The sequence below is a fragment of the Pezoporus occidentalis genome, unplaced genomic scaffold (assembly GCF_034315485.1).
Source record: "Pezoporus occidentalis ecotype Australia unplaced genomic scaffold, CSIRO_AGI_Poc_V1 ctg54, whole genome shotgun sequence".
Taxonomy (NCBI): domain Eukaryota; kingdom Metazoa; phylum Chordata; class Aves; order Psittaciformes; family Psittacidae; genus Pezoporus; species Pezoporus occidentalis.
In genome coordinates, this window is record NW_026915877.1 from 4,834,119 (window position 1) to 4,978,297 (window position 144,179).

A 144,179-nucleotide genomic window follows, 5' to 3' on the forward strand; every position below is an offset into this window, starting at 1 on the left:
AGCGCGGCGCATCTCCCTCCGTCATCTCAAATGCTATCAACTGACAGAATAAAGAATCTTGCAGAGGGGACATCACAAACCCTGTCTGTTACGATTTTATGAGATAAACTGGAGTTTCTAGGGTATCTTGTTCAGGAAATTAGTGTCAGTCAAACTTTGGGAGATTTTTTTCTTTTCTTTTCCTTTTAAAAAAATAAAATAAAATAAATAGCAAGCTCCAGAAAACTGGCTTTTTATTTATATTACCACACAATCAAAGCCTAATTTGAAATTGTGAAAAAAAAAACCAAACCCAACAAACCCCCCCCCCCCCAACCATTTTAAGATAATAATCCTCCTGTTGTGGTGAGCATAAAGGACACATTTCTGATTTCATCTGAGCATGACTAAACATCCATGTATGCTTACCACACTGTTAACACAGCAATAAGATAGAATCATTTTTTAGGTTTTATAGGTATTTTTTTACTCTAAAAATGCCTTAAATATCCTCAATAGGTCTAATCCTGAAAGTTGCTCAAGCCATTGAATTCAACTATAAATTCATATAACCAGAGACTTCTCAGCTGAACCTTACATGCTCAGCCCCACAGGCATAATGCTTAATTAAGTGTAATATCCTTATTTAAGACAGGCAGTCTTAGTAACCCTGGTAAGTGTTCCAGAATTTTTTTTCAGAGATTTTCAGTTACAGGAATGTATAGGGGAAAAAAATATTACTGAGATAACCTACAATCTCTGGAGGAGTACTACCTTACAGATATATGCAAAATCCCACAGTTCTTTTGTTTAACCTGGAAGACAACTCTAAAACTTCAGCTAATGAATCCCAGTAGGTTAGAGAGGGTTTGGATTAATCTCCAATTTGTTAATCCTGCTATTGAAAGTGGGGAGGATCTTCACAGCTGCCATGTTCCCTCCGGGCTTCAACACATGTCTGCTGCTCCCGGGTGTTCTTCCCTGAGCCTGCTCAGGACAGGGACCAGCAGTGAGGCAGCCCCAATGCCCCAGCTGCATCCCAACAATACAGTTCTACCTGGCTTATGTTAAACACAACTGAGAAGGTTTCCTTAAAGCTTCCACTGTTCTCTAAACTTACCAAGTTGCTTTTCTTACACTTTCAAAAAATACACATTTCAGAATCATAAAAATTTACAAGTACTTGAACCATAATCTGCCAATTGTGGCAGCTGTTTCCCATGTAGTTTCAGATACTTCTGTTATAATGAATGTGTCTCACTTGGCTGAAGTTCCTGTGAGTGTTTAAACTCCGACTGTACATGGTCCTTTTGAGACCATTTGCCTGCTTTGAATTTCCTCTGCTACCTAGGTGAAAAGATGCCACGAAGCATGCAAAATGAACGAGATACACAACGCTCACTTTCATCTCTGCTGTAGTAGAATTTCTGTTTTAAAGCTGCTTCCACTTACTGCCAGGCAGATTTCTCACACCATGTTCACGTTCCAGAGTTACATGTATTTTATAAGGAATAGGAATTAAAACCACAGAAGAAAAGTGAAGAATTGGAAGCAGCATGAAACATCGGACTTATTTATTCTACAAACGTGTACAGTGTGAATGTTTTTTCACACAGTCACAAGTGTAAGAACCAAACCCACAGCAGAGGCTGGACCTCCCTGCAAAACGTTCTGTTTGAACACAAACCTGCTGTTTTGGGGAACTTCTAATAAATCTCAGAATGTTATTGTTACTACTTACTTCCTCAGAGTGTCCCTGAGCATAGCAGGGGGGTTGGAACTCAATGATCTTTAAGGTCCTTTCCAACCCAAATCATTCTATGATTCTATGAAAACAATCATACATACATGCAGTGTGAGAGTATCTGAGGTTGAAAAGTGCAAGAGAATACACACAGAGGACAGATGAACTCATTTGCTTCATTAATACCAGCAAACAATTTGAACTCCCTAATTGTGCTCAGCCCACCTTGCAAGCCCACAATTCACACCCCACTGTTTTCCCCCTGGCTGGCACCTGTATTCTCAAAATTGGGGACTTTCCCCCTGCCTTTCCAAACCTCATTCTTGAGGCCATTTAATATCTATTTGGTTGAATAATGGCCACATTGTAAATAACACATAGCTGTGTCTCAGGCAAGCCTGAGGAAGCTGCAAGTGGTCTGTCCCACAGCAGAAGGACCAAGCTACAGAAGATAATGTTTGAAATGCGAGCTTTGCCTTTCTTAGGATTTTGTTCTTTTCTCGTCTTGCCTGTGGTCCTCCCTGGTGACCAGAAGACACTTTTTTATTTCATAATTGACAGCAGGTACGGTGGCAGGTGCTGATTGTTTTTCCCCATCGTGGTTGTGAATGTGGGAGATAGAAGGCAGCACGAAACAAAACACCAGTGTTGGGTCAAAGGATGAGCCCTCTCCAAAGGCAGGGAAGGGCAGGTGTCTGGCTTGCAGCTGGGATAGAGTTCATTTTCTTCCCAGTAGCTGGTACAGTGCAGGATTTTGTCAAGGGCAGCAGGTCTGTGGTGCTGGCAGGTGGGTAGGAGGGATGCTCAGGTGATGCCTGTCCACACACAGTTGGTGAGTTACCCTGTTGTGTGGACAACCTCCCCTCTGTAAACCAGCCACAGCCACAGGGCACACAGGACCTTCGGTAACATTACCTATTTCACTATCAATCTCCTAAATCTTCCTTAGGGATTTATTTCCACTTGGGAGGCTGGCACAAAGCCACACACAACAGATGGACAGCACCGAGGTAGCTACGGGATGTGCACAGCAGGAGCATGCTTCCCAGGAAAGCTGTCAGAAATCCTGCCTTTGCTCAGGGCTGCATTCCCAGGATGAAGCTCCCTTAAAACTCTGGGCTTACTTCTATGCAAGGAGCTCTGGATGTGCAAAAGTGGTGGTGGTGGTGACTGCTGGGTGATGGGAAGCTAGTGAGAACAGCCACCAGTCCATGAGAAACATTACGGAGAACAGGGTGACAAACCAGACATTTCCCCAGTCTAAGGATGGTGGAATTTGCCCCGTTAAAGGAAAGTTTCAGGTTTTCGTCCCATGCCAAGTGGCAATGCTGTAGTTTCCAGTGCTGTCTCAGGCTAAAGACACAGGGGTGACCTGCTGCTGCCAGTGAAGGAGCACACTACATCTTCAGGGTCATCCAAGTGTTTACACACAGGATTCTTAAGTTACAAGGCAAAGACAGTAATTAACGTGATGTACCTATTAAATAGTACCTGCAAGCAATTCTATTTTAGAACTTGACCTTAATATCATTCCCTATTGACATAAACTTTTTATTCACTACCCCCAAAAAGTAAACTGTGCTTAAAGATTCTCAACAGGCTTTAGTTCACTTTGATCTTAGTTTCATTTTAGAATTGTTTGTTTCACTCCTCCAGATGAGGAGAAACACTGTCAGGGCATAGCAGGCCAGGGACAGCACAAAGGAAGGTTTGATAAGTAATTCTGTGCATCTGAAGGGAGAATTTTAGTAAGGGGTGTCCTCAAATGCTTGCATTGCTATAGCAACAGTCCAGCAGTTTGTAGGAACAACCATAAGAGGGATGCATGCTGGTAGGTTGATCTATTTAGTTACTGCTTTCATGCCATACAAAGTATGGAGACATCCTAAACTAGTGCAGAAATACAACTCTTTTCCAGCACCTTTCAAGGAGGTGGGTGCTGTCCCATATGCCGTGAGAGACAAAATATCCCGCATTGGCTTTCCCAAGGGTCAAAATGGCTTATACATACTGATGCGTTTTCACCACATGTGCATACACACCAACACACTGCCATACAGAGGAAGAGGGGAACAACAGAAAATGCAGAAAACTCTGAAGCTGCTTACCCTTACAGGTTACTCTCCTTCAGCACCTTCACCTCAACCTGTTTCCACCAGGCTCACTTTCCACCAGACAAAGAGGTAGAAGCCCAAAACAATCTGGTGCGGGATTACATAAGTCTCTTTCCCTGGGGGAACCTCTGCTGCTATTTAGCTGATTGCAATTTCTCATCACAGCAATTCTCAACATCATCATTATCAGTACAGCAATCAAACACAAACAGGAGCTGGTTCTAAATGAGAAATGGATGGGTAATGAAATAATTGCTTTGCTTGGCAGCCCAGGGACACTCCCCAGCCCCCAAATACCTGACCTTCTTACAGCATGTCAGGTACAGTGGGGTTTCCATGTTTTACATCACTCCTGGATATATTACAGCCATAATTCTTGCATTGCCCAAGGCACCGTGGAAATTCCAGCTAATCTCTGTGAATTTCCTTTTCATATTTTTCAATTTAAAAATTTATGCTCTTCAAAAATCTCTATTTATTGTTATTATAATTGTTGTTCATGCATGCTGGTCAACGCATCACCTGAACAGTGCCTTTCTTTCAGACCTCAGGCACTCACGGCACAGTCTTGCCTTGGTGGTGCTCACACCTGTACTTTGTGCCAAGCAGTGCACAAGGCACTTTCTCAAATTTGCTTGCTATTGCAATTCTGATAAGTAAAATATATTTTATCACTAGAAAAAAAAACACATTATGTGCCTCCTTCAAGTGCAAAGATTTATCTGATTAACATAGCAATGGTCACACCTTCCAAAAAATGGTTCTGACTAGAATAAAACATCCTCCCCAAAGGGAGACCGCCCACTACTTGTTGAAATCAGGCATGCTAAGCACCCAGATGACCTGGAAGTGTGATCATTTTGGAAAACAGTTGGTAATATTTCTCAAGGCTTTTAAGCAATACACTGTTTATCATTACAGCTACCTTTTGAAATTTATTCAATGTTATTTCCAATGATCCCTGTGTACCAAGAGCCTTCATTCCCTGTTGCTCCAAAAGAGTTTGTGGCTCACGATCTTCTGGTGTCCACATACACTTTTGTAAATTAAATATCTTTTACCAAATTGAGATCCATTGGGATCTCTGAGGCTTTGATGCTGCAACAGTCTCCATAGCACTGTCCGCTGTGGCTTACTGAAACACTTTCATCCACATCCCTAACTAAAACACCACGCAAGTCCCTCGAGGCTCCTAGAAAAAGGCTTTAGGGAGGTTTTGTGGTAGTTTTCTTCTTTCTTTCTTTTTCTTTGTAACATCTTGGATTAGGGAAAGACCAACAGAGGACTTGTCACAGGTTTATTTTCCTGAAAGACCAGATGAAGTAATCTCCTATATACACTTTCCTACCTTCTCTTTGCCAAACCTCACAAGGAAGTCCTTGAAGATCAGCAGATAGAAGTTGGTCAGTTCCTTCAACTGAGCCTTTATGGGCAAGAAGCTCACTTCTGACTTGAGGTTTTGTTCTAAATTAAAAATTCCCATGAAGTTTTTATAAAGAATCACTTGAAGTTATGAGAACGAGCTTTGTGTGCACATTTAAGTACGTTTTAGCTATATTTCAAGACTCGGTGGAATGCACGACTTGTAAAGATCTGAAGATGGTTTTGTATGAGCCATGTTGGGATCACATGAACTCAAAAGTCACAGTAGAATCTCAAAATATGTAGAAGGAGAGCAGAAACATATGTATCATCCTTTCCCCATCATAACATATCCATTTCTGAGAAACAAACCATGCATTTCACAGGTGTTCAGCCTAAGCTGGTGTGGCTCAACATCTCTGTTACTCTTGGGGACATACCAATTGAGCACAAAAGGAAAATTTTTTACCATGAGAACAATTAGCCATTGGAATAATCTCCCCAGGGAAGTGGTGGACTCCCCAGCATTGGGCACTGTTAATATTTGTCTGGACAGAGTGCTGGAACATCTAGTATAGGTGATGCTTTGCTGAGAAAGGTTGGACTACATGGTCTTTGTATTCTATGATTCCATGTTTCTGTTACATCCGGCATGATTCTGAGCTGCTCCTCTTCCCTCCAGTCAGTTTCCTCAGTGGCGTCACAGAGGAAACAAAACATTAATTGTTTCCTTCAGAAACAGAAAGGTGATTAAATATAAACTAGTCTTACTGGACATCCCTCTACCCAAATCATTCTCTCTTCTACAACCCAAGCATAGGGCAGCACCCACCAGAGCACTGCTTTCTCATTCCAGAGCCCTGGAGAAGTTTCCTTCAGAAAGGAAGCATGCTGTGTAGAAGCAATCTGACAGCAAATTCTGAAAGGGCAAAGGAAAGGTTTGGAATGTAGTACTGAGAGGCTGCCGGTATGGGTTTTAGAATAAGGCAAAGCTGTTCTGCTGGGGTTCAGCTGCCTCAGACCCCTGCCACACTGGAGGGGCTGCGCAGAAAGCTAGTGCCAAGCAGGCACCTACCTCAGGGTTTGCTGCGGGAAACTCATTTAGGCTCTGATCAACAAAGCACTTGAGTAAATGCTTCATTTCACGCATGCAAGTGCTCCCAGGGGATCAGTCTCCTCCTTCACACTAGACACTTATTCAAGTGCCCTGCTGAGCTGGGACCCTGCCACTGAAACACTCCTGCTCCGTCAATGTGCCTCCGTTTTTGGCTACTTGCTGTATGATTAATGCTCCTGAGAGAGAAAAATCAGAAAACATTGTGTGTTTGACTTCTTGGAAGTGCTAGAAAGCATTGACTGGTTACATATATACATATGTATGTATACATATGTATACACATGTATAGACACACACAGAGATAGATATCTTCTCTCAAGCTGGAGGATTTTTTTTTTCCTGTGTTTGCAGACAAATTCCCCAAATTCAGTGTGAACTTTCAAACATGTATCCTAGTTTAATAAGAGAGAAAATACCCCTATTTTGCAGAAGTCCCCATTCTGCTTTCATATCTGGCCCTGAACCACCAGCTAGCACAAGAAATCAACCAGGCAGCTTTGGGAGAAAAGCCACCCTAGTAGTTTTCTAACTCGGGCAAATGCCAGCATTAATTTCTTGGAGCGGATCAGTGGGACCATGATGCCACACAGATGTGATTAGGAGCTGAGGTATGAGGAGAGAACCTGGATGCCTGATTGCGCCTATTCAGCGGCTGCATGCGTTTGTACATGGGGAGGTGAGGGATGCTCAGCATCCTTGAGCAGGGAGCAGCAACAGCTTCTGGGAAAGCCACCTTGGAAACAGGGAGACAGTGCAATAAATAAATAAATAAATAAATAAATAAATAAATAAATAAATAGATAAATAAATGTCTCTACCCTGCAAGCACAATGCCCTACAGCCAGCAACTTAGACAAAAAACCTTAAAAAGCCCATCAGATGTCATTAATCCATCAGTGACTGCATCCCTCTCTTCATCCCTCCGCAATTTTTAAAGACCAAGATTTGCTGCAAACACAGAGCTCTTGGTATCTGGCTGTAAATAAAACCCAGGTTAAATGAAGAGAGTCCCGGCTGAAGGGGCTGCCGGCCCTTTCATCCCTTATCAGCTTCACGTGGGCAGCCGCAAGGTAAACATGAAACGCTGCCGCTGGTAAATTCCGATTTGGAATCTTGACAGCGTATTTCCAAAGGTATAACATCTTAATCAAATTTTAAAATAAAACATTCCAGCACTGAGCTCCATCATAAACCTAAAAATTATATAACACACATGTTTTTATGCTTTGCCAATTACATTTGAAATAGGGACTGTTTGTTTCAGCCCCTCTAAAAATGAGGCGAGGATGAGAAAACAACCTATTTCCTTATTAGGTTCAGGAGTCAAAGGACTCAGCCAGGAGCCGCAGGCTTCAAGAGCATAGAAGATTAAGACATATATTGGATTCATGATGGAGGGCACAAAGTTCATTTTCAAAATAAAACAGAATTTTATTCATATTCCTTTTAAAATTCAGATTGCCATTTGCCAGCTGACCTGTGACATGGCAGCAGTGTATTACATTTTCAATGAGCAGTCTGTCTGGAGCTGGCAGGAGAGGAAACTGCTTCCTGGTTGAGTTTTTTCACTACTCTTAAATAGTAAGAATTTGTCAGGATTGTTGTCAGTAATTGTAGATGGTGCAAACAGGGACAGTGTAGCATATTTATTTTTAATAAGGAGACATGCAGAGTAGCAAAGTCACTGGCTTTACACACTGAATAGGTCTTAAAAAGAAACCAAAACCAAAAAGACATCGGAGCTCAGTTGTAATTTGTATGTGGAAATCAGGGTGGAAATACTTGGCAGAAACATTCAAAATAAAAACAAAAGCAGACCAGGAAAAAAAATATACATCTATATTAAAAAATAAAATGCAAAAGCAGTTTAAAGCAAGTTTTCAGAGAGTGCAAGTCAAGCCAAGGTTTTCTATAGCGAGGAGCTGGATTTATCTAGCTCGCCATCTGTCAAAATTATATTACAAAAGGCACATATGCAAAGATACAAGACTACTGATTTTCATATATATTAAAACCTGCAACTCCTGTGGAAAATGAGACTCTGCATGTGGCAATGTCCAAAAGCTCCCACGTCAAACTTTTGGGGCTTTGCTGTAATTCAGGGACAAAAGGGGACGTTCTGCCAGGGTCTGTAAATACAGCCACACACCATGGCAACCTCCTGTGCCCCAGGACGTCCATGGAAGCACCCGAATAATATTGCACTTGAACCACACAGGTTCAGCAGAGGAAGGGGGGGACCCAGCGGCTCTGCGGTGGGTGGCCTCTCCTCCTCCCCGTCACTGCCCGGCCAGACAGGTGGCGATGCTGTTTTATGGTCTGAGCAAACAAGGAGGAGGAGGAGACAGCCAAACTAATTTTTCCTTGTGTCATGGTTTTGAGCCCCCGTTTCTGGGGAGAGACAGTGGGAACAGCAGGTCCCCTTCAGTCCCACCACCAATTATTTGTATATTAGATGGCTTTTGTCATTGCAATCAAACACCAAGTACAAACTGCTCTGCTCTCCTGATAACTTAATCAAGAACTCTCTGCTTCAATCTACCTGTAGATAAAATCCAGTGTGTATTTTGACATGGAGAAACAAATCCACTTATTGCAGGTGAATTAGCTAATCATATATCAGTAAAAACACATCTCATGCTCGGCGTAAAGATGATGATGAATATAAATTTTCCACATGCTGAATTCTAAAATTTTTCTAGCCTAGGCTCTCTCATGTAAGCCATGTTAACCTGCAATCTGTAAATACTTATATGTTGACAATGTATAAGCAGTATAAGCAATTTTGTTGGCAATCTATTTTACTTTATGAACAGCTGAGCTCTAAAGCAGATCACTTCGGCATTAGCTCAGGATTCACGGCAGGAAAGCAGGAGGGATGGTTCATCTCTGCTGCTCCCAAACATGTTTGCAGACTTGATCATAGGGAGTATTACAACATTATTTTTGCTGTGCAAGCCAGCATCATGAACAGTGCCAAGAACCTCGCCCCACCAGCACCGATGGTTCTTTCCATGAGAAATGACATACAGCTGTTTACATTTCTCATCCGTGAGTCAGATCACATCACTTTTCCCATAATATATTTTTACCCAATGCAAGGGGACTTAGTTGACCACAATGTCACCTCACAGATATTCATGAAGTACAGCTAGCAGGTATAACCACTGATTTTTAAAAGTCTGAATCCCACAAAAATGGAAGAAGAAAACCAAACAAACCACAAACAACAACTTCTGGTTTTTTTTTCTGTTTTCTTTTTTTTGTTTGTTTGTTTTTTTTTTTGTTTGTTTTGGGGGGTTTAATTGGAGTTTTTTGGTTTGGGTTGGGTTTTTTTTTCAGCTTCTAGGCAAGTCAGATCTTTTTTTTTTTTTTTTATTCTTGACGATTATCGTTTTACATTTTGTCTCAATTTAGAATATAAAACATTTTAGAATGCCAACCTGAAAAACCATGTGTTTATTTCACATGTTAATTTGTTAAATGGTGTCTGGTAGAAGTAAGAGGTGTAAAGGCTAGTTACAGATTAGTATTAACAGTGCTGTGCTACTGGTATATGCTATTGCTACCTTTTGTGTTGATCATTAAAAAATTCTGGCTGCTCAGAGCTTTGACAGCATTTAAATCACCGGTGCTACAGGGGAAGAGGCTGGATGTCTGCAAACATCCCCTGCCTGTGATGATATATATGCTATGCTTGACACAAGCACAATGCCCATTCCCCCTGGCAGCGCTCCTGTAAGGAGTTGCACTATGGAGAAGTGGAGGAGAGGAGCAATCCAGATCCAAACCCTCAGTGAGGCAGCCTGCAGCAGCGTGCAGAAATTCAGCGGCACAGTGGAGCGAAGTGGCTGCTTCACTTGGCTCTTCCTCCCAAGCCCAGTCCTCGGCGCCTCTTTTTGTATGAAATACAGAATCCTTAATTGGTGTGTGCTTCCTCAACATGTTTTTAATGAAAACGCAGTACATAACTCTTAGTTTGTTGGCTGGCAGAGCCCAATTTACAAAAGTGGGAGTGCAAGATAAGAAAAGAGTACATCTGCAAAGCAGGCTGTGCAATGAATCACACAGTGCCAGAGTTGAGCAGAATATAATTGAGTCCAACATCTCTGAGCACTTTCACCATAATTAATGATAATCTGTAACAGAGGAATCTGAGATTCCAGTTCAGAGAACTGTTTAATTAGGCCAAGTAATGAAAGCAGAAGCAGTACAAGAATATGGCCTGCCTCATGATTAATGATTCATGCTACTGAACACAAAAGTGCCGCACCGTTAACTCTAACGGATGCTGCATCTCTCTGGCATTTACAAAATAGTGAAATGCATGCATTTTTGTATTTTAAAGATGTAACTGGCAGTATCCTTTTCTGAGCTATTTACATGATAAATATGGTTGCAAAGGTAACCATCTTCCTCTCGGGTTCTTTGTTCTGGGGAGCTTTAAGATAAATATGGTATCTGCCTGAACATCAGTACTAAGGTGAGATCTCTTCCACTGCTCAAAATCTTCGCTTTTAAAGTGAGTCAAACACTGATGTTTTTCTTCTGTACTTTGATTACAAGGACAAGCCCTGGTGAAATGGTGTGCTCTCAATGCAGCTACAGAGGCATATTTAGCTCTCTGGAAGGAAAAAGAGAGTTCAGCTCTTAAGAGACAAAATGTAAAAAGGGGAGATGGGGGGGGATGAAGAGATTGTGAGTTTTTTGCAGGCTTCCACTTTTGCTGGGTCAGGGTGCAAAATGTAGACCAATTTGACACAGAATTGCCCTAGAAGTGTAAGGGACATGACAAAAGAAGTGATAAGACTGCCTGGGGCTTTAACTTACAAGCCAGCAAATTATATGGATTTTATGTGACTCTTTACTCCACCATTCAATGAAACAAGGAGTATTACTTATCATGGGCACTGCAGAAGCCCATGGTACATATGCAAGGTCTGAGATAAGAACACTTTTACAAAGAAGCATGTTCACTAATGTCTCCATTCACCACCAGATTAGGTCTCCTTGGGTGCTGGCTTCAGAAGCTGCCACGGTTCAGCACCCACCAAGACTAATACCCATGTAGGAGACATTATCTGCTCTCTGGCATAATGGACCAACATTTCTACCCTGCCACCATCTTTCCCTTCATAGGGAGGACCCCCTGCCCTTCACCCTCTCCTTCCTCTCACCTCCTCCCCTGGCACACACAGTGAGCTCCTCGATTCAGTCCTCTTCCCAACAGCAGAGTTGGGACCCCTGCCTGGGGCAAGAGCACTTTGGGCTCACCTAAGATGGGCCTTCTATTTCTCCTGTCAATCCAGAGCTCATTGGTGTCATAGAGGACCACAGCCTTCCCATTACAACATTTTATCACACACACATCCCCTCCCTGCCCCTCAACATCAGCAAGAAACCAGCTACTACTGCAAGTCTTTGGAAGCACACTTTTATGAAGGAAAGCTTAAAAAAAACCCAAACCCAACAACAACAACAACAACAAAAACACCCACAAAACCAAAACCAAACAAAAAAATCACGAAAACCCCCCAACAAAAAAACAAAACAAAAACAAAAAACAAAAAACAAAAAAACCAAAACCCACCACACCTAAAATTTAGAAGAACGGATGTGCTTAAATTATATCAAATAATGAGCAGGGCATCTTGTGAATCTTTAATGGATGTTTTAAAAAGCTCATAAACTTTTGAGTGTGATTACAGAGGCTCTGAACCTGTCAAACACAACCCAAAGACAAACTCGTAACCGCAGACAAGGGAGTTTTACATCTGTGGAGGGGAAACTATGGGAAGCCCTCCTGAGGGAGGCAGGGCAAGACAGAGGAGGGTGTGATTAGGGACAGCAGCATGGCTCTCAGCATGCTGGATTGTTTTTAACTAATCCCCTGCATTCTTTGAAGATATTACTGCTACAGTAGATAAGGGAAATTCAGTAGATGTAGTATAGTTAAATTTTCAAAAAGGCATTCAACAAGATTTCACCGTGCATTTTAACATCCAAGATAAACGTACACAACTAGCTTAGTAATAGAAGACTTCATGTCACACTAGGTCCAACTTGCTGGACTGAGGGTGTATTTTCTAGCTACACTGGGTAAGTTTAAAAGGTGAATCCAGCCTTGTCTAGACCTTGCAAGACTTACAGTTTGCTGGCTGCCCCTGTAAGCAGAACACAGCCACTAACTACCTGCTAATGCATACAGCAGTCCTTGGCTGAGATTTCAGGTGCTGCGGAAAAACGTGACATGAGCAACCAAAGGCTACATGAGTGTTTTAACCTTTGCTTCTCACAATAGTTTATATTCTCAAAGGAAAAGGAAAACCTTAAAAATCTGAAGACATATCAAATGCCAACCCACCCTGAAAAGATTTGGTTTGGGTTAAGCAGAGCAATGCAGTGCAACTCTCGCTAAACAGAGGAGCAAGTGAGGAGGTTTGTAGCAGCTCCCAACTTCCAAAGCTGCTCCTTGCAGACCACAGTAACGGCATGGTAAAGACATGAAGAATTTCAGTGATGGGTGATTTTCATAAAGACACAGGCAAGTTCCCATCAGCAAACAAGCACACAGCAATTGTTTAGCCTTCCTCCCCATAGCATGCATACTACTCAATGCATTTTCCCTGCCCTTGCATGGAGCACAATAACCGCTGGCCAAAGGACTTTTTAAGGAATGTGTCTCTTTTCTGATTAAATACTTCAGACAACAGATAATTCAGCCTGCCTTTTTGTAAGAGGTAACAATGGCTTATGCTTATTGTTAAATAAAACAGTGATTGTAGCATCACCATAGAATCTCAGAAATTAAGCTGTATCACCCTGAAATCTTCTACACTACTATGACCTACTCCATCCTATGATTCATTCTGTATTTCATTAGTAAGTCATTTTAGTTTTTAAATTACAGAGGATTCTGCTTCCCCCCAAGAAAAGAAAAAACAAACAAAACCCTCAAGGTAACTGTGCTTATCTTTATCTGCCAGTTGCAATCTCTACACTACCTAAAAATACGTAATAAGTGTTTTTGCAAATAAAACTCAGCTGCTTGAGAGTTTAGAAAGGAAATGTAGAGATGATACAGCCAAAGAAATATTTTTAAACTAAAGTTAGCATCCTTAATTTTTTCCCATCATCAACCCAAGAAAAAATAGCATGATGACATCTGGCCTCGCTGAAAAAATAAACAGAAAAGGAAGGGATGAAATCAGCCAGTGCTTTCCACTTTCTGATGCCAACCACTGACTTATTTTAGTTTTTTAAAAAGTATTAAACAGAGTTCAAGGCTTATACCACTGCAAGATGAATACAGTGAGCCTGACTTGGTCATTTGTGAGAATTACTGTGCAAACACAACTAGGGTGTTTTACTTGGAATTTGTTCCTGTAGAAGTTACTCAGAGAAGGGAAAGATGCAATTCACAAAATCTCATTGCTAAAATAATTTTCCTGAAGCTCTGTTACATAGTGGGGGGACGGAATGAGATTCTTGTCTTTCTAAACACCAGCAAGAACTGCTCCAGAGATGAGAATTTTGGAACTAGATGATCTTAAGGTCCTTTACAACCCAAAATATTCTACAATTCTAGGATTTTAGGAAAGAAGACAACGTGAGACGCTAGGGAGCACATTTTTTAATGTGCAGAATCACACAGAAAATAATAATAATAATTTAAAAAAGCATTATTAAAGACACCGTAAACCAAATGAAATGCTGAACCCTGGTTTGGAGAGCTGGGCCAGCCCCGCGCTGTACAGCCACCACAGCCCCCTCTTGTATTAATGCCAACAGGTCTAAAGACTAATAGGTGACAAGTACCATGACAAAAACATAGCAATTGTAAAATCTGGTCATCTGGCCTTTCTCTCACATCTAATTACTTGTATCTCCCTTTTCAATGGCTTGAACATGCTTCATGGTGTATTTATCCAGCTTGTCTCACCTGAAACCTCAACGGAAGGTTGGTGAGTTCAGCAGAGCAGGATTTTGCACTTATCTTTGGACAAAAGAAGTGAGACTCTGTGCTTGTGCTGTGATTCAGAGATTCCCATTACTGGCTGTTGCAGGTCCATATATGTTTCTAAGGAAGAGACAGTCCAGAGCAGCTCCTCCTCATCCTGTCCTGGATGAGAGAGTAACAAAGGCTGCAGATACACCCGAGAGATCCAAACAAGCCTAACTAGTCCCTTCAACTGACTAATGCTATCATTTGAACAGCTGGATTTATTGACTTTGCAAAATCAATAGCTATTTTTATTAATCATCTTTAGATAGCATGATGCTCCTACTATATCTCTTTCAGTGACTAATACAATAAATTTCCCCTTTTGATGTTCCCTGACATTTGAGCAAATTAAATGGAGCATTAAATATGATCCTCTTTGGGACAAAAGTGGGCAGAATCATTTGTGACAACTTTATTAACTGTTATGAGAATACTGGCAGCACCTTCAAAAATGTTGTTCAGCATGCAGTATTTATTATTATTTAAATTTTTCAAAGCAGTGCTATATTACCATGGATCAAATGGTTTTAGTTTTGTGAAATGGAAATATTTCTGTATTTACTTTTATTTTGAAGATGATAACAGCTGAGGAACCAGAGTCCATCCTTGCTATCTGTATTATAGGAAATATTTATAAAACATGCTTTGCTCTTAAACTAGAGGATATTGCTTATAAAGTTCACATATATGTAATTTTGCAATGCAATAGTTAAATTGATCTTTTTAAAATGTCATTGCATAAGAATTAATTCTTTTTATTCTCAAAAACAGACACCAATTTACACACTTTGTCAAAAGAAGAAGTGGTCAATTATATACTATGACTTGGAAAACTATTAGGGGGAATTTGGCAGAGCGGGGATCCCTGACCCCTGAACCAATCCTATGAAGGTCTGCAGGGATCCTGGTTCACTTTCAATGTACAGTCACAACTGACTTCAATGTATTTTATATCTGCTACCCGTGGCATCTGCATTTCCAAAACACAGGGCAAAACAATAACAAATTACACCACTTAGACATTCACTTTATCTCCATCTTGCAGGGCAGGTGCTCCAGGAGGAAGAGTGGTAAGAAGTAAATTACAGAGCCTCTGTTGCAGGTCAGAGCACCAGGAGTAATACTTGACTATTTCTGCCGATTAACTGTTTAATAATTTTTGCACAAAACATCCATTCAACACCTAGGTGTGCCTAGATTATGTCTTGATACAAGCTTAATGTTACACAGCTTCCTTCTACTTCCACCAAAATTGAAAGTAAAATTCCCATCCTCTCCCAAAGAAGCACAAGTCTTTTCATAACAGCTAACTGCTTCTGCCGGGCAAACATTGAAGTTTCAGATTAAGAAGATAAGAACCAATTGACATAAAATAAGAACTGTCCTGAATTTTATTCCCAGGCTCAGAATGAATCGAGACACGAACTTCAATTGAATCTGGAGTATAAAAAGAAATTACAGCTGACCTCTCCTAGACAAACTGCCTCCATTGCAGAAGCAATACAGGATGTTAACACAGAACCCAGCTTGAGCTAATTAGCCTGCAAAGAAACTAATTAACCCAAAATGGGCATTGTCTTAATACAACTATGCTATCTTCAACGCCCAAGAGGCACAAAATTGGAGTGGGCAGTAGATTTTTGAGGCAGTAGGTAGATTTTGCCCCTAAAAGGCTCCAGTGGGACAGGGCTGGGCATCTCTGGGGTGGCACAGGTCACTGGTAGCACTGACCCTGCTCCTGCAGGGCTGGAGAACTGCCCAAAAGCTGCAGCAAAAAAGGCTACACCACATGTGTTTACTGTGTCCTGAGGAAAACACATGCACAGTTAAATTCTCTGTATTACCCTGCCAGCTTGCACAGTGGCTTCCTCCATTTCCTTGACCTTCTAGCAACCCTGGATCCTCTTCCAGTTCTCAAATTCTTTTGCTCCAGACTGCAATTTTTTACTTTTTATTCCCCCCACCCCGCCCTTTTCTTTACCCAGCTACCTCCTCTTCATCCTCTTCTTCATCTACTTAACTCAGCAACTGAATTTTTAAACCTCAGCCTCTCCAGGGGCCTCCTTCAACATTTTTCCCTTGGACACCTAGCAGGGAATAATTTCTTTTGGCTGTAACAAAAGTGACAGCAATAGCATTAATACACTACTAGCCCTTCTCAGGCAGCTTTGACTTGTGCAATTTGGAAGTGTAAAAATAAAATACAATCACTAAAGTGGGGGAAGGACTGAGGCTGCTACTCCAGTGGCAGGGGAGAAGATCAAGCCCAGGAGAAGGCTGGGTAGAGCATCCATCCGTTTTCTAGACTCTCCCTCCTTCACCAGTTATTTTTTGTCACGTACACTGGAACTGGAGGGTCCTGTGCTCAAGTTTCATGCACTCTTCTTAATAGTATTACTCTTTGCTGTCTCAGCTGTGATTAAAATTGTCTGGATGGAAGTAAAAAGATGTGTCAGTGGTTATGTGTTAGTGACAAGTTCTTAAAGTTTGTCTTGAAATTAATTAACAGTGGAGCACTACCAGGTTTGTACTGGAAGACATGATGCTACAGCGTCTTGTTCCCAGCTGAAGGACATGTACAGAGTCATTGCCAAACACATGATGACAAATAGTATTTCTGCTGTGTTCAGTAGGAGCTGGACCAGGTCCCCACCAGCAGCAGCCACTTCAGAGGAGTGGGCGTACAGGTGATCCATTTTAAGTGACAAATTTGATGATCACCAGTAAAGAATACTGCATGTGTGGTTTTCATATAATTTTCTAGCTTTTCATTTCCTGGCCTGTATGTGTAAAAATAAATAATATTAGATTATACATATTAAAAACTTAGTATTTTTCTTAACCACATTCGTAACCACAGTCAATTGAGCCAAGAAACTATCAAAAGGTCTGATTTAATCTATGAAAGCTTAAACTTCTGAAAAAACAAGATCAACAGCACATTCTTCACCATCTCAGTTATGGGCAAAAGTGCCTAGGTGTGGGTACAGTCATCAGCATTGTACTAACAGCACACTTCAACCACAATATTTTGTCTTGAAGTCAATGCCACTGCAGAAAATCCACCTTTTTTCCCCCTTTTCTCTTGACTGATGTAATTCTCAGCTGTAAGCTAGCCATTAGTACATTTTAATTAATAATTGTGGCACAAAATGGAAATCACAGTTCTGAATACAGCATTGCTGAGCTTTGTGAGGAGATAAAACATACTCGTGGTCTGAAGTACTCTTTGTACAGAGCATCCCTCTTTTCTCAGCCCCAAAACCCAAGAGTATCACATCAAATCCAGGACACTGTCCCTGGGCATCAGTAAAGTGCTAAACAGTTTTTCTACACGTTCATATTCCACACTGATGAAACATTATTCCAAGAAACAGCCATAATAAATGATTTCCCAGGTTTCATTACTTATTGAGAAAAATAGTGAGGAAAAAACCATTCCAGGTTAATATGATTAGATACATAGGTCTCATCATTTCTTAATCAGAGCAAAGTTACTTTATCCAAGTCTTTCCTTTGGTGTTTCTTTTTTTTTTTTTTTATCCCCTTCGTAATGCAATTTAAAATATGGTATTTGGATGCCAATGTTAAGCTAATAAAATAACACATTAAACCCTCTATTCTCGCTTGCTGTGTTTTCTTCCTTAGAACAGTGTTTTCCTGGTAAGCAGCCTGCCCGTTATTCCAGGGAACCATCCTCTCCTTTTTGCCCAGCTTTGAAGGATGTTAAATCAGCAGAAGATGGATTTTGTTTTCAGAAGCCAACAAAAGGGATGGTCCTTCCTCAGCACCTGAATTACCAGTGCCCTGAGCTAAGTGGAACCAGGGATGCCCTGAACTGGCCCTTGCCCTGGGTAAGGGGAAACAGCAGCCACATCCACTACTTTGAAAACATGAAAAGTATTTTGACATGCCCAAATGTTTTTCATTTCTTGATAACTTTTAGTATTTTAGCATCTGGGGGAATGAGGGGAGGGTGGGGAAGGGGGGAGAGGAAGTCATGAGCAAGAACCCTTTTCTGCCTCTTAGAACAGGATGGGGCAAAAGACTTGAGGATCTTCACAATATCACAAGAGTCACCGAAATTAGCTTTCTGCAATAAGCCAAGTCATGTCACCAGGCTCCTTTTAGACAATCTAAAGATTAAATGCTCTATTCCTGGAGGGTTCCTGTGGCATTTACTCAGGGATTTTTATCAAGCTTTAAGTGATGGGCTACCTAACACACCTCTTCCAACCCTAACAGCTACAGGAATTTGGTGTCTCTCAACATGGATTTCTTGCTGTACTGTAGAATATTTGGCAAACATCTTGAGACTGTAACCAGTCAAAGGCAGGAGATAAAATGAAAGAAGGGAAGAAAAGTGGCCAAAGATTCAGAGCAAACATTTAGATTCAAAAGCAAAGGATATATGTACACAAAGCAAGTATGTATGTTAAACCCACAGGTTTAATTGTGGCAGTACAATTTCTAGTGCCAGAATAACAGCAGTGTGGCTGTTTTACTATGGTCCATGTCCATGAGATGCCTCATGGGCAGTCAGACCCCAGTACTGAAACATCAACGCCAGAGTCACCAAAACAAATGCAACCTCCAACAATATGCTTCAGGCAAAAGATTGGATATGGTGCAGCCAGAGTAAATGCAGGACTATGTTCAGAGATCCCCAACACTACGAAACTTCAAAAATTGCAAATGAGAGAAGAAAAAAAAAAAAGAAGAAGCAGCTGTGTCATAACGAATAATTTAAGGAAGAGTAACAAAGAAGGAAAAAACAAATTTCTGCTGAGCTTCATGTAATCACAGAAGGAGAATGAGGGTAAGGAGAGGGTGTGTCACCCTACCTCTCCCCCACATTCAGCTCTGGCTTCATAATATAATTGCGAGGGGTTTTAGTAGCCCTGTAAGTTTGTGCAGAGGATGACATTTGGTGATTCTACTGAACATACCAAAATTCCCTTATTCTCTATAAAATGCAATGGACTTGCAGCACTAGTCCTGGCTCCCGTGAGGTTCAACCTAGCTGGCAACTAGGAGCTCTTCCAAAAGCAGAGAGCAAAAGCTGTGATGTACCAGGATGTGTCAGCCCATGTCCCTGCCTGCAAGGGATTCTCATGAGCTCCTTTTCATGAATGCCAGCGATGAGTCCCTTCCTGGTGTCTTTGTGGGAGATTGCTCATGACTGTTTAAGACTGTAAGAAGATGCACCTCAGTGTGCAACCACGATGCAAGACTAAGCTGAACCATATTGAATAAAGAATGACTGACAGCATCAGCATTACCACTGGCAGTGTTGCTTCTGTGCAAGAAGCTGTCTAGCTCTTCTGCCTTACTGGAGATGCTGTATGCAGGTAAATACCATAGAGTCACAGAATGGTTTGGACTGGAAGGGACCTTAGAGCTCATCCAGTTCCAACCCCCTTGCCAGAGCAGGGACACCTTCCACTAGAGCAGCTTGCTCCAAGCCCCTGTATTCAACCTGGCCTTGAACACTGCCAGGGATGGGGCAGCCACAGCTTCTCTGGGCACCCTGTGCCAGGGCTTCACCATGCTCACAAGGAAGAACTTCTTCCTAATAACTAATCTAAATATCCTCTCAGTTTAAAGCCATTCCTCCTTGTTCTACCATCACATGCCTTTGTCAGAAGTTCCTCTCCAGATTTCATGTTGGCCCCTTTAGGCACTGGAAGCTGCTCAGAGGTCTCCCTGGAGCCTTCTCTTCTCCAAGCTGAACAAGCCCAGCTTTCTCAGCCTGTCTCCATAGGAGAGGTGCTCCAGCCCTCAGAGCATCTTCATAGCCTCTTCTGGACTCACTGCATCAGGCCCACATTTTTATTTATCTTCTCACCACAGCTAGGAAACATAGGCAGAACTATAATCTGGTCTGATTTACAGTCCCCTTCCAAACAGAGCAGCAACCCATCAGAGCACAAAGATAGTCATCCTAAAGGCTCTGAAAATGACTGCTTTCACAAAATCATCGCTACAAGTTTAAGATGTTTGTTGTTAGGAGTGGAGTGCAAATGAAAGGACCACACAACTACTTAAATGCTAATGGGCAAAGTATATACTGCACATGTGCTTTGCTTATGCAGGTTGCAGTCACCTCTGTCTCATGGTTTGTAACAAAAATAACAACTTTTCTTACATAAGGTTTCTCCACTGCTCTGGAAAGATTTCTGAAATCTTCATCACACCACCTGCCAGGGGAGAGAAACACGAGAAGTTTTCTATCAGCAGCATCGGTGCACTTGTGGCGCTGTTGCAGCTCAGCCCCACCACAGCCAGCCACACTGTGCCATGGCACACACAGCACCCGCACCACTGCCACCCGTGGGCAGCAAAAGGGGTCTCGGCAGAACAAAAGTCATGGCATGTTTTTTAAACGGCTCATTTGTCAGTACATCGGCAATCAGGGAGAAAAGTGTTTTTAATCTTGGTTCCATATAGCGCCAGCTGGTGCTCCTACAGGTGAGCAGGCAATTTGTGCAACCCAGGGCATAACAGCATCCAATACCATGGGAGAGAAAGGGCAGGGGAACGGCTCTCCTAGCGATATTTGCCACAAGGTATGCCAGTCTTCCAAGTGCAATGAAAACACACAAGGTTACAGAAAGCCCTGTGTATATCCCCTGGCCCTGTGGTGCCAGAGCTGGCCAGAGCAGGGCCCCTTCCCTCACCTGCAAGCCAGAGCTGCCGGGCTGGCCACCTTTTAATTCTCCCATTATAAAATGGTACAATTACTGCAGGTCATGAACATCAAATGCCACTAGCACTTCCAGCTGTGCTTCTGCAATAGCCTCCCAACAGAAGTACTGCAACACAGTAATAATAATATCCCAGCTGTGGCCACAATCACTGAAATCACTGACAGTGTCAATAATGTATAAAAACCCCATGGAAACTCAACTGCACTTGCCAAAAGGCATTCATCAATTACACCACATTTTATCTACCATTCAGAATGGACTGGTTTTATTGTTGGACTTTTAAATAAATGGGAAGGGTAAATAGGCCCTGGCTGAATTGCTTTATCTCCAGTAAAAGGTATTATATAAAGTTTTACCTTAATACTTCCAACATGCTCAGGAAACACAGCAGACAGGCAGAAGGCATACTAGCAAGGAGGTGCACTCAAGTGGTTGAGCCCAGCCAGCTCAAAGTTTTCAGAGATGGAGCAGCTTCTGCTGATGGAGAAGTCCTGAGAAGAGGGACACGAGTACCCCAGACACCAGCCAAATACCTGAAAGGGTGGGGAGGGATGGTTGGAAAAAAAAATCAGGGCTAATCAGAGTGAATTCAAGAGTAGATGGTCCCAGTTAGGCTGTGGAGCTGAAGAAATCTTCTAATGCTTCCCCCACTTGCTATGGAGAAACACTGGGTGACCCTCACAGCTGCAAAGGGGAGAAGGCAGAAGAGGGGAAAGGGGGAAGGAAGTAATACGATGGGTGCAAAGGGTTACATGAGAGTTTCCAGCAGAGAAGAAGTGGCAGGGAGAGGGGAGAAAGGCATGAAAAACCATGGGAGAGAGCAGAGGAAAAGCTCTCCCAGATCAAAGAAAACCATCAGTCCTTGGGGACTCATGAGATTTTATTTAAGTCCATACTAAAAAAGAAAAAAAAGTCAATTAAATTAACAAAATGGTTTACATTAGAATTAATCAAAAATACCCTTTAAAGAAAAAAAATGCTTTAACCAGTGTGATATTTTTATTAATATTGCTACTGTATCTGACATGTCCTCACGACTCTGGTGAGCACAGTGAGAAGCCATTTTCTTTGCTCTGCTCTGCTCAAGCTCCATGTGGCAAGCACTTAGCAGGAACTCACCCCCAGCCCATAGAAAACCCTGCCTCTAATTCAGCTGGAGACCCTCAGTAAATGAAAGGGAATATTATACAGGCTTGCAGCCTGCAAAGGCTTCTCCTCAGAACTAACTTTTTAGATGTGTGCAGCTCTCTTTCATGGCACAATCACAGGCTAAACGCAGCTCACCTCCCTCCTGATTCCTTCCCTCCATGCACACAGACTTAAGGAAGCTGGTCCACATTATTTTCTCTCTCTCCTTTTTTTTTTTACCTTCACAGAGGTAATTTAAGCCCTATCTGGCATTCTCTAAAAATATAAAGAAAAAAATATTTAAAACTCTAAAAATCTAAAAAATTTATTATAGAAATGCAGGTTTTCATTGCAAAAGATCAGAGTGTTTTTTGTCTCAGAAGTTGTCAGCTTCAATATACACTTCAATTGAGGGACAGTTTCCTAAACTGTTGCCCTTGCAACAGTCTGGATTATGACTGAAGACATGGACTGAGAGAGAGAGAAAAAAATAAAATGTTATTATCAGTGATAGCTGTTTCACTGCTTTTTTTATTAATGCAAATGCTAAATGAGACTATATATTACTGACAATTTACATTAGCCTTCTTAAACTGTGTGGACAGGTGTACAGAGGAACAGTGAATTAAAAGCAGAAGAGACTGTGGTTTAACATGCAGTACCATTTATGTCCATGTATGCCTAAAATAAAGGACTTGAAACTAAAAATATCTATGCAATAGTGTTTCCTCACATTTCAGGTTGGTATTTCATGGCAGAAATGTGAAAAAATAGATATTTTAAAATTTACTTAAAAGAAACTTGCCTATTTAAAAATTTATCTGAATAGGGAATGACACAATCTGTCTAAAACTGTGATTATCTGTATTGCTTGTAATCACCTTCCTTTCAGGATATAAGCGCTGCATACTCCAATGCCGTATTAATGGGCCCATCGGAAGTCAAGAGGAATTGTGGCTGGGTAAGGAAGGTAATAGACAGGCACGTGCCTGATGTCTCTGATTTTGACTTTTTAAACATGAGCCCAACACAACAAATAGAAGCATCTTTGGATGAAAAGGCTGAGAAACAGTAGCAAATTATTTTCCATGGCCACAAGCAGTAATATCTGCACCCTTGGGTTGCACGCAAGGAAACCTTCTTTGCGAATTAACACAGATGCTGGAAAGTAGCAACTTCCTTCAGACACCTTAAATAAATCTTCTTTTATTCTTTCCTTCTCTCCTGACCTGGATCTGGCTGCCAGTGCACATGAAAGAAATTACGAAAGCTTCTCAGTCACTGCTACTCTGGTTCCTTTTGCACTACAGCATTTGTCATTGCCAAAACAGCAGAGTTTAATTAAGTGTTGTGAGCAGCCTAGTGAGAAACACACTTTAAATTAAACCTCTGTACATGCAGCTATTGGTTCTTTACCTCCTGAACAATCAGCGGGGTGTTCGGCATAAATTCCTCCTCTCAAGGGAAAGGCAGCTGTATGCACCTCTAGCAATTCATAAATGATCCTGCTTTCCCAGAACCATATCTTATTAAAGTGCATTTAATTATTTCTTAGTTTTAAACACCAGTAGATGAAGGCGATAATTAATGTGCCTACAACTAAACATTTTATTTACTCTTGATATATTAATGGTATTATCGAGAAAATATGCTACAGTTTCAGGTTTAACAAAATTACATGGCAAATTATCTTTTGATGCATCTAGCAATCGTTAATATAATGGAATAAATTATTTTAACACCTCAATAGTAATGAATGGTTACAAGTGTGTAAGCATTTTAATTTTTCAAAATGTTTTTACAATTATAAATTACAAAGAATACTTAAATCAATGATGCTGCAGTTAAGTATAAGATGGAAAAAAAACCCACCCACCCTTAAAAGGTATTGACTTGTGATTTTTAATACAGGAGAGAAATATTTCAGTTTAACTGGTCTTCTCATGAGAAAGTACCCTACTGCATAATGATCATACTAAAAATAATAATTGTAAGTAGCAGGTAAGAAATATTTCAGTGACATTTAGGTATTTTTCTTGCCAACTGAAAACATGCATTTATCTCATGAAAATTCAGATTGTGATTGATACCTATATGTATAAATCCACGTATCTTTGCATACATATAAATGCCTTCTTCACAAATGCAGCATGTATAAATGTAGTGTGTAGGTAAAACATTTGACCTCACAGATACCACAGAGGGATATATGAAAGATGCAGACGGGTACACCATGTCTGCACCCTCCCTTGAATGGAGCAACGGTCCCAACCATGCTGAGCCCCACTGGGCAGAGCTGACCATGAATTTTCAGTCCCTTTGTGCTCAAGCCTGGCCTTTAAAGAAAGAAAATACGATGTCCTTTTTTTTTTTTTTTTATTCCACCCAGTATTTTCAATTCTGTTTTTATCACACCCTATGATGCTTTCTTCTGCAATAAATGTACATTTTCACACCAAAGTGATTTTTTCTTAAGGAAAATATTTTTTAAATTATCCCACTAAATAAATCAGTGGCATTAAAAAAAAATAATTGAAATTGTGAAATTGGAAATTTAAAATAAACATGTCAGCATTTCTGAGCACCACTAGCACAGGCAGAATTTAACCTGGGGAATGAGGTCCAAATCTGAATAGCAGTCCTTTGTGCCGGGCTCCTTCAGAATGACTGAATTCAGCCACTGTGAACTGAGACAGGGCAGGCAATGCTCTGCGCCTTGCCAGCCGGCAGCAAGCTGCACCACCAGGAAACCCAGGCAGCTCCAAAAATTGTGGTTCCACACTGCTCAGTACAGGTGCCCAGCAGACTGCATGTACAAGACACAGAAAAACTATTTACAGTGCTCAAACCCAAGTTGTCTTCCAAAAGATAGGACAATTAAGTTAAGTTGCCAGTCAGAGCTTTGACTCCTAAATTATTTTCAGGATTTTCAGAGCCTGAGTTTGGGCAGGAGAAGCTCCTGCTTCTCCTCTGTTTGGATACTGGGAGTTTTTCAGCTGTAAACAAAAATATAAGTATTTGTGTTCACTTGTCTTTCCTGGATATTCTAAGTAAAGGGTGTTTTCTGAAGACAAATGTCCAAGCTGTCTGGAGGCAATGGTAACATGAAAGCAAAACATCAGTGCCATTGACAGACTCACTGCTCATTTTAAAGCCTGCCTGGTACGCGGGGGTGGGAAATGCTCTATTTATTTGAATACACGATGTATGAATAACCATTTCCTTCTACTGAGGTGAACACAGGCTCATCATGCCAAGCTGGTCTCAATGTCTAGAAGAGAGAATCTTCCCCACAACCTCTACTTTGACACTAAAGGCTGGTTGTGTTTTCTGCTTTCTTTGGGTTATTGTTTTTTGTTTGGTTTTTTTTGTTTGTTTGTTTGTTTTGTTTTGTTTTTTTTGGTTGGTTGGGTTGTGGTTTTTTTTTGCCGATGGAAGCTGCCAGGCATCTCCCTCCTCTGCACCAAATTTCCCAATACACAGTGTATGAAGACCATTTTTTTTCTAATTACAGCATTGATCTTGCAAGCCAATGACACTTCCACAAGGGCATCTGCTCAGACAAGCAGTGTAAACCAACAGAGACGATGCTGGTTTTCAGCTCAGATCCCTGTGGCCATGCCACCTCCTGGTGCACCATCTCCACTGGTGCCTGGAGCAAGAAGCACCACCAGGGCTGCCAGAGAAAGAAGGAATTTGGTGTGCCATGTTTCTACAGTGCTGAACATAGTGCAAGCAAATCTGTGATCAAAAGTCACAGGCATATGGTAGAGAAGTGGTCAGTACATCTCTATAAATGTTAGACTTTGGTTTCAGCCCTGGTTTGGTATGTGTGAAGGGTGTACTGTGTTTTCTGACAGTTTTTGATAATGCAGCATCACAGCAATCATTCTCCCTGAATTCAAGACAGTTCGTTCCTTGGTGCTATAGGAACATTGGAGACAGCATAACTATAAACCAATATAATTAGCCTTTAAAGGAAGATGGCATTCTTCGGGTTTAGTTTGTCTAACAGATAATGGCCATTGAAAGGAAAACAGAGGGACTAAAATTACTTCTAACAAATAACAATGGGGAGCGTGTGATGCAATGGACGGACTCAAAGGAAGCAATGCAGGGGCAGGACTCCAACCTTAGATCCTCTAAATAAATAAATATATACACTCTGCAGCACCAGCCGAGCCACCACTCAAGCAAAATGCTATTTTTAAAAGCACTGAAGCATTTTCTAACTTCTCCCTAGGGATTTATACTTTAAAAAAGAATGTAAATTTGCAGAAGCTTCCCCCAAATGCTAAGAGCAAATCACAACTGTTTGCAAAATGCACAGCTGGGGAGGAGTACCCCACCTCCTGCTCAACAGCCGCAATGGACTCCCACCTTCAGTCTCTTGCAGCAGCAAACGCAATATCATTTATATCTTTTTAATATTATTTGCATGGTTTTAAAGTGAAAGTAGTTAAAGTAAATGGAGAAAATAAAAGTGGCAATTTGATTTTTTGAGCACATTCATGAAGAGGTGGTGATTTATATGGCTGTACAACTGTTGACCACTTTTTTTAGGCACTTATATCTATATTTCCTCTTATTGTGGCTCTCTCAAGTGTTTGATAGACTAAGATGGAGGCATTAATTGAATTCAAGTGTACAGACCTGAAGTATTTTTATTATTATTTTCAGTTCTCTCACCTTTTATTTCCATTAGCAAAGAAACATAATCACTGTGGGGATTTATAGCTAAGGACACAAACAGAGCTGGTTACAGTTATTAAAATAAAACTACTTTACCTGATAAAAAATAAGGAGGAAAAAAAAAGCCCCAACAAAAAAAACAAAACAAAACAAAATCCCCAAAACATTTAAGCTGGAAAAAAAAGAAAAAAAAAAGAGAACAAACCCTCAGTGTTTTCACAGATTTCAGAGCCACAGTAGGCTTCTAAGATTTACTCTTTGTGCATCCTGCATTGTGGTACCAGACAAAATTAATTTTCCTTGGCACCATGAGCGCTCTGCTCCTGCTCAGTCACTGACAGTCCAGCAGACAAGCTCTCTTCTCCTTGCTCATAGGACAAATTCTGTAACCATGCTTTAAAAACAGTGTCCCAGGTACCCTGTGCAGAGCTAGAAAGGTCCCAGGGGAATCCAGGACCTGTGGGACTGAAAAGCATCTCTGGGCTACAGCCAGCTTGCCTGGAGGAGCCTGTTGGAGGGGCAGGAGGGGCGGTGAAGCCATGATCCCACTCAGTTTTGGCCTAAATTTTAGTAAGTTATGTGCATATTTGGTACAATGCAATCAATGGTGTATCTTTACCTCTGACATTAAGGTGGATGACAAGTGTTGCCATTACATACCTAGCTTGAGCAAATGTGGGTTCCTGCTCCAAATAGTAGCTCCTGGTGTATGTGGTACTTCGTGTGCCTCATAGAGGCACTGGGCTCACCAGTTTTCCCTAGCACTTAACTGGATTCTTCCATCAGATAGGCAGAGTTGAGACACAAAGAGCTTCACCTCCTCCTTGGAGCCAGAGGAAGCCCACAAACTTCTGCTCCTGGAGCTTTTTCCAATATACAGGAGAGGTGGGGATGGAAGACACCAAAAGTCTGTCTTTCCATGCTTAAAAATGTAATTCAATTTTCTGAGAAAATAGATATGACAATGGGATGCTAGTGAGAGGGAAAAAAAAAAGCAAGGATGGAAAAAGCATCTACGCCTGAGCACAACTCTGTCACCCTCTGGAACCCACAGCCTCCTCCAGGGCATGGAACATGCACTGCCTGCTTCTGCTCAGAAAAGAACCGAGTAGGTGGTTCTCTTGTATAGACATATATTCTATACATTTCTGCAAAGTATTCCTCACTTGATTATTTTTCACTAGCCTCATCTTCCTAAACAGTGTTGCCCAGGGGGCTGGTTCCAAACAGGAGGGTGACAGAGGAACCCTGAACATTAAACAAGACTGTGTATTCTCTGCAAAGCAAACTTCATGCCCACTCACACCCAGGGCTGGTGAAGCATAACCTTTAAAGCATTAACACACTGGCTGCAGCCGGCTTGGCAATGAATCCAGGACATGCTGCAGGGATAGAGTCTGTGGCTGCCAGCAACTTCCATGTTCACTCAAGGAACCACTTCCCAAAATCAACTATGTGCAGTTTTTATGAAGTTGGTGGTGGAAGAAAAGGAAAAAAAAACCCAACAAAACCAAAACAAACAAACCAAACCACCAAACCCCTAAAATAAAACTCCTTCTTTATTAACAAAATCAAGGAAATAATTTACCAACTTCATCTGAAACTATGTTTTCTGGACTATGTTAATGGGTTTGTACCAGGTTGTTGAATGGGAGTTTAAATTTTAGTACCGTAAGTAAAATGCAGCAATATAAACTGTGAAAAATTGCTGCATTTCATGCCGCACACATTGCACCATTAGAGTTTGAAATTTGAATATAATCCATTATAAAGGATCTCATATTAAAATGCATAAACATATGTCATGTATATATAAATGAAATCCACTAGCATAATTTTAACAACTAGGTTATCATACGATTACTAAGAAAATAATATGAAGGGCGTATATATTTTTCAGTCTAATACTGAACCACATCCTTTCCTATTGATTTCAGTTAAAGTATTCAGAGGAACAGACAAGTGCCTCCAGAGGGCAGTTCCAACAATCTAAACCAGAAAGCTCCAGTTTGGCTGTTTAAAGAATTGGTATCTACCACATGTAAAGGAAAAGCTCCTGCATCTGTTTGAATATATAGTCCTCAGTTGTAAAATGATTTATTTTGCTTCTATCTTTCTATTATTTAGCACTAATAATTTCTCTCAGCCTTTTTTTTTCCTCTAAGATTAGAATTTAACATAGAGGCTCTTTGGATTTTTATTTTCCTCTTGAGAATTCTTTCTATATGAGCTTTGAACTGTTTCCTGGGCCATGTAAGTGGACAATATAAGACTACTTCAAGCATAATTTGGCAGCTTCATTACTAGGTAGTATCAGATATAGTTCCTGAAAGGTGATTTCTTTAAAAAGTCTTTCTTAAAAAAGAGAAAATAAAAAGTGTTTGGGATGAGAGGTGGGATAGAGGTGGGGGGGGGGAAATAGCAAGAAAAGTGGCCAAATTTTGACTAGTCATACCCCAGCACTAGAGATCTAGAAGACACTTGGGGTTATAGTAGAGCCCTAAGTAGCTTCCACACAACAAGGGTTTCTGTAAATTCCTGCAAACCACTTTACAGCCTGTACTGCTATTAATGGGAAATGTAAGGACAAATGAAGAACTGGCACGTTTTTTCTCATCCTTTAGCTATGACAACATTCAAATCAGGGTGAAGACAGGACAGGTAGTGGTAAAACGAGACTGTATGTGCCCACCAAACGGAAACTATCTCCACGTGAGAAGAATTTCACTCATCAGAAGGGGTCAAGTTTTTCTGCACTGAAGAAAAACTATCCCAAGCCCATCATGGCTCTGGCAGGTTGGCTGGGGAGAGGACCAACACACACAACAGCAGTAAATAGAGAGCTTTTCAGGCTAAATATTATAGAGGAATTGTGGTGAAAGAAATAAATCCATTATCTCTTAACTTCTGTGCCTTATCATCTCCTCTCACAGGCTCTGTCGTGATGCTGTTGACTTCAGATCCAAATGTCCAAACCCATTTTCCAAGCCAAACAGTTCTCTGGACCTTTTGAGAATTTTCTCAGGAATATTTCTACCCTTTCTTGCCTTCCCCATTACACACTGGTGGGCTGAAATATAAAAATATTTCCAATTATTTTGCTCCAAGCTCAGTCTGGCATCAGCAGGGTGCTGGTTCAACCTTAGAGTGAGCAGATACCTGTTCTGCTCAATGTAGCTCATGCTTCATTATCTGCTTTGAGCTACCGTAGTGCTACTGTGAGCTCAGGGAGCAATAAATGTGGGTTTTAAAAATATAAGTAAAAGACTACCATGTAAACTGAGAAAAAATAACAAAGCAATGAAGAGCTGTATCTGGCATTTCCCCCTGTGTGCACAGAAAGGGTGTGTTGGATATTTTCACATCTCACGTGACGAGGTTGCAGACTGAATGACATCAGAAATTACTGAGGCAAACATGGTCTCCCCTCACCTCCCTCCTTCATTCCAAGCCCTTCCTGTGCGGTGGAAAGCCTCTCAACAGGGCAAGATGCTCCCAGCTCTCAGCCCAGACGGTACCCTGAAATTTGTAATGCTGAAAACTCAGATGCCAGGTGGCCTTTCCAGAAGGACAGACAGAAACACACTATACATTAAATTAGACTTGCTCAGAAACGTGCCCGAGATGAAACACACACATGCATTTGCTTCTTCTTCCTAGCAAAACCTGGTCATAAGGCATTGCTTATGGAAGCATCTCCAGGGATGAGCAAGATGGAGGCAACAATCTGCCCCACAACCCACCCAGCCTCACAGCGCCATCACTGTTCACCCTCTCCTATTGCAGCCTGGCACCCAGCCACCCTGGACAGAAAGGTTACTGTCCCTTCAGCATGCAACTTCTCCTCTTCTGCTCAGCTTTTTAGGGGCGTGCAAAGCATATTTTTGTCAAATTCATATTTATTCACTTTGACTTTTTTTTTTTTTTCCAGATTGCTGCTTGGCTCAGACTTTTAAATAAAAATGCAAATACTTCAAAACCAGCAATAAAAGTGTCCTGTTGTGGCACAGTAGTATTATTGGTGTCATAAATAAAGCACCAGCATTTGACTGCTGTGTGAAAAACAAAAAAAAAAAAAACCAAAATGAAGCAAAGCAGTCTACAGGGTTTTATGTGTTGTAGATGCAGCTTACTGAAATAACCCTAGAATAGCCTCAAGTCTGCCATGACATAGGCACCACCACTCTGAGATGTTGCTCTTTAAAATATAGCTAAATTGAGTGGCTGCAATCTATGTCATCAAAAATAAGCTTTTCCTGCTTGGCCTTTTTGAAGGGGTTCCATCTTTCTGGCAAACTCCACCCTACAGTCACTCAGGTAAATAAAACTGATTCTCAAACAGTTATTTACATGATATAAAAATACCTGTAAATTAATTTTCAGTTGTCAAGTTGGTCCAGTAATATTTCTGTCCTGGTATAAAAAGAAGCCTCTGAAACTAGTGTCTCGTGAACCGATGTCGTACCATGGGTCCCTGTAGTCCCTCTGGTGAGGGAAGATTTGAACTGGCTGCTTGAACTTCATGCAAGTCACATGAGGATCCCAGCTGTAGTTTCAGCATGGGCAATTCTATTACTGCAAAGTTGTTCTTATCTCCAAACAGGAAGATACGCACAAAATTTAAGCAATCTAAAAAAATATTGATTTCCTAGTAAAAAAAAAAAGAGAAAAAAATCAATATATCCATGGAGTGGCAGGACCTTACAGCATTGTGTAAGCAACAGGTATCTACACCATGGTGGCCACGTCAGCCCCTAGCCCTCTCATTCATGCATTCCACATCCAGCCCTTGCAATTGATAGATGATCTATTGCAAACTGCAGGAGAAGCACAAGGGGTTAAAGTTGCCAGAGACCAATGCAGAGCAACCTCACATACGTTGTGGTGACTATAGGTACCACTGCAGTAGTCCAGAGTGACATTGGCCTTGACCTTAACCTCCTCTGATTCCTCAGTCTTTGCAATGCCTCAAGGCCTTGGATGTATTTCTCATGCACGTTCATCTTTCCAATGTCTGAGTCCCTTTTGAGTGGCAAGCAGCCATGCACTTCAACACGGCAGTTCTTATTTTAAAAAAATGAAATAAATTCACTAGCAGTATTAATTACTATTCCTCCACTCCAGTCCATATTGCCAGCTTGATTATTCTGACTTACTTCAAGTCACTGAAATGAATTATGCCACAGCACTTAAAAAGTCGCAAACATTCACCCTTTTTAGTGGTGTTAGGCTCACGCATTGCAAATGTAAACTGACACAAGGACTTTGCTTGCTGTTAAATGAGAAGACAAGGCCACCATGATGGGAAAAGATGGCCAAAGCCTTTATCACAGCTGACAAATCTCAACACGATCTAAAATGGAGTTTCACCCACAGCTTACATACAGATCCATATTTAGCTTGACAGCCAAGTCTTTGGGAGACTCGGGGTTAAATAAAAAAGCACAGCCGTTTACATGAACCTTAAACAAACTTACAGCAGCATTTTTCTTTTAGCCGACTGACATTTTTCTTTATGTTTCGTCAGTCATATCTGAGCGATCAGACAGCCACTACACGTGGTACACCCACCAGGATTATTATCTAGACCAAAGGCCCAGAGCTCATTGTAGCAGGCATGTAATTCTTTACAATGTATGCCACGTTAACTGTATTGGGTTATCTATTCAACAGCTGACTGAGCTGGGCTCTCAAGCTCTTCTCAACAACCATGTAAGAAGCGATGACAATTGTACTACTTCATAACGGCTGCATGCAACTCTGACACACACTTCACAGCAACCAGTCATCTATATAAACCAATTTCAAGAGCAAAATTGCATGGTGCCTCCACTCTGTTATAAACACAATGATATCCACTCAAAGCTGATAAATGCACTGCATTTCTCCAGAGCTTTAAAGAACAACTTCCCCCAGCCTGAGAGCTCTCCGTGGTAGATTCGGCTTCTTTACACCCTGTCTGGTCATTGGGAGATGCACAAAGAGCAGGGCAGGGTGGACCAGTGGCAGCAAGTCAATGTCGACACTGGCAGTTTGTGGCAAAAGGCTGTTCACCCTCTTCAAAGGCATTGTATCTGATGAGCTGCAAGAGAAAACAAGGTTATATATAATTGAGGTTTTAAATACTTACCAACTCCTTAGCAGTTTTCAAATAAATTACTGTATCTTTTCACAAGATTACATGCAACATAATCCTTATTATGGAATAAAATATCTATAACAACCACAAAGTCCTTGAAAAAATACTTCAACACCAAACACTCTAACAAAGGGTAGATTAAAGACTGACAAATACATTTAAAACATTTTTACTGGCTATTATAGCTCTGTAAAATGGTGCTGCGGAAGCAGCCCATCATGTCAATGCAATGCCAGTGTGAGGGCTCTCATTTTGAAACTACTGCAACTTTTTATTAATTTTAGGCAGTAAACATTATTTCTCAACTGTAGGCAAGGAGATGGCCTCTTAGCTTTTGGCTCATGTACAGTGTACATAATATATGCTGCAATATCCTTTTGCAAAGAAAAGATGAAATATAGCTATGGGGATTTTTATTTAATGAACCCTGTAATTGAATGCTAAAACAAATAGGCATCCTGATAAAATACAAAAATGATTTTTTTTAAATTCAGATAAAGGATAGGATCAAACCCTGTTTACTTGCACTGCTCAATTAGACTACATGAGAGTTAAAAAAGTGATCTAGAACAATCCATAGGCAATACTGTCTTCCTGCATACTGCAAAATAATTTAAATATGTTAACATTTATACATTGCTATCACACTGCCATTTTTTTCACACACCAACACACAAAGCACTAAAACCGCACACCAATTAGGTCCATCCAAAATTCTTGGTTCTGACTCAACAGGACAATTGAGGGGCTCACAGCTGAGGTTGTCCCTTGGTGCCAGGATGATCTGCAACAACATCCCATGTGGCACACAGCTGCCTGTGGGAAAACAGGCCCAGAGGGTCTCCAAGGGTTAAGAAATGGAAGTGCAAAGTCCTGCATGGGAGTGCTGGGGTGATGGGAAGAGAGAAGCAGGCCAGGAGAGGCCATGCAAAGAAGACATGGATGTGCTGAAGCAAGACCTGGGGAGTCCAGAGGGTGGAGAACATACAGAGTATCCCTGTGGATACCCAAAATGCAACAGTACCAGACCTTGGGAAACCTGCCCCAACATGTTTTGAGCATGGGGGTTGACCAGAGCCACCCCCCAGCTCCCTGCCAACCCCTCACCCTGATGAACCCCGCTGCCCCGACTCCCTAGGCCCTCACAGACTGCTCTCCCCAGTGTGTCCAAAGAGCAAAGCTGGATATATGAAGTATGAAATACATTTTGGCCATACTTTGAGTCATTGAAGGAGGAGGACATTGACACACTGGCCCAAGGGCACGGGCTGAAGGTCCAGGTGGCTGCAGAGAAGCAGCCTTCAGTCATCTTGCTGCCTCTACTCTTCATGTGATGGTAGCCTTCACAAATGTTTGTTAGCTCTGCTTTGCTTTCTACATAAAACCTTACACAGCTTTAAAAATAGTTTTGTACAAGAGGTGCTCTGTCTTCTACCAATAGTTCACAATCTTAACACATCCTTACACATTAGAATTTGTATCTAAATAAACAATTAACTATGATCCACATGGAAGGGTTTCCTAATCCCAAGTCATTCACACAACTATGACTAAGCACAGCGGACACAACGAGGCTCCATCTCAGAATTAACTTTGCTTCATATATTGGTTTGTAATCCTCATTTTACTCTAATTTAACCTTTCCTAGTTAATTTATATCGGTTCAGCTTGCCAGCCTGTACCTGCCAAAATGATCTTCCATCAAGTGTCTGGGCGTGGAAAGGGTTGCTCTCTGTCATCTCTGTAACCAGTATACCTAATTAAAGTCCTTAAAAACCTTTAATATGACAAGATGAGACAGGAAAAAGAAAAATAAGACAGAATCTTTCAATTACTTTAATCATGCTGGCTTTTAAAGTCGTATCAAAACACAGTGTGTGCTGAAACTTTCTGCAGTTTTCTCTTTCCCGTACAGCTCTTGCCTGGGCATGTGCTCAACGCCCCATTCCATTGTGACCATCTTCCCGCATCAGGCTTGGTTAACGAGCATGGCTCTTCCAATGGGAAGGGAAAGGGAAAGTAAATATATAAAGTGCTTGTAATAAATGATTAAATTGTCCTCCAGGCACATTTTGCATATGAATATAAAACTTGTGATTAATAGGTTATCTAACATATTAACAAAGGCTTTAGCAAACACCATCCAACATTACAGTATTTGCCAGCCCTTTCTGTTTTAAATAGAGCTGTAGCAAACTGTTTGCTGGAGTCCCAAATTCTGGCCAACAAGGCCATCAAAGCCAGGGAGATTGCTGTTTTTTCACCCAGTAGGCTTTTTCTTTATTGTGAGCCTAAATGCCCCCACACGGCTCATGATTAAGAGTGATTTTTAAAAAAATTATGCAGAAAACAATGTCCCTTGCCAATGAGAAATTGAAATTGCTCCACGCAGGGGAAACAATGCTGCTGAAACAAAGGGGACATCTGGAGCGCGGCACCACACTCAGCTCACAGTGGGCACCTCCTTCCCTCTGCTGCTTGCAATGCTGCTCCTCTCTGCTGTAGGAGGAAGTAGAGCACATTCAAAAGGAGAGCCCTTTTCTTTTTAATTGCAAAGTTTATGAATGAATTTTATACCTATGGAACGGAGCAAAACCCCAGCTTCCCAGCTGCCACAAAGCAAGAGAGGAACCAAGTGCGGGGCACTTCTGGGATGGTCCCACCACTGGGCACCCCTACTACAGAACTTGGGGAGATCATTCCTGCTAACAACAACGCTGGTGAGGCTGCCTGGCTTTGTGTAATTACTGTCTCATTCATACTTTGAGCAGCAGACAATGGAAAGGTTAGTAAAGCCTTTCCCATACCATCCACTGAAGCGCTACTGAGAAAATGAAGAGAAAATGTGCTTTTGTACAACAAATCCTCCTGCAACAACAAATAATTCATATACATCCCATTTTTTCTTGATCGCAGACTTTTAATCCTCTCTTAAGCACTTTTAAAGTGCCCAATTTTTGTCTCATTTGAATTTAAATCAGCTTGTATGGAGAACTTGGAAAACTTTTTTTCTAAGCAAGCTTGTTTGGCAGGTACATTTTCCCAAGATCACCCAGCTTTAATTTTAAATTTCAAAAGCCTTGTGTTTAATCCCTTGAGCTGGCCTGGTACCTTGCACCATCTGTTCTGGGGTTTTGTTATAACAGAGAGCACCTGCAGAGTTTTGTAACATTTCAAGCTGTCTGTGGACAAAAATCAAAATAATTATAATTTTCATAAACTAAAGACTGTGAATCAGACACACACGGCAGCCCCACCTAACAGTGATTTTTCACAACCAGTCTCTACAACAGTAGCATTTGTCATGCATGCGGGTATTTTGTTCTTTCTGCCACCAGACAGTCAGTGGGCAGCCAGAAGGACGATGGCCACCAGGCATCTTCTTACCCTACATCCCCACTCCCTGACACCAGCCAGCTCTGTCCCCAGGATGCTCTGCCAGCTGGGACAAGTTCTGCTCGATGCTACCACAGAGACAGTCACAGAATAAGAAGAAAACGGCCTTCTCCAGCAGTCAAACTGCTCAGAGCGGTGACAGCAAGGGGGTATGGCCATACCTGCCTATGCCACTTAGGCAAAATTTCATGTTCAAAAAACATGGTGGGGTGGGTATAAAAGATTTTCTGTCATGTTGGGCAAACAAAAAATCTATTAGAAAGATGTTGTTTGTTTTGACTTCATTATCCAGAGCTCTTTATTACTGATAAATCCCTCCTTAGGTACACCAGCTGATTTTTTATAGAGTATGTATATCTCACTATAAGCATGGTGAACTTCCATCCCAAACAGTATGCAACCAAACAAATGTAACACTACCACAGTCTTCAGACCGATGCTGATATGTGGAACCTTACAAAAGTGGAACGTGAGCTACAACTCACACAAGACATGCCCTCCAAGACCTCTGGTGCATGCCCACATTTGAGGCATGGTGTGAGCTCTTCATCTGTTCATCTGAAGGGAAAAATCTCAGCCTAAATTGGCAGTTGTCTGTTCTAAGCAGTGGATGAAAAAAGGAGTGGAAAATGGTTTTAATAACATGGCAAACATTCCTCCAAACATTCCTGGAGGAATGGCTGGTTCTTGCTGAAAAGCGTCATCTCTTGATCTGGCTGTTTCAGATCAGTGTTCAACAGGGCCCCTGCTCAGCACTCAGCAGCCCTGAGAACTGCTCTGTCCACCAGCATAGGCACAAATCTCCACCTTCCTATCAACCACAAAAATAATAAAATAAATAAAACAAAATAATAAATTTTATCAAAACATTATCATTGCTTCCTCTGAAAACTTAGCTAATTTTCCACAGACCTGGTGAAGCAGGAGTAATTCACCCCATGCAGTTTATAGTGCCCCTGCAAGAGATCTGCTCTGCCTCCATGGAAAACTCCATGGAGGAGTTCAGGACTCCACCACAGGCAACACCACCTATTAGCTAATTCTCATTTCATAAATACTGTATTAAAAATCACAAACACTTATAGCTATGCCTGTGCCAGAAATAATTTGAGAAGGCACACTATGCAGGGGTGTGAATGAAACCAAAAGTAATCAGGTTGATACTTGAAAAGTCTGGTATTTTCCCAGGAATTGAAGTGGTCCCTATCAGGACCAGGTTTACCTGGGCTTCAAGCTGGAGAAATCCAGGGATAGATCATCCTTGGTTATACTGCATACCAGCCAGGAGCTGAGGTTGTCCCATGGCTATGGGCTGCTGAGCAGGGTGTGAGAGGGGAATGATTCAGAGCAAAGTGTTTTTTATAAACAACCCCCAGACTGCTTGTATAAAGAAAACCACCTAAAAACAGCAGATGATGCAGGCATGGGAAAAACAGCAGCTGAGGTAGGCATGGGAAAGTTGGGTGAGAATTCCCTGGGACAGATTGTGTGGGGACTGAACACCGTGGTGGCATCCAACAGCACCTGAAGTCATACAACAGGGATTAAGTAGACTAACAATCACCCTGACAATGCATTCAACAGGAGAGGTGAATACAGAAAGGCTTCTGTAAAATTAAAACAAGCACCATGATGTGTTGGGACGATGATTCACTGAGAGCTGGAACAGCCAACATCCTAACCTGCCTCTCTCCTCCTCCACTTTCCCACCTGCTGATGGGAAGACTTGCATTGTTCACAGGTGCTCTCAAAATGATACTGAATTTTCCAGGAGCCAAGCTAGTTTCCTAAAATGACCTTGTAAATAGCTCTCAATGAATACACATAAGCAAAAACGCATTAGCAATGTTTAGCTTCTAAATCCTGGTGAAAAATAAAATTAAACAAGAACCCAGCAATATATTAAAGCTGACAGCAGTTTTGCAGTTATCTGCTACACCTTTATTAACACTCCAACTGTCATATACATGACCCCAGAAAATAAACTACTAGTTTCCTTATTACACTTTTTTCCTTATTTACTTAGTTTTTTTTCGGGTCAACTCCCTAAGCCTATGGTGCACAAAAATGGAATTTTAGTATTATTAAAAATCAGCCACAAAATAATTAAAAATAAAAAAAAAATTGAAAGAAAAAATAATCTAATTTTTATATTTTCATGAAAGAGGTAAAATGTTGTATTTTTCCTCTTGCAATTTTGTTATTTTTTTATAGTCACGTTGGGGAACATTGAGAAATAATGTTATAACAAAATAGGATTACAATATCAAATCTTGAGGATGTTTTATGAATTTTATCTATCTTGCAATGGGCTAGTAAAGATGAGGGGCTAATGGAAAGTCTAGACCCCAAATTTATAACTGTTCCTTCAAAGGGAAATTCTTTTGCTACATGGATCTTATTTGTATAGGAAAACCCAATTACTCTGGGTTCTTGTACCTTACTATTTTCTTTTATGGTGCTTTTGCTGTAAGTGCTTATTATGATTCAATAACCCAGTTACAAATAAACTGTGACCCTTCACTCTTATCTCCGAATTCACAGCTTTCCAATTTGTCACAGTTAGTTGAGAATTTGACTTCTTATTAATTACTACCATAGGTCCTAGAGGGAGTTGCAGAGCTACAGCATCATCACCACTACCACGAGGTATCATTGAAGATCTCTGAAATTTGAATCTTTGTAGAGGCAGCTGGCTTCTTGGCTCCTTATGGGTGAAAAAAACCAACCAAACAAAAAAACCCAGCCAAAACAAATCCCAACAAAAAAAAAAAAAACAACCAACCCAAAACAAACACAAAGAAGAATGAAACTCAAACCAACCCAAAACACCAACACATCCCAAAACTCAAAACAAAACAAGACCAGAAAAAGACTCCCCAGCTAAGGAAAGTCAAGATGTTTCATATATGCACCTTGAATAGATTTGAACAGCAAATCAAAGATCAAAAGTTCTCATATACATCATCAGAAGCTTAATTACCAATTTCTAACTCCATCAGTTCTGGGTTATCCCTTCCACACTCTCCTTCCACATTCCACATCCCACCTGCGACGGCTGTAGAAAGCAAGAGCCCAGGCCCTTCCACAGCATCCTCTGGGAGGGCAACACACAGGAATGGAGAAGCTGATCTGCACCTGGCAGGGACCTTCTCCCCATGACTTCTGAAGCTGGAAAACATTCCACACACCCAGTTCTCCTGGGTTCAGCAGTAGCAGTCATTTTTCTCCTTCTTAGTAGCTGGTGCAGTGCTGTGCTTTTTGACTTTTGGCCTGGGAACAGTGCTGATAACACTGATGTTTTTAGTTGTTGCTCAGTAATGTTTACCCTGACCAAGGACTTTCTGAGTCTCATGCTCTTGCCAGGGAGGAGGGGAGCCAGGAGTAAGCAGAGACAGGACACCAGACTCAAACTAACCAAAGAGGCATTCCATACCACAGCACATCATGCCTGGTATATAAACTGGGGGCAGTTACCCAGCAAGGGTTAGATCACTGCTGGGGTCAGGCTGGATATTGGTCAGCGGGTGATGAGCGGTTGTATTCTCTTCCCTTGTTATTTCCCTTATCATCATTATTATTGGTGGTAGCAGTAGTGATTTGTGTTATACCTTAGTTACTAAACTGTTCTTATCTCAACCTGTGGGAGTTACAGTCTTTCAATTCTCCTCCCCATCCCTCCGGGAGCCAGGGGGAGGAATGTGGGGGCAAGTGAGTGAGCGGGCTGCGTGGCTGAGTTGCCGACTGGGCTTAAACCACGACACCAGTGAAGAACATACCTATTTGGTGACTTCCAAATTTGGAATGCACATTCTGGAAGTTTCCAGCTGGCTGCCCATGACTGTGCCAAAAAAACAGTGAAAATGGGTATCAGAAATTTGGTGACTTCCCAAAAGCTTAGTCTGCTTTAATATATAAAACTTTGTTATACTGTAACTGCAGAGTCTTAAAAATCCCACTCCTGTTTGAAGGCATCCTGCCTCATTCACAGCACACATAGAAAGTTCTAAATATATTGATTCTGGAAACCATCATGAAAAAGACTCTTTTTCTATACTGGTGCTCCTAAGGCTCACACCTAAGCCATCTAGACGAGGTACCAATGCAACAAGCAAGTGTAAAATGGAGAAGCAGATCCACAGACCTCAGCTATTCTATATTCACTGCATTTGTAGGCTTTCCCATTCATATTAGCCACAGGAAGGCTCCTGGTAGCTGGCCCAGCAAGGTTTGGTGAGGAGCAATGGCAGCAGCACTCCAATTCTGGGGACAATGTTGGCCTTTCTGAACTGATGGAGCTCATACTCTTCCAAGGACACTTTCTTCCATATCCTTTGCATTAAAGGTGATGTTCCTACATCAAGAAAAGCTTCTTGTGACCTTTTAATACTGCTCAGGAACCTGCTGCAAATACCCTGAGGTTCTTTCATGCCTTTCAGTGGTGTCCCATAGAACCGCCGCAAGGCTCTGGCACAGGCCTGATGTGATAATGGGACAGTGGAGGGAACCACAAGTATCGCAGGAATTAGATGTTTACTTACAGCTGTTTAACAAAAAATAATCAAAGCAATGTAAATATTGTTTAAAACCTTCTAATTAAAAAGCCTTGGCAAGGAAATCGATACGATTATTGCTATCATGCACTGATTATTAGCAGCATTCAACCATTATGTGAGAAATGACAAATACTCAACTACTACCTAATATGACTTACTAAGCCCCAATTTCAAAGTTAAACAAATAAAATCTGATTTGCAAAGTACACTCTTAATTATTTTACCCATTAAACATGATAAAATAATTCAGGTATACAATTTGAGCACCCTTTTTTTGGACTATGTCCAGCACAATCAAAGAATAATACTTGGCATCAATTAAGGATGAGTTCTCATCCTGAACTTACGATATGCATTTGTGATGTCCGTAACACATTCTTACTGCACTCTGAATAGCAGTCGAAATCTAATCCAAGCTAGGTGAAGATAGCTGCACTGTTTTGGCGATTTCTTTATATTTTAATTAATGTCATCAGCAAGAAGATGTAGATTTTGTAAGGTGTTTTTTAATGAATTATCATACTTGAATCTTGTGGCTTTTTAAAAATCTTTGTTACTGTGCGCAGGAAGACTTTACCTTGTAAGGGAAAAGAAAAAAAAAAAAAGGACAAGAAAAGAAAACAGAAAGAAAAATGAATGTTTCAATCAGTTCTAATGCTCCCCAAATCCATAGTACTTAATTTATCGAATCTCCTGTTAGTGAATGAACAAAGGTAAAAATAACAGGCTAGTTATAAACTAGTACTATGATGACATTGTGAATTATTTAAAAAGGGCATATTCAGTGTGACCATAGAGCCATCAATCATAATAGACATTGATGAGAAAAAGAGGATTCAGTCACTTCCTATCTGCCAGGAGAACAATTCTATCTCGCAGGTAGCTGTGAAGTGCCGCTGACCCGATGTCACTCGCATTGTTGCTCTACCCTTTGAACGGGGAGAGCAGATTCTCTCAATATTAGAATCGAATGAGTAAATAAATTCTCAGTTCACTGCCGCACTCCTTCAGAGTGCACACTTCAATTTGTCTAACAATGGGGAGGACAGAAAAGCAGAAATCTCTTAAAGCAGGGATAAATTTTTTATGGATGCTCAAATCCAGCTGCAAAGAATGGGGTTTTAAATGGTAGCAGTGCTGCTTTTAGCAGGAGCCCCAAGAGACAAAGTCTTCAGGAAGCTCTTGAATTCAGCCCTTCCTGAGTGCGTGCCTTTCCCTCTCCCTTCCTTCCAAAGCCGCTTCCACCGAATCATGCCATCATGGTGCCCACCTTGATCTCTCTGACTGAAAATGAAAACACCCTCTCACCTTCCCTCACACCCAAACACTTCAGTTTCATAAACAGCCAGCAAGAAAACTGTCTTTAGCAGCCTGACTGATGGCTTTACAGGAAGCAAATATTGCAGCTGAAAAGATGACTACTAAGTAAAAAGGGAGACAATAACGCATTCCAACTTTTAATTCATGCTGGATTAATCTGAGAGATTCCTTTCCTTGATGCCTCACATAATCATGTCCTAAACTTTAGTCAGATCACATGTTTCATCATTGTTGGTTACCCTAATTAGTCCATGGATTCCTGCAGCTGCAAAGACAACACAGAAGAATTAATAAATTGCACATTGCACATAGCTCCAGCCTTACCCAGCAAATGCTTTCCCCAGCATCACAGGGATGCTTCCCCCAGCCTGCAAGCCCCTAGTGATTCTTTGCCAAGTTCCGCTAGTCTCCATCACTGAGCACCAGCACTAATGGTGGGGGGGTGATGCAGGATATGGTGATGCCTCCCTGCCTGCCTCAGCTCACCTCAGCCCTGAGCCTGCAGTGCCTGCAGCACAGTCCCCAACGTTTCACCCACTCCTCATCTTCATCCCCCACCCAACGCCAGCAGCACATCCCGAGAGTCTATTAATCTCTGCGTAACCTCCTACTGCTCCAAAACTGTACATTGCCGCTTAATTGTTACTAACAGGTAAATCAAAGGTAAAAGAGAACTAATTAATTTTCCAGCTCGATTTTATTTTACTGTTACTGTTTTGAGAAAATATAACTAAACCCCATTAGTGTTAAGGTAAGACCATGAAACAACATAATATAATGCAAGAAAGACATTTAATAGCTTAGAGGAATGTTAAATTACTAATTAACTCCAAGTTACTGTATAAAAAAGCATAGTAATTTACAGGATTATTGCAATACGCAGCTTAGATTGCCACAAGGGTCAGCTAGGGAGCATTTCTTCCTATTTCTTTCAGTGTGGTGGTTATTGTAAAATTCTTCTCACATTAAAATGTACTGTCCTTACCCACAGTTCATTGCTGCTAATTAGCAGCAGTTGAGATTTCCCTAGCAGTCGTTTTCTCTGTGTTAAGCTGCCAAATGTTACCAACTGCTCGAGATGCTCCATGCACTGAGTGTCCGGCTGCCTGCCCTGCTCTGCAGCACCACTGCTACACCAGGTTCAGCACCCATTAAAGAAAACACTAATCAGATTATTTGTCCTGCTTTTTGTTGTATCAAGGCAGGTTAGCAGAAACCTTCTGGTGCCTTTGGCAGAGCTACAAAACTTAGAAACATTCCATTTTTTTCCCCTTCTTTTTTTTTTTTTTTTTTTCCTAAACATGTGATATACTGCTCACATGCTTGAAACTGGAAGCTCTCCAGTATGTATTTTTTGTTCAAAAGCAAGTATTTCCACATTCTATTTAAACTTTTACTTAAACAAGAAAGCAAGAAAAGGCATCTTTTAGTTTTTACCTAAATATATAAGAAGAATGCCCTAACTTTGATTAATAATTGATTAAATAAACCATCCACACATCAAAGGCAGGAAGAAGAGCTGTTCCACAGGAAGACTAGACTATCAAATAACACTTTGTTGTCTTAAACACTGCTCAGATCTGCAGCATTACATAGCTCATTGCCCATTAATGTTTGAGATTATAAATGGCAGTGTTTTCCAAAGTGTTTATTATTATTATTATTCTAAAGAACAGAAGAATTTTGGTCATATTTTCCTAATTAAACACTAGCAGTTTGAAAACAGAAATTTGGATGATAACTGTACAACCTCATCTTTTCCTCTCTCTTTTGTTGGCTTTATGACTAATTTATGTTTAACCTTCTTAAGAATCCATGGTCTCAATACACTTTCTAAAAAAATTCAAAGCAACTTTTGCTGGTGTCCAATAGTAGGGCAAAAGGTCTTGGGAGCTGTGAAATAGTTCAGAATTGAAAGAGGTGACATGATCTTCTTTACCTCCTGTTCACAGGAATAAGAGCAATCAGGAAACAACTACTAATTGCTTCATCAAAATTAAGCTTCTCCATCTTCATACCAATTATTTCACCATTGCTGTTTAGTTTCATGTGCCTACCATCTACATGAAATATAAAGAAAGAAATCAGGCCTCTGAGTTGCAATGCATTTTGCAGAATCATTTAATGAACATGGAATTCAGATTTCAGGTCTCATCTCTTCTACCTGCTGGTATTCCTCCTTACCAGAGCTGGTTGAAACATAAAGCACCTGAATATACTTGTACTCCATTTATACATGAGAAAGGATTGTAAAATTTACTTACAACAAGAGTGAAAAATTCATTGTGCTGACAAGAATAAATCTATTCAGCCAATGATCAAAACTGTAGCCCAAGGGTAACAAAGAACAAGTGTCAACCACATTTGCTCTGAAGTTCCACAAAAATTCCCCCTGGGAATTCCAATCATGATGCTCTGTAACTATATTTATATAAGATACATATATATATATATATTTTTTTTTTTAAGGAGAGAATATAAAGGGAAAAAGGATTATATTTTTAGAATATTAATTGTATCAACAACTTTTAAGCTGGTTTAATTTTTCCTTCAAAATACAATCGCCAAAGTATTTAAAAAATTAAGTGCATTACTTAAGTGCTCAAAGATACGGATTTTTTTCTCCATGATGTGCAGGGATCTGCATCTAATGCCTCTTTGTGTGCATACATATATATATATATATGTATATATTTATACATTGTGTATCCATGCTGTAATTCAGGTGATATCCCTTGAATTCTTTTTTTTTTTTTGGGGGGGTGCAAAATGCTCTTAATATTCCTTGAGAGATTACAAACACAATACTGTACATCATGAAGAGAGCTAAAGATAAAGGACTACAGCTAACATTTCCAATGAGCAGCATTTCTTTCCCTGAGCCTGGCCAGCGGCTCGTGACTTCGCAAAGCGCTTAGATATGTTTAACACTGAGCATATGCTTAAACACATTTCTATCTGACAAAAATAGAGGCAAGCACCCAAGTGATTGCTGAAGCCAGCGGAAGATGGGCAGGGGGTGGAAGTCAAGCCCAGGTTTCTGATCTCAGGGTTTCAGTGGGGTTTGGGTTTTGTTTTTTTCCTACTCCTCTTTATTGTGCTCTCAGTGTTTCTTTTAATGTTTTGACTCTGTCCACTAATTACTACAGCATCCTTTCCACCTCATTCTTTTGCTACTATCTTAGCAAAAAAAGAGAATGAGAAATGACAGGAGTACAATGCAAAAATATTCATATACATTTTTAATGTAAGCATTATATTTGTGTGTCAATGGGTAAGTTTTAATGCATATAGGCAGAGCAGATGACTCTTCTCTGAGACTCAAAAAATTCCGAATGAAGCTGATAATTTTTGATTATTTTTTCAAAAATGAGACTTTTTCATCATATCTAGCTAGCAGATACAGCCAATGACAAGCCTATTTCCACACTGGCAAGTTTTCATATTACTTTGAATTATTAAATCCAGCCCACACTTACAGATACTGTATGTGCTCATAGAGAGAAAGTACACATACACTCATGCACAAACTTTACATGAAGATTGAAAATTGAGGCAGAAGAATAAATAGAGCAGTGGGTAAAAATAAAATATTTAGTACCTACTTTTCATTTCTAGGTAGTACAGTAGGTCACAGTTTTCAACTTCCTCACCTAAAAATAAAACCATTTAAAAAAACCACCAATACAATGGTTCCTAGAATTTTGCAAGGCTTTATGTATTTGTTCATTTTATGAATTCAGATCATCCCAAAGCATCCTATACGTATTGTCATTATAGGGGCGTGATCCAGAAAATACACAAAACTATCAAAACAATCAACTAAATGTGTCTTTTTTTTTTTTTTTTACTTTCTCATAATCTAAAATCCTGAATTTCCACAGATTTTGACCATCCAGGTAGTACCTATCCCTTCAATCCCTCTGCAACTGGGGAAGTGGGGTGCCTGCCCCACTGGCAGCCACCAGTGCCCTGCAGGCTCTGGCACGGCAGTGGTGGACCATCCCGGACCTCTCCCTGCCATCATGCGTGGTGGCACCTGTCCCCGCAGCTGAGCTCCTGTCGAGCATTCTCACCATTGGCTTCTCTGGCCGCTGCCCTGCTGCGCCAGTGCTGTTGTGGAGCAGGGCGAGATGCACACCGAGTTGAGTACCAGCTGTAATTGAAGTGGCAGAGACGTCACTGTCCATCTATAGCATCCTTTCCTCGCCACAGCCACCCTAGCACAGATAACTCCAAAAATAATCACACTGATGCTGCATACTGTTACCAGTCAATTAGATCTAGTGATTCCAGCCCAAGCAGTCAGTAAACAACCTCAGGAAAATACCTAGGACCAGAATATTATCTGCTTCTACACATTCAGAGTGATTTTCCAGTTCCCATATGGAAAAGTGATAAAGGCAATGACGATAGCAAGTTTCCAGAGTAGTTCTGTACAACCAGGATTGTTATTCATAATATTAATTATTAATGTTAGCACCTCAAATAGCAGGGAAGCAAATCAAGCTCATCCCCAAAGGTAGCAACCCTGCCTGCACGCCTGCAGTAGACAGGAGTCCTGTCCATAATCTGAATCACTGAAGAGATTACCTGGTTAACACAAGCCTGATTAACAAGTGCCTGCCAGGACTAAAGATATAGCAGTGCAGAAATTACCTGAAGAAATTAAAAGTTAACAAAGGGAGTAAAAGAAGTACTGCTGACAAAACTGGTAGCAATATAAGGTTGCATACTCATAGCAATGCAAAAATGGGCTTTTTGAATTTTTTCTACTAAAATGCTGGATTCAGACAACATCAAGAACTTCGAAGCATCAAATTTTGTATTTTGTTTATTGAGTTTGATTTAGTTTATTTAAAACATGCTCTGAAAACAATTTATATGAAAGCCATCAATGGAGGCAAAATGTTTCCTTCCTATAATGACAATGCAGAAAAAGAAAATTCTTCAAATTGCAAAATCTCCTCATGAGGGTGAAGCCTGTGTGCTATTGGAAGGGATTATCTAACCCAATGCGCAATTTGCTGTGATGATTTAAAGAAATAATGTTCAAATAATGTATATCACCTCAGTAAGTTACAATTTACTGCGCACTCTTACTAAATAGAAAAGAAAAACTTTTGGAAGTTTTAAAGATTTTATTTCCTGACTGTGGATTCTTTATGCAAAACTATCCCATGAGTGTGGCTAAGGTTTGCCATTCTGTGATTGTGAAGATCAATGCTTTCAGGAAACATGCTTCCAAAGCAGCTGAAAAGCCCTCAGAAAAACAAGCTAATGCAGGTAAACGAGCCAATCAAGTGTTATGTCAGAATTACATAATTTCACATACTGCATCAAATTAAAAAATGCAACTAATTACATTTGTAAAAAACCAACTTGTTATGTCTTAAGAAACTTGAAAAGTTAGATTGCTTATTTCATTTGAACAGACTGAGATAATATTAGCAGTTAAAAATGAATTTCTGGTATTTCATGACTTAGCTGCAACTCAAAACATGCACTAATCGTAAGTGGATAAAGTTTGAGAGGATACTGATCTCAAACTCCAACTAGCAGCTGGTACGTTCTGTTAGCTGAAGGGTTTTAATTTCACTCTTGAATCAGAGAACGAGATGTCTGCACTAGTCTTACTGCTAATTAATGCACCAGTTGATCTGTGCTAGCTAGACCAGGACAACATATTTTTTGGGTTGGCTGGGTTGTTTGCATTTCAGAAATTATCATCTCTGACTTTTTATAATTATTTGAGCCCAACTCCTGTACTTATTGAAATCCTAATTGCTGCTGCCAACTTTGTAGAGAACAAGGTTAACTTCATTACAACATTACAATCACGAATGACACCTGGTTCTTCCTTCTGACAGTGTTCAAGGTCTACTGGTCACGTCTGTGACCACACTACTCTTCCATGAGAAGTCGTGGGAACCCCCACTAACAGTTTTGACAATTTATGCTTTGAGCTTAAATAAGCTTTTGCTTTGATGCTCTGAGATGCCACCATAGTACTTACTGCAATCATCCACCCCTTCTTGCAAAACCTGCCACTTGATAAGAAAATTTAGTATCCTAATTCAGGTAAAATTTGTCCTAATTTTTTTCTACACATAGTTAATATTTTCATCTTTCCTTTCTCCCTCCCTTATAAAGGATTTAAAGAATGTTTCTTATGCTGTGCCCTAAGATATGGTCTTTTTGCCCATGCTATCTTCATAAATCACTACTAATGATTTTCTAGCTCATTCTCTATACTGGTTGCATACCTAAATATTCAGCATTACTTTTCTCTCAGCTCAGCTTTATTGTTCATACCAGCTTGTATGGGAGATGCTCAGATAAAATGGACTTTAGTTTTTTACCAACTACTGAAACCACTCTGCTCTTAAATGTGGTTTTGGGGCACATCTCAGATGTAATGCAGTCCTGTTTCATGAGAGCTCTTTTCTACATTGTGTAAAATGGAAATTCCAGTATTTTTAGCAAACAGTGCTGCTCTTTAAAACCTGAGGAGAGGGAGGTCTTTATTGATGCATATAGAAGACTATTGTTACCTTCTTGAGTAATGATATCAACATGTTTGAATACATCTGTCTAATGGCTCTCCAAAACCATGTTGACATTTTTGCTGACATATTAGGGTTTTAGTAGTGCTATATATAAATTATCTAACCACAGCCAAATATTAGGCCTTTCAAACCATTCTGGATCACAGAGTGATATACACGCATATCCGTCATTATTGTTAATGAGGCCTCCCCCGTAACGCTAAGAATATGGATGCTTAAAATCTCATTATAATTTAAACTATCCTACCTCAGCTTTTAAGGATTATACTTTCTCTGAAGAAAAATACATATACAGGTTACCTTGTGGACTGATTTCTAGCTAAACTTTCACCTGAAATCCTGACCTGCACAAAATACGCAATACTTCTGACCCTCCTTGCATTCTTTGTCACCACCACCATCAACCTCATGTTCAGCTCTTGAAGTTATATTTCTCTTTCAACTATATCCTTGGTTTGCAACTGCACATACTTCATCCTAAGTTTCCTTGCAATCTCATAAGCAACCCCCAGAGATACTGCTCAGCAAAAGCTGGGAGAAGTGCTGGTGACAGATGGCAATAGCTGCACCATGGAGCAGAAAACTCCTCCAAGGGGAGGACCATTTTACTGCTCCTTTTACATCCAACCTGGCTAGTGCCAGAAGCTGTAATAAATTATCCTAAACCACTCAGACCTCCATAGTGATATTGAGGTTCTTGGTGAAGACTACATTCCTTAGGAGCCTTCCTGGAGAGGTCCTGGAAGGTCCACCAGACACTGCTTGCTCCTTTCCCATCCCTTGCTCTGGCAGCGCTTGGGCTCTACTGGTCAAACCCAATCATCTCCAGTGAGGTCTCATCTCTCCTTGAACTGTAGATACCCCAGAAGCCAGCAGAGCTCCTACTCAATGCTCATATTTTGAACACTCCAAGGGACAATTTATGCCTAAATTACAGACCTAGTGCCAAGCAGCAAATGTTGGTCTTGTCAATCCTGTGTCTTGCACAAGGTCTGCCGAGGCAGCTTCAAGCCTTGGCCTGTGCCAGTAGGGCAGTCGCACCTCTCTCACTTCTCTTCTGGTTGGGCATCTACCCTGGTGATATGTTTGCTCTGCAAACACAGACCACCACCACCACCACATCCCAAGCCTGGACAGTGAGATGGCTCCAGCCCTGCTGAATATCCCAGCACAGCAGCTCTCCTACCTCAGTGCTAGACCCCAAATTATTTTGTTTTACTCTACCAGTAACATCTCATTCATGCTCTGGGATCTTTTTAAAATTATTTATGCTTTTTTTTTTTTTTGTGCATGTGATTAATGTATGTCAACAATTACATTTCAACTCTTGATTGTCCCTGAGAAACTTGAAAAATGTTATGTTTTGAATTCATTCTTCAAAACAGAAGTGTAAGGAAGGAGCTGGATTTCTTATCCTATTTTATTTGTGACTGGGAGTCTTTGCCTCAGAAAACAGTCTCCTAAATTTCCGGTAAACATGCACCCATGGTGAAAGTGCAGGTGACCCTCGTGGACATGTTCCTGTGTAACCTGCTTGGCAGGGGGGTTGGACTATATGATCTCCGGAGGTTCCTTCCAACCCTAACGATTTTGTGATTCTGTAATTCTGTGAAATTTGCAGCCCAGCAGCAGTCCCCTGGGGAAGGGAGAGTCAGAAGCAGTTGGGCAAGCATCTGGGGTATCAAAATGCCTCTAGGTAGTGATTGCCTCCCCTACCCCCCCGCAGATTCTCTTTCCTTTTTCCTCCCTTAGAGATGTTTATTGCATTTTCTGCATTGTGACCAAACCAGGTAAATCCTGCATCTTCCTTCTGCATAGTGTCATAAATAGAAGAACTAAAAAAAGGGGGGGGGTAACCACAAAAAAAACCCAGAGCAAGCTCCCCCTGTTGTGTCTCTGTGTGCCTCAGCTGCACATCATACATGCGGAACATTGAACCATCCTCTTAAATATTATGACATGGAGAAAATCACATTGTGCTTTAACCTATCAACAAAGGAGCAAAGCAATTACAGAGCTAAACACAGTCGAGGAAGACCCAATAAAAAGAAATCCAAGAAAATTTGGTGAAAATTCTTAAGGGGCCTTACAATGTTTAATCATGCTTCAGACCTAAATTAATATTCTGCTTCTAATTCAAAAGACGGAACCACAAAGGTACATCTTTTGGGTATTTTTAATAACCATAGTACAACACTCTGTGAATTAGCAGCTGGTCTGACTGGTATTTTACTTTTTCTTTGCTTACTCAAGTAAAGCAGTTAATATTAGTATAATCATCAAACTAACATTAGTGAGACAGAAGGACAGACTTTTTTTCAGTATTGTAATGCAGAAAATAAAAAAAAAAATAAACCAAGATTTAGAAATTCCTTTGTGTATTGTATTTTTCTTATGCAGTTTCAATAAAACAAAAAAATTTTGTTATATTCATCCATTTTATAAAGCAAACAATAGACTAAAAAACACATAAACACAAGAAAGATGGTAACATGACACCCAGTGGGTGAGAACAAAAAGCCCATCATGTGCTGCTACCTACTACTACCCAAGTGACATGAAAAATATTTATGAAATAAATCCATCGTGTTTAAAGTTGGTAGAAAAATACTCCCCACCAAGCTGGAAATGGTGGTTAGCAGATTTATTGATGTTCTTTAGAAAAAAGAAAGAGAACTTCTGGTGACCTTGGTTCCTTACTTTGGCCCCAGGTATTTACAAATTTGGCACTGGATTAGATGCTTGGTTTCATGTCTAGTCTGTGGGACAACCCACCAAACTAATATTTATTTACCCAAGTTGCAGATGGACTTTGAATAACCACATACAGTTGTCAAGGAGAAAGATATTTTTCCTTTGAATAAATAAGAAGCAGAGATTGGAAAGCTCAAAAACGTTAAACTGAAGTACATGGAAACTCTAATTTGTTAATGTTGCTTTGCTGATGAAGAATACCCTAGGACATCAAATACAGCTCACAACACTACAGAGGTGGCCTCACCTGGAGTGTATGTCATGTATGAATTTTTATTTCAGACACTGACAAAGGACGATGAACATCAGCACCTATTTCATGCAATTTCATATAATTCTTACATAAAATTGCAGCCAAAGGACTCTGAAACCACTTTGCCCATATACAATCTTTTCATAATTAAACTCCTATTTATGCTCATCTTGTATTGTGCTGCGTTTGTTGTATAAAGAAAAAAACAACAAAACTATGTAGATGGGAAGGAGGGTAGGCAGGAAAGGGTGAGAAGGAACTCATATCTGAGACTATATGAATTCCTTCCTCATAGCTTTTTCATTTAATATTATGCCACTCTGCATTAGAAAGTGATGTAAAATATTTATTCTAGGTAAAGAAAAAGCTGTAACTTCTCCAACTCTCACCTAGTCCTACCACATGTCCTTACCTGGCAGTTGCCTGGTGCTTCTGAGCCCCTGCAGACCCATGGGAGCCGAGGAGATGGCCAGGCTCCTGCTCCCACCACCCATGGGAAAGTGCACCAATGACGAGGCTATTGACTACTATCAGGAACAGCAGCATAAGTCCCAGCCCAAACCCAACACACTCTTCACCAAGGGTGCTCTGCAAGCAGGGCCCTTGCTCTGGGTGGCCACAGGATGGAGACCCTGGTTCTAGCCCTGCAGACCACACAGCTTTCCGACTCTGCAATCAGAGCACTGCAATGTGATGCAGGTAACATTTTTAATATCTTCATGGATTAGTGTCCTGGTAAGGCAGAGCTTATGACACTGTTTACACATGGTCTTAGCCAGAGTCTCACTCTCAGTGCTGCACCAAGTCTCTCTGGGTGTTGCCATCTGCTTCCACAGAGGGACTTTGCTCTGGGAAAAAGAGGGAGACCTAACACTGGGGACTTCTCCTCCTCACAGTACCATCTTAAACTCCAGTAAGGGAATTCTTTTGATCACTTATCAGCCTTCATTGGAGCTACTTTAAGGAAATCCTCTCTCTTTCTCACAGAAAAAAAAAGTCCATTTCCAGGCAGCCTCGCTTCCCATAATACACTGCTGAGAAACACACATGCTGCCCATGTTCTGCAGCACAGGGAAAGAACAGAAACAGATATGAAACATAATCCCAACTTCCAGCAAATGAGACTTCTCATTGATGTTTTACCAACATCTGTGGGAAGGGCTGAAGAGTAAGGAAAGATTGGTTTGACAGAGGAGAGAAAGACTTTGTAATGCAAGGGATGGTGAAAAGAGACCCAGGCAGGAATGAGAAAATTCACAAAAGATCTAGTGTTACACAGAACATTGAAATGAGCCCTTTCGTGCACCCATGTGCAAAGAAACATTCAGACATGCAAGCCATTGAAAGCCATTGCGGGCTCACTCACCAGTATTCATAGTAAAATTAAGCTAGATTTAAAGGACCACATCACCTTGTCACATTTATTTAATATCTACTTGAAAATACAGTGTATAATGCAAAAGGAAGAGCCATAAAATCAAACCTAGTTAAACTATTTAAATCAGTGTATATGAGAAGAGAAAAAAATGGGGGAAATATCATGAGGAATACATCTGAGAAAATCCTGAGAGCTTAATTAAGAAGGAAAAGCTATTTTTTTGTCAAAGCAGTAGCTTAGAAACAGGTGGTAAAGAATATATATATACACCCCGCTTAAGGGCATGGGGTGCTCACAGTGGGTATTGGGAAACCAGATCCCCTACATGGTATCATCACTGCACAGAGGCAGGTAGGATGCTGCCATGGTGGACACAAGGAGGAGGGACCATGCCTTGGTCACTGGTGGCTGCTGCAGGGCAGAAACCCCAGTGAGATCGACCAGCACTCTGATCCACGATGGCAAATCTTACACTTCCATGTAATATTTGAAGACAACGTAATTTAAGGTGTCCCTTCCATTATTCAAAAGCATAAATTGCTACAGGGTCCCCTCTGCCTGCTCCCACAGGATCTACCACAATGGGGTCGCAGTCCCCGGTATCAGTGTGGTCCAGACAATAAATTGTAATGACTGCAAAGAAGAAGAGACTTACTTACTTACTAAGAGATATCCAGAGAAAATTAAAGGAAAACATTTTCCTAGTGTCAGCCAAGGGAGGTTGGTCAGCCCACAAGTCCAAGTGTGCTTATCTCTCTCCATTGCAAATATTGGAAAATATTTGGAACAAAGATAGTCAATTAACACCAGTTTTTAAAAAGCCCACTACACTTAAACCACAGTTCCCCCCCTTCATCCTGAAGGTTTTTCTTCTGGCAGAGGAAACCAGGAGCCATTTAACTCTCTCTTGAATTTATCTTTATAACTTCACAGTAATGTTTATTATCTAGTCATATATTTGAAGCATTTTTACTATAAAAATACCTTTAATTCTTTATCTACAAACTGCTACTTCATTAGATACAGAAATAAGAAGAAATCACTGCATCTGCAACATAGACCAGTCCCACCGATCACCTTCCACAGGGCATTATAGTGGAGGACAAAGGTCCCCTGAAGGAGCGTACAGACTTCAGTCTGCTCTGTATGGAAACTCATTCTGAAAAAATAATCGCATCTTCCGAAAAAAATCGATTTAGCTCACACAGGAAATAATGCGGGTGAAAATGCTCTAGCTAGTCAGGAACCCAAATCTCTTGAAAAGGCAGGGATGAGTGCACATGTGGCACTACCTACATGGAAATTTAGCTCATAGAATGTGTTATTTTAACGGAGTTTTGGAGGTGCCTGAAGAGCTGAAAGTTTTTCTCATGGACATAGTTTGTTTATTGGAATGGTTTCAACACATCATGAAGTTAATCTGTATTTTCTATGTTTATTCAAGTTTACTCACACTATGAGGCCATCAATCTGCAAAAATTAGCTGAATATGTAATGAAAATTCTCATTTAGAATATTTGAAGAACAAGTTCTTCAAAACCGCTCTCTCTAGTATTCTGCTATTTCCACATCCAGTCCCAACTCTTTTACTAAGTTTGAATAAATAAGAAGAAAGTTATTAATATATTTTGCAACATCCAACAGATCTGAGGTTTAAGCTCCCCAGAACTGCAAAGGCTGTATTTGCAAGCAGCTTTCCCCACTCACAGGCTCTCTTCAGGTTGTCCCACAGTGGCAGGGACTCCAATGTCCAGGGCCAGGCTGGGTGCTGATGGACAGGTCCCAGGTCCCAAACCCCATCCTAAGGATGTTGCCAGGGGTCCCCCCACCCCGTTTTATGCTCCCAGCATTGCCAATACCTCGAATGTTGCACTGATATAAATAGTTTGAACTATTTAAAGGGATCTCTGACACATACGCATGCGATGTTACTATACTTGGGTTTCCTATCTTCAAGTCTTCTCCACCATAATTTAATTTGGTTTGCTGTTACATAGGAAGCAGAAATGCATGGCAAATAAAACCCTCTATGTCTTATAGCAGATCTTCAAACTTCAGAGCCTGGTTTGCATGTATGTCTCACTTTGCCTGCCCACCTGAGATGAAGATACGATGCTATAGACATTTACTTAGCCATATGAATGCACAATACATATTGATACATAGCATATGCATTTTGCATATTTCACTAGGATACATACGCGAATGCTTATGAAAATACAAAAAGGAAAAAATGATTAATGAGATTTGCCATAAAGGAATGTATGTTGCAAAGGATTACAGTGCTCGTTTGTTGCGGTTTTTCTATTAATGCAGTCAAAATGTAACAAAAGAAAATGTTCCAGTAATGCTTTCAAGCTTATTTTGGGTCTACTTTTTACAGTAGGCAATTTAAAAATTAAAAATAAAGAGAGCCTTTGTGATATTGATAAAGCTACTTCCTTCAAGGTGAACTCATTACTATCTTTCGTTTTGTACATGAAGAGTTACAGCCTGAATACAGAAGTGGTGTAGATCATTGACACTGATTCTAAGAATGGGTAATATGTTTATGAAAGTATTCTTGAATTTCTTTCTGCCCCCCTGTTTCTGCAGATGTTGGAATGGAAAGGAGAATAACCTTTTTTCTTTCCTTATGTTTTTCAGGTGATTTTGGAATCCCCTCTTTGTCACTTGTGCATATCATGGCATTTCCCCACAAGGGATATGTTGAAGCACCACAGCAAAACTGACCCTACAAACTTCTGACCGAATCAAAAGACAGAACTGTACACACATATATATATTTAAAAAAAATAAATTATCTGGTAAGTCACAGTTTTCACAGTAATTTTTGCCCACATTTTATTAGAGAAATGAGTTGTAAAGAACATTTTAAGTGGAAAAAGCCTAAATATCTCGCCCTTTTTCTTTTCTTTTTTTTTTTCACTGCACCGATTCATTTCAACTAACAGCAGCTCCTACAGTTGTACAGAGCAAGCTTAGTCCCGTCCCCGTCCCCATTCCCCCCAAAGGAAAAAAGCAGGGACTACCCCTTACAGTCCTGTCTGGGGACCGTTCCCACTTCTGTGTGCTGCGGCCCCCTGGACAATGCTCAGCGCTGCTCACGCTGCCATGGCTTTGAGCAGGTCTTCCTGTACCCTGCTCGGCTCCGCTTCCCGCAGGGTTGAGGTTTACCTTTCAGCCTCACATCCGGGGCAGCTCTGCTGTTGCTTGAACAGAGAGACAAAGGATGCAAAAGCAAAGCCTGCCCCGGTTCAAGCTCTCTGCTGGACGCGTGCTGAGCCGCACGCCAGCAACAGGTCACTTCAGTCAATCAGAATTTGAAGATGTTTGCAAGCTGCTCTCCTCCCACCATCATCCCTCTTCCATCAGATCTGACATAACCACCAAGAAACCAGAAGAAAGGGGAGATTTCTGAACATTTAGAGACCTGCTATTGCTGTGTACCAAAAAAGTATGCTGTGGTCCTTCGTGGCTTTGCTAATGCAGTGCCATCCGATAAACAGTGAGAGAAAATAACACAGGATTTCTGAGCTCTCAGCACTAGGCAGGAGAGGGCAGAGCACCACAAGCGTCAAACACACACACCTTCACACCATGGGCAGGGAGAGCCAAGCACGCTATAGAAGCAGCCCCACAGCCACCGAGCCTGCCACAAGGGAAGACATTCATTAAATCAAAAAACTCGCCAATATTTTTCTTTTGATAGAGTATTTGTAAAATGTTCAAACCTTGCATATAATGCGTAATGCTATTAAGTAGAATATCTAAAGTACTTAAACTAATTATGCCTATTTTGTAAGATTAATTATAATTAATAATTTAACATATTTTATCATTTAAGTTAGTATCCGTTCTGATCTTTAACTTTAGAGAGCACACTGTATACGTACCACATAATTAGGGCTTATGTATCACATAATTAGGGCTAAATACTAGGAAATCAGGCTAATTAGACCAAATCAAACTGAATTATTTAAGCTTTTTTTTTTTTATTTTAGATGTAGAATATTTAGTAATTAAATACTGATTTCATTTTCTTGGACTTGCACGTCTCACTTGTCTCTCAGCCGTCTGTTATAATGAAGCATTATAAAAGTGTTTGTCACGGAAGCCCAGGAAGGGAATCGTTTAGCAAGCGGGCAGAGAAGATGCTGGGCAAAGAAGCATAGGATTGTTAAGGATTTAAGTCATTAAGCTGAGCCACAGAAACATCCCATGCACACCCAACGCTTTTCCCCAGGTTAGCACTTTTCAACATGCTCTATGTTCCCTCAGCATCCTTATCCTCACTGGTGAATTTGTTAGCATTGGACATATTACATAGACATACAGTATCATGTAATAAAGTCTTTTAAATAAAGCCTGTTACTGCAAAAAAGCAGAGAAGGTAACTGAACAGGGTTAGAGGCAAAATCCTCAACAGGAGAAAGCACCTGCCCCAAACCAGGCTCAGACAATTTGCAGTTCATTTCAGTTATACATTTACAGCTATAAAAACTTCTACTTTTCTTGGGTGATTAATTCATTTCATTACAATTCATCAAAAAAGACAATAAAGCTTAGTTATAGTTTATCATGCTCTCTGCCAGATGATCTAAACCACTTATTTCTTCTAATAGCATGCCATGGGCCAGTGTTACATGCAGCCCAGAAAGCCCAGGTGTGGGCATAATAATGTCCAATTACATTCTGGCATCACACTCAAAAAATCGGCTTCTAAATGATCTTTTATGGCAGAGCTTCTATGGTAGGTAAGATTGGGTAAGAGTTCGGAAAAGAAGTATTAGTTTCTGCTAGCATGTTTATCAATTTTAACCAACTGCTGGATTGATTTGAAAAGAAAATACATCAATAGACCAGAAAAACAGGAAAACCTGACTGTGGCTGTGGGCAAATGAGGAAATACTGCAAAGTAAGCAGGGTTTGGGGCTGGCATTGGTAATCACACACCCTGGACAGCATCCTGCCCATGGCAGGGCTGGCTTAGGGGCAAGAAGCTGGAGATGCATCTGCTGCACCCCAAATTCCAGTGCCACATACAGGCAGCTGCTTCAGGCCCACTGCTCTTCCCTGGGCTCATACCCCAATATCCCTAGCAGCTTATGCAAGTACCTGGACTCCAAATATAAATATTTAAATATTAATATGCTTTTGGTGCGAGCAACTGAAAATATTTCTTCTATCAAGGTAAATGTTAAGAGAATCCATACAAGATCAAAGGGCCATGAAATTGAAAACAATCATATGCCAAGTAGTCGGGGTCCTTTTGTATGTGTGGCATTCGCTTCCGCTGCCTTATCCAGCGCTCAGCCAAGTCAATAAAAGGAATCCCATGGACTTCAAGGGGCTTAGAGGGAGCCTGCAGTTTTGTCGCGTTTTGTTTTGAAAAATCAGTGTTCCTCTGGTTCAAAGTGCTTAAGCTGAGATTTGCACACTTTGACTTTTTCCAACACTGGTTCTTAAATCAAAATAAGTTGCTTTCTGGGTGTTTTTGTAAAATCTCTCACCACAATGAGCATATAAAAGCAAGGAAAGTGGACGCATGGCAGAGCCAAGGGAGAAGGTAGCTCCTGCACCAAGTCAGCCAGTGACCTAAGACACAAGACCAAGGGGAAATTGTTACTGAGGCTACATCAGATGGTCAAGTTCTGTGAGGAAAATATCAAATAATATTTAAATTTAAAGAAAGGCCAGAGACATGCTGTCCAGCCCCTTGTTGTACAAGTACAACACCTCCAGCAGCTTAAATTCCACATTAATCCCAATGTTGTGTTTTGTTTATCTCAGCAGAAAGGCACCTTCTTGGCTCAGTTTTCTCCAGTAATCATGGCACTACCTCATCTTTTAGTGGTAAAATATGGAAAACAAATGGAGCTCAGAGTCCAAATAAACAATTAATAAACATTGATTTTATGGATTTATGTTTTTCTCATACCTCTGTAAACAACGTCTGCAGTGTATAATTCATGAAATTAAGCTCTTTTGATTTTTTTAAACAGCTTTTTTTAAATCATTATTTTATTTGTAATTTATTATACATTTCAAATTGGCCTGGAGACATCCTCTCTCAGCATCAGCTACACAAAAGTTGTTTTAAAAGTCAATTTTCATTTATTCATATGAAAGTAAAAGGTTTTTTTTATGTTTTTCTAATCACTTTTTTTAGTACTCTTGTTCTGACAGAGATCTAAGCAAAAGTGCACAATTTTGGCTTAAAAGAGGAATAATTTAGTAAATGTAAAATATGTGAAAATAGGCAGCCATCATGGAAACTGCAACATATAGTTAGTTGTATTTTTGGCTATTAAATTAATTTGATAAAGTAGTTTCATATGGGGATTCTTTATATGGAAACGCTCTCAATCCACACCCTACTATGCAAAATTTTTAACTTACCTGATTAAAAAAAATAAACCACAATTAATGAACACTGAAGAACTGTGAAACACCAATGCAACTTTTAGTTTTTAATTAAATAGACCCCTATCAACAGTTCAGATAATATAATAAATGTTTTCAGATTTAAAGAAGTTCAGGGTGATTCCCACGATAGCAGGTCTGTAACTTCATTTGCAGCATAGCCACAAAGAGTAATTTAACACCCATTAATAAAGGAATTTTCAGAGGAACTAGAGCTCAAATTATATCAATCTTCTACTGTTCCAAAATAAACGCATCAGGTGGCATTTAAATGCAGGTGGCTAACCATTTTATCAGTGCACATATTTAAGCTATTAGAAATATAATTAGAAAAATTAAATTAAACACACTTAATGCAGGTTCTAATTCTAGCAACACTGTCCTTATCATTATGCCATTTTTATAGCAAATTATAAAGTATGTCTAAATTGTACAGGTTTGTTTCTGACTGATAGCTGAACTCAGATAATTAAGCTGTTAACCATGTACTTCAGTGGTCAACATGGTTATATATCTTTGTCTTATCACTACCCCTCCTCCTTGTTTCCACAGACCTCAGGGGAAGCAGATGAATGGCACTTGACACTACCCACCTACACAGCTGACTGATTAGACATAGTCCTATACCACAGGTACACTCCATTACAGGCTTTTCTGAGATTCAAGCATTTCCTGATGCTGGGAGCACTGGAAACTGTTTGATTCATTTTGCTGCTGAGAAAAACTACAATGAAAAGTCCTTAAAACTTTCGGTCCTGTTTTATCACCCTAGGCCCTTCAGGCAGAGTGGCTGGAATGGGATTTATTCCATTAAGAAGGGAAATAATAAATCCTTTCTACCACAAATAATTAAACTGCTTAGGAGCATGTCCATGTCCAAAGCATGTGCTTGAAATCCAGTACAAGTGGCTTGCCCTCCCATTTCTCTGGCACGGCAATCCAGTGGACATGTGGGTGCCGAATGTTCCTAGCACCCAGAACTGATCCAGGGATGAACCCCTGGCCCACCATCCAGGACCAATGGAGCCATCAGCCAAACACCGCACAGCCAGACCTCAGGCACAGCACTACATCCTGCAGTTATCCCAGATCACTTTCTTTTAGCAAGGCTCAGACAGCCAGGGAATGAGGGTCTTTTCATACTTCTGTGACTAATAAACATAACCTCAGAGACATAAAAATATAGATCATCTACCAGTGGGCTCAATCAAAAATAGCAAATTATAGCCACAGGTATATTTATTGAAAGAAAAACCTGGATTGTGATTCTCCTAGGAAAATATTCTATATTGAGATAATATAAATGCATTTTGGTACATGGGGAGGATTAGATTTATCATATGAGAAAGTATTTGCAACATATTTGCAATTAAATATTTGGATAACTTGAATGTTTTGTCTATATTTAGGAAAGTGCAGTTCTATGTCTATAAGCTTTCCCTTAAGAGAAATCACGTGGGTCTTACATTCTCTAGATCTCCTGGTGTCCTGTTTTCATCAAAACAACACAGAAATTAATTGAATGACTTCCTGAATTTTAAATGTCTCATTGCAAACTGGCTTTTGATAGTTCCCTTTGTCCTATCTGAAACACCTGGGTCCACCAAGTTGTTTGATACTTTTTCAACATAAACTCCCCAATGTAAACACATGGAAATTTTACAGAGATTTAAACAAGTAGCTTGCTTTATTTCCTGTGCCAGTACAATGATTATTATGAATGTGAGAGCTGGGTTAATGACACAAAACACACTTTTTTTCTAAGATAGTTGCAGTGATTTCTTTTTCCATTTAACCTGCCTCTACGCTGAGGGCTGTCTACACTGAGCATCAACATGGCTGTGTCAGAATGGCCACGGACCTTATGGAGTTCCACTTCATTGCTCTTAAATGATTACAAACTAAATATCCTCAGTTTAGAAGATGAATATGTGTTTTTTCCCATTTGCAAGTGAAAGAGTAACACAGGAGGTTATTTTTGTAAAATGTCATCAATAAAGGTTTTGATATTATAACTTGGTTACAAAAATTTTACTTTGCTGGGGATTTTCTTTTTCCTTTTCCTCCTCCCACTGCTGCCAATTTTGGTGGAGAAAAAAATTCCACCCTCTGCTTCATATTTATTAACAAATCCAATGGGATCTGGTAGCTCTCTTTCGAACTTCTGAGCACAGCAAATATTTCAAAAGATACCTCTTGAAGGGAAAAGGAAGCTACTCTGCTTGGTGGGGGGCATCACTCTTTTCCGAGAGATCTTGCCAGGAGAGCAAAAACACGCACACATATAGGCTAGGCTAGCAGGATTAAACAAAATCCTTTCCACAATACATTTTACTGCTTTTCATTCTATGTGATCAGACTGACCTATTCTTTCTAACAAATATGTAATATTAGCATATAAATTTAACACCTACCTGTGCTCTAATGACAGCAATTTCTTTCTTTATTTCCTTTACTTACTTAATATGGGAAGTTATTTTTCAGGCATTATTGTTTTATGGGTTTTATTGTTTTTTACTGTTGAATGTTATTTATTCCTCAAAATATCACCAGCTTTCACATACCTGTAGATTTTAATTTTTAATATCTTTAAAATAATGCTGCAAGATTGAGGATAATTGCCCAAATAAATTTTTTGATACCTTGCTCTTGAGTAGGTAGAAGTACATTCCCTTTTTCTGCCCCCACATCTAGGGGAAAGCTGTGTTGGATGTACCCTGATCTGCTGTGCTCTCCTAGCAGAGCATCAGTCTGAGAGTAAGAACCGGATTGTAGTACAGCATGAACACTGTTTTGGTGAAAACTTAGCATCATGCCTAATTGTTAACTCTTGAGGACACAAATTCTGTTTGCCGACCACAGGAACGTCCTGGCCATGCTTAGATACTGCAGCAGCTGGTGTAGTACAAACAAACATGAAAGGAAGCCCTACTGGGACTGGAATGAGAACTTCTAACAATTGCTCAACACCCATACTTCCCTGCAACAGAAAACTCTGTATGAAGTTGTTACAAGTTTATGGCTTTAAATCAAAGACACAAAGCTTAAGTTAACTATTCTTGTAGGAGACAGTAAGTGGAAGCATCATGCTGGAGATAACATGCCCTGCTTTTGGGTGTCTGGCCACTCTCTGGGAGCTCTTGCACTCATTTCAGATCATGATGGGCTGGGAGCCTGGGTGAAGTTGGGCATCTCTATCTGCACCCACATGTTGAGTCACGTTTACATGATGCAGGTAGTTTTTCTAATTATTAGCACCAGTAGTAGTACTACTATTTTATCACTTTACAAGCCTCTAGGAAAGTCTGAGAAAAAAATCATTTAAAGTTAGAACTTGGAAAACAAACAAACATCAGATTAAACACTGAAGATGAGGAAAAGTTATTCTTTTTCTCTAGGAGCTAAAGTTTGAAATGATAAAAATTCAACAAAACCACCATTGTTGACACTGAGAATTTATTTAGGAAGATGAAAGGAAAAACATTTGTGTGAGCAGAGAGGAAGAAAAACATAAAAGATGAAGAAGGAAGGATTGGTGTCAGAGGAGAGGATGGAGAGAGAACTGGAGGAGGAGAATGGAAATGGAGAGGAAATTTAAAGGGAGATCTGGGGATAAAATTAACCTGGCAGAAAACTGGGGGCTGTGGAAATAAAGACACAAAACCTCCAGTTGTTCTAGAGTTCTCAGGTTAATTTTTCTTTATTCTGGTTTAACTTTTAAGGCCATTTTTTACCTTGATTGAGTGATGTCAGTACAGATCACCCACTATGGTGGGTGAAGAACCACCACAGGTGACCTTATCTACGTCAACTGTACCAACTGCAGCCATTGAAGAACTATCTCAAATGCTACAAGTATATGGCCATCACAGACACTTAAACATATTTAACACCAGCTGGCACAAATATATGACCCCATTTGAACAGCGTAGTCATTCTACCCTGTTTCACAAAATCCAACCTAGGCTGAAGCACCTGTGTTCCAAACATCACAACCCACGCCTTTCAGACTTTGAAAATTAATCATTCACTCCTGTTAAGCATGTTGGAAGATGGCCAGGGCCAACTTTAGAGATTTCCTTCTGCAAATCAAGTTATTTTCCATTATGCAAAAATTAAAACAGAGTCCACAACCAGTGCTATTTGAAAACCTCTCTAAATATGTGAGACTTCTATTTCCATCACATAAATGTGAGGAATACTATTTATCACACACAATCTAATTTTACTCCAAGTTTTATGAACTCTTCTGCATTCAAAGATTAATTATTTTAATTTTTATACCCCAAAAAAAGGCAATATGGAGAGGTAAGGTAATTACACTACCTCGTAACATTATTTTCTCAGCAATCAGAGTTTATATTGCACTTATTACTACCATAAAATACTGATGGCTATCAGCAAGCACTGTCCTGAGGAAAAATCCGTTTAACAATGTAAGAGGCCAGACAACAGACATATGTCAATATTTGCTTCTTATTCCCCAAGTACTGTGCATTTTACATCTGACTGTACAATTAAAAAAAAAAAAAAAGTTGCTTTATCTAGCTAAAGTTTCAGAGAAATGAGATAATGATTCAGTTCATGGGGTTTTCTGCTAATTTGCCTTTTTCTTTAAGAAAAAAAAATTGTTATGTTGTGAAATCTAGAAGAACAGCCCCTCTATTTTCTATGGCCTGTGTGAGATTATCTGAGTTTTTATAGGTTTTAAGATGCTGTACTTAAAATAGGTCAGAATGCTAAAAATATTATAGGACACATTCTAAACATTAATTGAAAAGAAAGAAAAATATTACCCCTAAAAAATCCCCCAAACCAAAACATGAAGACCCATCAATATGATAATTTTGGGAAGACCAGATAATCCTAAATAAAAGAAAGCTACAGAAGCAAAAACTAGGAACACCCTCAATTCACAGTGACAGTTAATTTCATAATACATTTGCAATTGCTAATAATCAGGTTATTGCAGCGCAAGAGAAATCTTGTGGTCTCTACTCTATCACTACAGAGGGCAGCAACAGACAACAGAGCTCTTTAGCATTACAGAGGAAATGTTAAAACATTCCCAGTAAACAGGGGAGCGAGGAGAGGCTGGTCCTGCGGGCAGACCAGGGATCTTTGCTGAAGAGTGCTCAGAGACTGTTTATTACACATTTCAGCCTCCCTTGGGTGCTAACATGCAATCAGGTTTGGAAAGTCTTAGGGAAGCCTGAACTGCTTAATGAGTTAAGTCTATCTTTTGTCAATTTATCAAACCCAGATATTAAAAATAAGCATAAATCATAATATATGAGCTGGAACATATGGTAGCAACTTAAATTGATTTTGTGTTTTCTTTCCCACTTTACGCTCAAAGCCAGTTGCTTTGTTTTCTGTTATGTCTCTTGATAGACAAAGAAGCCAAAGCCAAACAGCTGGAAAGTGTGTCCTCTACAGCCCGGAGACCATGCATCACAAAGTACAACATAAAGACATTTACTGTAAAGATATAAAAGTTCGAATTGCAAGGAATTTGCTCAGTTGAATATATTTAAAAGACTTTACATATAATTTTGTCATTTTGTTTCAGTAGTAAAAAAGCTTTGGGGGTGGGGGTGAGGTGCCCTGGGTAGCTATTAGCAGTGGTCACATCCTCTTCCAGCTCCAGCAGCAGATGCAAAGGAGGGCAGCAAAGGTCTTACGATCAAACGGGAAGAAAATGACTGACAACATGGAGCTAGTTCAAAGGAGCTAATGGAATAATTAGTTCCAAAAAGACTAAAAAGACTGAAGAATTCATGATGTCATAAAAAGCAGAGCTACTTAAATTGGATTAGAAAATAAAAATGACACGAACATTGTAAATATTCACAGATCACATCATTGACGTGTAATGTGCCGTTAAATGATGTCAAATTAAAGGGGAAATTACATGTGTAAGAACTAGGAAGAATAAAGGGAAGACATTTTAAAGATGCACAGTCCTTCGAGTGAAAATTCTTATCATATATCAGGGCTGATCACTGCATGGATGAAGAAACTATGAGAAGAATAAAATAAAATATGGGAAAGAAAACATAGGATAAAAACATCTCAATTTAAACTCTGTGGTGAAAGGCTGTTAACTTCAGAGCCAGTGTGGCTTCTCCTCAGCATGCCTTTGTAAGGCTGCTCCCAGCCAAGGTGATGCCCAGAACCAGATGCTGTCATTGCTTTAACTCTGTTAATATTAATCCTAATTTATTACAAAACCCCCAGCAGTCAAGTCTACTTTCACATGGGAGGTTACCCTGAGAAGACAAAAGAACTTTGTTCAAACTGTACTTTCAATTTTTCTATATTGTATTGTAATTAATTAACAGCGCTATGTGGGTGAAAGTGAGCAGATGTAAAGACAGCACTTCTGAAGTTGCAGTCTTCCGAAGTAGAAAAAGCTGTTATAGATACCCTTAGTCATACACGCCTCATGTAGACCATCCATAGAGGCTTATAGGCCCTCAACCAGAGTGAGATATGATCTCATCTATGGCAGATAGCAGTGTGGTGGCAATTAATTTAACTATATTGTGCTCTTTCAAGTGAGCTTGAAAAGAAGGTCCTCACAGCTTCTCTCCCTTCCCTCCATGTGCTATCTGAATCTTCTGCTCCAAAGATGGCATTTAGAACTCCTGAAAATACTTGCATAATAAAGGGTAAAAGATACTCTGCACATATATATATGTACATATCGTTTTCTTCCCTCATGGTCCTTTACATCTCAAAACCCTGTGAGGTGTTAAAAACACATTCGCATAACCAAGAAACTTGAGATTATCAGCGTTATCTCACCCCTCTGCCTGGTGATAAGATGGTCTGATGTGCTTGTGCTTGCAATAACAGGCACCAACTTGGCCTCTCAGCAGACCTGCCAAGCTGGTTACCACATTTCTTAATCATCTGAGCCTTTTCCACAGGAGATTATTGTCCCCCTGTAATTTAGACCAAACACACGTTTGCTCCACCTGTTGAAGCTGACCATATAGTTTGGATGAATGTGGATCTTTTCTTCCAGCAATACTCGGCACGGAGCCCGGTCCTGCAGGTCCAGCGAATCCTGGTCTTGGCACAGGGTGAAAGCAGCCGGCACTGTCAGAAAGCCTTCAGCACATCTCAGGATGGCTTATGATGTAATTACCCACATTTGCAGAGCTCCTATCCACCACCCTCTACCTCCCCAGCTGAGGTGGGAAAGCTGCCAGAGATCTCACTAACACAGGCGCAGCGACTGTGAGGATGTTGGAAGTTTGGAGATCCAAGAGCTGAATTTACAGTAAGTAACTAAAAAAACCCGAACCCCTTTCTAAAACACACAAAAAATACTCACTCAAGTGGTTAAAAGGCATTGCATTGTGTTATTAATGTCAACTGTATCACAAACGTGAGGATCTGCAGAAGAGAAGGAGAGATATCTCCATAGGTAGAGGAAATGAAAAACACACTCTGCAGCACCTGGCTATCATCTTTGTTTTGTCTGGAGGATCAAGATTAAAACATATGTTTGAACAAGCAAGGGAAAAGTCAAGAGTCCTTTTTATATTTCAGTATTATAGCTATATGTAAATTTTTTTTCTGGATGTCTCTGTGTGCTCTTGAATGCACTAAATCATATGGCTTCTATTGTGGACAAGAGGTAACATTATCCAAGCACTGCATTTGGTCTGTTCAGTGCCGTTCTGTGTATGAGATGGCAGGTAGGTAAGCCCATTTCAGGTAGGAAGGCAAAGCCTCTGACATCCCATGACCTCCAGCCCTGCCTGCAAAGACCCTGGGGTGCTAGCAGTGCAATATGCTGATCCCCTGAGGAGAGACAAGGAAAATATTCATACTGTAATTTGTATACCTCCAGCCTGTAGCTGAGAGCCATTTCCAAAGTGGAATTGCCTAAGGCCTAGGAGAAAACAAGATGCCAAGGTCTTTATTTGTGCAATGGCATTTCCACTCTGTCTGGAAAGATGTGTTGATTGCATTAGCATTGTCTCTATAACAATTTAGAAATTAGACATGATAGTTATCCTTTAGCTCAAGAGAACGTTTTACCTAGATTCCACCTCTCTTTTTTTCCACTGATTTTTAACATGTTGTAAGTGCACACATGAAACGGGTTTCCTAAAACAAAGGTATATCAGGGAGAACTTTGTACCTATGACCTGAAATCTCTCAGATATAAGAAACCTTGGTATAGAATGAGGTTTGCCAGGGGTGAATATTCAACACACTACAAGTCCCCATCAAAACTAGAGCACAGCTAAATAACTTGGGAAATATTATACTTATGATGGCATTGAAGAGTCAATCAATTTAAATGTAATAAAGACAATGACAGACAATGAAAAGAAAGTTCAAGGACTTTTCACCTAGGGCTTTGCTATGGCTGGAAGTCAACCTGCTGAAGTCTATAGACGTCTGTATAAGTTGGAAGTCAGCTGCAGTGATCAGAATAATATACAGAAACAGAGAACATCTTCAATTTCAGGGAACAGTCCTCCAAAATACAGGCATAAGAGCCCCAGAGAAGCAACCTGAATTGGAACATTTTTGAAGGAAAGGACAAATTTTCATCTTTCTTTTTTTTTTTTTTTTTTTGCAAGGCAATGCTGTACTCTATCTTTTCCTGCCTTGGTTTCACTGGTTAACTATCACAGAAAAATATCACAAGCTGGACAGAATAATTGCATTGACTTTGCTCTATGCTTTCACTAGTATTGGAATGTTAATACAGTATATTAGCTGTGTATGTGATTCCTAGATTTATTCTTTTTATACACATTTATTTACCTAACTATTGTTTATTCTTCATCATAATATAGGAAAATTACTAGTATATAAGACAAAGTTTAACAGTGGATTTGATTTACAACCTGTAATTGTGGTATCCATTAAGTATTTTAAAAGTAGGTGGCAATTTGCACACCCACACCATTTATACTGAAGACTTTACTGGGACATCACAGAGCACAGGCTTTCTATGGAAATGATGCTGTTTGCTGCCTTTGCTAAGAATGTAGAGCGAATCGCAGATTGCAATTGGGATTCAGTGCAAGATGAAGCTTGGAAGCGTGAGGTGGAAAAATTGCATCTCATTTCTTTTTTGCCAGGTGGTAAGAAGCTGGCTTAGGATTTAGCAAAGTCTCAGACTTTATCCCCATTTCAGCCTTTGGAAGAGAAAACTTAACTTTGGTCCAGCTCCAAGAGTTCATAGGAATAGAAAGGCAGGTTTTCAGGATGCACAGAGGGTGAGCATGAGAGCATGGGGAGGGCCAAAGAGCTCAATGTGACGACGCTGTATGATGACACAGTGAAGAAATCTTGAAGAGAGATATTTGGGTAAAGAAAAGCAGGGCACAACCAACCTGCTGTGTGTGAAAGGAAAGGTGTGAAAGGAAAGTCTGTAGGAAAGCTAGAAAAAGAAAGATTATCATATTTGAAAGAAAAGGAAAAAATCTAAAAGGGGCTGAAGAGACAGAGAGTACTGTATACAAGTGAAGATTAGAGGAGAGAGCTGGACCCTCTCATATGGGCACTTTTAAAGATGCAAAGGGACAGAAATTACTGGAATAGTTAGGTCAGAGGAAAGGGGCTAAAGAAAAGGCTTACCCCAATTAACAGTTTGTTTTCACCTCTTATACAGTGGAACTCTGAAAATGAAATACATGTATGTGAATTTGAAAAGTTTCATTGTGGGATGGTGGTCTTTTCTGTCAAGATCTAATCCATGCTAACTCTCTAACACTAAGCTGGATCCTCCAAAATCCAGCTCCCTGGAAGAAAGAGCCCATCAGTTTTATCAGGAAGAGCAGCAACCTCTTCCAGTCACCCAGACTTCAAGATGCATGCCTTAGTGAGACCACAATTATGGAGACAGTCATGCCAAATAAAATGCTCCTCAGAGAGGGACAAAATAAATCTTGCAGCCTTCACATCCCAAGCTAGCGGGGGCAATTTCTAGTTCTGACAATTATACAATTATCACATAAACTGCCAACATGCTTGCAAATGCACAATGAATGACATCATTAATATTCTCAACAAGGAAAGCACACTAATGTCATAGACTGGAGCATTAATATCACTGTGCAAAATGATTCAGCATACAGTTTAATTAAAGTATGCAAAGTATTTTTGTTTATGTAAAGCATGACAGAGACCACAGGCACTTGTACAGTATCCTGCTTCAAGCACAGACCATGCGCTTGCAAGTAAAGAGCTACTCCTGCTACACAAAAGACCTTGCATCCAAACACTAAGGTCTCCCTTCTTTCCTGAGGTTTGGCTTATCCTCAGAGAATATTACCCCCAGAAAAGTGGATCCCTCAACACTGCAAAACATCCCTGTGTTGGCATATTTTTAAACAAAAGCTATCATTTTGATCTAAGCTTCTCTTATTTTCAGGCGTTTCCTGGGCTCTTCACCTAGGATGTTGACATGATGCACCAGTACCAAAACACTGATTTGCAGGGACTGGGTAGGGAGGCATGAGAGCAAGAAGGAGCTTTTATTTATTTTACTTTATTGAAAGCAAAAAGACTCTTCCTCTTCCTTTGCTGTCACTCTATCATCTTTTAATATTTTCATCGAGCCTTGAATTCAGAGCAAAGCTGGAGTTCAACCCAGTGGCCATGCAGCCCCTGCAAAGCTGCTTCAACAAGACAAGACCTGACCTCCTACCAGGATCTACAGCATGGCACTGAGAGTGCATTGCATGTCCCCAAGCGTCATCTAAACCCTACATGGCCTGTTTCAGGTGGCCAACTTCTCCTCAAAGCTGGGAGTACCCTCCTCACTCATAATGTCCAGGGGTTTGAGCTATCAAGACTGAGCTACTGTCACAGTGCTGGTCATCAGCATGTTCTACTCTTTATAATATAAAAGATTTAGATTATATAAGCCTGAGACCAGCACCTTGCTCACTTCTGTACTGCAAACTCAGAAGCACTATTTAATACATAACTCAGATAAAATATTGCTTACTGGAGTAATAAATTTAAGTCAGGTACTGTACTAGAATGAAACCATTAACTGGTAAATCAGCCACTAAGTAACCCATATTCCTTTAAATACTAGATTCTTAATGCTAGATTTAAAGAGTAATACATATTTGACAGAAGCTCATTCAAAATATTCGAGTGACTAGAAACACTGGAAGCTGACTCCAATCTGCTGCTGCCTGAAGTTTATCTGAGACCGAGTGGAGCTGAGCTCCAAACAAAGACGGCAACAGGAGCCAGTTGTTGACACTCTGCATCACGTGTTGCATATTAAATGATTCATCAAATGCTGTGTCACAACCTGTATAAAATATTTTATAAATAGATTCTTCCTCCTTCCTTTTGGTTTTTAGCAAAGAATATCTGGATAAATCAAGACTTCCTTGAACAGCCATCCTTTTCTGCAACCACACTCCTTTTAATGCAAATGCCCAACCCAAACAATTACAAGAAAGCACCAGTCACTAAGTTTCAGTAAACAGTACGCTAAAATATTTGGACATCTTCATGGAGCTCTGCTTTAAGGACTCCCTGAATTTTATGAATAAAATTTACCAAGAACATTTTGGAAAACCAAATAATAGATGAGTAAATAATTTTACTGGCTGATACGGGAAGGCAATGTGTTATTGTAACCTGCCTTGTATGCTCCTTGTAAAGTACTGTAAATTATGATTTTAAATTATGATGTTAGATTAGGTTTTCTGCAGCTTAATATATTGTAATATAATATAATTGCTAAATGCAAATGAGTTACTGTACAGCTTTTCTACAGAGCTGTTCATGAAAGCCAAGCATTTTACATATTACAGTGAAGTGCATGTTATTAAGAAACAAATTATAATGAAGCTCAATTTACTTGTGAGACAAGATACCATAGCCTTATCACGGCTGACAATGTAGTAAGGTATCTTATGGAGCTGTTATACCAACTTACGTGCAGCTTAAGTATCTCCAGCACAAATGTACATAGGCACCAACATCATACCTTTTAAGACTCACATGTGATCTCATTACCTTAAAGTCAAGTAATACTATAAAGTCATCAATTTAGCTTCAAATACACTCTGTGATCACGACTGACAAATGCTCTTTTCAAAATAACAAATACAAAGCTGATTAATATTCAAATACTGCACACTTGGAGCAAAGTTTGGGCAGAAGGCACATTTCAACTGCTTCGAACACAGCACAGGATCAAGTGCAGAGCTGGAGTCAACACAAGAGTTAAAAACAACAAAATCGGTCTCCTTGCGGTGTCGCTTGCTAAGCGCTCACAGTGGCTACTGCAGATAAAATCGCCTTTTGTACCCGCAGACCTGCCACCCACCCTAACAGGCAAAGAGCGCGTGCTTTTCAGTCTTCATTTTCATCAGCAAGTCAGAAAAAAACAATAGTTACTGGTAGATGCGTAAGGAGAATGCACTCCCTAAATAATACATTGGCTTGTAAATCATCCCACAGACTGTAAATTTCAAAAGAAAAACTAAAATGCATTTTTGTCAGCCTGTTCTGAGCAGTGTTCCCTCCATGCAGAGCATGCAGCAGCATCCCCACTGCACCCCCAAAAGCACAGACACCAATGGGTTTGTCACAAAGCAGAAAAAAAACTGCTCCAAAGCAATTCATTATTAATGCCAGAATATTCTTGCTAAACAGTTCTGATTATTTCACAAGAAAGAGGTCAAGGTATTGGAGAAAGGGATTTAATCAAATAAACTCTCAATCTCTCTCCAAATAGCATTTTCATCCGGCCGCATGTAAATTCATCAGATGACTAGCCTCCAAATGCACAGGCAAGGTTAATCTGCTATGACTGTTAAAACTTCTGCAATACGCCTATTGAATAAAGATTTAAAACAGGACGAACCATATGAGTTACCGCAAACTGTTTTCGATTTCTTCTTTTCCTTAAAGTTTTGCTCTGAATCACATCACCTCCACTGGCAGAAAGGGAGCTGAAAATCACCCACCTGGGCTGCACTTTCGGGAACCCCACAAAGAACACTTTGGTTTGCATTTATTGCTCAACTGCCCAGATTTTGACAACTATTAACAGCTTATTTCAAGGTACCCCATCTCAAATATGCTGCCCTGAACAGAAAAAGGGAAATCCTGGACTATTAGAAATGTTTCATACAACACCAAAGGAATGGTGCTGGAAAACAAAGCAGAGTGGCCTTTAACAGAGAGGAAACAGAATTTCTCTTTTATTCTGAATTCAATATAGCGTTGCTTTGCTTAAATAAGGAGCCAAGGAATTTATCACAGCCATATCCCAAGGTGAATCGAGTGGCAAACACTAATAATCCCTCTTGGACACCCAGCACTTATTAGACAAACCCTGCCTCCTACTAGTGTAAATCAACGTTTATTTTTAAAAAGGATCTTTGTGAACTTCACATGTAAATACAGGATTATGATATAGCTGTAAACAACACAGTCATAAAAGAAGAACTGCAATTTGGGGGTTTGTTGTGTTAAAAAAAAATAAAAATAATCCAAATGGCTATTGACATAATGAGAAAAAAAGGGAAACTGAAATACAACAGGCAGGCAGAATTATTTTTACTTATGTTTTTTGCTTCCTTTACCCTAAGTCTGGCCACAGAATCTACATTTAGCAGAACGTACTGTAAATATCTTTGTGAAGTCAGATCAGATTTATGAGACTGAGAAACCGCGTGCCATGGCTTTATGCAGGCAAGCCCTTCTAGCTTCATACCAGCACATGCAACTCAAGTGCCGTCTTCAGGCGCTTAACAATCTCCAAGTGAGTTAATGGTACACCTTTTCTTTCCTCTCCCTCCCCCCACCCTTAATGGCCATTTAATTTATTTATGCGACACATGCAGCATGTACCTAAATATCCTACACCTAAGCAGTTTTGTTGCCTCCTTCTTCAAGAAGTCTAAGGCGACATTTCCTCTGTTTAAAATCCGAAAGGATTCTTAATGGTATATAATCTATATCCCTCGTTTAGGAGTCAGGCAGCAGTTAAAAACTCTGCCTCATCCAGATAAAAAGTGTTTTGATGCTGGTATTCTCTGCCCCCTCTGCTCCAAGCACCTTTCTTGAATCTCAGACACCATTTTACATGAGGATGCTTTCTAAAAAGCAAAATGTAACTGTCTAATTAGGAGCAGAATGATTGGCTAGTTCATGGACTCTGTGACAGTTATGACAAATACACATATTGGCATAGCCCTAACCTCACTTCACAGTTTGCAACACAAAGATGGTATTTTCAGAAATGTGCAGAACATTCTGATACAAAGCTTCACCTTGTCTAGTGCTATTCCATTTAATTTTTTATTAACTGCCTGAACATATGCCATTCTAGAAGAGGGTAATAGTTACAAAATGTCAGCAGAAACATTTAAACTGCTAAAATGTAAATGATTTTATAAATTTGTAATGAAAGGTAATTGTCATGTGGAAAAGTAACAGAAAAACAGATATGTGTAAATGTAAAACTGGTAAAAAATACATCTTACTGGTAGAAGACAGCAAAATTTAAGTGTATTTTAATGACCATTGTAAGTAATATTTAAATAAAATTAGATTCATAAGCAGAAAATGTGAATTCTATAATATTTTATTTTCTAACATTAGTAAAGTTCATAATAATGAAAAGACCTCATGGAACTTTAATGTACCTAAATTCATTAAACAGTAGGACATTAAGATTCTTCACCTCATTTTAAAAAACAAATAAATCAAGTCAGATAACATAAATACAAAGCATTTGCCAGCCCCAGCACAGCCTGGCTTTAAAAGAACAATATTAGAAGGTGGTTAGTTAGTTTCTTTACTTTCCGCTGAAATGAAAAACAATTTGGTGATTAATCCCTTCAGCAATGCGGTGCTGGGTCAGTGCTCTCAGAGATGTCAGGAAGGAGAAGACCAGGGCGAGGAAGGGAGTTTTGCTTCAGCCACCACACAGAGCAACCACCTTCCAGTTAGGTTTGCGGGCAACCATCTTTAAATGCTTGAGCTGCTCTGCGTGGCCATGACAAGATTTGCAATTCTCCACGTTTATTTACACACCATCACCCCAACTAGAAATCACATGGAAGTGGCATGGTCGCGGCTGACCCCAGGGTAGTCCCTGTCTCTGCCGATCCAATTTCATCCTGCTCGGCAATTGAACTGCAGTCAGCCCGCCCAGGATGCATGCACACTGTGCCGTGCCGCAATAAAATTAGCAGAAGCTTGTCAGGGTATATTTTCTAGTTTTACACTGACAGACACTGGACAAATATGTCTGCTTTTCAGAAATCCATAGAGGTTTCTACTCTCCTGAAATGTATATCAGCCGGGTGTATTTGCAAGTCTGTGTGTGCCTGTACAGCAGCAACCTGTGAGGGCTGGCCGTGGGGTGCGTTGTGCCCTGACAGGCTTTTATTTTGGGGATTTACTTCCCCTCCCCAGAATATGCAAAACCACTAAACCACCGGTCCCTTATATTTTCATTATGCTTTCCCACAAATGCTCCTGCTTAAGATCGTATGCACGGAATAAGTTCTTCAGTCAGAAATCAATAGAACATAAATCCATCATATTTCAAAAGCCAAAGTTAGGAGGAGGAACTGCTGTTTGCAGTGTGCAATAGGTATATAGACCACCTTCCAGAGGAGATGTTACCTACAGTACACATACGAGCACACCTGCAAAACTGCTGCTTTCATGAATAAAGTCTGCTTTTTTGCAAATAAACTAAAGAAAATGATCATTTGTTTCAAAATCTAAAGCGAAGGGAGGCTAACACAGTAAATAGAAGAAATTTACCATCTGTAATGGGAACATTTTTAAATAAAACCACCTAATATGTTTTGTAATCTACACCAATGTAATTTTATTAGATATTCAGGGCAGTTCTTACATCAAACAGCCTCAGAAGCCCCAGGATCATTTTATATTCACTGGAAGATAGAAAGAAATCCAAAACCTAGTTAAATAAATTGTTCATTTATTCCTTTCCTTTTATGCACCAAGATCTACATGTGGTCATTAATTATAAAGAGACTATTATAGCACCATATTTTCATTCAATACGATGTCCTGGTATATATCAAAGAAGTCCCATAATTAAAACAGAAGGGCCACAATGACAATTAAAATTACAATCTATATGGGGAAAGAAAGTACAGTTCTGTAATTTTTCACCCTGTCACTGTCAGCACCAGGGGATATTCCAGTCACGTCTCTTGTAAAGCAGCCTAAATTCTTCTTCACCAATGCAACCTCAAAAGCATTATCAGCACCTAAGCAAAAGCCTATGCAAGTATAATTTAATACCAAGGCACAGTTTGCAAGTAATAGCGTATAAAGTGATATTTAAGTGGTGTTTTAAGCACACTTCTGATGGCTACAGCCGCTTTTTACTGGTAAATGCGTTTTCCTTTGAGTAGTGATTATGAGTCCTGGGTGAAGAGGTCCTGTGTGCAGGTCTGCCTGTAAGCCTTACTTCCAGCTGCCAATCTTTACTTCATAGTGAAGAAAAAGCCACATAGCACCTTGTTCTTACTCTTGTATGCTGTCATCCCCTGAGCCTGATAACTGCAAAATCATTTCCACATAACACTTTTCTGCTTCTGCCTCTTAAACCTCAAGACCTACACACTGTGCACGCACTTGCACCCCCGGCAGCCAGCCCCCCAGAAGCCGCTGCTTCTGAACCGCTGGCCTCTTCCTGCAGACTATTTTTAACGCTTATCCCGGTAAATATCTGCATTAATGGAGTACGCGGCTCTTGTGCAGCAATATGTATTTGCTACAATTTATTGTCTATAAAAGTCACAAGCGGTGAATTATTACAGTTAAAACTGTGTTTTTCTTTATAATAACTTTAAACTGAGCACTCATATATGAAGCATGCAATGGAGATGGAGAAGGTTTTGTATAATAAAACGGTGACATGGTCATTTTTCCCAGTTTTGCATTACACAGACACACTCATGCATGGTGCTTTTTAAATTCTTATTATATGTGAGGTCAGGGGGTCGAATGTCAGAAAGTACTGTTAATTTCACGGGGTTAGGGGAAAGTAAATTCAGAGGGAATACAGATCACTTAGCACAGAAAAGCAGCTCCTCTGAAGTTTGGTTTTACATTTGTTAACCATATCCTTCAGCTGACGAACCATTGAGACCAGGGTGACATTCTGGTCCCTGATATAATGGCTTGACATGCTGCGGGGAGAGCGGGATGCCGGTGGAGGGGCTGCTGCCGCTGCCCCGAGCCAGCGGAGCACCCAGGCTCCATGCAACTGGAACAGTACAAAGCGTGTTGCCATTTGGGCTGTGATGTTTAAATTAGAGAGAAAGCAGTCAAGATGTCTTAAAGTTCAATCTGACAAGAAATGTAAAATATAGTTCTGTCTTCATTCACCAGGAAGGTAGCATCTTGCAGCATGGGGTATCACTACCCAGTCCTTTTAAAGCGCTTTCTAATATATCATCAAAATCTAAAGATGCTAGAAGCACTTTGAGCATTGGGATAGGGTTTGTTTTGCCATGCAGTGCACTAATGGGTTGAATTTTTTTATTTATTCTTTATTTTTGGTGGTTGTTGAGTTTTTTTGTTCCCCTGCCCCATCTCTGCCAGAAGCAAAATAAAATTGTGGAAAACAAGAAATTTTAGACCATGCTTCTTACTTTCACAAACAACAGGGAAGAGACGATAAAACTGAGTGATAGAGCTGCTCTTCTGTCAAGAAAAATTCAAAAGCTGCTTTTTTTATAAAAATCCATTTGCTTGATAAAAGCGACCTTACTCGCATGCCATTTAAAGCAACAAACATTTTTAAAATGTGATTGGATCTTACACCAAAGATGTTAAAGACCTCTTTGCCATTGTCTCTATTGAAAGTTCAGCTTAAAAGAAGAGCACCAACAAGGCCCATACTACACATCCATTTCTGAAAGGTACAAAAGGGCAGAGAGAAAGAAAAAAAAAAAAAAAGGGCTAAATTTAATAAAATTACTGCAAAGAGTCACTTTAAGAGATAGATGGGATTATTCCCTGTAAGAAGTCCAGAAGCTTGACCTGAAGCTGAGGTGAGTTTAGGTTTATGCATTGGTATCTTTTGCAAGATTCCTCTGAGTCAAAACTCAAACCAGGCTCAGCTGCCCCCTCATAATTACATTTTAATGACTTAGGCTGGGTGTTTGTGTTTTGGCAGCATGTTTAATAGTGTTAGCATTTAAATGGTCACAACTGGACTCTGAAGGGCAGAGCGCGCTGCCTTTCAGGGTGAAGTTCACCCTTCTGGTGCGGCTGCTCATGAGAGGAGCTGCTGCCAGCTAGGACGGAGCTCTGTCTAGCTTTTCTGGGAGCTAGGCTTTCCCCACTCTGATCCATAAATGTAAGCTCTAAGGAATACAACAAGATCCATAGAAGTGTTTTTGAACCCACAGACTTGGTGGTTTTTCTAGGTGCCCCGGTCTGGAAACAGAGCACGCTGCATGCACAGCTTTTGTCTTCCCCTGTACCAAAAGATGCCAATAACACACAGCTGACTTCAGTGTTATCCCCTTCTTCCAAATAAACACTTCCTAAAACCACTCAGGCAAACAGTCAAGTGGCAAAAGCAACATGCATATATATTTTATTAAGGATGCATTATTAACTTTGTAGTGGTATATTTCACTAGCTGCCTTTTATAATTAAAACTTTTTTTCTCCAATCCCCCTTCCTGCAAGCAGCCTGTTGCCTGAAGATTTAATCCTTCATTACCAGTTAAAACAAAATCACCAATTAGGCACATGAACACGTCTGTATTAATCTCATTAAGGTGATGGCACCAAATAAATTGGAACTATTTTTGTGCTTTTACTGTGTTCCTATGGCTTTATCAGGCCCTGTGGTCATATACAAAGACCTTGCAGCTTAGTCATTTAGAGTCATTCGGTTGTGGACTAAATGTGGCATTACCATCTATGGCTGAAAATTGCTTTCAGCTTTTAAACTGCACTGACTAGTCTGTAGTTAATCTTAGATCATTCACTTGCAAAATTAAATGAGCCAGAACGATAGTCTTTTTTTTTTTTTTTTTGTAAAATAATACATCACAAAACACTTATTTGCCCTGCCCAAAAGAGAGATCAAATTCATTTAAAATCCCATAAACCAGAGTTGTGAATTTTTAATTTTATTTAGTAGCACAGAAATAGAGGGTAAGCTATCTTTCCACCACACATCATTGCTATAAATTTACATATAGAACATAGTTTGATGCCTAACCAACCTTTAATCTACCTTTGATGTATACTCCTGCTTCAGTATGGATCATGTGATACACCTTATTAATGCAAATGTAAGAAGGATTGTTTTGGATCTCTGATGTAATTAGCCATAAACCATGTTTAAAAAAAAAAAAAAAAGTAGTAAAAAAAAAAAAGTATTTCCTTTGTCGCTATGATTGCGTGCAGACTTGCATGTGGAGATGGAGACACCCCAGAGAGGGCTGCAGCCCATGGCAGGGCCCATGCCCCCAGAGTTTGTTGGGCATGGATTATCTCTTTGGCACTGCAAGTATTACAGTGGAAGAAACTGGCAGAGAAGGAAAGCTTAGTTTGCTCTTAACTTTCCAAATAGCACAAACAATGAAACATTTCCTGGATCCTACTGTTATTGAAGTCAGGCAAGGAGGAGAAAATTTTGCATTTTAACTTAATATTCAGGCCACCTTCTTTAAGTTCCCCTTAGGACCTGCTCTTGCTCCAATGGAACACCACTGCTGCTCTCTCCAGTTTGCCCTTTTACTACTATTCCCGTGTTGCAAATTGGGTATGACCGTAACAGTCAGCCTGGCTGTGGCTTTCCCTGGTGTGTGGGCACAAGTGACTGCAAACAGGTTCAGTGGCTCCCACAGTGCCTCGCTGAACCCTGGGGTTACGTGGTGGAAATCAGGTTCATGCTTCTCTGTCAGCAGGGCAGCCCAGGGCTCTGGTCTCTGGCAGAGAAACGCAATGAATAAATAAACAAAGCACCAACCAACCAGCCAAATCGGGAACAGCCGTAACTGAAATCCAGGGATGATGTTGACATCACTGAGGGTGGGGGGAGAACACATGACAAAATCTAGTAGTCTACTGGGGTTTAATTCCCTAACAGATAATACAGTAGTTTATTCCTCTCTAACAGCAACACAAGAGACCTGGATCCCACTCTGTCACATATAAACTGCTTCCTACTACAGGGAACAATAACACCATAGGGCTACTGCTCAGCCTACCCATGGCACTACTTGTGCTGTATCCCACAGATTGACAGGTTCTGTTATTTCACTGAATCATGTTTTCAAGATAACCACAATGGTCTGGTTTATGCCGCATCCACACGCAAGTCAGAGGACTGACAAGAGGGGAGAAAAAGAAAACAAAACAAACCCCTCAACAAAACCACACTCATTTGTTCCAGTTTGCATTTGCTTTGTTATGTTCTTTGAGAACTTTCTCGGCACAGAGAGGGAGGGGAGGCAGCGAACGTGCTGGCAGAGTGGAGCAGAGCAAAGCGCTTCTGTCCCGGCTCCCAGCTGCCGGGCTCCGCTCTTCACCACAGCAAAGCAGCCGGCTTTCTAAGAGCTGATGTATGTACGTATGCAGGTTTATCTTCCCATCTGGAAGCTGTACAGCAACCTCCCATTCTACCTATTAGTGTGCCTCTCAGATTTCTTCACCATCTAGCTTTTTTTGCAAACAAATATTAAGATTATACTGCTCAGTAATTTGTAATGATTTTCCTTTTTTTTTTTTTTCCCAGAAATCAAAGTTTACTCCAATCGCATTCTTCTCTCAATTAGGGTATCCAGAAATGAAAAATTTTACTTGCATAGAATAATATTCTAATAAAAAGCTTTTACTCTATTCTCATAAAAATATATTTACCTGGTAGTTTTTACTCTTCAGAAGAAAATCTGCATATTTTGTTTATTCTTGAAAATATTCTCTTTTTTTAATAGCCTGAACCAAATAATTTCTCATTTTTACAGGCTTCACTTCACTTTTCTCACAGTGAATAAATTGCAACTTATTTCCATGAAATTCACAGATGACACAGATCTTTATTTTGCATAAAGGCATAGAGAAGTGTCTAATATCTTCAATATTCATCCGCTAAGTGGACATTTGCATTGGGTTAGAAAGGAGAAGGAGCCCTGGCCCTCCCGCGATGACAGCTGTACAGAGGGATGACATCTGACAGCTGTGACAGTGCTGACGGGAGGCTGGGATGACTCCCGCATCCATGATCCAATTACGGCACACATCCCTCTGACAGGGCCGGCAGCCTGCTCCTGCGCTGGGGAGGACAGTATTGATCTCTTGTCAGAGACCGCCTGCCCGCCTGTGATTGTGCCTCGCTGAACTTTGCGAAGCCAGAGCACCCTCAGAAACGAGCCGGGCAGCCAGGTTAGGGAATTCAGGTGCAGAGAGAGGGGCAAAGGGTGCCGGCTAAATACTCCCAAAGCTGGCACATCACTGTTCGCTGACAGCCCAGCCATGCCCACCGAGCCTGGCCGATAGAGCCGGCAGCCGCTGCCGCTAATGGAGAGAGAGCTCTTTGCAGTTAGCTGGGTGATCCTGCGTGATGAAAAGGCCACTGCAATTAGCGCAGGTGGGTCAGCTGAGCTGGTGACAGCCGCCCGGATGGGGTAATGGCAGCTGCCAATAATGCCAGCTCCCCAAAACCAGACAATTAGCCCTTGGATCCTCCTGGTCCTGCACTTTCAGCGTGCCCACCTCAACACATCACCGTCATGCCCAATGCAAACTACCTGGTTAGGGGCCACCACTTCCTCATCCTCCTTCTCTTCATCAACTTCTTCCATGTCCTATAGTCCCGCAAGCCAGCCATGCACCAGGTAACAGAGGATCAAGCCCAAACAATTAAATATTGAAAAATGATTAGAAAGACAAGGACCAGAAGCTGGTCACTGACATCCATAGCAGATCTTGTAAAAGGGCACGGTACATCTTTCACTTGGCCATTATTTTAAACTACTTTGTAATTAAAAGCTAACAAATACATGTTTTCATCATGTTACTTAAAAGTTTCTATATGACCTCTAGTAGTTACAAAGCAAATTTATTTTTAAAGAGCCTTTTTATGCCACTGCTTTCTCCATACAATAGTCCAATACCTCAGAGCCTGATCCATCATCCTCATGTATTCCAGACTAAACTGAGACTGGGATTTCAATCTGTGCCCAAGGAACAGGCTAGGAATAGCCAAATAGAGAGGTCCCAGGAGCATGTGGATGCCTCAAAACATCTATTTTTGACACAAATAGATGTGAAAGCAGAATGGCCCCCTGCAAGCAACACAGACCCTCATGCGTGGTGGCCATGAACTGTCAGTGAAGTGAGACTTATAACCACATCAACAGGACAGGACAGGTATGTAATTCTTCACAAAGCATGATGAGGAAGTACAAAACAGCCCTTCTTTTCAAGCATGTAAGGAAGCCACTATACCTGTGTTTCTTCCCATTCTGCCTTGGTATTTTAACTTGGGAAGAGACCATGCCCAGCCTCGCATGATAATACAAATATCATTACTACTCAGTCCAACTTCTTTTATTTTTTGACAAACCTTTTGAGCAACAATGACACATTGCCAGCTAGATGTCGTTATAAACACAGTTATTGATTACCTCACGAGAGCTGAATTTGAACCTGCAGACAAGCTGCGACTTGCTACCATGCTATAATTTTACTGACCAGAGCAATTCAGCTGGCAGTTCTTTCTGGAGAGTAAAGAATAAAAATAATTAATCAGTTAATAAATAGAGCCTGAGTAAATTTTCCCTTCCCCCCGCCCCCCCCAACAAAACAAAATAATTTTTAAGCCCAAAGTACAATTTTTTCATTATTTTTTACTTTCTCCTCCAAAATCCTTTAATGGTAAAGCCATGTATCTCTTCATCTCACAACAGAGCATTCAGCTCAGTCTTGGGGCTGAGCCCAGTTTTGGGACAAGACTAAAATAATTTCCCACAACTCTCTGTTCGAATTCTCCACTGGTTTGTGGTCACTGAACAAAACAAAACCAAACCACAAAAAAAAAAAAAAAAACAAAACGAAACAAACAAACAAAAAAAAAACAACCTCAATTCTATTTTATTAAGTTTTGAGCTCTAGAAACAAAGTTTTGCTGTTCACACACTTTGGTCACAGCTTCAAATCAAAACATTACCTGGATATTCAAATCAAAACATTGCTTCAAAAGGGTTTTTCAGTCCATGCTCCCGGATGGATTGTTTCATAAGGAAAGGGAGGGAAGTTCCTTCAAATGTCTTGTCCTAGAGCAGCTTGTTTCTCCTTCTCTTTATTGTTACGAATCACATTCCCCAGTGGATTTCAGGGGTTTCTGGAGATGTATGTTATTCAGTTGCTAGAACTGTCCACACTTACAATTTAACCCACTGCTGTTTTGGAGTGAAAATACCTGAGAAGATGAGCACCAAGCCTGAGCCCAGCCTTTCTCCAGATCTTACCACCACTATCATCTCCTCCTGCCTCACCATCGTTTGTCCAGAAATTCAGTAGCATAAACCACAAAGTTTCTTATAAATTCATCAAACAAAGTTTTTATGAAAATAAGATTTCCCTCCCTTAGACCATTTATTCCCGAGAATAACGCTTACCCACAGGATAAACAGCCATCTGAGAAACAAACATTGCAAAGGAAAATGGAAAGGAATAGAAATATTCTGCAAGGTGTTAATCATGAAGCATGACAAAACGCACACCCAAGAATTTAAAAAGCAAATTGCTTCAAATCTGTTTGAAAATGCTATTCACACCACCTAAGCCAAGCAAGTCAGGGCTTTTTGTTATTGTTTGTTTTTTGGTGGTGTGTGCTCCCCCCCTTCCCCCCCATTCCCTGCTGACACAGTTTTATACTGAAATAAAAATATTTCAAGGTAGAAACTGTTGCTTTAGCAGCTTCCCAGAAAGTGGGATCTGAATCCTGCTTGTCACCAAAAAGAGGCTGCTCAGAGCTAAAGCTAGTGGAATATCACATAAATGGAATAAAAAAAACTCTAGGATTTTTTGTACTATGTTTAATTAAAAATAGGAATTAAGCTTTACACCCAAGTTACTGAAGTGTCATCTATGATAAAAGTGTCACGCATTCAGTTCCGCAGACAAAACCAGAGACCCCAATCTTTACAGAAATGAAGAAGACTACAGAGGCAAGATCTTGACTCCATGTAAATCCACAAACCACTTCACTGAACTCAACACCTTAAATTCCACCTTTCAATTTAATTTTCTGATTGCTGGAGGCCTGTTAGCCTGGTAAGTACCAGGGCTGTTATGTCTATGGGCTGTACTTGTGTTCAATGCTCTTCATCCTGCACATGCCAATCAGGTCACACATGGGAAGCCTGTAACATAACCACCACACCAGCAGGTTGGACATGTGTGTTCTAGATGTATGCATCCATATCCTTCATACCAGCAAAATACCTCTGCCTGGTTTTTACCATTATATTAATAGCTGAATAATTTCATTTAAACTCTTGAAGAATTACAGTGGTTACAGGTGGCTTTACTAAGGAATGAAAAGGAGGAGGGGGAAAGCATCTCAAGGAACATGAAAATGAGGTAGAGGTTTTAGTGTACCTCATTAATTTGTCCTGGATTGCAGATATTCTTTGATTGGGATACTCTTTAATGGCAATTCTTAATTGTTGACATTAAAAAATATGCTGAGCTGAGCAAAGAGACGAATTCTGGCTACAGTGCAGACGTTACTTCCTATTCTCAAAAATTAAGCATAACGGGCACAGTGGCTTAATAACCTCTCTCAAGAACCATAGTTCAATCCCAAGTGCCATCAGAAAGGTTAGGTATTTAAATCTTGGCAAATAGGCAGTTTATGAATTTCAGTGCACATGGGCAACTTAGTCAAGTCTTGAGACTATGGAAAATCTAGAAGGAAAAAAAAAAAAAGAAAGGACTCCTAAGTAACAAGAAGGATCCCAACACAGGCTTCTTCCAACACGTGGATCCAATTAATATTACTTAACAAAGTGCTGTAAGCCTAAAATTCAGTCCATGTTTCTGACCATCTCAGAAGAAGTCCAGTTGTATTCAGCTCAGCTATAGCTTCTATCACCTGCTGTGCCACGATGGGCTATTTGATTGCCCTGTCAGATGTGGGACATGCATTCTGTTGACCCATGTGAAAACAGAATTTATCTTTTCTGAGGGGAAAAAAAGCATAGAAAGACTGCTAAGGACAAGGAGAACTGCACTTCAATGACGTTCTTATTTAAGCCATGTCTACGCGCCTCTGTATGCTCTTCTAAAGAATTAAGTAAATACAAAATGAAACAGAACCAGCTTCACTCACAAGCAGAGGACTCCTTCCCTGGGCTGGTCTCTTATATACAGCTCTGAAATCAGAAGCATGGAAAAGCTAAGGTACCACCACAGGCAAGAAGGCACCCATATTATTCTGCTCACAGGAAACCAAATAAAACTCCAAAGGAAAGATGTCCTGAGAAAGTAGAAACCTGGAGAGTGAAAGGAGGGCAAGGAACCAGAAGAAAATATTGGAGAGGTGGTATTCCTTCCTCCTGCTTTATCTTCGCCTTCCTCTTTTGGCTTTATAGTAAATCTAACAAAATATTGTTGAAATAATTTATCTGCAATTAATGTATTTATTCTAATAGCTCACACACTAGCTAAGAGAGAGACACCTGAGCATTTTCCCTTGCTTTCGCTGCCACCCACGCTACGGCTTATAAGGATGCCAGGGAGGGACTCTTCGTTAGGAACTGTAGTGATAGGACAAGAAGTAACAGATTCAAACTTAAACAGGTGAAGTTTAGACTGGATATAAGGAGGAAGTTCTTTACTGCAAGAGTGGTGAGGCACTGGAATGGGTTGCCCAAGGAAGCTGTGAATGCTCCATCCCTGGTGGTGTTCAAGGCCAGGTTGGACAGAGCCTTGGGTGACATGGTTTAGTGTGAGGTGTCCTTGCCCATGGCAGGGGAGTTGGAACTAGATGATCTTAAGGTCTTTTCCAACCCTAACTCTTCTATGATTCTACGACAAGTCGTGTCCCAGCAGTTATCAGGAGGACATGCTGCTGCTGGCGCAGGCAGGGCATCAACAGAGCGATTGTATCAACAGCATCTGTGAATAGGTGCAGCACTGGATTTAACAGTCTTTATTGACAAAGGGACCTAGGTAGCACTTTGAGTGAACTTACATTGTAGTAAGTTATATGATATGCGCTATATATCACATTTTTCTTGCTCTTATCCAACACCTTGAGAGTTTCCTTCCATCCATATTGTTTCAGCTATATGGTATTCTATTATTGTTTCTTTCTCACTCTCATGGGTGAGAACCTTAACTCCTGGTACCTGCTGTTGCCTCAGTGTTCAGGAGCTGCTAAGTTAAACTTTTATTCCAGATATTATTCTTGCCTTGAAAAACTGGAAGGTATAAACTGTTACAGATCATGCTATATAAATATCTCAGGTCTGAATTAATCTGCAAAGTTTGTTAGAAATGAAGGTCAGGACTTGAATTCACAGCAATTAGAGTCATTGATATTTTCATGGTATCAGCCTCCTTTTTCTGATTATCAACTTCCATGGTGCTAACACCTAAAAAGTTTGCCCCTCTGACCCTGCCTGAGTTTAGATGTGGATTCTGTAATGTTTAGGATACATTTCTGCATTACTTTCTGTAAGTTAAAGGAAATTTGTTTTAGAAAACATCACAAAGACAAAATATGCATGCAGAAATATATAATTTTACGTATTTTAATTAAATATTATAGCCAAATAAAATACTGATGCTGTCTCCAACCTTTGCCTCAGCACTTAATGAAATTTATTAATGGTATTCTGACCTACAAGGTAACTAACTAGGATATCAACTTCCAGGACAAACTGCTGGGAATAAGCTTGTTGGTATTCACCTGTTTATAGAAAGCAAGGACAGAAGAGGCTGATCTGGAACTGGGAGGTGTGAAAAGAAATGCCATTCCTTCATATCCCTTCAGAAAGAAAGTCATGGTTGTCCCTGGATTCAGATCCAATAGATTCTTGATCAAAGATATCCATTGATGCTTCTGCTGGCACAAAAAAAAAAATAAATTTCCTTCATCAATACTAAAAAATATGCAGTTCCTCTACTAATCCACAGACATTTCAATGATAACTAATGGAAATCCAGTGGAACAGAGGAAACAGGAACTGTCAGAACATCCCTTCAGTGACTCCTCAATAATCTTTTCTAATCAGAGATTGGAGGCTGCTCAGCCATTAGAAGCAAAAATGTGTCTCAGAGGTTTATAACTCACATGGAAACATGAGTGTTTGGTACTCTGTTTACTTTGGATCCGGCTGAAATGCCAGTGTTGCATACTATATATTCATTGTCTGCTTATAGAGATGCTTTCATCTTTAACTACATGACAGCGTATCACTTTTAACCTGCAAAGCCACCACATTACTGCTGTGTGTGCACATGCAAGAGAGCAAATTCTTTCCTGCATCTCCTCCTAATAACTTCACAGACAATGCCTAATTTCAGCCATTCAGCAGAATGGTAGACAAGAGAAAGTGCTCCAGTTCTTCCATATTTTATGAACCTAGTTGTCTACCTAAGGAAGTGGGTTCCTTCTCCCTACTCAAGGAAAAAAAAAAAAAAAAAAAATTGACCTAATAGTCAGCAAATAATCAACATGGGAAACATTCTGGGATATATGAGATCTGCTGCTTATAAATAACATGTATTTTTACAATTTCCTATTCAAAATGCAGCTTCCATAAATTTAACTTGTGGAAAAGAGAGCTGGGCACTTCTCCAAATCAGATCAAAGTCTCATGCCCATTAAAGTGGTCACCAGTTAAAGGTTTGGTTAATGTGACTGGCTGTTTCAGATAATACTTACAAGGACATCATTACCATCATATCCATAGTTTAGAACATAGAAGAAAAAAATAGCAGAAGACTGATCATTGTAGTTCATCCTTGTAAGTAATGTCACACTGCAAATATGTCCCAGACATGGGGACAGCATCAAATTCATCAAAACCAGCATCGGCTGCCTGTATCTCTCTCTTCAGAAACCCCTTCTACATTTGCAATAACTAAGGACAGAAAACCAGTCTTCTCAATTATGCAATTTCAAGTCATCCTCTAAGTAGCTCAACCTTCCCAATTAAATAAAGCAAGGGTCCTACGACTTTGCAACTGTAATAATAAGCTTTGCTATAGTTTTCAGAGTAAAATGTTCTAGCATATGCATAGTCAAACACACTTCATTGAATCTAATACCATTACAATCCCTTCCCCTTGAGAGGAACCTGTAGACATGTGATTTTGTATACAGTAGTTTTCTTATGGTCTAAAATAAAACACACAGTAGGAAAAAAAAACAAACCAGAAACAGATAGTCAATAAGTGGGAATTTTCCACACTCTGGACACATAGTAAAAAGATAGAATGGTACAAGCTTATTTTTTCTTGCTAATACACCTCAACTCTGACCTTCCTGAAAACCAGGACCTCCTGGGTAACATGGTAATTTAATGTGAGTGCTTATATGCTGATTTCTATGGAGTGGGTTGGCTTTGTGAAATATGACATGGTTTACTTTTAAATAGAGCTCAGCTGAGACCTAGAAGGGAACTGGAAACAGGCTTCCAATGGAGAGAGATAAATGCCTAATTTACTGTCCCACTTAATCTAGCACTTTTTCCTTAAGTCATTATCTCCCATTCCTCATTATTGTAGCAGCACAGTCATGAAAGACATGTGCAGTGAGACCATGATTTGAGTACTTCTGTTTACAATAGCCACAATTTATCATTAGAAAAAACAGTACAGCTGAGCTACTACATGAAATATTGAAGATAAATAGGATAAAGTCTGGTAATCTATGTTCCAGCTCAGATGTATGCTTACCTGGAGAATACCACACAAAATTGCGGCTGGAAATATCTGTTTCACAGAGCATCATCTGTAGAGCATATGGATTATGGAGAAGACAAGCAGAATAAGTTGAGCATCAGACAACATTTCAACATACTTTTCTAAAGGTTTTTTTTTTACATATTTGCAAGAGGCAGTATGACACACACGGGGTACCAGGAATACTCTAAACAAGCAAACAAACAATCCTGTTCACTCAGGTCTTCTCTGGATGGCAGTCAACAGCCACAACAGCAGTTCTCAGGCGGAGAGCACCACGTGAGACACCTCCCAGTAACTCAGGTATGCTGCTGTCAAAGCCAGTCCTACAGTGGGTATATTGTCCCAGGTCAGCACCCTGAAACCTAAACCAAGTCTGTAAGGCTACAAGGACACTAGATCTTATATAGATGATATACTGAGACTACAGAGTTTGCAACCAGGTGCTGCCATGGAGGTGGCAATGATCTGCAGGATCAGACCCTGTGGGACACTGCCAAAGCCCTGCCTGGATGAAACTCAGGAGAGCTCACCCAGTACAGGTTTCACCGGACATGGACTGCTACTAAGATGCTGCTCTGGTAGAATGCTGTGGCTGTATAAAGAACACTGTGGCCATTTAGACACTGATACACATCTCCATCTTTTCATTGTTCCTCAGCACTTGTCACAAATAAAAATACAGCCAGAAAAGGACAGTACATGTCCTAACATTTCATGTATACACATACATCAAACCAGTTCCAATTTAAGAAAAAAAAAAATAAAAAAAGCATTTTTAAGTTAGGATCACTTCAAGGCAACTGACTTGCCATGTCCCCATCAAATAAAGTATTCATTAAGGACAATGTCTTTCTAATACAACAAACCTGTGTAGCCCCTACTTCAGTACAATACACACTACCTGGCCCCACAGACATAAAGATGGTTTTCCCATCAACATGCAAGTTAATTTACATCACAGAAATTTTTTCACTTTGCAGATTTTAAAGGAGGAAAATAAAACATATATTTACTCAAATGGCTTTGCAAAATAACATGTTGGAAGGCACAAACTGTTTAAACCCTAGAAAATATCTTGAAGGTACACCTTCTTACTGTGAAAAACAGGGTGGGTGGAAGAGAGGAGGGAAGAGCTCTCAAAGACCACCTTCTCACCCCCTCCAGGAGGCCAGAGGTATGCAAACAAAAAGCAATACTTTATCTTTTTCTGAAATGGCACAATCTGAAAAAGAAAATTAGCTAGTTAATTTCTTGGAAATTTCACATTAATTATTACTCTTTATCAGTTTAAATATTAGTGTCATATGTATGGTTATGGGGCTACTTGTCTGCTATTTAGAACAGATGTTTCAAGTAATGTGGAGTGTAAATATTTATGGGTTAAAAAGAGACTTTGTAATTTAAAGAGCTCTACTAACAGTTCTCACACTTCCATACATTGGAGAAACCGACTTTTCTGTCAGTTTGTTTTGGAAGCAATCAAATGTTTTATATGCACATGTATTAACTGCCACTTGCAAATTCTGCTTTTCCAGCTCAAAATATCACATATTCAACACTTGCAGGCCTCAAGCAGAAAACAGTTTTACCAAAAGAGTTTTGCTTTTAGTTTTGTTCAGGTCTTGCGTCCCATTCCTTTCCTTTATGCTATTTCCATGATGAAGATACTCAGCACTTCTCAAAATCAGGGTGAAAACTTGGAAAATTAAAAATGAAAATGCCCAAAGGAGTAAATCATTTGACAGCCTTGGCTGACATTTTTCAGATCATGTAATCCTAACACAGTGTAAGACTTATTCCTCCTGTAATCAGACAGAAGAAATCACAGCTGGTTGTAGACATATTTGTGCTCATCAGGTCCTCAGCAAAGCCCCAGACACACCACTGAGATCCATCCTGACACACATGGAAAGGTCTTCTGCGTTGCTCAAGCGGTAATGATGCAGCTTTTCCCACCACACCTTTTGACCGTCCGCCATTCTAAACATCATTATACTTAAGCTGTTTATTAAAAATTCATTGCATATAAATTTGATAGATAGTTCTCAATCTAGTAGCGAAAAAGCTAAGTAAATTAACATCAGGCTAAGATTAAGTGTAAATTACCTAATCATTCAGAGCAGATATGAAATGTGAAAAACATATTTTCTTCTTAAATTTTAATGCAGATTCGATATCAGTTAGGCAGGACTGGAGAAATCCCAGGGAAGGATGCCCACTCTGTCCACAAAGTAAAGGCACAAACTCTCAAGGAAGTTTAGAGTTTTGAACGTCAAATAATTTTTTCCTGTAACTATGTAAACAGAAATTTTGCATGATGAAGGCAAGTAAATAAATAATAAAATCTAACTGATTTCTGCATTGAATAATATCAGGAAATATAACTCAGATGTGTTGAAGTTAGACAGTGACCATTGCACGAAAACGAACAGCTGGTTTTTGGCCTAAAAGCTACTCTGAAACCAGACACCTGCATATTTCTAAGAAACGAGGGAGGAAAAGTAAGAACCCTTGACTAAAGGCAGGAAGGGGCAGGTATCTGCTGAATAGGGATGCTCTATCAGTAATGGTACAGCTGGAATGACCTTCTCAGTGGTCTATTGGTTTCTACTGAAGAAGATTATTTTAATGCAAGATGATTTGTTTAGTATTTTTAGAACTTCTTCTGAAGAGGAAATGAAAGTCAGAAATAAGGTACCCTTATGGCTTCCTTTATGTTTTCATAAGATGAATGTATCCTAAACCCCACTGTTATAAGAGTCCCTGACCATTTAGCCATTGAATTTCACCTGAGACCTGATTTCTCTTGGTTTCCCTACCTCCTTAAACAAACCTCAGCAAAAAAAAAAAAAAGTACAGGAAAATTCTTCGTCATGAAGCCATTTGCCATTTGTCCCCAGAAAGGGTGATCAGGCAGAAGAAAGTCTGACCCAGAACATGCATTTGTGGTGCCAGGCCAGGGCCAAGGTGCTCCCTGCACTGTGGCTGTTGTGTGGTAGTAACATGCTGCCAGCGTTTCCCAAATGAGGGAAGGAAAAAGCAGTGCGGGGGGAAAAGACACAAAAAAAAATACACTGGTTTAGAAATAGTCAAGTATTTTTGGTGAAAAATATATAATTATTAAAATACAGAGGAGAAGAGAAAATGATAATTATTTCATTTTTGCTGAATCAAAAGTACTTAGATCAACTCAGAGCAAAAACAATGTTTCAAAGTTTCACTTGATATAATTTTGGTGAAAATTATCCTAAAGCATTTCTAAAGAGGATGAAAAAAAGTTTTAAAAGAAGTTCGGTATCTGAAAAAAAAAAAAAGAAAAAAAGAACTCTAGCTAGACATTTTACTTTAGGTCCATCAAATATTTTAGCTCAAAAAAAAAAAAAAGGGAAAGCTGTGGAAAGCACACCAAATCATTTCATTTCAGTTCCTACTGTGTTTCACTTCCCTCTAATTTTCAGGTTGTCACCAGTTTGAGGAAAATCTCACCCCCTGACCTTGTTCCTTGGGATTTTTTTTTTTTAAATGTATGACAAATTTCTCATGAAATTATTGCATCTTTTAAAATTAAACATTTTTCAGAACAATAAATAATGAAATGAAGAAATTCTTCCAACTCTCCCTCTTCTTTCTGTCCCACTTCCCATTGGAAAGCTCAAATGCGTTATAAAAAATGGGTAAGTTAACCCTCAGTGCATTGCGGCAACAGAATATGGTTACCCCATTTATTTATTTTATTTTTTGGGGGGGGGGAGGGAAGACTGTTCCATGCAATAATACATTACTGTGAGCTGCTTCCAGTGTGCAAAGACAAACAAGGTCTGTTGACACAGGAAGCAGAGCAAAAACTACAAACCATTTCAGATGCATTTGTACTGGGTTTGGAATGTGCAGTATTTGCAACTAAGTAGGCTGCAGTTTCCATACTTAAAGAACAAGTACCATGAATAGCACATAATAGTGGTGTTCTATAACATTTTCATTAATTACAGCAAATTTCAAGACTTCCTAGTCATCTAGGAAGCTTGTCCATGTCTATGTCACTTCTCGCTTAAACCTACTTCCAACAAACATTTTATGTAGAATTTATGTTTACAGTCCTTTACAGTTTCACAGGCTAAGCAGTTTCCTGTACGACAAGGTCAGGCAAACCTAAATACCAAAACCAGAACACTGCACAAACTTTTCTTTCGACTCCATAAGTTAGGATTTTGGCCACTTCTTGTGTAGACTTAATATATTTGCAGCAGGAGGACCACATCAACTCCAGAGGCATTTGTTTTAATGTCTATGTGCAACAAGTCCAGCTCATCAGAATTAAAGTTCATTTGAACAGTTTGCTAATGCCAGAGACTGACAAGTTTCAGAGCACGAGAAATATCCTTACTGGTTTCAGTTGTTACCACATACTGAGGCTTCTTACAGTTTTGTGCTCATGTTGCAAGAACTATGCAAGTGCTCAGCTGCTACGTCAATTGACATATTGTAAAATGATTAAATGAATAAATATTCAGCTATATGTATAAATGACCTATCCTAGGGGACAAGAGCCATTATTCACCAAGTATAATGCATCTCAAGGAAAGCAATGAAATTAATCAGAGGTCTGGAAAACCTGACATCTGAGGAAAGATTAAAAGAATTGGGGTTGTTTATCCTAAAAAAGAACATTTAGTAGAGGACATGATAACAATTTTCAACTATGTCAACAGCTGTAGCAAAGATGAAAATTAAAAAAAAAACAGTTTTTCATATTTATGGTGGATTGGGCAAAAAAATAAGGCATTTAAATTACCACACGGGAGACTCAGGTCTTGGGGCAGGGGAAGAAATAAATTGAACAACATGGGAGAATAAACCACTGGAACAGATTTCTTGGGGAATTTCTAACACTGGAGAGTAGGGAGCATGTGTACCTTGTCAGCAGTGAGATGGGTAAGGTGAACCATGCCGAGAGCAGAGCCCCAATGTCATCCCCTGGTGCTTTTCCAGCCATGTTTTCCTACGAGCCACATAAAAGCTCACTCTATTGGAGTGAGTAGAATGTCTTGCTAATTGAATGTCAAAGCAATTAAAGTGGGTATAGACTTCTCTCAACATTATCTTGACTTGATAAAATAAAGTTGTTTTGACAATGCACACCGACAATTCCTGATTTTCAACTGCAGCTATTTTTCTTGAGGCAAGACAAGGAAAATGTTGAGACTTGAGTGAATTTTCAAAATAAACACAGAAACATTATTCTTAGAATATACCTAGTAAATGAAACTAATCAGTGATTTTCAAGGTATTCCCTCCCCACAAATGCTATCAGACTGGGGGTGAGCTCACTAAAGTTTGACCTGACAGGGGAAAGACTCCAGCAATACACATAGGAGGAACTTGTATTCAAGTTGCTCATCCTCATCTAAGAAAATGAGGAAACTCATGAAATCATGTGGAACCCACTTCAGCTAGGCTTAATTCCCTCAGATGTCCATTGCCAGAGAGACAGTCTTCTTGGATGTGTCCTCCCTATTTCTATTAAAATAAAAAAGAGAGAGGGAAAAATCCTGTGGGAAAACCTCTGTTTCTCCCAAACCTCATCCAGAACAGGAGTGTGATAGAGCTAAGAAAAGCCCCACAGCAGGGCTGGATATGCCAGACAGGGGGGGCAGAAAGCTCTGCCAACTGATCTGCAAGTAGCCTCTGCATCTGTAAGCCAATACATCTTAGACAGGAATATATCCACTATATGGCAGGGTGCAAAATTCAGCTTTCTGGCTTGAACTGCTGCAAGAAGGGGCGGAAATGTACTCTGTTGCCAAGTATCTCACTATTCATTTCCATTTCCTCTTCTAGGCTAGGATTTTTAAAGTGTCCTGTAAATAAAAGACTATTGAGATTATAAACTTGCTTCCTTAAAGAAACAGAAATATGAGAAAGGGGGTGATCTGAGAATCTATGGATAAGTCCATTTCAACTGCTAATAATTTGTCTGACACAAGATGAAAAACTGTTTGGTAAGTTACTTACAAAGAATAATTGGCCAGTTCTGTTACACAGGGACATCTATAAATTCTGCTATTGATCTTTGGCCTTTGTATGTTATATTTGCAGAGCTCTGGGTGCACACCTTTCCACAGCATGCCTTATGTGAGAAAAAAAAAAAATAAATGCCTTTATTTATTGTCATGGGGGTTTCCCCCTCTAATTTGCATAAGTAGTCTATTAAATGCAGCTCACTCTTTTCTAATGCTGGCATTTACTGAGCTCTATGAGACAAGTCTCAACATTGCCAAGAAGTCTCATCCAATACTCTACTGCATTCCTGCCATGCCCTCCCTCATGGTTCCATCACAAATTAAAAAATTTTTACATTGGTAAACTATTGTACAACAGTGCAATAATGACACTGTGTATTAGTGAAGATGACAGTGTTCATTTGTGTAGTTAGAAGCAGCAGATAATCATTGCAAGGATATGGAAATGAGCAGAGGAAATGGGAGAATGGGGACAGGAGAACAGGGAACCATCCCAAGAGACATCCTCAGTTCTGCAATCGCAAGGGCTTGTCAGGGATTAGTTGTCAAAGAAGTATAAAATGTTGGCTGTAAGTGTAGTAACAAATGTTTTTTCTACTTCTGTGCCTTCAACGAGGTATTGCTTCATACAACACAGTTAAACAAAAGAAACCCCAAACAAACAAAACCACCAGTAAACAAAAAAAACCAAAAATAAAACAAAACCCTTGACATACCCAACAAATTAAACACACAGAAACACAACTGCAAGCTCCATCACCTCAAAAAAAGAAGGGGGGGGGGGGGAGGGGGGAAGGGGAAAGAGTCTATGAATTACTTTCTCTGATATGAACAAAGATAATACCAACAATCATAGAAACACAACATGTTTTTGAGGAAGCCACTAATGCATAAACCAAATTACTTCAGTACATTACTGCTCCATAGAAATAATACTCCTTAAAAACATAGGCATAGGGGTGAGAAACACAGGCAGAATGAAGGGAAAAGCAGAAAACAAGAGTCTGCCACGTTCAGCCAAGGGCAGGCTCCTTGTGAAGGCACTGGGCTCCTCGGACCCTCAGCCTCACCCCCCTCTGCTCCACTGACAGTTTACACTAGTTTCTACTGCTGTTTTTTTATGTCCTTTTCTCTCCTCTCTAACGGGGCGGTTTGTTCAATGTGTTTTTCTGCCATCCTTGTGTGAACTGCTGGAGCCCAAGGCTGCCAGCACTCAGCTCAGCCTCCGGGATGTGCTGGTTTGCCATATCCAAAATGCTCCCGCTCCCACTCCCTCCTCCAGCCTCCCTGAACATTCACATCAACATACGTGAGGCATTTGTATACTTAGTAATGTAAAGGTATCAATTCAAAAGAAATATACATAAAAAAAACACAAACAAACAAAAAATAAACAAACCAAAAACCCTACAAACCAATTAAAAATTGTACCCAAGAAGCAGTTTTTTTCCCAATTCTGTTTTCCCAGGAATTGCTGTCTTTAATATAGCAATCCTCCAAAGCTACATTTGCAAGAACATTACCATGGACACCCCAAAATAAGTTTATTGCTGGCTCTCTCAGACTCCATCAAGAGTCACCTGTGCCACACCAGAGATCTGGCTGTTCACCCTATCTGCACGATACTGTTTTAAGAAGTGAGTCTTTCCAACTCTCCAGGTGTTTTCCACTCTTTCCTTCCACAGGCTGTACATCCTGATGCAGAAAATCCAAGTTCATCTGTCTTTTCTGCTTTCACTCCATAGAGCAAGCCATCCCGAGCCACAGAGATGACTTCCATGCTCAGATTTCGTTTGTCCGCACTTTGACAAATCCAGAGCGGCTCCACTGATATTAAAGGTATTGGTTGGGACTTACACCAGAGCAAACGAGCACACAGCTTGACCTTTTCTCTCCTTCCTTTCAGACCTCTTAATGGTTTTTTTTTAATAGAAAAGATAAAATATTTGTAAAACAAAGGAAATCCCTCAAATACCATGTAAATTCCCCTTCTAATTTTCCCAGATTCATTTTGAAACTCCTTTTTTTTAAAAAAAAAAAAACAACAACCTGCCAGGGGAACTGGCAACACTTTCCCCTCAGTATCTACTTTTCTGTCAGTCCTCCAAACCTGCCACCCTATCAATCTGCCTGGCTCTCTCTGTGCAGAAACCTGGGACAAGGCTCTTGCTTTGGGAATGCCCTCAGAGTTCAGCTAGCCCCTTCACATCACACATCAGCATCTCCTGCAGCCTCAGTGATACAGGTTTGCATTAGCCTTTGAGGATTAATATTAATGAAATATTAAGGACCTCATTTAGCTGAGGACAGGCAGTGCATGGATTCCTTTCCATTGCAGTTTCTCAGGCAATTCAGAAAAGCACAGCATCTTTTCTTTACCTAACGTATTTTCCCTGGCCCTAAGTTTGCTTGTAACTCACTTCTTCCCAAACGGTCCAAAGATTTCCTGTTTGGCATTTGCTTGTTAATTTTGTTAGAAGTGCCCTAAGTGGATTAATACTACTTTTAGATTCATTGTGCCTTTTAAAGTTTTTAATAAGCACAGCTCTTCTAAAATGAGTGAAAGCTGACGATAAATAAATACTTTTATTCTCTGCCTCAGAGTACTTCTGCTGAAATCAAAAAGTCCCACTTTCATTTGTGCAATTTTTTTAAACCTAGTAATCACAGCAAAGCAGCATTACTAACTTTTGAGTCATCAGCAGCACAAATAAAGCTTTCACAAATTGCAATAATTCCTCATCAAGGCTTCCCCACATAGAAAAAAATCCACAAATTATCCCAGTGTCACATATCAAACGTCAAAGGCTGGTACAGAATATTTTGGGAAATAAAAGAAATTGCAGAAAACAAAAGCAGAACATGTAACAAACTGGAGTTAAATGGAACTGTTTCTCTGTGACAGCCCCATGCGTTCATTGGATTCTGCTTGAGCAGAATAACCTTAACAATTCACAGAATGCAGTTTTCTCACTAATAAAACAGCTGGGATATATCACTTGCACAGGAAGCAAGCCCCAGACTTGCTTCTTTTGACTCTGAAGAAGAACTCTCCACATTCTGCAGTTTTGAAGAGGCTGAAGTCCTGTCCCTTTCCCTTTACACTAGCAACAAGGCAGACAACAAGGTATTAATTGGCAGAACAGCTGAAGTTGGAAGGGGCCTCTAGAGATCAGCTTGTCCGACTCCCTGCCTAATGAGGGTCACCCAGAGCCCAATGCCCAGGACCATGTCCAGGCCATTTCCAAGTATCTCCAAGAATGGAGCCTCCACAAACTCCCTGGGCAATCTGTGCCAGTGCTCAGTCACTCTCACAGTAAAAAAAGTGGTTCCTGATGTTCGAGGGTAACAGTCTTGACATTTTCTCTCTTTCCTTTCAGACCTCATAATTTTATTTTTTTAATAAAAAGATTAAATCTTTGTAAACCAAAGAAAATCCCTCACATAGCATATAAATTCCCCTTCTAATTTCCCCAGATTAATTTTTAAACTCCTTTCCCCTCCACCCCTGGTATGTTAGTCTGTGTCTACTGCCCCTTATTATGCCGTCACTAGGAATCTCTGAAAAGTGCCTGGCTCTGTCCTCTTCGCACCCTCCTTCCAGGTATTTATACACCCTGATGAGACCCCCCTCTGAGCATTCTCTTCTCCAGGCAGAACAGCCCCAGCTCTCAGCCTTTTCTGGTAGAAGGTACGCTCCAGTCCCTCATCATTTTTGTGGACCATTGTTGGAATCTCCCCAGTACATCCCTGCCTCTCTCACACTGGGGAGCCCCAGAACTGGACCCAGCACTCCAGGTGCAGCCTCACCAGTGCCAAACAGAAGGAATGATTCCCTGCCTTGACCTGCTGGCAATGCTCTTCCAGATGCAACCCAGGACAGTTCACTTTCTCTGCAACAAGATCACATGGCTGGCTTATGGCTACGTTGGTGTCCACCAGGACCCAATGCTACTTGTTTCCTGTAGCAGTATTTCTTCCACCCAGCACCACATTTTCCCTACAGCTTCATCTCCAGCTTCCTGAGCACCTCACTGCTGCTTATAAATGATCCCTGGGGCACTATAGCCATTAGCTCAATCACTACACAAGAGAGTCTCTTTTTCCACCTCCAGCAAGTAAAAATTCACAAACCTAAATTCAATTGACTGTGCTGCAACCCATCAGTCTCCTGTCACCCTGACAAAAAAGGATGGCTCTCCTGCATGGGCAGGCTGCATGAACCTCAGTTTAATTAAAAACCTACAGGAATCATCCACAATCACACCCTTTGGTATTTTTGCTGATGTTGTGACTTCACAATGAATCTGGATTTTGTTTAGAAATACATGCTAACATTCAGCACAGAATTATGCTTCCCTGTATCACAAAGCTTTATCACTGTTTGGCCATGGTCCCAGCCCACAGGCACACCATCCATTGCTCACAGCCTCCTGGAAACACTGGCTTCACAGCAGCATTGACTCAGCGAGGGCAAGTTCAACAGATCAAAAACTGCATACAGCACCTCGGCACAGCTTTTACTTGCAGTCCATTCTCTATCTGCTACACAAACATCTTAATTCTCACTAGAATTATTGTCCTAATCCTGAAACTTTCTAAATCACAGGTCCCAATATATTGGGAAGCACTGAAGCACCTCAAGTGCGTGTCTGTTTTGAAGTAAATATAGGAGTAAATCCTGCCCCGGTACACGATTACTGAATCTTTTAGAGAGAGCTCTGTGTTTTTTTTCTGCTACTACCTTATTTTCACACCTCTTCTTAAAATACAGTGTGTCTATTAAAGATTATAGGGGAAAGAATAGATTTTATTAAATGTTAAATTTTCTACAGTGTGTGTAATTTGAAGTTTGTCAGATCTGAGTCTCAGTAAGTTATGAGCTCAAAATTTGTAGACTAGAATAGATTATGTATTTTATTGGATTTCTACTGGGCTGCATCCATCATGCACTTTCTTTTACCCCATCAGTAAGTAACAATTAAGGTGAATTTATGACAATAATCCTTATAACAGATACATACAAAAGTTTGCAAGCACTTTATCACACCACCAATCCACAGCTACGAGCTCCGCACAGGCATGTGTGTGCAGGTCTTCCCAAGCACTTCTGAAAAACAAAGGCAGTAAAGCACCTCTTGTGAGTTTAGCCCTAATTTAAGGTGAATCCTTGAGGGACACAAACACCCCTGCTTCCTTGTGGTGAAAAGACAGTGTGGTAAAGCCAGCTCTCCCCTGACCTAGACTGCAACTTCATCTACCAAAAAATTTTATTCTTGAAGGAGAGTTTTGAGCATGCCCTAAATGCTCTAATTCCTGTTCTGCACTCGCCTTTAACGTGTCCTTAACCTTAAGCAGCAACTTGCAAGTACGAAGGGGGAAGGGAAAAAAAAGGAAAGAAAAAAAAAAAAGAAAAAGCTTTTCATGTCCTTAGAACTGAAACCTCTTGCTTAATGCCTTGCTAGGTTATCTGCAAAATGTCAATTCTTTTAGGAATTATTGTTGCAAAAGAAAAAAATCAAGATCATTTACATCCATTTTATGCCCCAGCCAGCCTTGAACCCAAAGCAGCAGAGTTACTTCTTTATTTACTGCTATTGTAAGGTGTGAATACGAAAAGGTCTTTCTCTTGCTCATGAACCTGAGCAACCAGAGGGAGTAATCCAAAATCCACGAGAGGGAAAGAATTCCTCAATGTGACTGTAAGTGAGGGTCCTTTGAGGATCTTGGGTACCTCATCTCACAAGCAAAACAGGTAATTAGCAGTTTCAGTACTCACACGTTTTGTGATGTCTCTGAGAGGTGCCATATACAATAGCATCAAAACCGCTCACATTTGTCACTGGAATAGACCCTGCTGCAGCAGAGCACAAATCTGTGGGCACAGTCAATGATAAGCACCAATTTGACCGACAACACTATTCCTCAATGTTAAATGCAGGACAGATTTGGTTATCATAGCTTATTTCTGCATGTGTTCTGTAGAACTCAAAATACGTGAATTAAGGCTAAACAACAAGAAAATATCAGTAAAAGCGGAATTTTGTATTCAAGGCTTATTTTTCAAACAAACCAAACTCAAGCAACCTCATCACCTATTTTTTATTTTAAGTTTTAGACATAGTCCATTTCATCCAAAACACACACTGCCAGAGAGCCAGACGTAACAGTGCTGTAGCAGTGGGAGATGCTGAGCAGGTAATCAGCTACAAAACGAAAGTGCAATAAGAAAGCAGCTGATTTCAGTACTCTATTGGAGGGTAAAAAAAAAATAAAAACAAGAAATAAAAAAAATAAAATAAAAAGAAGATTTTCAGAAATGGATAAAAATAAATTCACTTAAATTTACTTCACCTTTAACAATGCAAAATGGTGACTGCAAGAGTCAACGATGGTTAGCTTGTTTTTTTTTTTTAATTCTAGAGATACTGTTTCCTGTGGGCAGAGAATGAAGTAGGCTACTATTATGGCTAAAATTAAAAAAAAAAAAAAAAAACAAACAAACACCAAAAAAACAACACAACTAAACCAAGTATTACAAAACGAAACCAGAAACTACCACAAGGAGCTCAGAAGTTTTATAAAATAGATGCGGCAGGTTGGTTACAGAGCAAGGAGGAACTGAGTTGGAGGGACATCACAGCTCTGCAGACCTAGAGCCGCAGCTTCTTTTCCCCTGCGCAGTCCAATACCCTCTGCCAGGAAGGCACAGCTCAGCAGGGAGCTTTTCCTAGCAGATTCTAGGGCTGCTCCCAGCCCTTCATCCACCTTCTGTAAGCCTCCTCAACCTACGCAGAGATTCCAAAGCAGAAAGTAACAACCAAAGCCCTACAGCTACACAACACCTGAGACCCACAGAGTTGTGAGGGTTTGCAAAGCAGTCAGAAAATGAACAAACAAAATTATATGGGTGAAAAAAAAATCTTAATTACTCTTAATTATGGTGCAGTTGTATTTATCCTGATTTTTTTAATACTTTTGAGTAGGAAGGGTGAATACAAAACCACAGAATTTTAACAATATAAGATGCAGATTGACTAGCAAATCTTTATTGAGAAATAAAGAGTAAATGCCCCTTTTTAATGCAGTTCTGTGCATTAAATGCACTTCTGTGAATGACTGCTGTAAACTCAAACAACTCTTTCTGTAATGCTGTGAGTATACAGGTATTTCTATATATGTACACAACTAGGAAACAAACAAAACAAAACAAAACAACCAAAACCAAACCCAGCACAAACAAACAATAAAACATGCATACATATATTCAGAAATTCTTGACAATATTTCCAGTCAGAAGCTTCAACAAATTTGCCAGTGGGGACTGAATCACAACTTCTCAAAGACAAACTGAAGTGGGTTTCTTCATCAAACAGATGATAAGAATTTCAAAAAGAAAAAGCATTACTACTTTTCATTTAATTTCCCATCGCTCCTTTTCCCCCATATACACTCTGGCTGCTACCAGTAGCACAGGCAGTGACATATAGACAGGGAAGGGACATGACATACATAAAGCAAACAGAAGCTGAACAAAACACAAGACGACGGCATTTACAACCCAGCTGACAAAGCCAGTCACTTCACTTTAAATAATGTGGCAGGCAGCAAAAATATAGTAATTACAAGGATTTCATTTTCATTAACTAATAAACCAATGAAAACAATTTAAGTATCTGAATGTCATTTTTCAAATGAAAATAAACTGTAAACATTTGAATAACATCACAGCAGGGATAATATACCTAAGGAAACCTATTGAAATATGCTAGTGAATTCATCCTCTTTTATCACATTAAAACTGCAATTGACTGTAAACCTCCTACCACTCTCCACTGAGACTTTAATTGTAAAGATTCCTGTTACATATCATATTAGAATTTAGTTAAAATTGTAGAACACATTATTTCCAATCAGACAGCCAACCATCACTCACAAAGATTTTTAAAAAGGTGATTAATAATTCATCTCAGATAAGGAAAAGATCTATATTTATACCATCTTCTCAGCCACCATAAACTACCTGACAATTGTTCAGTAATGATGCCCAGTAAATTCTTTAAAATGGTAATTTGTCATTCTGTCACTTCATTTGTGACCTAAAATTCCTCACTTGAGGCATCATCAAATAAATTAATCACTTTCCAGGATCCATTTCTCTGTTCTGCACGTTATTATGCCCAGGCTCTCTTGTGTTTCTCTTCATTTACATATATTTAATGGCTCAGCAGTGGTTCACTATGGCACATAACGCACACATCTCATTACAGGTGAAATATTCTAACTGCCACTATCACTGGGAAAGAAAATAACTCTCCCAATTTAATTTTCCTGATGTAACAAAACCATGATTCTTCACTATGAAATGTTGATGCCATCCATCAGTCACAATCAATAAAATCATCATAGAAGTACGCCTTCTTTAGCATCATTCCTTCATACTGGTATTATTTGAGGGAGGTAATTAAACTCATAATATGTAATGAATGTAAATGAAGAAAAAACCCTCATGTTCTCCCTCTAACTATGCTTATTTTACTGCTTTGATTTAAAGTATTTTTACATCTTACAATCTATGAAATACACAAAGCCCTGAAGGAAAGGCATCAGAAGTACAGTAAGCATCAATCAATACATATAATGACTAATTAAAAAGGAACATATTTTAACATTAAAAAACCACCAAATGCTGTTATTTATAGATTTTTCATTTAAAATGATGCATTCCCTCTGGACTAATATATTTGCTGTCTCTCTGAAATATAGATTGCAATACACTAGTTTTAGATACTGTTGCTTGCATGCATCAAAAAAAAAAACAGCAAAGTGATTTTATGGGTACCTGGTCCACCACAACCATTTAAAAAGCACACACACACACACACACATATATATGCAAACTAGTCTGACACTAGAGAGAAAACCATAATAATTTCAGTCTTTCATATATGTGCCTGTGCTCATATAAGTCAAGAAAGAAAATAGTCTCTTTGAAATGATAACTTCTAAAGAAGTCCAGGAAAAAAAAGAAAAGAAAAGAAGGGTTTAAAGCAATGTGTTTATCCATAAAAAGCAAAAAGACACCATCTACCTAGTAAATATTCACACAACTTTGCTTACATTTAAAAAGCGCAAAGCTTTTCTTATGATAAGGATGCCCAAAAGGAACTGAAAGTGCCCACTCCAGGAAGCCCGCCAGTCACCAGCTCCCACTTCCCAGCTCCTTGCTGCAGCCAGTCCTTGGGCCATTATCCCCTATCAGCACCAGCACCCCAGGGATGCATGGGGGTTATTCTCCACATGGAAGACTTTCAGAGAATGAAAAATGATCCCTAGCTGCTGCTCAAAATAATTCACTTTAGGTATTGTTTCCACACCTTGTGCATGCAAGGAATTGGGTTCCTCACACCAAACATGAGGAAAAAGGGGGAACGACAGAGAGCATGGCTGGGGCACTGACAAGCCGCTTACAATGCCTCAGCCTGCCATCCAGCTATATGTTATACTGCTATTTTTAATAGACATTTCTTTCCAAAGTGCCTCTTTCCCCTGCCCTATCAGAAACAAGGGATGTTGTTAATCCACCTGCTAAGCAATATGCACCCAAGTTTCAGTGGCCAGTGTGAGAAAGCTGCTCATCTTAGAGTCACCCTCTGCCACTTGGTGCTGGTGACTCAGCTTTGCACAGCAGTGATGGTTTGAAACAGGCTTGCACAGGAGTTGGAGAAATGCTTATTCTGGGAATTTATAGTAAGGTTGAGATAGAAATTGGAAAAATAATTTTCAAGAGAAAAAGCAATATTTTATATAACTAGTAATTAACACCTCTGCATGAAAATTTTGCACCACATAACATCACAGAAAGTGTAGGCTTTGTTTTTTTTTTATAACTATTATTATTTATATTTTCAAGACCATGTTCCATCAGGAAGATATGGGCTAGCCACCCAGGCCAAACACAAGAAAGGCCCAGCCCTGCCCAAAGGCACTTGCAGCCACCACAGCACAAGGCATCTGAAACTGGCAACAAGGGATCCTTCAATGGGACATCAAGTCACAAATTATCTACAGTCTTTAAAAAAAGTTAAGACTTCAAAATTACTAAATTAGTAAGTATTTCTATTTGTGTTTTCCTGATTTTTGCCCTGTGGAGCTCTGTGGCAGACAAGCAGCCCATTTGGAGGTGCTGGTGCTGCCAGTGCTCTCACTGTGTTCCAGTGCAGCTGCACCCAGTCCAAGACAATTAGTGCAATTAGTGCCCAAGCACCCTTCCCCAGGCACGGCTGCCTCTGCAGGCACTCAGGGGGCAGGAGAGGAGGGGAGGGAGGTGTCTCCCATGAATAATGCTGGTCACTGGCTCTGTAGGCATCAGCATTTTTCTTCCAAGCTGTGTCCAGTAAATGTATATGCCCTGCACCACCTCTGCACCATACCAAAACTTGGTGGAAAGACCAATGGCTGCTGCCCCTCCATGCTTCTGGGGTGAACTGGTGAGAAGGGAGGGACCCACAGAAAATCATGAAGCATTAAATCACATTTAACACACAGCTGCATTTGCAGGGCAATCAAAGGTAAATAAATGAAAAGGGAAAAAAAAGCCAGTTGCCTATTTTTTGGCACCTCTTTGCTAATAGAGATAATGAACGGAGCAAGTTGTTCTCATTAACCCCTTGATGCTGAGACTCACTGACATCTGCTGCGCCTGCGCCTGGGAGCAAAACGTTCCATGAGCTTATTACCAAGAAAGGGAATTTTTTTTCTGGGTAATTGCATTCTGCTGCCATACGACGACCTCACAGCTATCAGCTCATGCAGCCTCTTACATTACTCACATATGTACATATACACAAACCCACACGTTTTCTGTCCCCATCTCTGAGCTGTTTTGCTGCATGCTGTTGAGCTGTCATGTTTCCCTCCAAAGGTGGTTGTAGTTCTGTTCAAGGTGAAGCAAACTCTTGTTGTAGGTTCTTTCAACAGAGGTTACACAACTGTACTTATAGAGCGCATTCAAACTCAGTAAGACTATATCAGGACCCAAGTTTATGGCACAAATTGCATCCAGTGAAAGTTGACTGTGCCATGGCCACACTCACTTGACCTAGGGATCTCCTACAGAATAGCTCAGAGAGAAGGATCGACCCATGCCCACACAGAGCTCATATTAAGATTGGATTGAAAGCTTCCAAACAGATAAGAACCCGGTCTGTGGTAATTTCTGTACCCACAGAGATGTGAAGGATGAGGGAAACTGGAGCATGGGCTACCACACACCAAATAGATGAATCCTTTCCACCACTGACTACTGGAAGGCCAAACCCAGACAATCCTGCACCAGGGATAACCCAGACAGGAATATGGATGAGGTCCATAGCCTCAACCTGACAGAAACCAGACCTGTCTCAGGCACCACCAACTACCTGTTCTCCACACCCACAGACTTCTGGGAGGAATTCATCTTGCCCCTCATACCCTGGCTAACTTACGTACAACTCTACTGGCACAGTACTTGAATATGCCATACAGGTCCACCGTATCATATAGATCCATACGCCATATAGGTCCACTGCATCAGGGGTAGGAGGTGTGGATTCAGGGAAGATTTTAGTCCAAATCCACATTAACCATGCAAATACAAGCTTTTCTGTCAGATTCCAACTTGGGTATCTGTCTACTTTGTTTCTAAAGGAAACTTCAACAAGGTAGGAGTGGGAGAAGAAAAGGTTCTTTTCGAAGAAGAAAAGGAAGAAAAAGAAATTTCAACGAACCTTGAAGATGAGTGCTCAAAATGCAAGTGTTCAAATCTTGATGCCATGGGTGAAAGTTCAGCTTAAACACTCTTCTTCATGTTCTCCCTGCAGACCAGGTTGATTTACCACAGAAAAATATTCCAAAGATTTATTAAAATAAGGGTCTGTTTATCAAGTTTGCTACATATAAGCTCACCATCATACTAACTCAGTACTATTCTGTAACCATGATTTATTCAACTTGGTAAAAACAAGCATTCCAATAAACTGGCTATTGATTGACATAATGCTGTATTTTGAGATATTTCTAACCTAATAGTTATGACTAGTTGAGTAACATTACTATGTCCCTGATAGTGCTCTCCTGTTATCTGCATCAGATATTTCTCAACTCACTCATGCACTGAGGCCACCAAACTACCTTTAGTAAGCGTTGGGGTCATGTTTTGTCTATTTAATTTCATGCATCATTCAAACATCTATGATCATCACAATGTCTAGAAGTTTTAGTCTCATTGAAGTAAACAACAAAACCTTCACTGGTTTCCACAAGACAAAGACTTCACCGTTACAGTAAATTGACAGAAAAGAGGAAATATCACTTCAGTGTATTTCTGTTTTTCTCCTTTTTTTCCAATAACTGCTACCACTGTCGCTTCTATGTGAGGCCCATGAGATATAACAGAACTAGCAAGGTTCTCCTCACAGCCATTATAATACTTGCGCATAATAAGTCTTGTGAGAGGACTATGATTCATTTTTACTACTCATTAGGTTGCTTTACTGGTATGCTATGAATATTGTAGTTTATGCATGAAAAGTCTGCTACCTGCAATATTTGTAATTCTTAAATTCTTTAATGGCAACTTGGATATCTAACAGATGCAAGAATGCACATAAGGGTGAATACGTTGTGAAACAGGACCATTATTACATTCAGTCTGGCAGCTCTGATCTCATACATACAATGTAAATGAGCGTTACCAATTAAGAGAGGCACATTTTAATATGGTTCCTTATTTCTCACAGCCTCCTGGAGCTGCACCAGTTTTCTGCTTAAAAGTTCACTTCTAACAATTTTATTTTTTATACGTTTGCGGATGAGAACTTCAAAAGTGATGAACACAAAACCAACCTGATACAAGAAAGAGTATTACTGTCTTTAGTGACACTAAGGACATAAACCTAAACATCTAACAGCGTCCCGGTCACCTTGGTCCACTTATCATATCATTTGCATAGCAAGGACACATACAAGGTTAAAGAGTCCCCAGATTTTAAATTAAAGGACCCAGCTCCAACATTCAGGGCTTGATGCTGGTATGGAAGAGGGAGATCAACCCAAGGGCAGACATGTCTGCTATTGTTGGTAACACCTCTTGAGGCTCTGCTCACCAAGTACTTGAGCTCAGAGACCTGCAAACAACTCTAAGCATTTCTGTTTTCACAGACCGAGAACACAGGCAGTGCTACTGCCACTTCAGGGGGATGGCAGTGAGGAACCTACCTAGCAGTTCTCAGAGGTCTTGCCGCAGGAAATGCTCACAGGCTGCCATGCATCACCACGACTGCAAAAGCTAACTCTAGCCCATGGCCCATAGCCCTTGCCATCCCCACCTTTCATCGCAGATGTGTCAAATACTTCTGACGTGCTTGCATCAGAGACAGACATAGGCTTTGTTGTGTTTATGGGCAAATTCTTCACAACCAGGAACACTACTACTATAGCTACTGCTCGCTGGAGGTTTTCAATAAACCACCAGTAAAACACACATTTCATGCCTGTTGAGGCAGAGGGCTCTGCTCTGCAGGCCATCTAATGTCCTTCTCTGGCACAGATCTAAGAGTCAACAGTGCTGGCAAAAAACACTAGGACAGCTTTTATTCTACTTGGAGAACAAACCCACTAGCTACTGAAGGAGCTTAAAGGTGGATTAAAACCTGCAGGCAATCAGCCCTTGATTTCTCTAACTTTCGAGGGCCTGCATGCTGTTATAACACGATCTTTCCAGCAGAAAATGATGTATGTGGTTAGCTTGCACACGCAACTGTCTCAGGACTGCAATCCATACATCTGCAAGTACATTAGGAGCTGACACCCTCTAAAACGCTGGCAGCATCAACATCCAATCGATATGCATGTTCACCAGCAAAGCTGACTAGTACATCTGTTCTGTGAAAAAACATACATTCTGCCTCTAGTACAATCACTGTAATTAAAAATTAACATGCATTAATTGTTGGAGCTGATGTAAACAGCTGATGTTCCACTTAGCCCTGTCTTCTGTACATATCATTAGCCAAAGCCAAATATTGTTAAGTAAACAGGCAACACTTACAAGAAGAAATAGAAAACTAATTCCAACTAAATAAATTAACAACACTGCGCAAGTCATATTAAAACAGTTGAGATAATTATTAGGCTACTGGACTAACAGAGAGAAAATCATAGAAGACACATTTAATTGTTTGAATCTCATTTCAGTAAATGTATTTAGGCACAGTGTGAAATATAATTTAACTTGAATGTGTATGCAGAATTTTCCCAGAAGCAGGTTGTGCAATATGCTGTTGAAACAAAAATATAAGTTGGAGTTTGATATGCAGGTAAAACATAACTTCTCAAATGCAGCAATCTCAAACAACTGATTCTGTATCTGATAATCTCAGGAGAAATTCAGGTTGGTTATGCAATGATAAAGGTTTTTTCTTCCTCAGATACATCTGCAAAATTCCCATCAATACCAGTGGGAGCTACATGCAGACACCAAGAGAAGAACATACTCCCGAGGAGTTACATCCTACTTTTTATCATTGTTGTTTAAATGTCATAGCAAAATTATTTCTCCAATTTGTACACAAAAAAAAAGCAAACAAGACCCCAGCAAATCTGCTCAGTACTACACATCCAGAGTTGCAGCCTCAGATCAGAGTGAAATCACTGCAGATTGCCTGGGGGGTGTCAGCTGCTGGTACCCCCAGGCTGCTCGCCCCACTGCCGAGTGCGCAGGGCTGGGTGTCTCCACTGTCAATCTTGATACTTCTCCCTCAAACTAATGGAAAGCTGAAGTTTAAAGGACACTGCCAGGTAAGGGAAGGGAACTTTGCAAACAAAGCCACAGCCACCAGACGATAGCACCCACAGTTCACCACTCCTGCATTTTAACAGCTGTTTGTGCTACATTAACGCACTGCACAAAGGAGGCTCATGCCTGACCCCCCCTGTTGGGGCCATGGCAGGCTTGGTACCAATAGGAGATCTCACAAGAGCAGTGCCCTGTGGAAGGCAGAGGGAAAATCATCAGGTGCAGTCACAAAGTGCACCTGAACCCAAGAACTACCACACATCCTTTCAGCAACTGGCTGAATTCAGGGGCTTGAGAGCAAGTACTAATTACTTAGTGGTTCTTATCATTTAAATGAGCCAGAAGCAAGTGAAATTTAGGCTTGATATGAAAGACAAAATTTTGTTTGTTTGTTTACAAAAATCAACTTCAAGTGAGAATACCATGAAGGCTTTTTTTTTAATAGACAAGATAAATAGCTTGTTATTACCGAGGAATCCTACTAATCCACTCCAATAAAATCTCCACACAAATCTTGTCATAGGCTTTTCTCTGCCTGACTTTGAATAGCAACCTGACTTCTCTGTGTCATCCCCAACTTCCATATCCATGAAACAAGCTGTACTGGTTTGAATACTTCCAAAACCCACAGTCTGGGTTTTTTTGCCTGTCTGTGAGTTACCTGAAACATAAAAGCGCAACAGACAGTTGTTCCTTTATCTCACTGCTGCAAACTGGACTTGGAAATTGGGCGGAGAGAAGTGCAGGCACTTGGTTCTCTTTTTCAGCTACAAAACACCAACCAGAGTGCTGCATGAAGCAGCACTGTTTCCCCGCTGCAGTCTCACCTCTGAATGGAGAAGACACAGGAAAAAAAAGGCCTACTCATTACAGTGACAGGAACACCACAGTTAAAACTACGCTCAGCAGTAGGAGACACACGAAAGGTTTTAGACATGCGTGCTGGGAACTTTAAAGAAATGGCTGGAGAATTCTGCAAGAGTTTAGTAGTTAACTACATGGAAAGCACACTGGGAAAACATGACCTATAGACAATTTCTCTGCAATTGGTTGCAATATCCTTGAAAGTCTTTGAGGCAAGAAAATATTCTGCTCCTCCCATTATCACTACATAAGCATAAACATTAAGTTAGAACATTCTTTGTATAAGCTGTCTCATTAAGATGCTGCAAAACAGAGGAGAGGATATTGATGTTTAGTGCTGTATTTTACTTCCATTGTGGTTTTCTGGGCGTGTTAGCGTTTGACTTAAATCAGATAAAACATTAAGTTGCTTGAGGACCTTCTCTCTGCGGACATGCATTTTTAACCCAATACCTCAGGTTTGCTGTTTTTTAAAGGCCCACCATGCCTCGCAGGTGATGTTCATACCCGACTCCCTTCCCTGAAACCCCTTGAAGGTTCACAGCACTGCTCAGCTGTTTCATAACAATATCAGGCTCATGATGAACCAAATGAGTTCTGATTTGTGCTATTTAATGTCCTAATGGCTTGACTAGTTATGTAGATAATTACACAGTATGATTTATCCAACCCATTTATAAATATTTATAATAATGGATAGATTAACCTTTGGGATTTCTATCTTGCAATCCCTTTGGTGGAAGAGGCATCACTCCACCACAGCAGCGAGTGCCACTGCCTGCAAAGGAGCCCTTCTGCAGCAGTGGGATGGGAATGCAGCTTGGCCTATGGGGCACAGTGGTTAGTACCCAGGGACGGGGAGTGTTGGCCAGCATTCACCAACACCATAGCACCTCCCCATCCCCCTCCTTCTTCCCCCCCCCCCCCCTCGCCAGCTCTGTGGGAAAGACACACATCTCCAGCTTTATTTTCCAACTTTATTTAATCAGGAAAAGAAAACCACAAGAGATTAGGCTTCCACTGACGAAAAATACTGAAACACCACATAGCACAGAAGAAAGTAACAGCATACCCAGACACTGAAAACACTCATTGTTGAGCAGAGATTCAGATGGAAGTTTGGATGAGCATGGTCAAGGGGCGGGAAGAGGCACGCGGTCGTTCGGGATCAGACGTGGCACCCGCGCATGACGGTGAGTCATGGCAGCCCCCCACAGCCTGAGTGGGCACAAGCAGCATATTGTCATCGTCAGCATCAGGCACCACAATCCCTCCAGCAGCATCAGCCGGCCCCAGGACAGGAACGCCAACGCTTTGCTCAACAGCAACAAAGGGTCAGTGTTTGCTGCCACTGGAGCCATGGCTGGGCACAGCAGTCATCTGCCAAGAGCAAACAGCAACTCAGGAGACAGGCAGCACCTGGTGCCAGTGGGCTGCAGCAGCCATTTAAGAAATAGCTGTATCTTGGAAAAATCGCTTCTCCAAAATTTGGAGATTTGCTGTAATTTTTTTATTTTTTTATTTAATTTTATTTTAAAAACCATCCTAATATGGAAGGAGTCAGATCTAGCACTTTGTCTGGCAGAACTACTTTTTAGGACTAGCAAAAATATGCAAAATATAGATTAGGAACAAAGAATAGAATTTCTTCCATGGAAACTATCTTTCTGGGTTTTTGGTTTTTGTCTTTGTTGGAGTAGATCCAAGCATATGCCTATCACATTTCTGAATTTTGATATAGTATAAAATTCCTAAATTACAGGTTTTATATACCAGCAGTGTAAGAAGAAAAGACACTCTAGTCCTTGGTCAACATTAGTGAAAGTCAACAGAAACAAGACACAGGTCCTTCTGTATGCTTTGGAAGATTTTTCCCAACACCTTTAATATGCTGTAAAATTGATTATTACTGTATCCTCTGATTTCTAATATTTCACAACATATCTCTGCTTAGAAATAGCATTACAATGTTTAGACTATTAGGATGTTTAAAAAAACCTAGTTTTGCAACCAAAAGAAAATACACGAGAATTAAAAGGAGGAATACTGAGATTTATTTATTTTATTTTAACTTTTAGAATTTCACTAAAAAGGAATAAAAGTACTTTTATTCTCTGAAATTAAGTTGTAGCACTTAGCTTTCCTACTTCATGCTTAAACAGAGATACATTGTATAAGCCATTCAAGAGACAAGTACAGGACTTAAACTAAAATATTTTACAAGATTTTTCTTTATAAGAGTATTAGAAAAAAATCGACAGAATAAATTTTGGGCCTTAGACTTCACCTTTTCCCGTGCAACTTATTGTACCTATTGAAAAAAACAACAAAGCAAACAAATAAACAAAACCCAGAAAAACACACAACTATTTGCAAAATGCATCTGTATACTAGACTAGCTCCACATCCATGAAACAGTCTGAAAACACATCCATTTCCACAGTAAATCCCTACTTCAGCTTCTAGAACGTCTCAGAAACAAATGCTCGGCTTATCTGCCAGGACCACGGCTGCTGTCCCAGTGCCTTTTTGTGTTCACACACCTATGCCAATTGCCGACATTTGTATTGACCCACAGTCTGGGAACAGAGGAACACCAGAAATATGCAGAGAGGCCAGGGAAAAAAGCGGGAGGAAAGATGGAGAGATCAGATACTATAGATTAACTATAGGAGTCGATCAGGGGATTAGATTATGACAGTTCTGGGATGTTTACAAGGGTCATAAGAGATAAATACTACATAGAGATGAATACATACATAATAGCTAAATTTTCATGAAAAAGAGAGCATCAGAGAAAACACCTACTTAAAAATGTTTTTGCTAGCAAGGGTGTGATTACAGGAAACACTCCACACATGGGCAATGCTTTAATTTACAAAACCAGCAGTGTGTTAAAGAGTTTTTGTGTGTATTAAATAAAATAAAATAAAATACAAACAAAAAACCCCACCCCCAAAAAAGCCACAAACAAACAAACGCAAACAACCCACCCTCCCCCCCCAACCCACCAGCAAACCACAGTGACTTACTAAGATGGCAGTGCATTGTTTTGCTATTTTCAGAAGTTGTGCTAGAGAAGGGAGTTCAGACCACTGATCGCAGAGCTGCTTTAAGGGCTTAACAGCATCTGTTCCTGGCAGGGTAGTCCCAGGAGAAGATTAAGGGCTAGAAGTCAGGGCTTTCACAATTTATTTCCACCCCTGCACCTAAATCAAATACCTAAATTTTCCAAAAACTTCAGTTTAATTATCCCTAAACTTGGTCTAGAACACATGATGTTCCATCCCACTTGAAGGCAGAGGTGGGAATTCTTTTTAAAGAGCATACCCTCAAAGTTCATAAGAGCTTTAATCCTCTCTAGAACTGTTAATCTGTCTTGCTATTGAGAGTGAAATAATTAATAGCAAAAAATCCAAATACTTAGGAAAAAAAAAACAAACCAAAAAAGCCCAGACCTTGTCTTATGAGCATCCTATATAGAGATATGTATATTTATGCCTTTATTTTGCAGCTCTCCCTCCTCTGCTAAACAATGCTGAGGTACCAATGCCCAGTTTCTGCCCGCTACCACTAGACCTGACCCTCCAGCAGCAAGTCTGCAGGGATGCAAGCAAAGTCCCCCCACCTGCTGACAAGAGGCGCTGTGTCTGTACATTTTGCAGGGTGGTGACAGGCATGAGACCGCTCATAGACATGGATTTGTCACAATATTATAGAGTGTGGCATCAGATCTGTATGGTTGTTTTAGGAGAACTTGTTTGCACAGCTGTATGTTGTGAGTTGCATCCTCCTCATTTTGCCTAGGCTCTTCTCCATGCAGCATTTCATTCTGACTGCAAAGCATTCTGCCAAACCCAGGGTGCCCACGTGATGCGAGCTGGGATATAATTCATTTATGATCTGAATGTAACTTTCTTTGTGGAAACCGTCCAAACGCTAAGAGTGGTGCTAAGAAGAAGCAGTAGACAAAACCTGCCTCCAACAAATTAACAACCCCCTTCCCAGTATGCATACAAGTTCACACCAGTCAGACTGTATAGATTAACAACCAAGTGAAGGGACCTACTTAGAAATGGACACACATCATAGCACAATCTGGCACGAGCATTTGATGAGTAGTGAGCTTTCAGAGTAGTGTGGAACCGTGTTTTTTGCCTCCTCCTGCTGCTCCTGTCTCTGCCCATTGGCAGTTTTGACATGCATCATAATTTTGCAGTCTGCTCGGGATGTTGGAATCCAGTCAGGGAGCATACAGGGATCCTAACTCAGTCCTTGGGATTTGTGCTGCAATGAGCGCACACAGGAACTTTGTGGCTTGGCACCGCTGCCAAGACGCTGCTTATGCACCAAAGACAAGCTCAGCCCCGAGGGAGAGAAGAGATACAAATGAGCCGCTGGAGACCTCCTCCAGCTGTGCCGCACATTTGTGGGGACAGAACCACATCTCAATGTGAATCGTGGCTTCCTTTGTGCACAGGTTGCTTTAGGCAATAACACATCCAGCCGGCTTGGGAGCCCCAGGGATAGCAGAGTCTCACTTGGAGAGAGGGAGTGAACATTGAGCACATTAACATAAAACCCTGCTGATAGCTTTGCTCAGGACAGCCATTTACTGATGGGAAGAGGCAACACAGCTAGTTGGACCGGAAACCACACCCTTGCCCCTTCTCCATCAAAGTACATCTGAATGGCAAGCACAAAGAACTACAAAAGAGCAAGAGCTATTGCTTACATGTTGACAACATATTACCCCTGCAGCCAAGATACTGAAGAAAAATCCACACAATAGGGGAAAGGAATCCACCTCTCCAAAATCACATGTCAGGCTCCTTTGGAAACCCTGGGCAGCCCTCACAAACAGGGTGAGGGCTGTCGCCCCTGCCCACCCCTCTTGTACTGCTCCAGTGCCTTACAAGACTTTGGCCATGAGATGGTAACCCAGCTCAAGGAGAGGACATGGCAGCAGTCACAGTCCCTGCCTCTGCCAGAAAGGACATCCCCAATGTCCTCAGTGGGGTCAGCATGTCAGGGAGTTGTGGATGCATCTTAACAATAACAATGCTCTGCCACATTACCTTCTGCTCTGGGGAGCTCCCACTTGCTCTGCATAGAAAGAAGAATGCAAGGTCTGAGAGAGACTTACAGCCTTTGAAAGTAAATAAATCCTTGGAAATGTAATAGCGTCCAATGTGACTATATTCTCTGATAAAACATTAAATGAAACACGCCATTCCCAGTACAAATAATTGCCTTTGTTTTCATCATTTTGCCTAGTGCATCGCAGGAGGCTGTAGAACAGTGTGAGTTTTTCTGATCTATAATCAGACAGTTCATAAAAATCCTAATGGAAATGAAGATTTTGCTATTTGGAGTGGTCAAATTTCCATTTTCAAACACATCACATTTTAAAACCCAGGTTGGCATTTTGGTTTGCTGAGAGTTTTAGGATAATAGCAAATTACACAGAAAATCTACCAATTCTTTGTCAAGCGAACTATGCAAAAAGGAACCATTAGTTCATAGTTCATCTGTGAGATGGGAAGACATCCTGAATAATAATTTTTAGAGACTATGAAGGGCATTTATTCGCAAATAATGCTCACATCTACAGAATTAAGACTGCTCCTGCTACCTATAAAACTACCGTGCTCAGATTTCACTAAAGGTATGTTTAAATAGATTTCTTTTCCTCCCCAGAAAGATAGGGGAATCTAACCATACTGTGTAAGACTGACTTACTCCATACAACATCCATCCTACACAAGATTGGCTTATGCTATGCAGTTTCACAGATGGACAACACCAAGAGGGCTGTGAACAAATTTGGCTCAGCATCCCTTCATGGTTCCAGAGGTGAGCACCCAGAGGCCCCTCAGATCGCAGCATTAGTGACCCCAGCCTACCGGAGGAAGAAGAGCATCTTCCATCCACTCACCCTGCTAACATCACACGCGAGCTTTTCAGAACTGTTCTCACAGCTTTTGCAGTTTTCCTCTCATATTTACTCACTGTTCTGTGTTTTGCTAGGACTGTGTATTTCCTTATGCTGAGATAAAGGAAAAAAAAAACAAACCAAAACCAAGCACAAACCAAACAAACACACAAAGACAGCAGAAAGTGTTCTTTTATTCTGTAAAAAAAGTTAGTCCCTGTAGAATCAATGAGACTCCCAAACCAGGGCTTTGGGCCCTGTTATTTAGAAAATTAAAACCCTACCTGGAGCTGACTATGAAGAAAAGGTATAAAAGACTGATTAACTAAATTAATCTACTTTTCTTCCCTCCATCCACCTCCCAACAGTGCCCTGAGGCATAACCCATACAGAAAATTGTCTGTGACTCACGCTTTGAAGAGAGCATGGAAAAGGAATCCCACTGGGAATTTGCTGCATTTGTTACAGCACTGGGACATATTCATCTGTAAATATATTTATTTTGGCTTTTGGGATCTTGAGTGATGTTAAATGTGATGCTTATAATAAGCCTGGGCTAAGTGTATTCCTGTAACAGAGACTGGAAGTGCTAGTAATACTTTCTTGTGAGTTTGTTGTAAAATACAAGAATGCATGCATTAGCTTCACTTCACAGTCCAGTGACATATTAGGGAGCACACTAGGAATTAGTGAGGTTTTTCTGTTTGTTTGCTTTTAATTCTGAAGAAAACTCATTATTAACAGTGATAATTTCACTGCAGATCTTATCTATCACAGCAGATTTCAGATAGACACACCAAAAAGAAATTACCTTCTGCCCCCTCTCCCCTTAGACTGGGCAGTTCACAATATTCCTTAAAGGTAAAAAATTAGACAGCAACGCTTCCCATGTTACCGGGTTTGTGGTGCAGGTGAGGTTCCAACTACTAATTGTGAAGACAAGATCTTCCAGATTTTTAACTAAAGATACAGAATCTAATTACAGGGACACTTCCCTCCACAGTCTGGTCCATGTGGAAAAAGACCATTGCCTGGCTCTGGAAGCAAGTATTTTATTCTACCCTAATAAACAAGCATCCTTCCTGAGTTTTACAGCCAGATTTTGGAAGGCAAAAAGCATTTCCCTGGACAGTATGACCTTTTCCTTAACTTCAACAGCAATCAAGATAGAAAAAGTCCCAGCCACCGACAGACTTGGGGACTTTACTCCAAGAGACAACCTGAGAGATCCCAAAGAAGCATTCAATAAACATAATTATAAAAACTATCCAGAAATGAATTGCATTAATTACATTAAAAAGAAACATCCGTTCAGTTTAGAGCTAACATAGTGCAGAAAACAGAACACGCAAGGTTTTTAAAGCCCATTTTGCCACTAAAAGTTTCAGAAAATCTCAGGATCCACTAAAATAGTTCCAGAGTTCCTCACCCCTGTCCCAAATTTAGTGTTTTAGTGACCAACAGTAATGATTCTTAAAAGATCAAAAAATAGACCACATCACAGTGTTTCCCTGGAGACAGCTCACACCCCCATCATCTCTGTCTGTTCAGTGGTCTTTGGCAGTGGTACAAGGAACAGACAGTGAAACCAAACAGAAACAAAAGTCACCTGATTTACACCCCCTCAGAGCCCAGTAAAAAGCAAGCTACCAGCAGTCTCAATGATTCACAAAAAATACATCTTAAGACAAAAATTATACTTTAAATACGTTTCTTGAGTATTGCTTTTGAAGAAGCTACAAATAGCTTAAAAACATTCTGAAGCTAAAGAACAGCTTCTTTTCCACTTCCACTCACCAAGAGCTTACCTAACTACTCTTGTCCCCGGAACTCCACTGGAGCACATTGTTTTGCATTCCCAAGAGCTGCTTTGCTCCAACCCCACCAGTTAATGAAGGAAACTGTCCAGGACGCTCCTTTCCCAGGCACACTACTCCTCCCACCCAAGTGGCCATACCACGACAACAAGGAAGATGAATGCCATTACCACCATCTGTGGCAATACACCCTTAACTTTGGAAGGTTTCAGCTGAAGCACTGGCAGCTGCCTCAAAGAGTAATGTGACTGGGTTAACTGCAAATAAGCCTGGTAGGAATGAGTGTCTGGAAAAATAAGAGGATGTAAAAGCCCTTAAAAGCCTCCCAAACTGTGACCCACTTCAGGAATCACAAAGAAATCAATACCGCTTTGTGCACAAAAGCCTAGTGCTCAGCTGTTGATCAGTGGATTAAAAAAAATTCCAATCTTGCACCTCCTGAAATTTTTTGAACCAACATGACTTTGCACACTTTAAATAATAAAAATAAGTGCTCAAAGTTCTGATCTTTATTTTTTGTTTTCAATGACCAATCCCTAAAAAGTGCAAGTTTCAGAACAATATTGTTATTTCAATCAAAAGGAGGGATGTGCCCTCTCTAAACATAGGAACACTGACTGTTGCACCAGCCTGTTGCTTGAGAGACAACTTGCACCACAGACTTCAGGTCCTACTTTTTCTTCACGGGCTATATTTCTTCTGTAATTCTTCTTGTTTGCTAGAAGAAATACCATGCTATAGGAAGGTATGCCCTATGGTTCTACGTACCCATGATGGGACACAGCGAGGACCACAGCAAGGAAATGTCCCCAAGCCACAGGCTCAGACCACTACTGGTCTATATCAGCAGCCCAGGCTGCACCCCTCGCATAAAACCACCACTCTCCAGCTGAGGTTCATGCTTTTACCATGTTCATGTGAGTGCCCGCAAACTACATCATTTTTCTAGTACAGACAGAAATATTCCTCGGAAGTTGAACTTCTTTCTGGTGAAATTCACTGGTATTTTCCAGCCAGAGCCCAGGACAGTTAATTTATCCTGTCTGTGAGTTTTCCTCAGGAACCAGGCACTGGATTTCCCTTCCTGGACAGCAATTGGCTCAGATTACTTAATGCCTCATTGTAAAAATCCAGTGTCTCACTTTGCCAGCAGAGCCTTCTCATTTATTCCTTGTATTAAAGATTCAGCTGCCATGCATTAAATGAACCCGTTTCACTGGTAGGTGCTTGCCAGTTTTTAGGCTTTAAATAGTACCATTACTATCATTTATAAGGATAACATCACAATTAAGAATGTATGAATAATTTAGAAATGAGCAAGTAGCATTTACTTTCACACTCTACTTGCTGAAGAGGCTTCAAAATGCAGGGTCTTTATTTTGTTGCAAAACACTAGCTTGTCTGGGTAAAAGGGATGAAAAGTTACTAATTTCAGGCTTTAGTTCAAACCCTTTAATCTTACAAATAAGTGCCTTCAGTGAGTACCTTGTTATCTCCTAAAGCCTCTGCAGGGCTGTTCACAGTCTTTGTCTCATTCCAAGATCCGTAACTTATCCTAGGTGAGACAAAGGGGGTGCCACCTGAGAAAATCAGGACTTAACGGAGCTTTTCTTCTTAAATCCTAACTTGTGCTGTTGGCAAATATTACGGAACGCGCTCATTTCGTTGCAATAAATAATGGTATATAATTAAAATTCCATTCCGTTGTTGCGAACAGTGTGATAAACTGTTTGTGAATTGGTAATTCTATTTATTAAAAACAGGGGCATTAATTTTGACATGTTGAATTATAACGCACACAAACAGATCTTGTGTTTTAATTAAATGCTTGTATCTGATGAGATTTTTTTTATATTAAGATTTAATACCAGATTCTGCAATTCATGAGTTATGTGGTGGGGTACGACTGCAGCCGAGTGCCCAGGGAGTTGTGAGCACAACCATGCTTGGTATCTGGGGGGCTCTGAGCAGAGCCCCTCATGCCTCCCTGACAGGCGTTCCTCCTCCAAGGGCAGACAGGCTGGGCTGACCTCTTTTTGCCAGTGTCTTTACCTGTTTCTCCTTCTTTTTGCATGCTTTAATGGTGTTTCCAGGCTGTTACTACATTCTTTATTTTCTAATGCTGAAGCAGAGCTGAATATTTGAAAAAAAAATAACAACCATACTGCTTTGAGGTTTCTTTCACATTAAGCTACATTTAATATTCATTTCACATTTTTTTTTCTATTAATTAAAAGTAAACCGTGTATTGTATGGTACATTATCCCTCTAACAGCCCCATGTGGAGATCATGAAGTGGAAGACTAATGGTGTAGACTTTAGCATTTAGTTTTAACCAGAATAATTTACATATCTGTGAGAAGAGTCCGAGGCATGTGTAAATAAGCAGAACTCTGAGATATCAAGACCCTTGCTTAGTTTACTATGGACTGGAGAGCCATGGGCTGTGTATTTATTCCATCAGTCAGCTAATTTAATGAGACTTTATACAGCATCTATTTCTGCAGAAGACACAAAACTTATTATTAAGGAGAGGCATGTGGCAGTAAGAAAAATGTGTTTGTTTGCTTTTTTATTCTATTACCCCCAAGTATCAAAGGTGATTCTATTCACTGTTCATTAAAGTTTACCTTTATAATTTATCAAAGGAGACCGATATCAACAGCTTTATGCTGAGATTTCAAAATTCGAGACTGATTAAAATTTAATGTAAAAGGCCACAGATTTGGGGTGGGTTTTCAAGAAAAATGGCTTCCCAACTTGCAAGTATAGATTTCATTAATGTGCATCTTTATTAGAAGGCACTATAAAACACATTAGAGGCACAGCCTGAGCACTGAAATGCCATTTTCACTTCAAAAATCTGCATGGGTCTTTAAGCATAAGTGTCAAGAAAAAGAAAGTTCTGCTGGAAGGCTGGAGAGTGGCAGTGCCTGAGCTCTGCCTTGGGCACAGAGTTGCGCCTGTCACACAGCACTGACCGCACTCCACTGGACAGGGGAAATAATCAGCCGCTCTGAAGCTGGCACATGCTCCCATCAGGAAACACCAGAAATGGTACTGCAAAGAATAGATATTAATAATCTCTGTGTGTGTTATGGTTGGTCTGATCATATTTTGGGGAAAAGGAACACCCCCCCCTCCCCCCCAAAGAAAAAGGAAAACATCCGCTCAAAGATTCAAATTCACAGATTTGGCTAAATCTGATGGTTTCCACTGTGGAAAAAGAAAAAAAAAAACATTAAAAGTGTTTTATATGAATATTTCAAAGCTAAACAGAGCATGTGTTTTTGTCTTGTGTTTTCCTCTCTAATTTGCTTACTTGTTTAGTATTTAAAATCTTAAGAAAAAGGTAGAAGAAGGGTTTCCATTCAAATGATGTAACTGAAATTACTTTGTTTCTCTTTTAAATTAGGCCATGAATTAAGAAATTACTCACAGACATCACTCTCCTATTTGTTTCACCAACTGGAATCCAACCAGTATCCTTAACATGCAAACTATCCTTCAGATTTCATGAGGAAGAACTATAACAAGCCCTACTCCAGATTATTTAGAAAAGGGGTTGGGTTTTCTTCCTTACGTGTTAAGACCAACAGAATATGCACAACCACAAACAGGGAGTAGAACAACAAAAATACATTTTCCAAATTTATTTGCTTTAGCATTTTTTCTTTTTACAGGTATAATATTTTCTGATATTTAATAAAATCAAGTTTAAAAACAGGGGAAATTGAGAGGAAAAGGTTTCCTTTTAGTAACTGAAAAATCCTATCACTTGTAATGTGGTTGATTTTTCTAAATACACGTTTTGAAAAATCTGCAGTTGTACAAACCTCAAAGAACATAAAAGTGATCTGTGCTTTCTAAGAAAACCAGAGAATGAGCGAAAAATCCATCAGCAGTCAAGTGATCAATTCCCTTTCCAAGTCGTGCTGGTCACTGCACTACCTACTCTCTCATTGTCTCTGCTGAGCATGGTGCAAGAGACTAAGAAGGCTCTGTTATGCAGCAAACACCTAATACTCTGGAATTCTGTACGGCTCAGGATTTTGACTGGTTTCTGTTCTACCTCGCACTAAAATGCCGAAGCTGCCTGCTTTTCATGGCAAAAGTGGTAGGAGACCTAGCTGCAGCCCACTCCTCTCCAAGAGATTCCACAGAGGGTACACTAAGTGCTGGAGGTACAGAGGGAACCAGCAAAGACAAACCTGCTGGGCTAGGCTGCCCTTCACCGCATCCCTGCACTTGGTCCCCTGGCAGCAGGAGCTACAGGTGGGGAGACCTCCAATTCCAGATCCATGGTAGCTGCTCCTGAGAATGGGCAGAGCTCATCACACAGAGCCACTGGGGCACTCTGGGAGCTGTGTGAGCTGCTGCCAGCAGCCGGCCCCAGTGACCATGATTTTACTCTACCAAAAATTTGCCATTAATCATGAAGACACATCTAGTGAGATGTGCCTCTTAAATACTGGCAAGTCTGTCAGTAAGATGATTTTGCATAGCAATGCCTTCAACAAACTACTTACACAGATTTGTCAGAAAGTGCTTTTTCTAAAGGTTTGAGCAGCATTATAGTTATTATCATTTTGCTCTTGTGCAAAAGAAAAGGGAACAGAGGTTCCAAGTCTGTCTCTGCTATATGATTAGTCCCCTGAATCTCATTAGAATAATAAGAATATGGCCTACTTATGGCTTCAATTAAATGTTTCCTAAGTGAGAAATAATTAAGGGTTTCAAGCATCTGGTCTATGTCTAAACTAAAAAAGCAAATCCTGGTCTCTTTGTTGACACAAGAAGTCTATTGATGAGAACAGGACCATGCCACTCATGGGGCAAACGTGGTCCAGCCTGGTCTCCTGAGCTAGAAGGCAGTGCTCTGGGATCCCATCAGCTCTTCCATCACTTGTATTCCTTGATTTAATCATAAAACATATGTTTTCATAGGTACTATAATGATGGATTTTAAAACTACTAAATCAGGTTCTAAAATATACATGCAGAGAAAAGTATGTGTATCAAAATGTTTACAACAGCTTTATTAATGTTAGACTTGATTGATTTGCAGCACCATACACAAGAGTAAATTTCTGGCAAACTAAAAGCTTATGATCTAAATAAGATGAACAAGTGAAGAAAAATAGACTAGATGGCGGGGTTTATAAAGGAAAGGGTATTCCGATGAGAAGAAAGAAGCAATCAAAAAATACGTACTAAGTAGTTTTAACTGTCAGTTGTTTGAGTCAAAAGAACAACACTAGTATTTATTTGACTAAGAATTGTGGTTGGTTTCTAGTATTTTTTTGCTGGGATTTTGCATTTTGGAGATAAGAAGATGCTGGAATAACAGATCCTGTTCTACCAGGTACTTGCAAAAGCTTTGCAAGTGCACTTTTTCAGTTTCAGGATTTGATGCAATTAGTTTGCAGATATAACTAAATAAATGGCATTCATTCCTTAAGCAGGAACCATACCTGTTAACCATCTCAGCATATTCTAGCTTTATAGCTGATCTTGATGTGCACAGCATGCTCAAAAACTGTACTCACAGTTCAAATGAGCTGGATTACAGACCATGACCACTGAGACCCTCACATGACAAAGCCTTTGTGTAATTAATATGCAGGGTAAAATGCTCCCTGGACGGCTGCTAAAGCGATTTAAATCATGCACATAAAAAATGTAATCACAAATTTAGCATGGTGGACATTGTAGTCACACTGTGCTTGATTGCATAGAAGGTTCCAAGTGTGTTTTAAATGTCCTTTAAGATTGAGATTAGGACTTGTACTTACAAGATGCATATTAATCTAAAACTCAACATTTTTCAGTGTGGGATCACAGTAGGAGAACATTATGGGCAATAGAGGTTCATTCTAATCCCAGTAGGTAATTACACTTTGAAATAATATTCTTTAATTAAATCTTGTTTGCAGTTGATTGATTTAAACACTAAATCTAAAAACCTAAATTTGAGTTTTTATCAATTTTTGATGCTTATTGCACAGAACTTGGGCTTTAATTGATGTTTCTGAAGTTTTTAAAGCTCTTGTCCACCGTATCCTAGCTGAATTTATTGTAATTACCAACACCATTCTCTTCCACTGTAGACAACTTTCACTAGAAGCATGACAATTTTAAGTACTTTTAAATCATCATAAAATGCATGATATATTTCCTGTGTCAGATGGCCAGTGTTTTACTAAGGTTCTTTCATAAAGCATCCTGTTTACACCACATAAGCTGTTTTCAAAGCTTTGGAGAAGGGACTCTGCTTCCTGAACATCCATTATTTGCTGTACCATAAAGCAGCGCTTAATGACAGAGCCAGTGTCATAGCAAGTGGCAAAGCAGTGCATGGGTTAAATTAAGGGGCAATATCTATGCACCTTAGGCACCATGGCTGACCATCTCTGCCACCAAAGCCACCATCTCCACTCATGCATCTCTTGCTGGAGACACGGTGCTTCTGGAGAAGAGGGGTCTCCTGCCACAGAGGGGAAAGGGTTTCAACTTGGAGACCACACAAAGATTATTTATCTATTCAGACTTTTTCTCAAGTGGTCAGACACACAGAAAAGGTGCAGACACCCTATTCAGGTGGGAATTTATTTAACTGAGTGTTCCACTGGCTTTTGTGCATGGCAATGTCCATTACCACAAACATACCATACTGAACTGCATGTTGTGCTTCTGTGTGTGATGCATCTTATTAATTTAATGATTTTAAAGAAGTGCAAGAGTACTAGGCCAACCTTTGGCTGTGCTAATGTAGTCATAGTAAACATACCTAAGGCTAATTAAAACAATATGTAAATGCTCACTGCATAACAAGAAATGGTAACTCTCATTCACTTCCCCTACATGGGGCTGGGTTCCTGCCCAGGGCTTTTGATGCTACACCACCAGTTTTGGGGCACCTCTGCAAGCCCCATGCACGAGCGTAATTCCAGAACGAGCTCCTTTAAGATTCAGCTATAAAGGCTTTGATAGAGGTTAAGAAGTAGTCTGATTAAATAATTTAATTGGAGAACAGCTTTTGCACTAGAAGACAGGTGCGATGGTTGGACTTCATGCCACCACTGCAGCAGCTATCCCCCACCTTGCTGGGTAAAGTGGTGGGCAAGGCCTGCCCATTGGCCACCTCTCAGCCCATATCATGGACCCGAAATTCACTTTGGAAGTTGCATCCCCTGGGAGCATCCACAGTGAGCTGGGACTTCTCCACACCCTTTGGACAGCTTGGCAGGACTCTTGACGCAGTATAGAACAGAGCACAGCATGGAGGCGAAAGGTCAGCCTTATATCCTTCCCATCATGGCTTTCGCTGCTTAAACTAGACTCCACTCTGGCAGCATGAGGTTGGGACCATGCGTTCAGAGTGAAAAAGGAGAAGATGCAGTGCTGGGAGATGTAGCCCAAGGTGTACAGAAGACCATGTTTGTGCACATGTCATGGCAAATTACACCCATGAAACTTTAAATATGCCTCTACAGGGCTGACCTTTTTCAGATTGTGAAATTCCACATCCAAAACTTCAGGAACAAGTTGGTTGTGCTGAGAAATGAACTTCAGAAATATACTGTTTTACCATAGTCTTCCTTCTAGTCCCACCCGGGCTACGAAAAATGGGCTTGAATTCAAATTTCACTCTGCTACATAACGATATCATGTATATGTCTTACAGTAAATTAAATTCATGATACTATATATTTAATAACAGAAAATTCACATCTTACTGCAGCTGCATTTGTCATATCTGAGAAAAAACAAACTACTATACGGAATGTTTTATTAAGATGACTTCACTGTTGTGAGAAATGATTAAGTCACTATAAGAGCAAAGTAAGACCATAGGACCTCATTCATTGTAACACTAATATTAATCACACAAATAATATAAGTGTCTTGCAGTAATCCATATTCCCTTAAAATATATATTATACATCCTGAGGGCAAACAGTAACACGACTGACTTGGAATAAATCCCTCAAGCCATAGTGGCCAGCAGAAAACCATTTATATTCTGACAGATTAATGTATATTTTGTTATGCGTAACAAATGAAAATATTTACAATGCTATTAGAGAGAGCTAAAGAAAAATTAAGTCTCACTAATCAATACATTTCAAGCATGAATTTAAATTCTTTCCAAAGCTCACAAACTCCCCAAAATTAGCATCAAATAAACAAGCATGTTTCTATAAGTTTAGCAGTGGTTTGCCATTATCATTATTTTTAATCTTAACATTTTTACAGAAATAAAATATTTCTGACAGCATAAGGTGAAGAAACTTCAGCTGCTTGATGAATTTGCTAACAACAAAATTATTCAAGAAGCTAATTTTCTCTAAATAATACTCTTTGCTGACATTACAGTAATAGGGGAAAACAAAAACACAAAGAAAAGAGAAAAATATGTAAATGACAGCCTCAAAGGCACTCCATACAAGTGGAGAAATCTGCCTGTAACATGACAACAGGCAGTCTCTTAGTCCCTTGGTCCACAGTATGGCAGAAGGTCCATACTCTGGAATCAGAATCATGTTCCCTGGTCTCAATACTACCTATGGCATTTGTCAGCTCAGAGGGATAAGGCAACGCATGCTGAGCCTCTTACCATTTGCAAGCACAGATCAAGTGCAAAAAAAAAAAATGGGAAAAATAAGTTGATGGTGTTTGGAACAGAAAAAGTTCTACCTAGAGGTCAACTGGCAATCAGTAAAATAGTCCCCATACTTACTGTAATGTACTGAGTGTAATAAGTGCTCTTTACCTGGCTCTTCACCTTCTGCACACAAAAACCCAGTCAGATTGCTACACACAAGCAACACAAGTTGTCCTTGAGGTTGGTTATTCAAGCACTGTTCATGGCCCACACAGACGTTCTGCATGCCAGATGCTGCGTAAGCAGCAACCCAGCATGCAAAGCATTAATAATGAGCTCATATTCTTACCTCCTGACCAGGCATCTCCTTGACTGGAATCACAGTGCACTTTACTCTAGATTTACACACTTTATTCAGTTAATATCTCTCACTTATCCTTGCCATAAACTCCCATCTTTACATGGGGACTACTACTCCTTGTATCCACGAGAAGAGAAAACATTACCATTTCTAACACGACTAAAAATTGACTGTCCTTCTACTTAACCTATTCATCCCCATCTCCTCCTCCTACTATTTCCAAGCAATTTTGCAAGATGACTATTATGCAAATGTTACAATAAAAATCTTATTTTCTGCTCCCTTTTCAGAGACCTGTTCTATTTACCTCCATTCACTGCCTCTGATGGACTTCTCAGAAAAAAAGGAGAGAATAAATGTGTTCATTATTGACCCAAGTCTGAGGAAACTCAGCATGAGGTCAACTACTGCAACACAGGTTTACAATACCCCCTCCCGCCCAATTTCCTCACTGCAGCGCCAGTATGGCTTCTAATGTTCCAGTACTTAGGGCATGCTTGCCTTCCTGCTATTTTCACAGGCACCCCCGAATGGTTGTTTCTCACTGTTCTTTGCCACGTGAGCTCTCCTAACACTTGCACAAATAAAACGGGTGCAAAACACAGGCTTTCTGCTTATATACTGGAATTCACCACTGAAGAATATTGCCCCTGTAATATTGCTGCAAGACAGTTGAAACTGTTTTTCATGGAATTGTTGAGCATCTTTTCATTGACATGCAGTATCTAAATCTATACAAAAATATCTACTATTCAAGAATATCTTCAAATGTTGCAGAAATTGCTTTGCCTATGGAAAATGCAAAAATATCAGACTGAACAGTCACACTCCAAGTTCTACCTGTACTCCAGCCAAATGATAATTACAACTAATTACTATAGCTTAAGATGCATTAATTAATGTAAATGAATGCATTAACTGGTTTTAAAATGAAGTTTACTTAAACTTCTACCAAGCATAAAGAATATTTTTGCTACAGTTCATAATTTCGAAACATGCATCATGAGCTCAGGTCTTGCTTCTCTGTGCCTGAAGCAGGACCAGTCCCTTCTCCACCTTTTGCTGTGGACACAAAGCGATTTGGTTCCATTTTAACTGCCTGCTCTTCTCACTTGCATTGGTCTTTTCATTACAATAAATACCCAAGGAACAAGTGCTGAAAGGGACCCCTGGAAGGATTTGTGTTGTTCTGCCTGTAAACAGCATGGGTAGCAGCAAGCCAACTGTGGCCATGGACAAGACTCCTTTTACCTTGTATCTCCTTGACCTGCACCAGGAAAGTTGCAGAAAAAGGAAAGTGAAACAGAAGTTGCTTTCCTGGCACAGAATTTGCTTTTCCTGACTGCAGGCAGGAGTGGAAGCCACAACTCACACCTATATCAGCTTGAGACCTGAAACACTTTGCAGAAAGAGTCCTGACCCATTCTGCTCAAACAGGCTCTGTCTTTGGTGACCCCAAGTTCATACAAGCACTTTGGTAACTCTTTACAAATCCAGTCCTACTTTACAGACACCCCTTGGCATGAGCATCCGCTCACGTAGCGTCTGCACATAAAGCAAGGCAACGTACCATGCTTTTTTTGTCTCACTGAGGTTTCCTGTGCAGCATGATCTTGAGTAGTGGCTCTCCTTCAAGATTTCTTTTCTTCCTAGGGTTTGGCGGTTTTTGTGGGGTTTTGGTGGTGGTGGGTTTTTTTTGTGTTTTGGTGGGTTTTGTTTTTGTTTTTGTTTGGGTTTTTTTGTCAGATTTTTTTTGTTTGTTGGTTTTTTTTCAGTTTATTTAGAACTCGGAGGTGCTGGTTCCCATGTAAAGAATTTAAGACCACTGATAATAAACTTGCCCTTTTTCCTTTACATTTGCATTTCTCCAGCTTCTTTTCTTCCCCTTGGGAGCAGCTTATAGCCTTCCAACAGAGCCAGGAGTAGGGATATCGAACACCTTTGAAGTGGAGGAAAAAGCACAGGAGTGAAAATCCCAATTCCCCTTCTCCAGGTTTGTTGATTTGAGTGATTCTTCTGGCTTTTCTTCTTCATGCCTCAGTCTGTAAAATGGGACTAGTAGTATCCACCTATTGCCCAGTCCCTTGGCATAGTTATTGCACCACAAGTTTAAAGGCTCCCCAGAACACTCTGCCTTCAAGAGTGTGTTCCTGTCCGGAGCGCTGTACTCCTCCACACGGCACAGCCCTCAGTACCAGAGAGGTTAAGTGGAAGCAGAGATTTATGGTCGCCTCAAATGACATCAAACCAAGGTCTCAAAAGAAAAGTCTTAGGCATGCACGAAAGGCTAACCACTGCGTTTTCAATTAGGCAATGTTTTAGGGATACAAAATTGCATATTCCTTTTCAACGTGTTCCCTGCACTTACAGAGCAACCCATTATTAAGCTATTAATCACCTCTCTCAATTAATTGTTCTAAAATGACCCAGGCTTTAGTAGTTGTGTTACAATTGAAACGCTCACTTATTTTTAGAAAGGTAAAGTTACAGGCAGTAGTAATTTGAGACAGCGAAGCTATTAGCCCCTGTTTAGAATCTCAATTACTCTAAAGAATGATAATTACAAATAAAACAAACTTGTGATCCTGCATCAGTAAGAACAGTTCTTTCCTGCTTTATGGAATATACAAGCTGTATTTCATCCACTGGATTTAATTTCCACATGAAAAATTGACCTTAACAGTATGAAGTATGGCTACAAGTAAAAACTGTGTTTTCATTGAAGAGAATAAATGCATTTCCTGAACGCTGGCTGTTAAAGCTAATTGATTTATTGGCTCTCTATACAGTGTACTATTGTCTTTGCACTCATGGGACAAGGAAGCTCTTGAGAACAGAACTAAATTCTATCACAACAGTGTGACAGCTGAAGAGAGCTTTTTTCTTTTTATTTAATATAATGTGCAAGTTTCTCAGAGCTGAAAGAAATCTTTCTAGAATTGGCAGAAACCTAACTGGACCATTGGCTTACTGGACTTTCTTTTTTTTAATACCATAATATTATTGGGAATTTAACAGCACTGGCAGCAGGTTGCTTTCTTTTAATCAGATTACTTTTACTGTAAAGCATTTGTATTCAGCAAATGTAAAATACTAGACTGGAGAACATAAACAGGAAAATCCCTTTTTTTTTTTTTTTTTAAGGATAGTAGTAAAAAATTCATTAGGAAATAAAGGCTATGCAAAAATATTTCTCCCTGATAATGAAAACAATTCTAAAATTCATGAAATAGCCAAATATTTGTTATTATCTCTTGCTTTTAGGTTTTATGTAAATTAGGGCCTATAAGATGAAAGAAAGTGCTTGGTAGCAGGTGGAAGCAAACCCACATAATCATACCCATAAAAAAGCCTGGAGGAAAAACAAAATAAAATGAAAAATCAATACAGGATGTTGTTCTCCAGATATACTATTAAAATGTAGCATTCCAGAGCTGCACTGTTGTCCTCAGTAACAGATGATCCTTTTACTCTAAGATAAGCTGAGGGACAAATTCTCCCCTCTCATAGGCATAGAAATCCTACTGAGCTTGGAGGAAGCTGTGTGCACACATGTAGGAGAGATGATGATCTGCTTTGCAAAGAAAGGTGCCTAAATGGACAGAAATACAGGCGAAACTTCTCAAGGAAAGTACCCCTTTCCCTCTGGGTTTTACAGTGCCAGTGAAAAGCACCCAGAAGTTTTCTGAGATCTCCTAACTGCTGCAAAAGTGAAAGTCCAGAACATATATCTGGCAAAAAGTCTGATTAAGTGTTTCTGCACAAATTCTCTTATTCCAGTGACTAGAACTTTGGCTACAAATTACATTTTTCTCTTCTTCCTGCTTTTCTTTTTTTTTGTTAGTTCAGTTCTTATTGCTAACTGAAAACAGGAATTATGTTCAGAATAAGTTTCATTATAAGTTTAAAGGAAAAATCTTTAAGGAGATCAATTAACACCTCTTTCCCAGGTGAACACAGCCTGATTCTTTAGAAGTCAGGTGATAAGCAGATTCAGTGAAGGCTTGACCATTGAGAGAAGAAGAATAAGAGGGCTCAAGGAACTACATCCAACCTGCCTGACAGCAGTGAACACTTCCAAACTCACCTGATGTCTATGACCCAAGAGGCATCCTGTAGAATCAAAAAGCCACTAAGGGAACAGACTGACTTTCAAACAGATGGGTCCTTTTCATTTGTTCAAAAGAAGAAAAATACTCCGAAAATAAAGAATAACTGCTCCATTATTGGAGGGGAGACTGAAGGTCATAACCAGTCTTTTTTTTTTTTTTTTAAGATAAAGAAAATAAATGTGAACACATTCATCACTTCATCCTCTGATCAAATAGCTACAAAACTAAAAGAATCTCAATTGGTACACTGTCCTTAGTATTATCTACTGCTTTCTTGATATGACCACCAAAAGGCAAGTACGCTTGAAAATCTGGCTTCCTCCAACTAGAGAGACAGAATAGCTACTATCACCCAAAGCAGGTTAAAGAGAAGATGTTCAAAGAAGAAGACAAGTCTGAACAAATAATATTTAAAGGCAAGGCAGAAGAAAATTTAGCAAAAGGGGTAGAAAATGATAACTGCAATCAAAATCAAAAACTGCAAATACTGGGTCCTCATTAAGAAATAAAATTTCTAGGCATTTGGCATAACCAAAATCTTCTTGTTTTGTTTTCTTCAGACTCAAGAATCATTCACATCTGTATTTCCTTGCACTGTTTCATGTTCATTATATATATATATATATTGCCTATTCTCAAGGGATTCTTCTGTCTATACCCAGAGTCACAACTACCTATAACCTATACAGTCACCAATAAGTGACCTAGAATAATTTATGTAACTGTATTTCCAGCTCATCTGCTCCTTCAGCAGCAATGGTCCTCATGACTACGCAAAGTCCTCCTCGTTATGCTCATTTTATCTGATGCCCCACAACAGAAGGTCAGAGTTCCCATTCTGAACTAGGCAGAAAAAGCTACGGATGCAGAATCCCCAAATTCCGTGTGCCACTTCTCGCTTGTGATTTGAAGTCTGTAAAGTGATATTTCTGTAACACTACATACAAATACGGCCAATCTAGGGTCTTTAATGAGCTGTGTTGGTGGCTGGGCTCAAAGAACATTTCCCCCATCAGTCTCGATGCTAGCATTAACACCTCTGCTTTGACCCACATGGCATTGTTCAGCCACAATGACAAATTGCCAGAGGAGTTCTGCAGGGAGAGGCAAGTGAATTAGGAAATGAATAATTAAACTAAAAGAAATAGGTGAGGAGATTCTGAGGGAAAAGAAAAAAAAAGAAAAAAAAAAAAAAAAAACAAACCCAAACCTTGAATAACAAGATCCTGGCAGCCAAGTTATTTTACAAGGCAAAGCCAAGATGTGCAATGAGGAGAGTCTGCAGATGGTGGGGAGAGGGGAGCATCCCAACAGCAGTGAGCCCCCTGCCCTGCACAGACCCTCTCAGGAAGCTGAGACCTACGCAGAAAATCCACTAAACTGAATTTCCAAGGAAATGGGGAAATGTCAAAAATAGAGGAGACATGCCAGCCTCTGCGAGCTTTGCCTAGGTCTCTTATTCAGCAGCTGCAGCCCCGCATGCAGGGATTTTCTTCTCTGGTAGCTGTCTGCCTTGCCCAGGACAAGAAACTGGTAACAGTAGCTCTGTCAAAACAGTAGCAATATTTGCATTATCTTTTGCTATAGCAGCACAGCGCATAGGTACAGAGGATTTTCCTCTACTAACCACTAGTCCTTTTAACTACTAATTCTTTAAACCATCAACATTTAACCAAAACCAAGTTCTGAAATCCTGACTCTTATCACAGCTAGTACTTATAATCCTTTTTTCCAGACCTGATGCTTCCAAATCATGTCACATCTTTCATCTTCCTTGTGATTAATTTCAAGGTCTTTACTGAATCAAATGAGATCTTTTTTAAATCTGTTTTAGTTTTTCAAGCTTGTAGTCAATTCTCTTATTTCAGAGCAGCTGTCAAAATGACACAAGCATTTTGTGTTCAGCCACTTCAGTAACCCTCAGTTTTAGAATACCATAGTGGAAACTAACTTATTATTTTAATGCATGCAATAATTTAAATTGTAACAATCACAGAAGTCAGGCTATTTTCTTTTATGGATTATCAACAACCTTATGACCTTGAAAATAGTCAAGTTGACTCACTAATTTTCACAATTTAACAAAATAGCACATATAGCCTAATTTTATTAATTTAGTCTAATCTGGTGAAAGTGCAGTCCTCTCAAAATAGACAAATATCCATTTCAGACCCACTTCATTGCACAAGGGAAGTTTATTCTAGCAAGCAAAATTCTTTGAAACTAGCCTTCAAACTGTCAATAAGATACATTAAAAACTTTCAAGTATTTGTTTTCCTGCAATGTTAAATAAAGTTCTTTCATATACAAATGACAGAGAGTAGCATTGACCCACATTTAATTCTTCCCTAAAAAAGGTGAAACCAAAGGAAAGGTAAAGAGGAAGAACAGTTAACCTCTGGTGACCAAAGGTGCACTTGATCTGTTATTTTGTATTCTATACTCTTCAAAGAGCAATATAAACAGAATTATTTATGCCCAGCAAAATGTTGCTTAATTACTTATGCACCACTGTTTGGTTGTATTTTAAGCTCTCTCTACCACCCACAGGCAGACGTTAAACAGCTGCTAAAAGCTAGCTTTAGTCTTGCCTGTTTGAAATTAGCATACTTGAGCTTTGAAAAAACTTTGTTGCCAATTTACATATGCATAGAGACTGATATTTAGACTCACCATATGATATGTCCCTCAAGAGCTTTTCTTATTGCCTCCATCCTCAGGTCTCAACCTAGAGACTGTAAATCTAGCAGGTGATTAATTCTATACCCTTGAGAAACTAGCAATTAGCACTTGCAACCAGTAAAAAATTGTCATTTCAAAATCCTGTTTACTATGCCCATGTATTTTCTATGAACTCACAGTTAACTCTAAATAGATATATATGGTAATAGATTTGCAGTAACTTCTGTCTCTTTAGGTAAAAATATAATATAGCTTCCAGCTAATCAACCTATTAAACATACTGAAAAAGATTAAATAATTGGCATTCCTGGTTTTATGTATAAAATGGGAAGATGTAGCAAGCATGAAAACACTATACATGATGTTTTATGTTACCAGACCTTAATCAGCTCATTTCAACATGATGACTTTGTAGGGTTTACCTGTTTTGTGTCAATTCTTATCTCTGATAGCTGAAATTACCATACTTCCAGATGTTCTTATGCATTATTGAGGTCTTCTGCAGTAGATGCTGGAAAAGGTAAGATAAGGTTTTATTTCTTTGTAGTAGTCACAACACTGAGATCAAAAGCAGTAAAGTGCAGTGCTTAGTATTGAAAACTATGATGAACTTCACATTTATTTTCAAGTAGAGAATCTGTCATAAAACTGTTCATCAATCTTCAGTTAACTGTTTCAAGTTATGCACTGGACAAATGCAGAATGTTTTAAAGATCTAGGAATGCTCTTCCTAAAAAGAATGCTTTAATAGTCAGTAAGTGTGTGCTGATCATCACTGCACATAAGAGCAGAGCACGCTGTAAAGCCATGCTGTACCAAAAGCTCTACTGAAAACCTGCTTTAGCGTGGGGGAGAGGAACTGCTGTATGGGTTTGGGAGAGAAGGAGAGTGAGAGCTGACAAACTGCAGCAGTTTGTCACACACAAGTATGATTTGAAATTTTAAAAAAATATATAAAAAAATAAAAAAATAAATCCCAACTTGCTGCTTTTAATGGAAATTGGTTAGACACTGCCTGGCATTGTATTGGTTGTACAGTGTCTGGAATATTTCCACTGAACTGTACAAATCTATACCAGATTACATCCTTTTTACAGCAGGAAAATGCTGCTTGCTGCCCCACCCCATTTTTGAGGAGCTTTTCAAAATTTTTTGCAGTGTATCAAGGCAAACTTGGTCTAAAATGCCTGAAGTCATATTTTTCTAATCATATTTGAAGAAAAGCAAGGAATTAGTGATAAATGTAAAAACAGTCACTAATACAAGGATTATTTTTTCCTGAGTTGCACAGTCATTAATGCTGTCTGCTGCAAAAACCTGCTAGACTTTCTTTTCACTAATTACATCATCAGATCATCATACTGCTAAAATCAGTTGCAGAGTACTTGCACACAACTAAATCCCTGCTTCTAATTACTATTTTAGTCTCTTTTTCCTTGTGACATGTTGGTGATAGATCATTATTTTTTCAGCAATTTGTTCGCATTTATATGCAATATAATTGGATCTGATTAATTATTATGATTAATGACTGCAGAATTTCCTTGCAAAGCTATTAATACTGGTAGTATCAAATGAAAGACATGGACAAATTAAAGCCAATGGAGTCCTGTTGCTTGTACTTACAATGCCTGGGCTAAAGTAACCCTTTGCTGCTTCAGCTCTGCAATAAATATGAGCGTTTAACCAGCATTTCCCTACAGATCTGCATTTTCAAGTGGTATTAAAGTCTAAATAGTGGGTAGGAGATACAAATCTAATTATTCAGTGGACTGCTGTACTTAAAATTATATATCTTTGGATATATATTTTAAATAAGCTCATATATGTATTTTAAATAAGCTCAATAGCATTATTACAGCTACACTGAGGTAAAGTCGAGGAACTCTGACAAAAAGGAAAGACTAAGAAATATTTCTAAATACTATAAAATAGATATATGCGTTTTTCAGGTTGAGGTGCAACAAAACATGACAATAAAAGCAGTTAATTTCCATTAAATGTCATATTACAAAATTTCCAAAGGATGTATTTATGTAGTGTCTGTTGTATTTTAAATTATACTCTGGCTTAGAAATAGGATATTACATGTAAAAAAGCAAACAATGACTGAGTAGCTTAGGGGATCGACTTTTCTGCTACCTCTGGGACCTGCCTTTAAATCTGTCTTTGAGCAAACTGAAGAAAAATCATTCCAGTCTAATGGCAGTAGCATATAAAAAAAATCAGATAGCAGGAGTTCCACGCAGGTGGCAAAAAGCTTTAGAAAAAAAACGGGGTGCAGAATCAGATGAGTGATGGCGATTTTGCCTGGATTACAGTAAAGCTCAAAACGCAGGGACTTTGAATGTGATTTTAATCTGTAATAAGTGACAGCAGTCCTAATCAAACCTGAGTCAAAATGAGGGCACTGATATTTTGGGTGCAAAGCTACTAAGAAAATCTGAAAGTGCCTCTGTTAGTCCAACATCAGAAATAGAGAAAAAAAATTGCCTGCCTGCCATAGGAATTGGATACCTATTGGGAGACTTTTTAAAAGCATATTAGCTCTTCAGATTCTGAGGGAGCAGAAAAGATTGCTCATTCTTCAGTTATAGGATTTTTCCTACAACTAAAATATGAGAAAAAGGTGGTGTTTGCTGTAAAAATGAGAAATTATGGATCTCCAAATATTTTAAAAGAACAATCTTTTTGTTATAAAGAATGTCACCTAAAAAAAAACAAAACAAACAACAACAAAAACAACAACAACAAAACCAAAACAAAGCCACCCAAAACCACCACCACCACCACCAAAAAAAAACACCAAAAAAACCCCAGCCACAACACAGGTACTATCTGTGACCAGGTGCACAGAAATACCCATTTGTCAAAGAGCAAATCAGTCAAATTCACAACTGCAAGCTGTCAAGAAATTCCTAATTAGTTCTGTGTCTGCTAAAATTCACATTGTACAGTTACTTGCAAGAAACTGTGGTTTCTGATGCAAGTGCATCCTGATTTCATAATTTTGCAGTTGATACTGTGTGGGCAACTTCTGTTTGATTTTCAGGGATATCTATTAGAAACACGCTATTCAAATTTGGCTGTTCATGAAGTGGATCTATAGCAATTTGATCAGTGACTGCACTTTACTGCAAATTAGGAGCAGGAAACCAAAGTGAATGTTGCTCGTGTGTTAAGCTGCGCCCTAGTTAATATTTGTCACAAAAGACAGAACATTCACATGTAGTACTTAGAAAGGAAAAGTTAAAAAAATTAGGAACGGAGCATGCATAGCATCATCAAATGAAACATCTTTGTAATCCATCATGAAAACCAAGACTGCCAATGAAATACTTAACATATAACAACATTAAACAATTTACAAGTAGCAACAAGGCAAGGATGACCAAGAAAGCTGAGGCGTCTTAGTGACTGTGCAAACTACAGGCTGCAAATGAACCAGCTTACCTCAGCTCTCCAGGACTCCTCTGTCCAGAAGTGCCTTTGCCTCCGAATCTGACCCACAGCCAACCCATCTACTGTGAACTAGACGAGCACCACCGAAATGGTGGTGACCAATGCCACAGGAGATTGCTTAAACAGTGACCCATGGGATGGCGGGAATCTCAGTGAGTTACAACCACAGCAGACCAAAGGGTTCAAAGGTAAAAGGGGATATCACAGTGTCTTTGAAACAATACCAATGGAGTTAGGCATTCCATTCGTAATTCCATCAGGATCACTGACTTACTTTCCCTCCACCTGCACCCAGTCTAATTTGTCAGCTCATAAACTCACAACTAGGTGATAGTTTTAGAGATGCAAAAGGTCTTACAAAATCCTGCGGCTGTTTTCTTTCCCAGTGTAAATCCATAAATTTACACTGGGAAAAACACACATGCTTTGAGATCGAAATCAGCCTAGTAACCATCAGATTACTCACATGGCACGACCAGGGGGTATTATGCTAGGAAACGCTCTTATTAACAAATTCCAGAAGTGGAAGTTTTTTTACAGCAAACAACAAGGTGAAAGAAAGCCATATATTTAATCAATTTTGTTTTAAATGTTTGAGTTTGTGTACTGTTTTTTGTATATCAGTTTGTCAATTACTTCTTCTCCAGCATAGATGAAGATCCTGGGGTATGTTCTCCCACTGTTTAACATCAATGACTCTTTGCTGAGGGAAGACAATTCCCAAAATGTTGACTCAAAGAGATATTCCAAACATACCCAGACATCAGTCTTCATCTGGGAGTATTTGTGAAACAGAAAAACAGTCTCCCATACATGTATTGTCAAACCATCCATAAAACATGCAGCTGCAATTATTTTCCAGAATTTTGTCTAAGAGGTAACACCATGGTCCTCTGCTCAGTGTCTCCCCAGGCTCAGAAATGGTGCTAAGAACTATCATTGTTTTATTGTCCAACTCATTACCATCGTTACTTAATATTTGCATGCAAAACTTTCAAAGGGGCTGAAATCTGGTATGTAACACACTAAACTCACAGCAAAGATGGTTATTGACCACAGAGAACTCACAATATAAAAGACAAACAAAAACAGCACACAAGAACCATGATGTATATCCCTCCCACCATCTCTCCCTGAACACGACATCCCTCCATTACCAAACAGACCATTGCAGAGTTGTTTCTTATGCGAGTATCCAAAACCACTTACAATGTTACAGGAGAAATAAATTAATTTTCCAAGATAAAACCAAAAAAAAATAATTTCCACCCTTGACTGACTGAACATCCTCACCGATAAAAAGTTGATTTGAATAAATCTTGAATTCAGTGACTGACTGTTGTTATATTCATGGAAGTGCAATTTCTCTTCATTAAAAGAAGAAAACAAACAATGATAAAAAAGGGGTAAGAGTAGTACCTAATGTCCTGGAATTGCTATTTGTGTGCTCACAAGCCTACTTTGTTGGAGAGCCTTTGCATGGGCACGGGTGTAAAGAGGAAGAGAGGTAGAATGAATGCACAACACAATCAGCAACAGGGTGCTGAAACACAAGGAAGCACAAGGCAACACGTTCAAAGTGTCCCATTCCTTATTGGGTGAGTTTTCTTCCTGTTCTCCAATATCTGGGAGGTTTGTTATGGCTCAGGCTCAGCTGTGAGGAGGAGGGGTACACTCTCAAGCTGCCTCACATGAAGATCTCCGAATAGCAGTGGAAACCTGGAGCAGAGGGAAATAACACAGGAAGCTCTGAATGCAAAATGGGAGCGTTGGCCATTCCTGAGCCACAGGCTCAGCAGTGAAGACCATCCAGCCACACTAAGCAAAAAAAAAATCCAGCAACTAAATTTAATCCACCTGAGGATAAGGTAACTGAAGAATTCCTGACAACTGAGTAAGACTTACAAAATACCAACCCAGATTAGCACTTACAGATCTTCTCGCCTTTGAGTGTGTTAGAGAACCAAGTATGCAGTCTGCCATCAGGATATAAAATGACATGTGGACCTTATTATAATCTGTTACCTCTAATCAAAATGACCTACATCTACTTACACTGCAAGCAAACCCACTTGCTTACATTTAAAATCTATCTTTAAACATTTTTTACCTGACTTCCTCCTCAGGAAAGTAAAGGACAATAATACATTATTGCCCGATTAAAAGTACATCAGAATCTTGCTTGCATTAGTTGTCTTCAAATCTTCAATCTTCCTTCTGCATCTTGCTAGGTAGTTTTAGCCTATCATATATGCAGAAGAGATTATCTAAATAGGCACACATCTCTAATCGGAAGATGAAAAACAATGTCCTGAGAGCCTTTAAAATGGTTTCATAGAAAATGAGGGTGAGAATATTTTGTTCTTCTGTTTTCATTTTTCTTGGGGGGCTTTAATCATTTTTTTAATAAAGACAGTTGAGATAAGTGAAATATCAGTTCAGAAGTCACTGAGGAAACAACATTTGGACTGCAGTAATAGAACAGGCAAATGTGAGCGTCATAATCTTTTAGCATCTTTTGCATTGTATTAGCAAAACACAGTATCATCAATCTCCCAGTGTTGTTTTTTACCTGACTACCACCTTTTGCCTTGCACACCCTGAGGAGCGTAATTACAGTCACATAACGTATGTACATTGAGTTTGAAAAGAAGGGAATAAAAATGATTTTCATACAGATGGCTTTGGTAAATAGGCAATGTCACATGGTTTTTTTTTCCTGCAACTTTCTGAAAGTTTTACACATTTTTGTTGCTTTTAAAAATTTCGGAGAGCATTACAGTTTGATGGCATGAAGAATCTACATATAACAGATATGCCTCCTGAATTTGAACCTACATATTTTTGCATAACTTCAGAATTAATAGTTACTTTAAGCAGAGAAGCTACTACCTATATGGATTTTCTTGGTAAAAATGTATTTCAAAACTAAATATGCCTGGAAAAAGAACTGCTATTTGTACACATAAATCCACACTTTGAAACACATTCAGCCAAATTTTTAACTTGAAAACACAGATTTATACATTTACTTTTTTTTTCAGCAACAAAAGATAAGAGGTTGAGAGCATAGCAACAAGAAAAAACTTAACAATAAATAAATATTCTGGAATGCTGAAGAAATCTGAACTAGACTTCCAATATTTCCAAAAACCTAGCACAAACAGACTCCCTAGACCTTAATCTTACCCTAATTTAAGATAAGGGAAGCTCGCAGAACATCATTTTTGCCGTAATTATTATCTCCTGAAAAGCAGTGCTGCATTCTCTAGGGCATCTGCAACTGAGGAAGATTAGAGTTCGGTAAGAGGTTCCATTTATTTCTGCCTACCAATTTAAGTATGGATAACATATTACAGTTACAGAAGAGAAAAAAAATAACAACCAGGACACATTAACACAGTCACGTCCCTTTCTCTCTCTCTGCTGAACAGGTTCTATCTGTACTGATTGCAACTCAATCACTCATTAAAAACTATGGCCATAAGGTTATTTTATTGATGCTCTCCAAACGACTTTAAATTGTAGCAGAAAGGCTTGAGCTGCAAAATACACACAACATTCCCATTCCAAGCTGCAAACAGAAGAAAAAAGCCAGAAACACAGTGCTGCTAGAGATACAAAACTGACAAAAAGGATCTGAATCTGTATCAGTTATGTAAATGTCTTGACTTGGACAATAAAGCAGGCACAGGTGTGCCCAAGGATGATCATGTTCTAGTGGAGACTGATAGTGCCTGGAACTGGGGAGGCAGGATTTAAACATACAGGCGCACTCAGAATCAATTTGCAGCAGCAAGTAAAGCTTCTAATGTGTGTGATTCAAAACAAGGTAGGCACTGACTGCCCCAGGGAGTCTTGGCTGCTATTTTCCCATCCTGAAGCTCTTGTAACTGATTTCTGCAGAACACGAGAGGGAATGTGTGTTTTTTCAATATTTAAGTGTATTGCAATGATCAAGAAGGTTGCATTATATCTTAAACTAAGGTGTTTCTGAGAATTTAAATAGCTATATTAGACATACTACTGTCTTTGTGCTTCCTTCTACCATGAGACTTGTTCAAGAAATCAATAAATTTTATCTGTGGAATATACATAAGTCTTCTTAAGTCATGATCCACTTTTAAGTAATGTGTGGAGGGGTATTAGGCAATTAGAGATGGCTGAGTAACTGAGCATATTTATACATTTTTAACAACTGTCTTTTCATCTTAAGATTGGATGAAGCAGTAAGACCTAAAAATCAAACACTTGATGAGTTTATATGATCAGATATTTAATTTAAGATATCCATCTTAGCATTTAAAACCTTACAAATCAAGCGTTCATGTTTTAAAAATTGGCTATATCCAGTAGCTGCAAAGCCTGATCTGTTATGTGTTCTTGGTGATGCAAAGAAACCACTTATTGAAATTCAAGTACATGCTTAAGGCCAGTTAATAGCTATTTTTCACTCATTAAGATAACAAACGTAGCTGGTATGAAAGGTAGCTGCTCTCTTGCACTAACAAAACTGCAGGATGAAAGAAATAACTTTCTGTGCTCTCTCTAGATCCTAATCTGTCAGTGACAGGAAACTGAATACCAAGTAGAAATAAGAAGGTGGTTTTACTAACATATATGGTATTAGTGACCATTGATGGGATAATCTATCCTCCTCTAGTGTCCACATTTCAAAAAAAAAGATGTTGAAAAATTAAAAAAAGGTCCTGAGAGGTGCTGAGGGAGCAACTGGACTCTGCAGAGCAGCTGCACAGGTGTCGTGGTTTAAACCCAGTCAGGTAACTTGTTCACTCACTCCCAGTGAGTGGTGCCGAGCTGACAACAATCGAGGTCCGTGTTGTCCCCCCCCCCCCCCGCACTGGGGCTCTCCCCTTCCCCGCTCCCAGAGGAATGGGGAGGAGGATCGAAAGAGTGCAACTCCTACGGGTTGAGACAAGAACAGTCCAGCAACCAATGTACAACACAAATCACCACCGCTGCTATCAACTACAACAATGATAAGGGAAAATAACAAGGGAAGAGAATACGATACCACCGGCCAAGAAACGAGTCCCACCCGGAAGCCCGTGTCCTTCCGGGTAACTCCCAGTTACCCCTCACCCCAGTCATGACGTGCTGTGGTATGGAATACCTCCCTAACTAGCCCGGGTCAGGCGCCCCGTCCCTGCTTCCTCACAGTTCCCCTCCTCCCTGGCAGAGCATGAGCCTCACAAAGTCCTTGGTCAGGGTAAACATCACTTAGCAACAACCGAAAACATCGGCTTCACCGACACTGTTCTCAGGCTGGAAGTCAAAGCACAGCACTGCACCAGCTACCACAAAGGAAAAAACATGACTGCTACTGCTGAACCCAGGACAACAGGAAGAGACCTACAAATTCTACCGGCTTTGTTTATTCAAAAGAAGGTTAAGAATTGACTTGATCATAACTTAAATTACTTGCAAAAGTTACAAATTCCCAAGAGCAAAGCAATCCTTAATTTGCTAGACAAAGACTAAAGAGATCCATCAACAGCAGTATTTTTAAGGTAGACATGTTTGTATTACAACTGCATGGTTTCATGTACCAGCAATTAAGTCCCAGTTATCAAGGAAAACCTTTAGGCACAGCTGATTCTCCAGCTCATGAGTTTCCAAAGCAGGAGTGCCCTGTTCATAAGGGAAGTCCTTCAAATTAAATGGAAACAGCAATTTTGATGAGGAAGGTTTGTGGGTGGAGACTGGAAAAGGAGGGCTTCCTCAGTCAGGGGGACAGGAGGCAGAGGGAGACCAGAGCCAGAACCTTCGTAAAGGTTAATATTAAAACTGTGCTCTGATATTACTGACCTATTTCTCATGAATCTCAAACATGACAGATCATGTATGTTTTGTCCTCAAGACTCAGAAATGAACAGATTTTGTTAGGGTACGCTGCTAACTAGGCAGCATCTTACCTGTGTGCATATAGAGGATGGGGAAGAGCACGAGAATTCCCGCACCTTCCTAAAATTCGAACAGAATGCGTTATTCAGTCTCAAATAAATCTGAAACAATGAAAATATTACATGTTTATGGATTTGGTTTGTAGTAGTATAAACCAGTGTGTGGTGTTTTAACCCCACGGTAGTAGTAGTTAGGAGAAGTTCAGCTGCTCTCACTCCTGCCCCAGGCTCTATATTTTCCTTAAGGGAGCAGCAAGATTTGCTCTCTGTTGTAAACCATGAGGGAAAGCATAAAATGAGGAAGATTTTTACTGAGCTTTACATTTCTCTTTGATCTGTTTTTCATAACAATGCCATTACAAAGTCAAGAGATTGCCATCATCTACAACACAACCCAGAAATCCTGGATGTGCTTTTACTACGTGTTTGCAATGAGATAAATGCACATTCATACAGTGCACCCTTTCATGCTTTGTAAAGCACCAAAACGGTGTCTGCAACAAAACGCATGAAGTCAGAAATGTAGTAATATTCCAAATGCCATATAAAAACACTCTTCTTTCTCTACACTGACATTAGCCTGTTGTTCTTTCAAGCGTAATCTGATTTCCCAGCAGTTTCTACAGACTGACCATTTATAAAATGGGCACGGGTACAGTTACTCTGCAAGTCCGGGACTCCAACAGCTCAAAACAAGCTGTCTTGCTGGCAAGCCTTCCAGCTCAAGGTCCTTCATGGTGGTTGTATAGACACCACAGCTATTTACAAAGACAAATTGAAACTAACTCTGAGGGGTTACTGAGTGAAGTTCAAGCACATTGCTTTCAAATTTCCTTGTAAATAAGAATACATGTGAAAGATAAGAGCTTGAAGTACCTCAGTGTATCCCTTGAGCATGGTTCATAGCCTTCAACATACTGTTCTGGTTTTATAAATTAGAAATCTTGTCATC

The 144,179-nt window shown here is 40.0% G+C and overlaps 1 long non-coding RNA gene across 1 annotated transcript; it reads right to left on the reverse strand.

Annotated features, from left to right (window-relative positions):
- Nucleotides 1–36,048: 36,048 nt before the first annotated feature.
- On the reverse strand, nt 36,049–118,506 carry LOC134173574 (uncharacterized). Its single transcript, XR_009968294.1, has 3 exons — nt 118,070–118,506; nt 38,983–39,093; nt 36,049–37,197 (listed from the first exon to the last, which is right to left on the reverse strand). It is a non-coding gene; the product is annotated as an uncharacterized LOC134173574 (long non-coding RNA).
- Nucleotides 118,507–144,179: the final 25,673 nt, after the last annotated feature.